The 106,767-nt window shown below is 46.9% G+C and overlaps 3 protein-coding genes across 6 annotated transcripts; 1 reads left to right on the forward strand and 2 right to left on the reverse strand.

Moving 5' to 3' along the window:
- Nucleotides 1–5,043: 5,043 nt before the first annotated feature.
- Nucleotides 5,044–14,947, reverse strand: TMEM128 (transmembrane protein 128). Of its 2 annotated transcripts, none has more exons than XM_046657566.1 (5): nucleotides 14,834–14,947; nucleotides 13,180–13,321; nucleotides 8,916–9,074; nucleotides 6,926–7,033; nucleotides 5,044–5,685 (listed from the first exon to the last, which is right to left on the reverse strand). In XM_046657566.1, exons 1-4 carry the CDS (start codon nucleotides 14,928–14,930, stop codon nucleotides 6,934–6,936), a joined length of 498 nt encoding a protein of 165 aa, XP_046513522.1. In that variant the 5' UTR covers nucleotides 14,931–14,947; the 3' UTR covers nucleotides 5,044–5,685; nucleotides 6,926–6,933. The 2 variants fall into 2 exon arrangements, with proteins under 2 accessions (XP_046513522.1, XP_046513523.1); XM_046657567.1 differs by lacking the exon at nucleotides 5,044–5,685 and adding an exon at nucleotides 5,692–6,656 and having other exon boundaries at nucleotides 14,834–14,944.
- A 13,558-nt stretch (nucleotides 14,948–28,505) lies between these two features.
- On the reverse strand, nucleotides 28,506–48,591 carry LYAR (Ly1 antibody reactive). The gene is made up of 9 exons (XM_046655587.1): nucleotides 48,459–48,591; nucleotides 43,153–43,326; nucleotides 41,499–41,613; nucleotides 36,777–36,884; nucleotides 36,582–36,665; nucleotides 32,938–33,367; nucleotides 32,514–32,600; nucleotides 29,293–29,378; nucleotides 28,506–28,813 (listed from the first exon to the last, which is right to left on the reverse strand). Exons 2-9 carry the CDS (start codon nucleotides 43,272–43,274, stop codon nucleotides 28,679–28,681), a joined length of 1,167 nt encoding a protein of 388 aa, XP_046511543.1. The 5' UTR covers nucleotides 43,275–43,326; nucleotides 48,459–48,591; the 3' UTR covers nucleotides 28,506–28,678.
- Nucleotides 48,592–48,692: 101 nt separating this feature from the next.
- On the forward strand, nucleotides 48,693–74,897 carry ZBTB49 (zinc finger and BTB domain containing 49). Of its 3 annotated transcripts, none has more exons than XM_046656899.1 (8): nucleotides 48,693–48,789; nucleotides 55,843–56,013; nucleotides 57,932–59,034; nucleotides 61,937–61,983; nucleotides 68,165–68,238; nucleotides 69,786–69,868; nucleotides 69,953–70,114; nucleotides 73,749–74,897. In XM_046656899.1, exons 2-8 carry the CDS (start codon nucleotides 55,862–55,864, stop codon nucleotides 74,423–74,425), a joined length of 2,298 nt encoding a protein of 765 aa, XP_046512855.1. In that variant the 5' UTR covers nucleotides 48,693–48,789; nucleotides 55,843–55,861; the 3' UTR covers nucleotides 74,426–74,897. The 3 variants fall into 3 exon arrangements, with proteins under 3 accessions (XP_046512855.1, XP_046512856.1, XP_046512854.1); XM_046656900.1 differs by lacking the exon at nucleotides 48,693–48,789 and adding an exon at nucleotides 52,157–53,427; XM_046656898.1 differs by lacking the exon at nucleotides 48,693–48,789 and adding an exon at nucleotides 53,507–54,925.
- Nucleotides 74,898–106,767: the final 31,870 nt, after the last annotated feature.

Raw genomic sequence — 106,767 nt, forward strand, 5'->3', positions numbered from 1 at the left:
AGAGGTGAGCAGTGTTTTAGTTTCCTAGGGCAGCTGTAACAAAGTATCACCAACTGAGTGGGTTAAAACAACAGAAATTTGTTGTCTCACGGTTCTGGAGCCCAGAGGTTGGACATGAAAGTGTGGGCGGGTCAGGCGCCCTCGGGGACCTATGGGAGGATGCCGCCTTGCCTCTTCTAGCTTCTGGGGGCCACCCACCATCCTTGGTGTTCCTCAGCTTATGGCCACATAACTCCAATTTCTGCCCCCGTCATCATATGGCCATCTTCCCTATGTGTCTGTCTCTTCTCCTCTTCTTAGAAGGATGCTAGTCATACTGGATTAAGGGCCCACCCTACTCCAGGGGGACCTCATCTTAACTTATATCGTAATTACATCTACAGAGACCATATTTCCAAATAAGGTCACGTTCACAGGTACCAGGGGTTAGGACTCCAACATTTCTTTCGAGGGGCATAATTCAACCCACAACAGGCAGCCTATTACAGCATTATTTGCTCTAGAGAACTGGAAAATCTCTAGGCAAGGTAAACAGAGATCTACCTTGAATCATTATGAGAGAGTCAAAAACTCTCACTCAATTCCCAAACCTGAGCCAGTTCACAGGCCTGGAGTCCTTGAAGGAAGAGGGGGCTGGGTCTCCTTGGGAAAAGCCCTGTGACACTGTCAGAAATGCCCTGGGACTCTCCCTCCAAGCCTTCCCCCAGAGGACATCCGGCATCATAGCATGGCGACCATTCGCCGGGGCAAGGTCAATACCAGCTCCTTTTTTCCTTAACTTTTTCTTTTGAAATAATGTTAGACTTACAGAAGGGTTGCATTCCTGTTTACCCTTCCCCCAGCTTTCCCCAGCTTCCCCTAATATCTTAGACATCATGGGTACCTTTGTCAAAACTAAGAAATTAACATTGATATAAAAATATAAACTACAGATCTTATTCAGACTTAGCTACTTTTTCCACTGATGTCATATTTTTCTACACAGATCTCTTGGAAAACACTAGGCACGGGTTCTGAGTCCTGGACGTTGGTGGGTTCCAAGGTCACTTCTTTTATTCGGAAATAAATTTCTTGATCAGAAGTAATGTCGTGTGAAATACCATGGCAATGGTAAGACCCTCCTGAAGTATGCAGATAGGAATGCTAGCAGAAGCCTTACGGGAGGGAAAGGCAAATACATCTTCAGAATACGTGTCTTACCCAGGGAGGACAAACCTCCTCCCTCCATGATGGAAGGTGTCCAATATAATCAAACGTCCACCAGGCAAGTCTCCCCAGGGAGCGGTGCCACATCAGCAGCTCGGCGTTGGTCTCTGCGGTCAGCAGCTGTTCTAGTGTGGCATTACAAACTCCCCAACTTAGTGCTATATAACCACCACCATTTTGTCATGCTCTTGGATCCTGTGGGTCAGGATTTGCAGAGGACAAAGGAGGGATTGTTTTGCTCTGGTCTACAATGTCTAGGGCCTTAGGCAGGAAGGCTTGAAGAGCTGGGTGTGACTCAGTGGCCAGGGCTGGAAGCATCTGAAGGTGTCTTCACTCACATTCTGGTGCCTGGAATGGGATAACCCAAAGGCTAGGCTCAGCTGGGACTGTCGACCAGAGCACCTCCACATGGCCTCTTTATGTGGCTTGAACCTCTCACAGCCTTGCATCTGGGATTCAAGAGGGAGCATCCCAGGAGGGAACATCTGGAGAGCAAGCATTCCAAGAGAACTAAGAGAAGCTGGATGGCCTTTACGACTAGCCTTAGAAGCCACGTAGCATCACTTCTGGAAGACTCTATGGGTAAAAGCGGTCATAAACCCACCCAGATGCAAGGGAAGGGGATAAAGATCCCCCTCAATGGGAGAAGTGTCAAAACCATTACGCCCGGGGCACGCTCCGTGGCCGAGTGGTTAAGTTCGCGCGCTCCACTGCGGCGGCCCAGGGTTCAGATCCTGGGCGCGGACATGGCACCGCGCGTCAGGCCACACTGAGGCAGCGTCCCACATCCCACGACTAGAAGAACCTGCAACTAGGATATACAACTATGTACGGGGGGGGTTGGGGAGATAAAGCAGAAAAAAAAAACCCCACAAAGATTGGCAACAGTTGTTAGCCCAGGTGCCAATCTTTAAAAAAAAAAAAACCTCTTCTTTGAAAACAAAGCAAAACAAAACATTAGGCCCCTCTTTTCAAATCATCACAGTAGGTTCTGCACTCAGCACTAACGTTAACCAGGTCAGCCTCGGAGAGGGGACTTCCATGTTGTTGAGTGCATGCACAGCCTCCATCCCTGCCACCAGGTACCTTGTACATGGACCCATTGTGCAAGCACAGAGTAGCTAGGCAGAGGCTGACAGATACCCACAGAACATGCCTTTTATCCCCTTCCTCTGCAGGGGATGCTGCTGGTGCACATTCACGTGAGATGCAAATCTTCACAGTCTTAATCCATTCTGAGAGGTCCATCCACATACTTCTTCCACAATCCTCCTTGTCACCAATCTTCCAGTTCTTTTCTTTCCAATCACTGACTATCCAGCCAAACTGGCAGTCTGTTAGCAATCACCCATGAGCTCATGTAGATTCGGACTCTGGACATCTCTCAATCCAGACAAAGTGGACAACCATATATACCACATTCTCCCCACTGAGATGATTTTCCTTTACCAGCTTCCCTTCAGGGCCACACGTGGGTGGGGCTGTAATGCGGCAGGTGTCCACATGGTTGGACATCATATTGTGACGGGTGGTGCCGTCATATCATGCGGAACCACCTGTAAACTAAGCCTGAGCTTTTGCTCCTCAATCATGAGAAACTCCTCCTGGGACCACAGGTGTGGATTAAAGGAGAGGAGACAATGCAGCAGGAGTCAGTCTCAAAGGAACCTGAGCCACCTGCACACGCAATTTACTCACGGTTTACAGCCCTGCTGAAGTCGTCTTACATGCCACTTCTACTCAGCAATGTATTACTGCTGTGCACGCCCAACCTTGTGGTTTAGTAGATCAGGTAACATCCAGTTCACGCCAGAGTTAGGTGTTCCGTCTCTACCAGGGCCCAGTAGCAAGTGAGACATTGTTTCTCAAAAAGGAAATAATTATGTGCAGAAGAGGGCATGGATTTGCTCTATAATCCTTGTGGTCTCTACTGTGGCTCTCCAATTGTTCATGCCAGGGTCTCCACACAACATCACTATTTGCCACAAACGCTTCACGTGTCCTCGGCTTTGTTGGGTTCTAAGCCCCAAGTGGTAGAGCAGCTTGCACTACAGCCTGGAAATGCTTCAGAGCCTTCTCGTGCTCTAATACCCACTCAAAACCGGCAGCCTTGTGAGTTCCCTCGTAAACAGGTGAAAGTAACGCACTTAAATGTGCTGTATGTTGCCTCCAACATCTACAAATTCCCATAAATACTGTGCCTCTTTTAATGGGAGCCAGGACAAGGAGTACCTTGGAGGTGCTAGCTCAACATGTTCCAGATCGCTGAACTCCCAGAAACTTCACTGAAGTGACAGGGCCCTGAATTTTTGTAGGATTTATCTTTACCCTCCGTTACACAGAAGGCATTGAGTACTTGCTCCCTCCTGCTCATCAGTCCAACGACTACAGCATTATCAATGGAGTGGGCTGATGAGACGTTGTGCAGAATGTCAAGACAATCAAGATGTGTTATTACGGCAGATAACAAGAGCGGAGTCACTCTGGGGTCAGGCTGCAAAGGTGCCCTGTTAGACCCGACCAGGAGAAGCGAAACTGGCATGGCCTCTGGTATTTACGGTGTCTGATCATTCCAGCTGCTACGAGGGAGACCAGTTCTCTAACAGCATTCCTACCTCAGTTCACACCAACCCAATGATGACCGTCCCCTCCCCTTGAGCCTATTTCTTGTATCCTTATATTTAAAGTCTTTTGGGCCTTTCCCAAGAACATGGTCAGCTGGTGGGTTTTCTGACCTTTTAAAGCAGAGCCCTTTGAGCATGCCCACTTCCCTGGGCCCATTGATCCCTTCCTCCACAATTCATCATGGCAACCCTGACATCTCTACTTTGTTTAATGTTTCCAAGTCTCCAAGAACCACAGCTGCAGTGGATTAGAGCCATCCCCTGAAGCCCCTGCCAGGGTGTTAAATCCTCCAGGACAAGGGAGTGCCTAAATGGACAAACTCTCCCTTATCCAACTTGATATTCTGCTTTTAACCCAGCACCACCAGGATCTATTCCCGGGCACTCTCCTGATTCTTGTCAATGTTCTTCAGTCCTGAAGCACCTTGCCTATGATCCCTCTCTCTACTGAACAGGCCAGCACATCCCCAGTAAGCTACACTAATATTTGATCCAGGATATCAGTTGGGAGGCCAGGGGATACAGGGACAAATCCTGAGGCGGGCAAGCAATCGTTTTTGGGGTTCCCACATCCTCTGAGGCACCGGACCCCCCCACTGTTGAGTGACTTGGCTACCTGATTCTGACCCTGCCTGACTTTGCTCCTTACTATAAATGAAAGTCTCTCTACACACCCTAACATATGTGTGTACACAGACTGGCCTTGATTCTGCTTACTGATCATGCCTGCCTTTTCCCACCCCAGATCCTAGATCTACTTTCTCTTTCTTTCCCTCTCCATTACCATTTACAGAGTGATTACCTACTGTGTGCCAGGCACTGCAATATGTGTTTTTTAAACATGGTTCCTATTATGCACAACCCTACAAGACAGCTATTATTCGCCCTTGCCAGCTGGAGGAAGATGAACACTCCTCAGGGTCAGACAGCAGCAGGTGCAGGGTGTGATCTGAGGCAGACTGAATCTGCTCATCACAGGAAGTCCCTTTCCAGGGAAAAAGAATCCACATCAGGGACTTTCTATGTCACAGTGCTTATGATGTTCGGGTTTAATGTGGACAGATTTGCATTTGAAAGTGCAAATACTGTTTTCACAGGTCTGTGAAGAGCAGAGTAGCCTTCTCTAAAAAGAAGGCTATTTCTTTGGTAAACTCAAAGTGCTAATAGCTGGAAACAGAACTAATCCAAAGTTTGTATTAATAAAACACACAAGAAAGTTATAAAAATATTTAATTTAAATGTTAAAGAAAAATTATACATACTTAAAAATGATTAAAAGTCCATATGTTAAACAAATGCTAAAAACCCAATAATTTATACAATCATAATATGTGAAGTGATGCGAACACATAAAATATTTTCAATTGGTCCTCTCACCTAACAAAACTATTATAAAAGTGAGACACATAGTAACTGCTGCAGTTGGCTTAAAGGCACAGGACAGCATCATTCCGTTACACACACATCCAGTCACCTTGTACAATGAACTGCTACCCCTTAAATGGAAAAGTGAACAATTTATCTGTAATATTGAGTGTACATTATGTACCTATTTTGAAACTTTGTTTAAAGTTTTACACCAATAATTTCTCCAATGATTCAAACAGATTAACATTCCAAATTAGTTATTTCTATTTTGAATACAAAAAATTCAATCACCACGTGAGTTTAAGAAGCAGCAAATGAAATATAATTTATTCTGCTTTCAACCACAGATCTATAAAGTTACCGTTCCTCTCAGGAAACCATTCACTGCGTAGAGGCAAAAACACACTGTAGCTCTTCCATTATGTCTGCGATGCTTTCAGATAGCTGGGTATTTAATCATTCACTTTAAAATGACATGCCCTTAAATCTGAAAGAAAACCAGCTTTTATGTCCCAAGTGAAACATTCTATCTTAAACTGTTGGATTTTATATTAAAAAAGCACAGTTCCATCTACAGGCCTGCAGCACTATCTGGTTCTCCATTACCAATTATACATTTGTATCAACAGTCAGTCATAAGCTCCCAAACGTGTAAAACCTCAAAACTGAACAGCCAAAGATTTAACGAAATCAGGAGGGAGAGGTGGGAGCCAGGGTCAGATGCGGGAATGTTCTTGCGGCGACACCCATCAACCGGGACGAGAGCAGATTGTGAGAATCCGAACAGTCCACAGCACAATGTGCAGAGGGGACTCTACACATCAGCATGGTCACTTACGTGCTGGCAATTACTCTCAGACCAGCAACAATAACATCCCTTTCTTCTCTACGTGGTAACAATGAGTTCCCTTTAAAACTCCAAAGGAAGAACATGCCATCTGCTGGCTGAACTGTCAGTTTTCTTTTGCACCCCAATAATTTACTTACTGTATTAACTTCTACCTCTCTGGGCCTCAGTTTTCCTACCTGTAAACTGACGTATGGAGTATTTCCTCCAAGTCATGATGTAAGTGACATGAAAAGAGGGCCCATCTGTCTTTTTTCCCATGTCCGTAAGCATACAGAGTGAGTACTCTTAAGACATACTTATTAAATAACAGAGTTATCTGATACTCAGCCAACAGATCCCACTGTGTAAGACAGCAGGCCCAGGGATGCAACGGTCTATGGGGAGGCAGAGACTCTATAAATAACACAGAAGGAAAAGGTTGATGTGTCCTCCATCAAACATTTATGAGGTAGCCAGAATAGTTAGAAAATGGCAGACTTTTTTGCCCAATTGGGTAAAATTACCCATTCTCCCAGGTTCCCATTTCTCGAGAAAATCTAGCCAATAGCCACTTGTGTATAAACTGATGGAAGTTGACTTCAGTATAAAATGGTCTGTGTGCACTTCACCTATATTGAAAGGGGAAAAAAAATTGTCTTCATGAGATTCTTGAAAGGCAGTGTGCCTTCTCTAAGTAGTAGTCACTTAGAACTAAATTATACAAATGGGAAGGGGTCTCAGGCCCTTTCATCGCAGAGTTCAATGGATGAACAGCTCGAGTGTGAACACAACTGAAATAATTCACAAGTAGTCTGCTATTGCTGTGTCAGCGGAAAACTGTCATGAAAGACATTTTCAAATGAGTACGTTATTGGAAACACCATTCCAGAAATCTTACCTTTAGAGTCATTCCAGGAGTGAGATCAACATTACAACCCCCATAAACTGCGTAAACAGCAACAGTGGAGTGAAAAATGACCACACGTGCCATAAAGCTATGTTGAAGCTGAAAAGAAAAGGACAAAAAACACCCAGCTGACAACTCCACCTGTAATCTACACAAATGTATCCCACTGTAGAATCCAGACCTAAAGAACTCACTTTCTACTCAGTTTGGAAAAGCTCGTTCACCCAGCAACTTTATACACATCTATCATGTTTCTCAGATACATGATGCAGCCAATACTCGAAATACCACAATCTCTTCAAAACATTCTGGGAACTGGAGTCACTAAAGGTCTTCTAACGAGTCAGCATGGCTTAATAGAAACGTGAGCCTCCTAAAGTTAGTGTCTCTAACGGAACATGAATTAAAACACTATATCAAACGGTCATAATACAAAAGACAGTTAAAGGTTATTTTTCTGTTAGAAACAGAATGAAAAAAGTAATTGTCTATAAACTGCTATTAATTTTCTATTGAGAAAAACACTATTCCCCTCACCAAGGTAAGAATAAAACATTTTTTAAGTGCAAATGAGTTTTATGGACTGAATTTATAAGAGCAGAAGTTAATAAGGGAAAATTATAGTTAATTACATAAGTGTTTCAGATAGTTATTGATTTAAATATATGTTTTGAAAAATAGCTAAAAAATAAAATAGCATCTCCGGGAGTGATGTTAGCTTTATAAGAAAATGTAAGAGCTGGCCAGTGACGTAGTAGTTAAGTTTGTGTGCTCTCCTTCAGCGGCCTGGGGTTCGCCAGTTCAGATCCCGGGCACAGACCTAGGCACTGCTTATCAAGCCAGGCTGTGCCAGGCGTCCCACATATAAAGTAGAGGAAGACTGGCACAGATGTTAGCTCAGGTCCAATCTTCCTCAGCAAAAAGAGGAGGATTAGCAGATGTTAGCTCAGGGCTAATCTTCCTCAAAAAAAAAATAGAAAATGTAAAGTAACACACTTGTCTACCTGCATCACGGAAGGAGTAATAATAATCACATCACAATGTAATATATGTCAAAGACCCTTACACTTGAACTACAGAAAATCATTAAAAAACAGATATTTAAACTGAATATGTACAAAGGTATGTGGTTTCTCCAAAATCAAAATTCACTTACTATAAAGAAAGGAAAAAAACTAAAGGACCATACACAATGTATAAAGAGTAGTTTTTCTCTCTGATTGGCAGGATCATAGGATTTATTTCCTTTGTGTTTTTCTGTAACAGACTTTTCTTCAGTGAGCAAGTATACTTTTATAAACATTAAAAAAATCAGTATTTTTTTCATTGAGTACCTATGAGCTTATGAAGAAGGATACTGACTATGGCATTGTTTATAACAGCATAAGAATAAAAACATCAGTAAACCCCACAAAAGGGAGCTGGTGAAATAAATCATGGTACGTCCATGTAGTGATGACTAACAGAATGAGGCGCATCTACACACACCAACACAGAGGAATTCCAAGCTATAGGGCTCCATTAAGAAGAAAAAAGATGGCGGGCTGGCCCGGTGGCATAGTGGTTAAGTTTGCATGCTGCGCTTCGGCGGCCTGGGGCTCGCCAGTTTGGGTCCTGGGTGCACAGACCTACACACCACTCATCAAGCCACGCTGTGACAGGCACCCCACATAGTAGAGCCAGAAGGACTTACAACTAGGGTACACAAGTATGTACTGGGACTTTGGGAGAAGAAACAAAGAGCATGCATATTGTGTTTTCAATAACTAAATACATACATAATAATAATACATAAATAAGACATAATACATAAATACATAAATAAAGAGAGAAAGATACTACTGAAGAGGGAATCAGAGACTAGGAATGATAGGGAGACTATTTTCCTGTTATTCTTTTTTCTTCCTTTGAATTTTGTACCATGTCCATCATTTGATCAAAAAACTTTTTATTCCTATTAGTCATTTCAAACTCAACTTACCAAATTCCTGCTGCAATAAAAGTAGCAGTTGTAACGGGTATCAAGGTTGGATACTTGACATCATAATCTCCAATTCCACGATACCACTCCAGGTAGAGGATGCAGTAAAATGCAATTGACAAGCTGACGAGCAACAAGGCACCGCCAAAGAGAAACCAGCTGTAGAGACAGAAATAACGTAAGGGTTGATGGCACATGGCAAGTTAGCAGACGTCTCACAGGTTGCACTGACAGCCTACAAATCTATTTCTAAGAAGAATATCAGCTGGGGAAGGAGCACAGAAGGACCCACAGTTCCTCAATCCAGCTTCCAGAAAGTCCCCATCTAATGGGAGATGGGGGAGAAAGGATGAGGCTGAGACACATGGAAGAATGAAAAAAGACTTCAAATACATGCATGCACACACACTTTCATAAACTAGCCAACCCAAAAAGAACCCTGGAACAGTGAGGCATTTTCTTTAAAAACCAGGAAAGAGGCCTGGCCCCGTGGACAAGTTTGGCACACTCCGCTTCAGCAGCCCAGGTTCAGTTCCCGGGACCAACCTACTCCACTCATTGGCAGCCATGCTGTGGTGGCAACACACAAACAAAATAGAGGAAGACTGGCACAGATATTAGCCCAGCAACAATCTTCCTCAAGGAAAAAGAGGAAGACTGGCAACAGATGTTAGTTCAGAGTGACTCTTCCTCAGCAAAAAAAAAAAAAAAAAAAAAAAAAACCCAGGAAAGGTAGTGGCTTTCTGGTTGTTTCTGAAGTTTTAAGTGTTAGAATAATAAAGATTCTCTAAGGGTACCATTAACTCCTCTAAGTAGGGTTTCTTGGAATACTGAAAATCAATTTGGAAGATAGTTAATTCAAACTGCCTCTCATAAATGGTTTCTAAATGAAACCTTCCCATTTTTAGAATGTCTCCAATCTTCCTCCAAGGGCCACGTCTTTTTCCTCCTTCCAATTCCATCCAAGACCTGACTCAGTGTGTGAGGCAACCTCATCAGCCCCTTCTTTCCAGCCCCTGCTGGTCACGTGAGGTGGCCAGACTTGGGGAATGAAGTCCCTTTCCCAGTCTCCCAAATCAACCCAAACCCTCACTATTTTTTGCTTCTCCAAGGGGAAAAGACTGGTGCTCCGGGTAGAGGAGAGATGGAACAGATGGCTGCAAAAGTCCGGTTAACAGGCACTGAGCTGACTTCCAACAATGGCAAGGAAGTGATGACTTCCTTTAAGGCTCTTTATGATGATGCAATTCTTGGATTCAGAATGATGAGAGGTGGATAATTCAGTGGTTAGGAGCACAGCCTTTGCAATCGCTCTGTCTGGGTGTGAATGTCAGCTCCAGCAAGACTAGCTTTGTGACTCTGAGAAAGTTACTTAACTTCAGTGTGCTTGGGAAATATTAACAACACTTAACGCATAGAAGAGCTATGAGAATCAAATAGTGTTTAGGAAAGTGTTTCTCACACAGCTAACCTCAGTAGCGATCATTATTCCACTGATGTTATCCATGAGAAAAATATTTCCATGTTCCTCCTGAGGGGTCTTCAAAGAGCTCTCTTCTGCTAGAGTATGCATTCTCAACAGGGGTGATACCACCCTCAAAGTGAAGAAAATTCTCACTCTTTTTCTATGTACAAAGCACAAATATGCATGCAGCACATAAGGGGGTGATTAGGAAAAAATGGTTAAAAACGGCTCCTTAGGAGGTGACAATAAAGAAAGGTTGTGGAACACCGTGCTAGAGTTACGGTGATCTCCTTGCTTTGTCAGAATCCTTCCTTCTATTCATTTCAGTTTCTAACTTCACACGGAATCCTAGTGCGGCTGCTCTGTCCAGATATGGGAAAGGACAGAAAAACCGAGAAAACTGCCTGAACAAAATAAAGTACTGCCAGTCAGTGGTCCTCAGCCCTGGCTACTGATCTGAGTCACCTTTGTGATTTTCTAAAAGGAAATTATCTTGCCCCAGTTTCTGACCTGGTGGGTCTGGAAGGCCCTGAGCATCTGGGATTGTAATTTTAGCTGTAGTTTAATCAACTCCACAGTTGATTCTGATGCAAACAACCAGGATTTTTTTTTAAATTGTGATTTCCAAAGCATCAGGATGTTTTGCTTTATTTTTAATGTTGACTTGTCTCTCCTATCTTTGAACATACAATCCGTAGCCTTGCATAGATTTAAAGAACCCTAATGTCTCGAGCTTCTGAACTTGGCTAACAGCAGGGTAAAGAAAGGAACTCCCTCAGGTGTGAGAGGAATGAACGTTTTTAAGAAAGCAGAACTCAGCCTCAACTATCTTTGAGTACCACTCTATCCCACGGCTGCTCAAGCTCCCCACTGCTTACTGAGGCCCTCAGCAAGAACACCATGCTACTCAAAATCTTCAGCCTCGGAGGATGCACTTAGGTCTTTTTTCTCTACGATGATGCTTTTTTGAGGCCAGGCCTATGACTCCTACTCTCTTTTCATTCTCACAGCCCTGGTCCCGAGTCCTGGCTCTGCCACACCACAGCGGTATGCTCCCTGGCATTCCACTTACTCCTGCAGGTGCCCCCAAACATCTTCTACGGCTAATTATTCCTTACCTCATCATTTCCTTAAAGTTAAACTCCTAAGAATACTTAATATAAGGACACAGATAGAGAAGTCCTCTATCTCTCCTAAAACCTCCAACAGGTCTACCTCCTAAGACTGCTCTGGATCAGGTGCCCTTCTAGATGTTGCCGTAGCATCCCATACATACACTCACACAGCCTGCACCACGTGACCTATGCATCTCCCTGTCTTGGCCTAGAAGGAGCTGTTGGAGGGCTAAAAATGTGCCTTATGCATCATTGTCACCACAGGTGAACACACTTCAGGTTCTCACGAAATATTTGATGAACACAGGGGCAGCTGCTACTGGTGGTGTGTGAAGTAACCATTCCATCTTTTCCCAGCCCAAGCTCTAAACCAACTGATAGAGACAAAGGAGTGAGGATGATGAACATGAGTTGTCAGCTTTTTAACTGACAGAGCTGTGGGAAGATGGCTTTGGTGACAAAGCCAGTGACAAAGTGCTTCCTGATACTGAAACTCAGAAACAGACAGACTTACCCAAGATTCCAAGTTGAAACGAAAACCTAGAGATCTTCTCATGTTGGCGCTGCCCCCATAAAACGATGGCAAAGAAAAGCGGACCAGAGTCTGTGCTTCCCATGGGCAGCTGGCTCCCAAAAGAAAGAAGGTGCTAAACTACACGTCTAGTTCTTCATCCCAAACTCAATCAGATAGTCACACCACCTCCCAGGGAAGGAGCAAGTGATGGGGAGGGACAGGAAGATGGAAGTGTTTAAGGAAAGTTCCTGCTCACAGAAATAAGAGGGGAACAAGCTTTCTCCCTCTAATAGTTTAAATCAACTCGCTTATGCTTGCTTTTCCCTGACTGTGTGCTCCATCGAGCTCCTGGCTCCCCTCCGGCACTCACTGCTCCTCCTGAAGGATTCTGGAGAACTCTGTGTCCCCCAACGATAACACAGGATCAAACAGTCCTGTCTGCACCTGTCTTCTAGCCCTGACAGTACTTCCAGTCATGCTTGCAACCTCTGCAAACCACCCCTCCCAATGCCAGCTCTGACACTCACCAATATCTCTCCCTCTTTCTTCTGTATTCTGGGGGCCTCCAGAACATTCTTCAATGTTCAGTGAGGACTCTGGGATATGATTCACAATTTTTTCCTCCATGTCAACTCCTGAGATTATACTGGAGATCTCAATCTTCGTGAATGATGGACTATTTGACATCTTGCCTCAAAGCTTGACTCCTCCCACTAATGACCTCAACTCTAATTCACTCACACCCTGTAGTTACCTTGTTAGCTGTAACTATCCTCTGAAAACAAGTCCCAAGACCCAATTCTCACCCACAACAACTCTCATTCCTTCCTCCCAGTACCCCTGCACTTTATCTTCATAAAGACCTGCAGTCAGTCTTTCTCCCTCTATGTTTTACAAATGGATTAGGTGCTTCCTAAAGTCACTCCCTTCCCCATCCTACAACACATTTGTGCTGAAAAGGCACACTGAAATACTTTCCACTCTCACCCACTCTCCTGTATACGCCCAGAGCATACACTCTCTCACTCATCTTTGTATCACCAGTACCTCCAACACGGTGCCCAGCAGAGGGCAGGTGCTTACCAAATGTTTAAAGAATTCAACTGACAAAACAGAACATAAAAAATAAGACAAGGGTGTTCAACGTATGAAGCAATAAAGGTTTCTTACCTACTAGTGTGAAAGTTTTCTTTAACGGTTTTAAAGAAATCAACATAATAGGTCACAACAATGGATGCCAAAATCCAGAATCCAGAGTGGATATTAAGTCTTGGAAGAGGTTTCTCCTTTTTTTCAACTGCTGTAGAGGCTTCTGCAAATAAGGAAGGTTTCAACTTATCACGTTACCATAAGTTTATGAAGAAAAATCACACTTATTTTAAGCCAAATAAAATAAATTCCTAGTGTTTTCTAAGAACCAGGTTTTCTCCCATTATAGTACCAATTTCTTCTGTAAAGCCATCAAAGTAGGTTTTTCTTTGCAGAAATTATAGGAGCCTGCTAAAAAACATGTTCAAAACAATCAACTTTATTCTTCTAAATGAATTTTGAAACCAAATTTGCATACTCATAGTCTTTCAGAAAGAATGATGCCACCTGCTAGTGTAGGAATTTTAACATTATGTTTCATATATCACCTAGAGATGTAATTAGTCCTGTTAATTAAGAAAAATGCAAACAGCAAAACTTAAAGGCCAAAATAGACTTGTGATTTTCAAAAAATACTTTTAATTACATATTTAAATTATTTTAAACACAACTACTTGAAGCAGCTCAAAAATGGAAAGGGCACTTGGGAGGGTTAGTCCTGGCACAGCACCGCCTATTCAGGTGATGGACAAGTCAAATTTCTTCCATCTGGGACCTGATCTGAAAGAACAGGTGGCTGGGATTGGCTCAGGTGAGTTACTGCTAACAAGTTCCCCAGGTGAGTGACACGCCCTTCCTCTAGATCATATGACAACCACTAGTATACATCTGAGGTTCCTGACCTTTAGCTGACCGTCAGGATCCCTGCGGAACTTGTTGAGAGAACAAATTCTGGAAGATACCCTCAAAATTTATACATAAGCATGCCTGGCATGATGTTTCTTCTCTTTATTTTTTAAAAGGTAATAAATGCACAGGACTTACAACGTACAAGAGCTAAAATGCAATCTCTCTCTCTCCTATCCTTAACTGCAGTTCCTCAGCCCAAAAGCAACTACCAATATCAACTTATACCGAATTCTTCCAAATTCTACGCAACTACAGGTGAACACACATCACACGTGATCTGGTTTGTACCCACATGGTGGCATACCAGACTCTGTTCTGCGCCTCCCTCTGAAAATCACCCACATCGGTATATAAAAGTCGGCCTGGTGTGTCATGTATGGATACATCTAAACGTACTGAACCAGCTCTCTGCTGACAGGCCATCAGATGTCTCCGGTCGCTCGCTATTACAAGCAATGCTGAGGTGAAACACTACACACACGTCCTTGTGGACATACTGATACAAGTATGTTCCTTTGGTAGATTCGTAGAAAGAACGGTGGGCATCTTTAACATTAATGGATGTTGCCCAACAGGTGTTAAATCAGCTCTCCTGGGAATCCTGGAGCGCAGCTGAGAGGAAGATACGCAGGGCTCCGTGTTCTCTAAGGATCTTTTATAACACCAAATACCCGACTTCCCAAACTATTCGGTAAGCCTCGAAAAATGAAACCCGGTCCCTCCTGACTGGGGAGGGCTGCGGGAGGCCCGCGGGCCGGCCGTTTCCCGGGGCCTCGACTCCGGGAACCTGGGCGCAGCTCGGAGCGCGCCCGGGGGAGCGCCTCACCCGGCCCGGCAGAGCTCTCGCCGTCCACCGGGGCCTCGGCGTCCGGCGGGAACAGATACCGCCGCCGGAGATACTCCCGCGCCCGCGAAGCCTCCATCTTGGCACCGCCCAGAACCCCGGCGGAAGTGACGTCAAGCCCGCCGGAACTTCCGCCATCGGCTTTCCGGCGGAGGGGTGTCTTTATGTGAGGGGTGGAGATTCTTTGGTCTTCGGAGTTTTGGTTAATGGGAATGTAGGTCCGAGTTGGCTCCCTAATCTTTGCGCTCGAGTCCGCAAACCTGATTTGAATTTCAAGATACTAGTCGTCTCCCGGCGGAAGATATCCCTTTTATTCCGAGCTACGGAAGGCCAGAAGGACCAAGGTTGCTGACGCCGCTCTGCGTGGCATGCAGGGATGCGCCCTTGTGTGGCGCCTCTTGGTTGCCTTTGCCCTGTCCCTCCGCAGCCTTCCCTGGCTCCCCTGTGTCCAAAGCATCACAGCCCCTAGTGTCTTTCCTAATTCTCCTCTTCAAGAGTCGCCCAGCTAGACTTGAAAGTGTCGAAGGCAGCCCCAGGAGGAGGAAAGGACCGCTGGGCTGGCCGGTGCGCCTGCTGTCGAGCCCCGGGCCTGGCACTGACCATTTAGGTGGACTTGCGCAAGAAATAAACCTCGCCGGCCTGGTTCTTTTTCTACATAACGGAGAGGATACCTGCCTCATGGGTTTGTTGTGAAGTTTAAATGCGAAGCACCTGTATGCGGTTCATGTTAGCCCCCTGCTTCCGACTTATGAGAAGTTGCCCCTGCTGGGAACTTGGGAGCTAAATGTGTACTTTCCCAGAAAACTGCCATTTCCCATCGCTCACGCTCATAAACCGAAAAAGACTGTGTCACTAATTCACAAGTTTTGCTCCATCAATAATCCTGTTTATGACTCTACTACCCCCTTCCTATCGGGTCATATGTTGAGAAGTTTTGTGCTTAACCATTGAACGCTTACTGAGCACCTACTATTTGCTACGAACTGTTAGGCACCATGCTAGGCAATGGGAATAAAGATGAATAAGACATGACTTTGCCCTTGAGGAGCTCCTGGACCAGAGATGACCACAGAGACATAATACGGGATAGTGTAATGTTTATAAAAGTATGGAAGCGTTTCATTAATTAACAAATGTGTTCTGAGCAGCTGCGTCTGCTAAAATGCTGAAGACAGAGGTAAGTTAGAATCTAGTGGAGAAGACAATTTCAATACAAAGCCATAACAGAAACACTGCGTATGTGGTTATGGGAGTACCGAATGGAGAGCAGTTCATTCTCCTGGGGAGTGTGGGGAGGAGGGAGAGTGGCTTGAGGTGGGTTGAATACGGGGATGCATAGCCCAGAAAGCCACCCAGCAAGTAGAATGCGGATTAGTTAGTAGCCATTCTTGAAGATCTCCTGTATGTCGTGGGTATCTGCAGAAAAACTGTAAAGAGAAATATTCCAGAAAAGAATTTCAAGTTTCTGCTGGCTTATTTCTGCCGTTTCTTCAGCCTTTCTAGCAAACCCTTTGGAGCAAAGAATTTAACAGCCACGTGGATCATATGGCCTTCTACACAATACCTCTTTTCTCCCACTTTGTTTTTTGTTTTTCTTTTCAGACTCCTAAAGAATCAGCGTTCATCTCTTCAAAGCCAACTGGGGTCTTTGCCCTCCCTTCTTCTCTCTCTTGTACAGGGTTAGAAGTCTGGTTAACAGGAAGTGAATTCCTATCAAATACAGTCTTCTGTTGATTGTCTCCTGGCAGAAGGGTCAGTGCTGGGTCTCCCTCGTAACTGAATATTCCCAAGAGCCTGGCACCGATTCCAGGGTTTCCATATGTAGTGTGCTCGGTCAGATCCTGTTTCCCCTTTGGTTGTTTCAGGGTCTTTGTATTTGGATCTGAAATCCTTCCAGCTTTTTTTCCTTGATATTTTAAATGGCACTACTTGCACACCATATTGATGATACTTAAAAGCAGCTTGGAAAAAATCCAATATTTAATGACCACATCTTCTTTGCTGGGGCTCATTAAATAACTTCTTAAATGTGTGTACTGCGGACCTTAATGATAGATATATATCAGATTGCTACCAACCAAGAAATTTCATTTTCAATGTGGATTACTTGCAGGGAAAAATTAATTTGATTATGACTTTTGCTGGCTTCCCCTTAGCAACTTGGTTAAGTCCAATGTGTTTATAGATTACTGAATCCTGACAGCATCACTATGGGTCCTTGGCAAGTTATTTCATTGTTATCAGTATCAGTCTCCTCATGTGTGGCACAATGGGTACCAGAGTTAAGATAAATATATACCCATTGCTTAGCCTAGTGCCTGGCATGTGGTATAAGTTCAAGCAGTGGTAGTTACTATTCACCACCACTTAGTCGGGCTTGCCCAGCCTTCCAGATCTGGCTCCTACTCACGTCTTCATCAGTTATAACCGTATCCTCAGGCTCCAGTTACTCTTTGTTGTAATTTTCCTTTTGCCTGTGCTCTCCGCAGTTGATCGGGGGGAACAACCATGTCTTAGTAGCTCCCTAGTGCCTTGCAAACAACTGGCACGTAGCAGGAATTCCATTACACACTTTCTGCTTTGGCCCTTGATCGCAATGAACTGGTCTTCACTGTGGGCATGCATGTGTCCACCCAGCAACCTTCCTCTGAGAAACCACTTTTCCTCCTTTCTGTAGTGGTCCTGCAGAGTGCTCAGGAGGCTGACCTTGTCCTAGGGGAGGGCATATGACGCAAACCAGACGTGTCAGTCCCCAGGACTTAGGCAGGGTCTGTTGGGAACAACTTCTTTGTTGGTGTGGTGAGTTGTGAGGGCAACGTGGGCTTGGGGCTGCCACCATGGGGACACATGGAGGTAGCCCACCTAGGAAGGAAGCTCTGAGATGCAAGCCAAGCCAAGAGGTCTTGGTTGCATTGTTTCAACTCCTGAATCCAGCCATGTTAAGAACCTAGTTAAGAACATGAGCTCTGGAGCCAGCTGCCTGGCTGGCTGTCATTACTGGTTCTCTGGTTACTGCTGTTTCAACTGTGGTCAGGCCCCTTATTTTCTCTTTTGCCTTAGTTCCCTCAGCTGAAAAATGGGGTTAAGAATAGTACCCACCTTACAGGATTGGGTAAAGATTAAAAATACATACAAAGAGCTTAGAACAGTGGGTAGCCCACAGAAAGCTCTCAGTAAGTCTTGCCTGTTGTTATTATCCATTGCTGAGACTTCTGAGTAAAAAAAAAACACCTTTTTTTTTCCAAACTAATGCTAATTTGAGTGGTTTTCTATTACTTATACCCTGAGGCCGGCCCAGTACAGCCCTGTTCTCTCATGGTGCCATGTGTCTGCCCCAGTAGTCCCCAGTGAGACTGAGTGCCTCCAGGAATGAGTTCATATATATAAAGCTCTTAGGAAAGCACCTGACATATGGAAAGTGCTCAGTATATGTTAATGTATATCACTTGGGGTACTGCCCTTCATTCCAAGAAGAAAGCCAGTTTATTTTATTTTTTTTTGAGGAAGATTAGCCCTGAGCTAACATCTGCTGCCAATCCTCCTCTCTTTTTTTGCTGAGGAAGACTGGCCCTGAGCTAACATCCATGCCCATCTTCCTCTACTTTATATGTGAGACGCCTACCACAGCATGGCCTGCCAAGCAGTGTCATGTCCGCACCTGGGATCTGAACTGGCAAACCCCGGGCCACCGAAGCAGAATGTGTGCACTTAACTGCTGTGCCACAGGGCTGGCCCCAGAAAGCCAGTTTTTTAAAAATCCCGCTTTGATTATATAAATAATGCAATGAAATATGTGTCTCTTTTTCTACACAACTTATTTCCCTGATAAAAGCTGTAGAATTGGAATTGCTACGTCAAAAGATATGAACATTTTAAAGGCTTTTGATTGATATTTTCAAGCCGGCTACAGAAAGGGTACACTGTACTACTTTACATTGCCACCAGCAGTGGGCAGGAGAAACATTCTTCAACATTTGTACCAACAACTGGCTTTTTCATTTTGGTAAATTTTTCCCAATTGATAATTGGGGCGGGGGTGGGGGGGCATCTGACATTTTATTTTTCTTTTCTTTACTAACAGATTTTTTTCACATATTAATTAGCTAGTTGCACATCATTTTCCTTTTGGGATTTTCATTGTTTGCTTATTTTTATGGATCAAGGATATCTTTGAATGTCAGATTTGTGGCAAGTTTATTTTTTCCAGTTTACTGTTTTCCTTTTAAGTTTGATCATGTTCCTACCTATGTTTTGTGTTGTTTTGTTTTCTTTACTTCTTATAGCCTGTGATGAAGTGAGAGCTTGAATGAGCTTGCCCAGTGAGGTCTAAGTGGGAAATTCTGGCAGGTCGAAAGTGCTCAATCAGTGCTAGTATATATACTAGTACATAGTACACAGTAAATGTCACTTGACCCCTCTTCAAATCAACCTAGTTATTCTTTGCCTGTTACTCAACTAGGTATACTGGGAGAGGTTCTTTTTTTTTTTTCCCTGCTTTATCTTCCCAAATCCCCCCTGGTACATAGTTGTATTTCTTAGTTGCAGGTCCTTCTAGTTGTGGCATGTGGGACGCTGCCTCAATGTGGCCTAATGAGCGGTGCCATGTCCATGCCCAGGATCTGAACCAGTGAAACCCTGGACCGCCGCAGCACAGCAGGCAAACTTAACCACTCGGCCACAGGGCCAGCCCCGAGAGTTTCCTTTAGTTAACCACAACTGAAACCAACTCTTACCAGCCTACAAAAAATAATAATAACAATAACAACCACCATAGTAATAACCATTATAATCATAAAATACATATGGTTCTTTTTTAAAGAAGCTTATTGGAATTCCTCTGAAGTATTTCACAAGATTGAAAGAAAAATAAGATTTCAATCAAGTGTGAATGAAGGTGACACCCAGGAGAGCTCCGGGCACACAAACATGCCTCAGCTTTGAGGACACTGTGTCTGCAGCACATGGTGCTGGGCCCGCCATCATCCCTCGGGCCCTTCCCATTTCAGTGCCTGCCAGCCTGCTTCCGACTCTCACACCTGTGGCGCTTTGCCTGGGGTTTTCTTCTTAAGCAGTGGGAGATGGAGGGAATTCTCACAGAAGGGAAATCAGTGTGAGCCCAACAGATGTCTACTGTGCTAGCAGAAAACGCCCCTCGTGAGCCTCTCAGGACAGGCACTGTGTTGTTTTCTGGGATAAGATGTTGGGGAGAAGAGTGGAGAAGCTTCCTTCTGGCTGCCACTCTCTCTCATCAGAAGAGAGATGCTGGTCTCAACCAAAGCATGAGGACAGGGGAAAAAGGACCATTCCCAAAACTAGAAAGACAAGCTGGAGGCGAGTGGGAGGGAACCAGCCTAGAACGGAGAGGCCAGTAGGCAGGAATCCTTGACCATTAAGCGTCCACAGTAACTCCTGAAATTTCTGGCTTGTGGCCAATTTGGGAGCAATGTTTGGGTCTTTGGGGTTCTGTGGGAGGACCATCTCTTATAGTGACTTGCTCACATTTAAGTTGAGAGCTGCTACCAGGTTTGCAAACCCAAAGGAGAATGGAGGTGTGTCCTGGCTGACCCTGGCTGTCTGCCCTCCCCAGGTGCCCAGAATCCTCAGGCTGTTAATGCCAGTCTTGTCGTTGACATGACCTAAATTGTTCAGTGCCTAGAACTTGGCCTGTCACTGTGTACATGCGATCAAATAAAACAAGCTCATTTTTTTCCTTTCAAAAAGCCCACATATTTTAAATAACATATTCTACCTCCCATTATCATCCATTTCCAGTAAGTAAAAAAGAAACTTAGAAGGCAGATTTTAGCTATTTTTTGAAAGCTTAACTGGAAGAAGGGATAACAGCTGAATATATTCTGAGATCCGGTAACCACAAAGGACATGAATTGGATAAAACCATGAAAAAGACTTTCTGATCCCGAGTCACTGTGGAAACCACTTGGAAATCCTTGGCTTGGACATTTCTTTAAAAAAATCTCTACCTGGAAAATCTTTATAATAATTATCTAATTCATCAGTGCTAAGAAAAGGCAGGTAGAAACAAGGAGGGGGTCCTAACCAAAGGAAAAATTTGGCCAGGAGGAAAAAAATCTAAGTTATCAAGGAGACATCTAGATTCAAATCCTGATTCTGTTACGGACTCTGTGACCTGGGTCAAGTCACTTAGGCTCTCTGCACCTCCTCATCCATGAAATGGGTGCAATAATATCACCCTCCTAGAGTGGCTGAAAGATTTAATTATATATATAGGCATGTAAGTGTGTATATATATAAAGGGCTTAGTACCATGCCTGATATATAGGAAGTACTCCATAAAAGGGAAGTATTATTGTTGTTGTTGTTGTTATTGGGGAAGTGGAATCTCGGCAGTGGGGAAGGGCAGCCCAGGAGTGGTATGTGGTCAATCCCAGAGGAGCAGCAGCAGGTCACAGCAGTACAGCCTTGAAGGGCTGGAAGGGGTCAGGCTGGTGGCCACGCCAGTAGGAAGAGTTCAGCTGCAGAGAGGGAGGGGGAGGAGGACCGGCGATGATGAAACAGTGGCCGTCTTTGACCAAGCACCTTACATGGAGTAACTGGTTACTCCTCGTAGCAACCATACGAGGTAGTTACCAGTATGATTCTCATTTTATACATGAGGACACTGAGGCACAGGTTTTTCTTATGGGATCCAAGGAAGCTTCCATTCCCTTGATATAAGTGATTAAACTCCCTGTTTGGTAGTTTAATTGTAATTGCTGAGTAAACACCTCGTGTTTGTCAGAGTTTAAAGGTCCGTCATTGCCCAGGTCTTTGCCCAGAGCCACACAGCTGGTGAGTGGAGCTAGGATTTGAACCCAGGCACATTTCACTTCAGGGCCTAAGCTCTGGGCTGCCCTGCTGACTGCCTCTGGTGACTCAGAGTATCTCAGGACAGAAGCTACAGAGAAGTCAGAGTGCCTGGGGCTCCTTCTTGCTGGATGCTGGCTCCAGGCTGCTGGACCACGTTGTTCCGTTAGAAGCCTGGAAGGGAATATGTGGTGACCTTGTTGCCCCTTTCCCACCCAGACCCATGGCAGGCATTCTGATCGATCACAGCATTTCTTCCCCTTCCTAAGAGCCAGGGTAGGGCCCGCACATCCTGAAGAACACCAGCAAATCACCACCAATTGACTAGAGTTGATAGGTCAGATAAAACCGATTTGCTGTCCCTAGTCTAAGGGCTTAGTGTATGCCAGACAACAGTACAGAAATGCAAACTGGGGAGTGCTTTTAAGCCAATAAGAAATTTCGTGTCATTCCTTAGGAGACTTGCACATTGCTCAGCTAGGTGTACTGAAAATCACAAAAGTAAATATGCAAACACATATTTTAACAGAGCCCATAGGGAAATCCCCTGCCAATCGTAGAAAAACCAAGGTATTTCAAGTTGTACTGGAGGGCAAAGTCCCGCTCACAGAGGGTCAGCTGGACTCTGTAACCTCCCCTTGGACGTCACCTCCAATACCATAGCCACAACTCCTGTGGTGACCTGCGGGCCCTCAAGTACAAAACAAGGGGGAGAAGACACCAGCCTTTCAAGATGGGCAGTGGAGAGCAGAGCACCTGCCCGTGAGGAGAGTGATGGCCACGTCATGGATCACAGCGTCAAGGGCAGGATGACGCTGGCAGGAGACCTGACGTCAGGGACCTGCGCAGCGCTGCACAGGGAGCCTTCAGCATACAGTGCCTGCTGCCACGACAAGGTTTGGAGCCACTGGCTTTCCTCACAGACCCAGGATTCTCAAACTCACTGAATTAGTGGAATATCGGGCGCTTTTGTGGAACATCGTGAAATATGGATAAAATAGGTGAAAAATAATCAAGTGCTGTAAAAGTTTATGCCAGTTCTCATAGCATCTAAACCAGAATTGTGTGGTAACACGTACCAAGAAGCTTAAGAAATTTTATGCAAGGACACCTTACAATTGGGAAAATTCTATTACCTTAGCTTTTTTCTGAAACCTAGAAGAGAGATTGCAGCTTTGGTTTTAGCTATAAAATACCTGCCTGTTAAGGATAAAATTGGTCGGAGCAGGGCTGTCCTGCAACGTCACCATTAGTATCCTGATGCAAACTTGATGCCAAATCCCGAGAACAGCGCTCTTAGGAATTGCCAGGAGAACCGAGCCTGTACCCACCTTTGATCTACGGTGGAGAAATCTAATATATGGACTACCCGGGGCCTCCCCCGGAGTCGGCCTGAGGTCACCAGGAAGGCAGAGCAGCTCACAATAGTTGCTCTGTGGCCACACAAAGGCCTGGCCTTCCCAGCGCTGTCTGACCCTTCAACTCTGACCAACATATGTGTTTACTCAGCAATTACAATTTAAACTACCAGAGAGGCAGTTCGGTCACTTATATCAAAGGGAATGAATGAAAGCTTCCCTGGTCCCATAACAGAGAAAGCCGGACTAGCCTCTGCACTCAGAACAAAGACACTCCTCTTTTCACAGTGCAGACAATTGTTTCTCAGAAACCCTCACTGTTTTGTAACCAAGACAGACAGTTAGAAGGAAGGTCCAACCCCAAATTACAGAAGTTGAAAAATCTAATAAGCGAGCTGGGCAAGATGTTGAGTTTCTTTAAATGTTAAAAGCACAGATGGAGAGCACCTAAGATGTCATTTGTTAAGCTGGGGGAAACTGCAATTCTGTTTTATTTTCAACATCACTGAAGACTGAAATCTGCTATGAAAACTTGGAGATCCAGTCTTCCACAGGTTTATAATCTAGTGGTAACCCCCAATGATTTTACTTGACAGCACTGAATAACAGCTATTTTGAGGAGACAGGCATAGAGATGGAAATTGGAGAAATAGATTTCAGTGCATCTTTGGGCAAATGACCTCATCTGCCCTCAGACACTGAGGGTGGCAGTGTAAACTGGTAACAGCACTCTGAAAACCGTTTGGCCCTATCTGTTACAGCTGAAACATACCTGATGACAGCAAGTCCACTCCTAGAACACTCAGTAGAAATGAGAAAGCACGTGCCCCAGGAGACGTGTGAAAGATGTTGGTTTCATTAGAAAGCCAGCCACCCTGGAAACAGTTGCACACTCTATCAACAGTAGAATAGATAAATGCTGTACAGCAATGAAGACAGCATAAACACCTGCTACAAAGCAATGTGGATGCACCTCATGGAATCTTGGGTGAAAGACGCCGGAAACAAAAGGCCACATGCCCTAGGAGTCCATTTACATAAAGTTCAAAACCAGGCTGGACCAGTCCCTGCTGACAGCAGGCAGGCTTTGGTTCCCCTTGGGTGAAATAGTCTATTTCTTTGACCTGGGTAGTAGTGGCACAGGTGTGTGCACTTTGTGACATTCACTGAGCTGTCCATTTAGGTTTTTATGTTTCTATGTGTATACTTCAATAGAAAGTTTACATTAAAAAATGAACCCATCTGAGTTTGTTGGGCAGTTTTATGACTGTATCTGTGACCTGAAAAATGGTTACATGTTCACTGTCAACTAGAGTGTTGCTTCAGAATTGAAGTGGTTTCTTCATCTAAACATGCTGCCACGCCACCTCCTTTGGCCACTGTGGCTGCTCTTGCACCAGTCCTTGCTCTGCAGTCCAGTCCTTGGGGAGCTGTGTGCCGGGCCAGTGCCGCATTCACTGGCAGACACTGCCGCTGCACATACTTCATGCACTCCAAGAGGAGGTGTTTCCAGATACCTACTGTGAGCCAGATGCTTTGTGTATGATATTTTAATTTCGCTCTCTCAACCTGGGAAGTCAGTACAATAGACAAAACCACTGAGTTCAGGGAGGCAACATAACCTGCCCGTGCGGGGCTCTTGGCTAGTAAAATACAAAGCGGATTGGACATCAAGTCTCCTTCTGGCACAGAGTCCTGTGTAGAGCATTGCACCCCACTGCCTGCCGTGAGCTGGTGACAGGAGGTCAGGTGGCAGGAATAAGAGAAAGCTGACTCAGTACATCAGGGGGCTAAGAAACACCTTTCACGAATCAATCCAGGGGGCTTCACTAACCTGACTCCCTCCATCCCCACCCCAGGCGGAATGACTCCCGCCCTCTCTGAGCCCAGATTGCCACCAGTACACCCCCAGCACATTTTACTGTGCCGGCCTCAAGGTTGGTTGTCTCCCTCTCCTTAAAGACAGCACAGAGCCAGCCCAGGGTGGGCACTCTGGAATTCTCTCATTAGTCCTCCTGCCTGAGAGCAGTTTCAACAAGAGGGCTGAGTGCAGAATTTCAGCCACTGAGGGTACCAGGGGATTCAGGTCCAAACATGTTTGTGAGGGAAAGCAAAACTCAGTGCACGCGAGCTGGCTTCCCAACAGAATCTCTTTAACTGTGCAATCCCACAACATGCTTATGATCAGTGATTCCTCCTCTGAAATGGAAATGGGTGAGCTTTCTCACGTGCATCAACTCCTCTGCCAAAACCCAGCCTCCTGGAACAAGAACAAGGATTAACTATACAAACCACCTCTTGCTCACATGTAATTTAGGAGTCAATATAAAGTAACACTTTCTGTACCCAGTAAATGAGAAACATAATATGCTCTCCTTGGCTCACTAAGTAAAAAAGGAGATTTAGAAGGCCTATTTTAACCATTTTTTGAAAGCTTAACTGGAGAAGGGATAAAAGCTGAATGTATGCTGAGATCTAGTGACCAGGAAGTATTGGTAAATATATGTAATATGCCTTTTCTCTTAGCTTATGTGAGTATAATTAATTGACCTTCAGTTTCCTTCCACAAGGGAAGAAGTTACAATAAGAAGAGTGCTATGGTGCATGGTTCTATATTCAGGTGAAAGTCAGCAATATAGAATTATCTCCTATTTATGCTGGAGTCCAAGTTCACCAGAGACAAAACAACACGAAAACCAAAAAACAGCTAGGAGGATCAGTCTTCCATGGTGGAATAAAGAACTGATATCTTATCAATAGCTTTCACTAATGGAGATGAATTGGATAAAACCACTGATCTCTTAAAACTTTCCTTGTTCAGCTGCAAAAGTGCTATCTAAAAAACAATCTATACCAAAGACCACTGCTGCCCCGCCCCATTCCTAGAAATCTATTTTAGAAAAGAGAGGTAATTACAGGCTAGTGAGATCAGCAAAGTAAATTGTTTTAACTGGAACTTGTCAGCCCAATTATAACTTTGAAAGTAAAATGACATGTTTAGAAGGATAATATGAGAACTTTTCAAAGGTTCTCTTAAAAATCTGCAGACTTGTAAAAATGCTCTTAATCTTGACTTTTTATTAGCTTATTCTCCTACCCACCGTGAGGGGGTTTAAGCAGAGACTAGGAGCGGGGTCCTTGAAATCCTCTCTCCGCAGAGGGGTCATCTTATTTCACCATGGCAGCAAGCCTCTTGGACCTGTCTGAAGCAAGATTAACCTGGGGAAACTGGGTTTTGCAACTGTTAAACTTTCTCCCTGTACATGCCCCTCTGCCATCAGTTGCTTGATTCTCAGACTTCTGCATCAGCCCGCGTCTGGCTGTCACAGCTGGTTAGAGGGAAGGGCAGCCCTGGATTCTCTCCTGCCTGGCCTCGGTTTCCTCCTGGGACTGCAGACGCCTCGTGTGTCTGACAAGAGGAGGGCCCCAGCCTAAGACAGTTGCGCATCTGAATCCTTTGGAAGGCAAGATACAGCCCATCTTCTCCCAAATCCTGCTTATAAGCAGGATCACAGAAAATGGCCAGTGCACATGGTGGACAAATGCCAGAAAGGAAGGTCCCAGATAAGGAAACCAGTGACAAAATGAAGCTGTAAAGCCTGACACAAATACCATGAGATTGGTTTCTAAAGTCCCTGGAGCTCCAGTAGCGTGTGTGTCTGAGTCCAAGTCAGGCAAGCGACTGCCAAAACCAAGGGTGGTCTGTGAAAGAACCTCGGGAGGGACCTGTGGATTGTGCTTTGCAGCCAGACCCGCAGGGGCAGGTGCAGGCATGGGGCCCCTTCCCGCCACCACTGCAGTTTCCAATGAAGAGACCCTTCCATGACACTGATCGTTCAGAATGGCCATGGCTAGCCTTACTGCTTCATCCTCGTGGGGCTCGAGGGAACTGAGAGGCCACCTCCTGCAGCCCCACTGCATGGACGCTCTGCTGGCATGCCTGAGCAGCCACCCCATGTCTGCCCTGTGCTGCTGGCAAGTTCTAACTCAAGAACCTTGGGTAGTGGCTACAAGGATGGCAGAAATGAGGACCCTACCACAGTTTATGTTTTAGTTTTGTCACATTTGCCTTAATTTTGCCTTAAATGCACCACAGTAAAACTAAAAGAAAGATAGAAATCAGCATAAATCTTGAAATACTGTAGTGCTGGTACCTCGACATGTGACCCTCAGGAGCAGCTCTGCACCCTCACTGTGCACTGGGAGGACAGTGGAGCACACTCTGCTCCCTGGAGCAGGAAGACGTCCTGGGCTGGCCTCAGGAGTCACAGCTGGGCTCTGCTTTCGTCCCTAATTGAACATGTGGTCTGGGTCCAACTTCACTTCTTCTTTGCATTCCAAAACATCTAAAGCTTCTCATGGCTCAAAACTGTTACTGGAAACACTAACAGTAGCGACAGCAACCACTGAAGGACTGTCTACCGAGTTTTAGGTATGGTGCTGTGAGCTTTACACGGGTTAGTTCATTCACTCACAACCCAGGAGCGACCTGCACTGTCCCATTATCCAGACGAAAAAAGTGAGGTTCAGAGGGTTACCTATTAAGAGGCCAAGCTGGGACCTGATTCTAAAACCTAGGTCCTCCTTCATCCTGACACAGTGCCACTGAATCCCCTCATCACACAGCGGCTCATCCCCAAATCAGAACGAGACAATGCCACTCAGCTCACCTGCAAGTCCAGGGAGAGGCCGGCTCCTCGGCTCATCCGGGAACTCAGAGGCTCAGAGAGCATCTCTGTGGGCCCTTTGCCCTCTCCTCCTGTTGATCCTCCCGCCTGGTCCTTTTAACACTTGTTCCGTGTCCCACCCTTACTTTCCCCTGTACCGGGAGGTACTGTTAACGATGACAGTCAACACTGGTTAAAGGGCTGACGCTCACGACACGCACCAGCTTTGAAGGGACTTCTGGCAAAATCTACTCAAATATCAAAAAGTGGCACACAGCTCTCCTCCAGCACAATCAACTAGGACTTACAATACCGTTTCTGACAGCATTTCAAGCCACTGGATCACCGGAACAGCAATACAGCTAAATACTGGATTCGGTCTCAAACGAGCTATTTCTCTGAACCTGGTCACAGGCCACACTCCAAAATCCAGTCACTGCAAATCTGTCTTTGGCTGAAGATAGACTGAGCCACAGCGTAGACAGGCCAAACTGTTACAGAGAAACAGCCTCTAAAGAGCGGAACTGCTGGCGAGGTAAGGGTTATCACTCACACAAGATCGTTGTTATGGCCGTCCCTGGATGAAATGCTGCAACTCACATATGCATTCTAACAACACAAAAACAAACCCACGAAAACCTCTAATTGAAAATGCATAGCAATGATGTAGTTAAAACAACTACTTTTTAGTCTGACCAAAGAAGGAATTATTTTTTGACTTGTCACATTTAAAAATATTTTCCACATTAAAGTATAATAATTTTAAAGTATAATAATTTTCACCACAAGTTTAGAATTTTGGACAAGAATATATTTTACTTTCTCATAAAAGTTCTACCAAAAATATATATTTTTCTTAACTTAAAAACACAACTTTGGAAAGGAAAATGAGTTGTTATAATTCATTACATGTTTTACAAACAGCAGTGAAAGGAAGAAATCAAGAGAATGGATTCAATGTTTAAATATAAAAATGTTCATTTCAAAAGCTTGACTTTGTCCTTTAATAACTTAAAGGTGGGGTTCTTGCTGATTTTCTTGTTAAAGATGACCAGAAGCTCCTCTTCAGATTTGTGATGTTCATTTGTCACAGCATAATACTGAGCTAAAACCTTCACAAAGAGAAACAACTGTCAAATGGGTGTATTTGTCCTGAAAATTGACCTAAAAAGTCCTTTAATCCAGAAGTAGGCCAATAGTAAAAAATAATAGCAAGCCAGGTGCTGGTTACACAGGTGTGTTCTGCTTGTGAAAACTTGTGCAACTGTACACACATGAGCACTTTACCTGTGTCAGACACTGATAAAGAATTAAACAAAAAGAAGAAACCATTGCTCTGGAATAATCAAAAGATAGAAAAATATCTAGAACAATAATTTTCACATTTAATATAGGCACTGCGGTGGCTGAGGAAGTGTCATGGGACTTGGCCCCATTCCCTCCCCACAAACCCTGAGGGGCTCCTGGAGCAGCATGAAAGTCACCAAGATACACAACATTTATACTATTTCAGATTAAAACAACAAACTGTACATTTTAAAATAAAGAACTGATTGTCCCGAGATTATATACCTGGGTTCGTACACCATACCTTTTTCCGTAGCTTTTTGATTGCTATTTCGTTATCTGGGGCCTGTTTCAGGACTGCTTTAATAGTTCCCTTCCAGTTGAATTTACCTATAATATAAAGAATAATCTGTAAAACATTTTGTTTAGTTATATCACCAGGAAGATAAAGAAATGATTTCTGCAACATCTCTTTGCTACCTGGAAAATGAACTAACCCTGAATGAACAGGACACCATGGTACCGTGTAGCAGGCACTTGACCCATCCAATCACAGTGGCCTAGCAGTACTGACTACCCTCACAGTACTCGTTCTTACAGTGAGCAGGTTAACTAAGTATCCTAAGTACCATCACTACTACAAGTTCCTGTAAAAAGACAGAGTGGTATCTAATGAACTAAAGATTTACTAAGCATCCACTAAGATCACGGGGCTGTCCAAGAGCAGTAAGCAAGACAAAGATGAGCAAAAGGAGCTTAAGAGAGGGGACAGCTACAAATAATTATTATACAGTGGGCTAAAAGACTCATCTGTGGGACTTCTGCTCCTGGGAAGAAGAAGATTTGTATGCTGAAAATCCATAATGCTGATCAAAGAAATCAAAGATTTAAATAAATAGAAAGATATACCATGTTCATGGATTGGAAGACTCAATAGGGTAAATATACCAATTCTCCCCAAATTGATATACAGGTATAATCCAATTCCTACATCATCACAGCAAGATTTTTTTGTAGATATAGACAAGATTATTCTAAAACAATTTTGAAAAGAATAAAGTGGGAGAAATAAGCCTACACAATTTCAAGACTTCAAGTTTACTGTAGATAGCTGCAGTAATCAAGAATGTGTGGTATTGGTAGAAGGACAGATGCACAATCAATGAAATAGAATAAAGAACCCAGAATAGACCTATACAAATACCCCAAGTGATTTTTGACAAAAGTGCAAAACCAATTCAATGAGGGAAAAAATAGCCTCTTCAACAAATAGTGCTGGAGCAACTAGACATTGATGGGCAAAAAAATGACCCTTGAACTAAGTCTCATATTTTATATAAAAACTAACTCCATATGGGGGCTTGCCTGGTGGCATAGTGGTTAAGTTCATGTGCTCTGCATCAACGGCCCAGGGATCACTGGTTCAGAACCTGGGCACGGACCTACACACCACTTATCAAGCCATGCTATGGCAGGCATCCCACATATAAAATAGAGGAAGATGGGCACAGACGTTAGCTCAGGGCTAGTCTTCCTCAGCAAAAAGAGGAGGATTGGCAGCAGATGTTAGCTCAGGGCTAATATTCCTAAAAAAAAACCTCAAAATGGATCATGGACTTAAGTGTAAAATGTAAAACTATAAAACATTTAGAAAAAAAAATAAGAAAAAAATCATTGAGATCTAGGGTTAGGCAAAGAGTTCTGAAATTTGACACCCAAAGTATGATCTATTAGAGGAAAAATAGATAAATTAGATTTCTTCATAATTAAAAACTTTTACTCTACAAAAGATTCTGTTAAGAGGATGAAAAGACAAGCTACAGACTGGGAAAAAAAAAAAAAAAACCTGCAAACCACACATCCCACAAAGGACTAATATTTAGAATATATAAAGAACTCTCAAATCTCAACAGGTAAAACAAACAAACAAACAATCCAATTAGAAAATGGGCAAAAGACAAGAACAGACATTTCAAGGAAGAGATACACAGATGGCAAATAAGTACATGAAAAGATATTCAACATCATTAGGGATATACAAACTTAAACCACTATAAGCTTTACTACATACCTATCGGAATGCTAAAAAAACAGTACCACCACCAAATGTTGGCCAGGATGTGGGGAAACTGGATCACACACACATTGCTGGTGGGAATATAAAATGGTACAACCACTCTTGAAAAAGTTGGCAGTTTCTTAAAAAACTAAACATGCAACTGCCATACTACACAGCTACTGTACTCCTGAACATACATTCCAGAAAAAATGATGTATGTTCACACAAAAACTTGTACATGAATGTTTACAGCAGCTTTATTCATAATAACCAGAACCTGGAAATAGTCCAGGTATCCTTCAGTAGACGAATAGTTAAACAAACTGTGGTACATCCATGCCATGGACTACTACTAAGCAACGAAAAGGAATAGATTATTGATATGTGCAGCAACCTGGATGAATCTCCAGAGAATGCTGAGTGAAAAGAGCAAATCTCAGGTTACATACTAAATGCAACAGTCTGAAATTACAAAATTATAGAAATGGAGAACAGATTAGTGATTGCTGGGGCAAAGAAGGGGGTGGGAGTGAGGGGGAAGTGGGCGTGGCTATAAAAGGGCAACAGGAGGATCCTTGCGCAATGGAAACCTTTGTCTCCTAACTCTGTCAGTGCCAGCACCCTGGGGAGAGACAGTACTATAGCTGTGTAAGGTGTTACCCTTGGAGACATGGGTACATGGGGAAAGGATACATGGATACATAAGGATACACAAGTCTGCATCACTTCACATAACTGCATGTCAATCTACAATTATCTCAAAACGAAAAATTTATTTTCAGAAAAGCCTCATTTATACAAAGTTGGGGAAGGGTTCCAAGCTAAGAGATCTAACCCAAGGTGGGCAGTCACTGACCCTCCGTTAATAAAGCCTCGATTCCCACTTGAGTCCTCGGGTCTGTTCTTGACTGGTAGGAGCCTAGGGAAGGCTTCGGGCCTGAGGAGTAGCAGCAGCTTTGTGGAGGAGGCAGCAGTTAAGAGGAAGCTGGAAGGCCAGGGAATGGATTCTGACAAATACACCTTCTGGCTTAGGGAGGTGGCCATGGAGTTTTAAGCAAGGAGACACCAGGAACAGGCCCAGACGTGGGGAGAGGGAACAGCCGAGTCTGGCTGGACCTCAGGGCACGTCTAGGAGAGTAATGAGAGGCAGCGACAGGGGAAGCAAGGAGAGGGGAAAGGGAGCAGGGGCTCAGAGAGTCATGCTGGGTTTATTTTAAATTCCAAACACAGTATCTATTTCCAATCCAGACAGCTTTACTTTTTATCTTTAAAGCTAGACAGAGACACTGTAAGAGTGGCTCACACAGTTCTCATTCATTTCTTTGGAGTCACATCCTACAGAACTTACTTTGCTTTCAGATTTTTCCACATGCCTCTGGAGGGTACGACCTGCCAGAAAGCCCTGCTTCCCCTCCTCCTTCCCCACCCTAAGGAGGGCAAAGCTTTCCAAATGACGGCAGCAATACCTTTTGCAGAAGCCTCATGGTTTTCTGGTTCTTCACCCTCAGAATGTCCTGGGAACTTTATCTTTTTCTTCTTGGACTCTGCTTCAACTAAGTAATTAGAAAGATTGAAAGAAAAAGATTTTGCATTTATGACAGAAGCTACCATTTAACGAGAGCCATACATGGTCAGGCCCCTTACATCCATCACCTCTCCCACTCCCCAAGCAACCAGCACCGTGGGGTTTCTCCTCCTCCACGTGAGATGAGGAGATGGGGAGCTGAGAGGGAGGTCACTTGCCTGGACTGAGCCCAGGTCGGCCCGATCCCAAAGCTTATGCTCTTTGCCTTACTTGGTTCAAAATGCAAGGTCTAATGGATTTTATGTATCCCAAATTCACAGCTTCAAAATGTTTTTAACAAGCCTGGAAACAAGCTAGCCACGTACTCTCCGAATGCTTCCGCTTTCTCTTTCCTGGACCGGTTTTTGCCTCCTCCTCGTCCACGCCTCCACCCACTGCCCCGTCCTCGGCGCACAAGCCCTTGCTCCTCTTCCTCTGGCTAGGCTTCCCTGCGGAGCCGCTGGCCTTGGGGCTGTCCTCCCCTCCAGCTTCCTGCTCGGCCTCCCGCCCCATTTTGCGCTTTTTGGGCTTCTGACTCTTTGAATTCTCTTGGTGGTTTTCTAATCTTAGTTCTTTCTTTTCTTTTTTTCTTTTCTTCTGCCGTTCTTCCTTCCTTTCTCTTTTATTCTTCTTCACCTTTGCTTGTTCTTCCGTGGTATCATTTGCTTTGGAACATGGAACGTTGGCGGAGATTTCTGCATGTGGATCCGCCACTGGGTTGAGTGGCTGTTGATCTCGCTCCTTACTGACAGGTTCCTTATTATTAAGCAAAACCAAGAAACACATAAATACTCATTCCAGACACAGTTGTTCACACCATTGCATGTATCTACTGAAGAAAATGTTCTAAGAAAAATGTCTTTATTACTTACCATTTTATAACTGTGCTAAATGCTAAACAATAGCTAAAATATAGCAATAAATATACGAACTGGGAATAACTGCCTCGGCCCACACCCCTCTCTGCATTTAACAGACATTTTCATTCCAAGGGAAAACCGAAGCATCCTTCCGTCCCGCAAGCCAGACCTTTAACTGTGGCTCACTATTCACTTTTCTTTGCAAGAAGACGAGCACTTAGATGTGGCAGGACCACTGGATTTATGCATCTGCAGACCTGGGTTCAAGTTCCAGCTCTGTTCACGACCAGCCAGGTGACTCAGGGCAAGTTATTTAGCTGCTCTAAACCAATTTCCTCATCTATAAAACAAAGGTAGTAACACCTACCTTATGCAGTTGATGCATATCAACAAATCAAATAAGATATGTCATGTGTTTAGCACGGGACATGCCCAGTAAACGGGCCCGGTGAGCGGGAAGGGTTTTGTAACTATCGAGGACTAGACAGAGGTATTGTTATTATCATCCTCATTCAGATTAGATGGCTACCTTAGAGGAGGGGTCAGGGACACCTGGACGGAGGGTCAGGAACCATGGGGAACTAAATAACCACAAGCACTGGAACAAGGTCAGCTGTCCGTTTACTGCAATACCCTATCCAAATCAGCACAGATCAGCATGGCTAGTCCCAGTGCCTGCTGTGCTCCCTGACTCTAAATACGCTGGAGTCTCTACGCCAGCCCCTTCTCAGGAGACGACATGAGCAATCTGCTGAACTGCTCTGGGAGCCCTAATGCGTCTGGAGGGGAAGGAGGGGGTCAATGGCAGGAGCTCTCAGGTCGCTTCAGTTGTGGTAGAAACCACTGGACTTAAGCATCTACAGACCTGGGCCCAAGTTCCATCTCTGTTAGTCACCAGCCAGGTGACTCAGACAGTCACCTCCAGTCTTCCACCTTCAGGAGACTCAGTCACAAGGGAGAACTACTGCCCCCGAAGGTGGACCAAATAAAGAAGGGCCGGCTTTTGCTCACGCACAAGACTCTACAGAGGCCACGCCTCACTCAGACCCGGACGCTCGCCCCTGCCCAAAAGAGCAGCATTTAGGAGACGGACATTCAACTAAATGGTTGGCATTTTCTCGGCAGCAGTTGAGAGAAATCCACTAGTCCAGACGCATGCGGGGTCGAAGGCAGAGCAGAGTTCAGAACCGGACTCGGGCGGAGGAAGGGGACAAAGACACTCCCCACCCATCCCGCACTTCTGTTCCTGTCTGACAGTCGGGTATTACTACAACCACCCAGTGCCGAAGACCTCGGCTTCCTTCCGCACACGTCAGCCCCAGTCTCTAGCTGGCGTGCCCCCTCCACGTCCAGACCAACTCCTCGCCACTGGAGAGGGAGGAGAGGGAGGGTGGGAGACCACAGGCACTCAAGAAATGACTAGACAAATTCATGCCCCGTCTTCTTTCTACTTCATGCCAGGCTCTCCTCAAATGAGGTCTCAGCGACGCCTCCACTGACTCTCACCTAACAGAGCGCCTGCTTCACTCTGCCCCTCTCCCCACCTTCTGTTTCTTCCTGGCACCTATCATGACCTGACATTAGAGCACAAACCCACATCCGCATGTGTCTGTCTCCCCGACTAGAGCACAGTCTGTGAAGGCAGGACCTCGGCCTGATTATGCTGCACCCACAACACCAGGTACGATGTATGCGGGGCTAGAGATGGTCCCACGGTAGAGGAGGAGGTGAAGCACCCAACCTCAGGCCGGTGCAGAGCAACGGGAGGACGAACACTGCAGGTGAACGGACGGCACATCCACACACTTGGGCGTGCTGTGAGGCTCAGGGGGCAAAGGCAAGGCAAGCACACATATTTCTCAGACTCAGAGTTACCACGAGCTGTTAGTGATTATCGTTTTTAATTCTTAACATGCTCGCAGCTTCAGAAGGGAAATGGGAAAGACTTTTTTTAAACTATATAGTCGAACTAGGTAATTTCAAATATTTGATTCTTAGTTAAAATAAAGGAAATAACCTTTAAAAAACAGCTGCCACATAAATGCCAATTAAATGACTGTTTATAAGGTTTCAAAGGTCCAATTCATATATTCTGAAAGAGACAAAGGCTAGACTGCCAAGATAAAGTTTCATTTTTATCCCAATTTAATACAAAAACTATTTCCTTGCTATAAAGCAAAACAACTCTTGACAATGTGATTAGAATAAAACACTCACTACCTTTTTTCAAACTACTACTAATATAAGTCTCCAAATGGGATATAAGCTCCAAATAGGAGCAAATACAAGTGAATTAATGGGAAAATTTTAAATTAACAATGTAACCAACAGTGTGCTACCGGATATCAAATGAGACTCTGCACCTGTATATTACACCCGGGGTCTCTGATGAAACCACTTTGACAGGCGGGTGACTGAGCTACTCTAAGGGAATTCTCCCTCCACCAGAAGGAAGGAGATGAACGCTCATCAGGTGCCCACCAAACGCAGGGCAGGAGGGGACGCTTTTATAGCCTCGTCTGCTGTACTAGCACAGCTGTAAGGGCGCTCTGGGACCCCCACCCCCACCCGAGAGGACTCGTAGTCACTCTCGACATCCTCACCCTGTTTATTTTCCTCATGGCACTATCACCACCCAAGATATTTTATATTTTTTGTTCAGAGCCTGGCACAGATCAGGCACTCAGTAAGTACCGAATAAATGAATGAAGATGATCATCCACATTTTTCTAAGAAAAGGAGGCTGAGACTCAGAGAGGTTAAATAATGTGCACAAGATCAAATGTGCGGCAAACAGCACAGCAGGGATTCCAACCAGGTGTGTCAGACACCCAGAGCGCCTGTTCTTTCCAGCGCATCCGCTGCCTGATGTTTAAGCCAGTACTTCCAGTTAGCTGCTCTTGTTATCAAACACGGGGATTAAATGCCTTTCTCTGCACAATAAGGACATCTTCTCTGCAGTGCACTCAGTTTATTCCTCCCATAAATGAAGGCACACAGAGGCGCTCTGAAAAAGAAGGCTGTTTTGACCTCCAAAGACAAGACATTCCCATTTCATTCTGACTAATCATTTTTGCCACACTACAAATTTAAAATTAGATCTGACTTACAGTGCTGGAAGCTTCCGAGAAGATATTCCACACCTGCTCCAGAACAGACTCATTATGAACTTTTAAACTGTTCTTCATCCAATTCTGTAAGGAACAGAAAGAAGAAACCCCCCCTTAGCCCATTCTGACAGGCACATGCTCAGTCACCAAGGAGCTACGCATCCCCTCCAGTCGGGAGTCGGATCAAACACATACCTGAAATTTCGCCTTTTTCCTGGGAACATTGTCAAAAGCACTAATTTGCTCTAAAAGTTCCCTCACTTTGGGGCTGACATTGGGTCTTTTTATTAATTCATTAATTTTCTGCAAAAAAGGAAGAGAAAACAAAAACAATAAATACCTGACGTGAGTTTCACGAAAGCCAAACTAAAGTGTCCTACTAATGGATACAGGGTTCACCTTTCAAGTCCAGATTCTGTATCAGTGTCTCTGCTCACGAATTCGCTCCAGTACTGGAAGTCCTAGCCAGAGCAGGTAAGCAAGAACAGGAAAGAAAAGGGATCCAAATTGGAAAGGAAGGAGTAAAATTATCTCTGTTCCCAGACAACATGGTCTTATAGTAGAACACCCTAAAGACCTCCAGGAGAAAACCTGTTAGAACCAATGAAATTCAGCAGAGTGGCAGGACACGCAATCCATGCTCAAAAAGGAAGTTCTACTTCTATACACCAACAATGAATGGTCCAAAAAGGAAATTAAGAAAACAATTCCTTTACAATAGCATCAAAAAGAACAAAATATTTACGGGCCGACCCAGTGGTGTAGTGGTTAAGTTTACAGGCTCTGCTTCGGCAGCCTGGGGTTCAGATCCCAGGGGCAGACCTACACACCACTCATCAAGCCATGCTGTGGCAGCATCTCACATACAAAAAATACAGGAAGATTACCACAGATGTTAGCTCAGGGACAGTCTTCCTCAAGCAAAAGAAGACGAAGACTGGCAACAGATGTTAGCTTGGGGCCAATCTTCCTCACCAAAAAAAGTAAAATATTTAGAAATAAACTTGACCAAGGAGGTGAAGGACGTGTACACTGAAAACTGTAAATTAATGCTGAAAGAGATTAAAGACACAAATAAATGGAAAGACATTCTGTGTTGGTGGATTGGAAGACTTAGTATCATTAAGATGTCAATACTAACCAAAGTGATCTACAGATTCAAATGTAATCTCAATCAAAATCCAACTGACAATTTTTCTTTTTCCAGAAATAGAAAACTCCATCCTAAAATGCACATGGAATCTCAAAACATCTTGAAAACGAACAAAGTTGGAGGTCTCATGCTTTCTGATTTCAAAGCTTACTACAAAGCTAGAGTAATCGAATCAGTGGGCTACTGTCATAAGGACAGACAGACAGACCAGTGGAATAGAGAGCCCAGAAGTAAACCCATGCATATATGGCCAAAAGATTTTCAGCAACGGTGACAAGACCAGTCATGTGGAAAGAACAGTCTTTTCAACAAATGGTGCTGGATAAGTGAATATCCACGGCAAAGGAGTAAAATTGAACTCTTCCAATGCCATTTACAAAAATAAACTCAAAATGGTGGGGCCAGCCCAGTGGCATAGTGGTTAAGTTCATGCGCTCTGCTTTTGCGGCCCGGGGTTCACCGGTTCGGATCCTGGGCGCAGATGCACACACTACTTATAAAGCCATGCTGTGGCAGGCGTCCCACATATAAAGTAGAGGAAGATGGGCACAGATGTTAGCTCAGGGCCAATCGTTCTCAAAAAAAAAAAAAAACACCTCAAAGACCTAAATGTAAGAGCTAAAACCATAAAATGCTTAGAAGAAAACACCAGGGAAAAGTGACACGACACTGGATTTGGCAATGATTTCTTGATCCAATATGACACCAAAGGCACAAAAAAGAAAAAAGTAAATTGGACTGACTATATCAAAATTTTAAAACTTCTGTACATCAAAGACACTATCAACAGAGTGAAGAGGCAATTCATGGAATGGAAGAAAATATTTGCAAATCATTTATCCGATAAGGTGTTAATTACCCAAATATGTAAAGAACTACAACTCAACAACAAAAAACCAACCACCCAATTAAAAACTGGGCAAAGGACTTGAACAGACATTTCTCCAAGGAAGATATACAAATGGCCAATAAACACATGAAAAGATGCTCAACATTATCAATCAATAGGGAAACAAATATCAAAACCATAATGAGGTACCACTGCATACCTCTTAGGATGCCTATTATCAAAAAAATAGAAAATAAATGCTGGGGAGGCTGTGAAGGAATTGGAAGCCTTGTGACTGCTAGTAGGAATGTAAAGTGGTGCAGCCATCATGGAAAAGAGCATGGAGGTTCCTCAAAAAACTTTAAAAATCTAGCAATTCCACTTATGGGTATGTGCCCAAAAGAACTGAAAGCAGGGACTCGAACAGATATTTGCACACCCATGTTCACAGCAGTATTATTCACAAGAGCCAAAAGATGAAGCAACACAAGTGTCCACCAACATATGAATGGATAAACAAAATGTGGTCCATCCATCCAATGGAATCCCACTCAACCTTAACAAGGGAGGACATTCTGACACGTGCAACAACATGGATGAACTATGAGGACATCACATGCTAAGTGAAAGAAGCCAGTCACAAAAGGACAAATACTGTATGATTTCACTTATAGGAGGTAGCCTGAGCAGTAAATTCAGAGACAGAAAGTAGAATGGTGGGGGCCAGGGGCTGGGGAAAGAGAGAACGGGGAATTGTTGTTTACTGGGGACAGAGTTTCAGTTTGCGATGATGAAGAAGTTCTGGAGATGGATAGTGGTGATGGTTGCACAACGTGAGTGTACTTAATTGTATACTTACAAATGGTTAAAATGGTAAATTTTATGTCATGTATAATTTACCACAAATTAAAAACACTGGAAAAAATGTATAAACAAACCAAAAGTGATCCAAAGAATCAGACAAAAATGGATATTATAGGTACTAGGAAATTAATTGAGGACCAAGACAAGAGTATTAAGATCTGATAAATAAATCTGAAATAGCAAGAACAGAACAGAGATTAAAATTAAATAAGTGACCTAAGAAAATGCTTATGGCAATCACAGTGAAGGCAGAGGAAAGGTACTGATTAAAGTTAGGGAGACAAGAGCACACATGGAAGATGGTCACCGATGAGCCAAATACGGACAAATGATGCGGCTAAACAAACACAATGCAGGAAAATGTCCCTGTGTTAGGAAAGAACGGAAGCTATATATAAACAGACTAGAAAAAAATGGATACAGGATACTCAGGCGAGGATAAGGCAAACTTCTCCAGGGAGGAAAACAAATCAAGAAAAAGACGAACACGGCAGAAGTCAGGCTGGCTCAGCAGCGGCTGGAGCAGCGAGCTCAGAGTCAGGAGAGGACAGGGCACGGGCAACAGTGTGGAGGAAACGCTGTGACCCAAGACAGTGGGATATCTCTCCCTAACCCATTGATCCACTCTGTGTGTAAGCCCAGAGACATCTGGAAGGATGCTTGGCGAACATTAACACTGACAGGATTTCAAAATTCAGTCTTTAAAAATAAAGGTTTTAAGGATTTAAGGAAAAGAACAAAACCCCCAAATCCATCTCTGTCAGATGGGTCACAGGAGGCCCCGTTTATCCCCCCAGCACGCCACATTTAGTCTTATCCGTCTGTTAACAACGTCAACCAGGGAGTTAGGGAGGAATCAGAATCAGAGGGTGAGTGGACCATGACAGACCCCGAAGTCAAGTTCCTGATTGCTGAGACTGTGACATAGCTGCTGAAGCCTGACAGTTTAGGGCAGGGTCAGCAAGCCTCTTCTGCAGAGGGCCAGAGAGTGAAGATTTTAAACTTTGCGGACCATCCGTTCAGGGCCTGACCACTCGGCACCACCCTTGCAGCACTAAGGCAGCCACGGACGGTATGTAGACTAATGGGCACGGCTGGGGGCTGATAAAACTGCTTACAAAGGGGGGTGGCCGGATTTGACCCACTGGCTAACCCCTGCTGTAGAGGATTTCATTCAAGATGTGATGACAACAGAGAAGGAACTCACACACCCAGGTACTTCAGCTCAGGGGCCTAGGAGTATCACCTGGTCCTCAGGGAGATTACAGATATAGTGCCCAAAAGTGTGGCTGACGGTCGCCAGCTTAAATATCTTAGTTCAGATACGGGGTTTCACTAGCTCCCCAATCTGCACTGGGCAGCCTTGGTTAGTCCTTCGTGAACAGAAGACTTCCCCACCCAGGAGTCAGCTAACTCAGTAAACTGGTCCATATTAGCAAATTCAGGTTTAAGCTCTATCGTCAAAGGGAGTAACTATTTATTTGGTTTCTAGGAAAATTCAGAATTTCCACAGATGACGTTTGTCTTCTGTCTCCCACCTTCCTTTCTGAATCCTTCCTCCTGCTATCTATTCTGTAAAAGGTGAATAACGTTCTGGAAGTCATACCTCTCGGTGAATTAGGGATTTTGTTGATTTTGCCATTTTTCTTGCACATGTTTTTGTTTTATTTTAGTTAAGTAGAAAATTCCTCGTATCTATGAAAATGTCTTTATTTTGCCCAGTCTCATGACTGACAGACATGAGAGATTAACATGGTTTGAGTTATAAAAGTTGCATTATCACTAGAAGCAGATACACTAGCTTAGCCAACGGAAAGCTAGTGAGAATTCTGAAATAGTTCTGCAAGAAACGTGTAAAACATATGGATTAAAGGCAAAATACATTGCAACTGTATTAACAGAGAAATAAAGAATTCTTTTTCAAGAAAGTTTACTTGCTCAACCTAGGTCTTTCCTAACACGTTTCTGGGTCTGGTCTGCATGGATGAGGCATTTATTCTTAGTTTCTCAGGCTTCCAAAGAAAGTGGAAGATGTCAGATGAAGCTACACGATGAAGCAGAAAGACCTTACCTGAATCCATGCCTGCTGTTTAATATCGCCTTTGTGGGTTTTACCTTCATAACCTTTGCCACCATACTTCTGATCCTCACTTATGCATTTCACATGATTTTTATAGTCGTCACCCCTTAAAGTGATAAAAGGTTCCACCGTTAGACTGATGCTCAAATTGGAGTCTCTGTCTCACTCGAGCATGCTGCTCCTACCTTCTGCAGGCCACACTTGTATTTCACACCTGTCCACTGCACAAATACCCCACCTATTTCACTAACTATGCTTATAACCCCCTGATCATAGCCACATTCGTTCCTACAAACTAATCAATATAAAACCCACCACGAAACTTTCCATCCATTTTTATATACTAACATCTTAAACCAAATTGATACATAATGTTTTTTTGTCATAAGTGAATATATACAGAATAAAAAAGAAAATAATTTTTTGCAATAGGGTGGCTTTATCTTAAATTACAAAATCTGTATGATTTCCTGGTAATATAGTAGACAATCAATAATCCATTGTAGAATAAGTTAAAAGCTGGTATAGGGGCCAGCCCTGTGGTGGAGTGGTTAAGTTCATGTGCTCTGCTCCAGCAGCCTGGGGTTTCGCCGCTTCGGATCCTGAGCGCAGACATGGTACCACTCATCAAGCCATGCTGAGGCGGCATGCCACAGAGCACAGCCAGAGGCACTCACAACTAGAATATACAACTATGTACCAGGGGCGCTTGGGGAGAAGAAGATTAAAAAAAAAAACGCTGGTATAAAATGGTGGTATCAGGTTACTAACAAGTTCTGGATCTCAGAATCTTGGAAAAAAGGAAACTCAAGTCTGTCTCATATAATCTTTTTGAAGCCTTCTGGGGTCCTCAGGGAGATGTTTGGGACAAGGTCTGGGCAAAGTCCTCTATGGAGAAATAGCCCAACTTTCTCCGGTTTTATATATCAAGCTTCTTCCTAGGACTGAGTATAAACAAAGACTTTGGCAGCTCCCCCCCAAATTTGTTTTAAATATCACTTCTGTAGAATGAAATTAAAATAGTTAGCAAATATCATCCAAATGCCACAGAGGACACTGGGGCAGATGCCCCAAAAGCTGCCTTTCCACCTGAAGCCTCTGAAGCTGAAGGGAATCAGCATTAGCCATCTGCAAATGGCCCTGCTGCAGACACAGCGCATCTGGTCCCCTCCTGCTGGGTCCTCACCTGACCAGGGGCCCCCTCAGTGGAAGGACCAGGAAGAGCTGACTCTCCCTGTCACCTCCAAATTTCTGGGGAGGACCTAGGCTCTTCTCCCAGATATCCCCCCCACTGTGAATTAATTCATTTTCTGGTCTATAAATCCATCCCTTCAGTGTGATCAACACACGGCACCCCTGAAACCTGACTTGGCGTGCTCACCTCCCTGGGTCTGGTAATGGTGAAAGGAGAGGACAGCGAGCACCACAGACTGATCAGATCTAACCCCTCTACTCCCTTTCCCTTAGTCGTCTCTTTAAACCGTCCTTAAAAAGCAAATGGTCTTGTAAAGCACTTTTAATTTTTTTCTTAATTTCTTTCCTCAAATTTGCTTCATTTTTTTTTTTTTAAAGCTTTGTGGGGTCGGGGCTTCCAAAACTGATCTGGACCTTTACTATGGATCTACAGGAATTATGTGGAACTTACCAGAAATCTTTACCGCAGTCAATGCAAGAAAGGCATTCGCAGTTTCTGCAAATAGCCACGTGCTTCTCAACTTGTACTTTCTTCACTGATTCACCACATGCATTGCATGTAAAAAATACCATTTTTAGCTAAATGGTTAAATATTCTCTATCCCAGATAGGTTTAAGTCTTGTCCTTAAAAAAATTTAAAAGGAAATAAAATTACCATTGTAATCTGAAACTTCCATTACAAAAAAATGATTCATACAGGTAACTTCTCAACCACAATTTCACATGAAAATAACTACACAACAGAATCAAAGTTGATTAGCAATCTACATAAAACTACCACCATGCAAGTAAAGTGATAACAGTGATCACAAGGGCTAATGTCTGTGGGGCGTGTGCTCACCGCGTGCCAGCACTATTCTACGGCTTTACGTCTGTTCACTCATTTAATCCTCACAGCAACCCTATGCGGGAAGAACTATTATTATTCACAATTAACATGAGGCATTGAGCCACAGAGAGACTAAGTAACTTGCTCAAGGTCACACGGCAGCAGAACCAGGATTGAAACCTGGCAGGCTGGCTCCAGAGATGACAAGTTTTGGGGGCACTGAGTGAAATATCATACCTTTTCTAATAAAGTAAAGTGCACACACGTGTTCTCTTTCTCTCTCTAACGCCTTTAGGTGTGCACTGCAAATTATTTCAGGTCCCCACATACGCTAAGAACATAGCACAAGAGGAACTGAAGGAGGCTTAGTAAGGGGAGAAGAGGCCTAAAAATAATTTTTATAAGCAGAAAAAGCATTCGTACAGGCGTAACAATGTCTCCACAGGTGTTAAAATAGGAAGATGTGCCCTCCGGTCTTAGTGGACAGGGAGTAGGCGTGGCTTCTTGTCAGATCACTCAGAAAGAAATGGACCCATAACCGGGTGTCCCAAACGCCGGGTGCTCAATTGTGGGGGGCGTTCACAGACCAGGCGTCTGAGCACCACCCCAAGATTAAGCACATCTGCACATATACATAACCACCACTTAGAAATTTCAGGGATATGCTATTGTGTTCAGCAAAACACAAATTCACCCAAAGTGTTACAGAAGTCACAGTAACTTTCCATGGTTATATGATTTTTTAATCACTAGATTCTAAAAGTATTGTCATTTCACATCATAAAGAAGTTTCACAGCAAAAACACTGAGAACTGTCTAACCCAGGGCGTTCTTCCTCATCATGAAAATGAAGATAAGGATCAAGTAAACTGAGGCAGTTAGCTTCAGGGTAAGACCTCACGCAAGAATCCTTTAGCACAAATGAGAATCCTCAGGCGTGAAATCACCACTTCCCCTCCACTGGCATGCTCCAGGTCCCTGCTGGAAAGGTCACCACTCAGCAAGGTCAGGGCTGTCCCCACCCATTCTGCCTTGAATGGAAAGGTGCATCCTGGCTGCAACCCCAGGGTTCACACAGGCCCAGCCAGTCTCTCATGGAGGCCTCCTGCCCCGAGGAAGACTGTCGGACATCAGTTTGCCTGATACGCCACATACAAAAACCAGGCCCCTGCCCGGGGGGCCCTCCCCAGCTCACCATCAGGGGAGGGTGGCAAGGGAGGACACGTGGTCAGGCACAGCCTAACATGGAACCCAGAGGAGAGCTAACATGAGTGTTCTGGGACGTGCGGCCACCTCGCACATCTCCTCATCATATCGTAAAGATGGGTGAAACAGTCACATGCCCATGGAGCCGGCGTCACAGGGACTAAGACCCAGCTCTCTGGAAGCTTAGCATTCTGCGCCCGGCAGACGGAAGCTCGGTGAACGACAGACAGGGAGAGCACCACCCTGCCTCTCATGGAGAACAAAGACCGGAGCAAGAGCGAAAGCCACAGCATCAGAGTCTCTGGGGCACTTCTGTGTAGGAACAGGAGTAAACCATTAATTAGTCACCAAGAAACAGACTGTCACCAGACACCCAAGGCAGAAACAGCTGCACTGAGCCAAATTATCTGCTGAAAACTTTAAAAGTACTTTCTTAGTAAGATTCAACAATGAAAAGACACCCCCTCCAACTTAAGCTAGGGCCTAGGGCTTTCCGACCTTCCTTGTTGAGGCCTATTCTGTGTCTTCATCGAGGAGGGGCAGGGAGAGGGAGGAAGATCCAGCTGGGGGCTCAGTCTGTCAGGGAAGGTCAGGAATTAAAGGCCTGAGACGGACAGCTGAAAACCAAATTTATCAGCTGAAAGGAGCCAGTGACGTTGACAAAAAAGACGCTCGGAGTATCCGTGCAAAGCATGCCATCCCTCTGGGGATAGGCCGCACCTCGGAAACACGGATTCCCGAGAGGGTCAGCACGTGCTCACACACCCACGGGAAGATACCTCTCCAACCATTCCATATGGCCTTTGCGGCCAATGTTCCCATTTAGAGATGTGCTCGTTTTTAAAGCCAGGGTAGGGAGCTTGCACAGTTAAGTCAGAACTGTCTCTCAGGCCTTCCTCTGGAGCTTCAGAGGCATCGCTGCATTTCTACACTGATCTGAAGTGGGGACAGCATGACTGCCTGCTTGCTAATGAGCTAAGGCCTGGAAGGCGCTTACCCCTCCCTTATTCAGAGCCCAGAGGACACCCCATCACCAGCCAAGTGTCACCCTGATTATACCTTACACCTGACCCAGCCTCTGAGGGAAACTTCTGTTTTTTGTGAGGAAGATTGGCCCTGAGCTAACATTTGCTGCCTCTTTTTGCTTGAGGAAGATTGGCCCTGAGCTAACATTCGTTGCCTCTTTTTGCTTGAGGAAGATTGTGCCTGAGCTACCATCTGTGCCAATCTTCCTCTATTTTGTATGCAGGTGGCCACCACAGCACAGCTTGACGAGTGGTTTAGGTCTGTACCCGGGATCCGAACCTGTGAACCCGGGCTGATGGAGCAGTGTGTGTGAACTGAATCACTACGCCACAGGGTCGGCCCTGCAAACACCTTTCATTTATGCAGTACACATATGTGTCTGTATGGCGAGCGGGCTGTGAACAGCAAGCTCAGAACCATCCTAACTGCATGGCACACAGGGCAGCTGAGCAACGTCATAAGTGTGAATACTTTGAACTTACAAAAAGACCCCATATAAAAATGCAGTCCCTCTAACTGAAGACAGCAAGCATTGCCTAAAGCAAAAGATTAAACTTAGATTTCACGAGACTAAATAAATATGAAAAAAATTTAAATACTTAAACTTTCAAATGATGTCTTTAGCAAATTCGTAACATTCATACTTCGGAAGTTGGGAAAGCTGAAAATGTGCTGCATTAGGACTTTCAGGACACCCCACCTACGAGGCTCAGATGTCGTACAGCTTGTGACCTTCCATTTTAAATACTAGGACCCTAAGTCTGCATTCTAAGCCCAGCCTGCACTGGGCACAGAGAGCGCCATGTCACAGCAGAGAATGGCAGGTGCTGCACAGTGATGCTGAGTTGAGGGCAGCAGACAGCTTCACTCAGGGACCGGGGACTTGCGAAGGAATCCAGGCACCTCAGGCTCCTGTCATCAAGACTGACCAGGTTCTGCTGACCTGGACCTGGACTCAGGGCCAGAGGATCTGAGCTGGAGCCCACATCTGCCAATTAAAAATTAAATGACCTCGAGGTAACTTAACTTTCCAGAATCTCTTTATCTGTAAAATGGGTCTAATATCTATCTTGGAGCATTGAGTGGAAAATTAAATAAGATACCAATGTGAAAGATTCATCCTTACCCAATAGTAGAAAGAATTTCCTGTGACTTATTAATTGTACATCAATACTATTGCAACCAGTCTCCTCCCAAACCCAAGCTTCTTTAAATATGACCCTCAATCCACCGATGCAGCATCATAAATTCACTCCAGTCTCCTCTGGATCCCCACCCCATGGGTGCCTGCCTACTCCACCATCCTGTGCCCTGATCACATGACTCAAGTTTGATTCTGGGATTATATCTGGAGTTATTTTTTTACCTTCCTCCCTCTACATTTTGGTATTGTTTATTTTTTACAAAAACTACATTAACTATTCTTAAAACATTCTCTCACACACATATACACACACAGACCTAAAACCCCATCACCACCACCACCACCACAGCTCACCTGAGGGTCCAAGCTGGCAACAGCCCCAATGAGCAGTTACCTTGAGCAAGTCACGGTCCCCTCTGAACTGTAAGTTTTCCTACCTGTGAAACAATGGGGCAGGCCAACTAGACCAGCCCTGAGCCCCTTCCGGGGGGTACAATTCCAAGAAACCAAGGGTACGGGAAAAGGGAAGGACAGACAAGTACACAGTGTCCACCATACCGCCTAACCACCTGAATGTGGGGGTGATGACGGTGGCGACGTACATTCACGCGGGACCTCCCCCTCGCTCCCTGCAAAAGCCCTCAGAGGTAGATATACCTCTCTTCACTTAACAGATGAGCAAACTGAAGCTGGGAGAAGTTAAACCACGCCTCCCCCACTCCACCTCACCCCTCACACATCACCAGCATTGTTTTACACGGCATCCCTTTGCTGCTGTAATAACTGTGCAAGTCTACCACCTGTGAGCACCATGCTGCGCGCTGGGGGAACCAGGGTGCAGGGTGAACAGGTCCCAGCGGGCCCTCTCTGCGGCGAAGTCAGCCTTGCAAATACACCCCACCTTGCTCCCCTACCTGTCTCCTCAGAGGTAGCAGGTGCTGCAGAAAATCCTGACATTTACTGAGCACCTACCATGTGCCAAGCCCTGTCGTAGGTGGTTAACACGTTTGTGCTCACTCAATCCAACAGTCCTCTGAGTTAGCTTCTATATTATTCCCTTTGACAGACCAGGAAACTGAGGCACAAAGAGGTTAAGTAACTTGCAGCAGGTCACACATCCAGGTGGTGGCAAACCCGGATTCACACGCAGTTATTCTGGTCCTAAGTCCGTGCTCTCAGCCACTATGCTCTACGGCCTCCTCCCTGGGGACCGAGCTCCCCAAGACTCGGGGAAGGCTAGAGCCTCATGCCCAACATGTAGCAAGCCTGACGCCCAGACCAGCCGTGACAACCACCCTGGCTTGCCGAGGAGAGGGGGCTCCCGACACGAGGACCTCTCCGTTCTACAATCGGGTAGAACCGGCCATCCTGAGTCCAGGACTGCTTTCACTTCCCCGGGGCCCGAATGAGATCCGAATGGATTTCCTCCTGCCCCGCGTGCGAGCCAGAGGGGGGCCAAGTGGGGACGTGCAGGAGGCGGCCACTCCGCCGCCGCCCCTCCTCGCTCCGAGCCCCAGCCTCCCGGGTCGGCCCCTGGGCCACCGCCCTCACCTCTCAGCCACCGCCCGCCAACGGTTTCAACCGGCCGCTAGAGCACGTGGAACCGCCGCCTCCCGCCCAGCGCAGCCGCCGCCTCCCTCCAGCGCTTCCCGGCGCCGAAATCGGGTTGCAGCCGCCCTGCGCCTGCGCGCGGCGGTCGCACAGCTTAACCCCAGGCGGAAGTGACGCCACCGGAAGCCGGGGGGCGGGACGGGCCTGGCGAGGGGGCGTGGTCGGGCAGGTTCCGTGGTCGTGCAGGTTCCGCGGCCGGCGGAGCCCGGCGCTGAGGGCTGGGGCGGTGGCGGGGAAGAGGCGACTGCGGGGCGCGGCGCGGCCTCCGAGGGTAAGGCGGCCGCCGGGCCGACCTGTGGGGGTCTGAGGGTCGGCGGAGAGCGGCGGAGTCTGCGCGGCTCGGCCCCGGGAGACCGGTCCTCGGCCTGGAGCCCGCCCGCGCCGCCCCCGGGGCGCCCGCCGGGCCTGCCGCCTCGGTGCACGCCCTCCGCCGCTGCAGGCGAGCCGGGGTCGAGCCTCAGGCTGGCGCCTGTGCCTCGGTCGGCCGCCGTGACAGCGTGCGGTCTTCCGTGCTCGCGGGAGCGGAGCCCTCGGCGCGGGCCCGTCCGTGAGTGCACGTCGCCGTGGTCCGTCCTCTCCGCCCCAGGCAGGGTCTGCGTAGACGCGCCCCGTTGGTGCGCGTGGCCGGAGCGCGGGGCTGAAAGTTGAGCGGGGGGTGAGCAGGGGATCGTGGCAGACGTGAGCCCGGGGCGGGGGCGACAAGGACCTGTCACTCGAGGCGAGCGCGGCGGGCCTGGCACAGAAGGCGTGCTGGTGCCCAGGCCGCAGTAACCGCACGCCGCAGCCAGGGGGCTCAGACGGCGCGCGCGTGCCCACAGCCCCGGGGGCCGCGGTCCACGGTCGCCGTGTCAGCGCGGTGGTCTCTTCTTGGCTGGCAGACGCCCCCTTCTTGCCGCGTCCTCCTAGCGCTGCGCTCGAGCATCCCTGGTGTCTCCGTGCGTCCTGATCGCCTCTTCCTGTAAGGACACCAGTCAGATCTGGGCCCACCCCGACGACCTCAAGTTACCTCTTTAAAGGCTCAGCCTCCAAATGCAGTCACGTCTGAGATGCTGGCGCTTAGGACTTCAACATGTGGATGTGGGGGGACACAGTTCAGCCCGTAACAGAAGGAATTCACCACAGTGGACAAGAAGGGAAATATTTTCCGACAGAGGTGACAGAATGGCCCAGAGGTTTGAAAGCAGGGCGCTGTGCCAGGCACCTATGTGTGCCTCGTTCCTGGTTGCCCTCCCCTGGTTTTGTTTTCATTTGATCCCCCTGAAAACTCAGGGCGGACTCTCTTCCCTCTCTCAGGCCGACTTCACTTGGAGGTTTCAGCAGAGATGTCTCTTCCTCCAGGCAGTTTTCCCCTCACCGTCCTCCCCAAGTTAATTTGTACTTCCCTCCTTTAACGTCCCTAGTACAGTGCCGTACCTGTTTCTCCCGCTAGGCTGGCGCTTCCGGAAGGCATAGATGATCAGATCTGAGTTGTTCACCATCATGGGCTGGGTGTCTGACATACCCTTGGTGTCTATAAAGTTAAGTGAATGATGGGACAACCGAGACAGCCTGTGGAGGGCAGGACACATGTATTGTTCAGTTTATCAACATTCCACCCTCACAAAAACGTCTTGTGCAAATTAGGCACACAGTATCAGTTTAACTGAAGTGGCCCGCCTGGCATCATAGGTCAGTAGAGAGCTGAGACAAGAATCCAGGCTTGTTTGCTTGAAGCCAGTGCTTTTGTCGTTGAGGTTGGGTTGAGGGGTAGAGGACAAGCCATTTGAAAAACATGGTGGCCAGAGGGGAAGGTAGGACCACTCTAAGGCAAGCTTGGTGCTGAGGGGCATGAACTGTGGGCCCTTGTAAACTAATCTATTCTTGGCCCTGCTGAGCAGACTTCCCCAGATTCTCTCCTTTGGTGTTTGACCAGTTGGTGAATTGCTTCACCGAACAGAAGGGCTTTGCTCTAGGAGCCCTCTCTGTAGGTTAAAATTCCATTCTGACTTGTTCCCTCTGGAAGCACCTGTTCTTTCACATCCGTCTAAGCCTTTGTTTGTTCTCTTTTCCTGTATTTCACTTCCTTTTGATGCCATTCGTTCATCTTCCTACCATCACATTCCTGGTATAGATTTGTAGCATTTAGAACAGGAAGATCCCTTGGAGGTTATCTAACCCAGTGGGGGACCTCTCCAGTTTTACAGGTGAGAAAACAGACCCAGAGTCTCCATTCATCCAAAAACTATGTATTGCGCACCTACTGTGTGCAGGGCACTCTTCTGGATACCAGAGATAGGCTGATCAATAAGATAGATGTAGAACACGTCTTGACACCGGAGGTTTTTGCTCCTCGTCACAAAGTCAGTTAGCTGCAAAGATGGAGGAGAGCCCTGTACTCCTTGTGTCACACCACACCACCTTGTGTGCCGCGCGGTCATCCTCAGTGTGCTGTGCCGTAAGGTGCTTATCTGTGGGGTTACCTGGACAATCAGGCATTGGCAGTAGACTAAAGAAGCAACTGATTCCATCCACGGAAAGCCTTTGATCTGCACATGTAACTTGGAATAGTGGGTGAGGGGTGGGCTTTGGAGTCAGGTTCCCTGGGTTGAAATCCCAACTCTGCCCCTCCTTGATTACCTCTTACTCATTAGCTGTCTGACTGTCCTCTCTGTACCTGATCAGGTTATCTCTTGCTGTGCCGTAAACTACCCCAAAACAGTAACTTAAAAATTATTTTATTTTATCTCACATTTTTGTGGGTCTGGAATTCAGGGAGGGCTCCATTGGACAGTTCTGCAGCTCCACATGGTGTCGACTGGACGTGGTGTTCAGCTTGAGGGGGCTGCTCTGGCGAGTTCGCTGTGGCTTTGCTCCCATATCTGGTCCTGGGAAGGGGTGGCTGGAAGGCTGAGCTCCGCGGAGTCTTCTCCCGCCCCCTGAGTCTCTCCACTTGGGCGTCTTACAGTCTGACTGCCAACACAGGCCTTCCAGGGCCAATGTCCCAAAAGATGGAAGGTGGAAGCTGTTAGCTCTTGGGTCCTGGGCGCAGAGATGAGCACAGCTTCACGCCCTTATTTTTGCCTCTTCTGCTGATTAAGGCAGAAGCTGCTCAGATTCGAGGGGAAGAGACCTAGATCCCACGTGTTCCGTAGGAGGAGAGTCGAAGAAGTTGTGGTCGTCTTTAATCTGCCAGGTGGCTCACTGTCCTCATCTGTACAAGGAAGACAGTGGCAGTACCTGTCTTACACTTATTTTGAGAATTAAATGAGTTACTGTGTATAAAAGGCTTAGAATGGTGCTGAGCATATAGGAAACATTTTATAAATATGGGTTACTAGGTACAGGATACATTATTATTTATGCTTGCTATTCATAGGACACAAGAAATATAAGACTGATTCTTTTTCCGGAGCTTTTTATAATATTGGTGAGGAACAGGGTTGACATCATGAAGCAATTAGAGAATTACACTAAATAATATAGAATGGTTAAAATTTTTATGGTCAAAGTAAATTGTGGAATAGTTCATAAATTTGCATATCATCATAACTCTAAGGGTCATGCCAAAGCATTTTTTTCCTTTATCACTTGTGTATAGCTAGAAAATGTCTAAGGTAGATTCAGAATATTTGCTGCATTTTAACATTTAAGTCTGTGGAGGAAGGGTTTATGTTGTGTTTGAATGTCTTTTCTCTTGGGAGACAGCACAGACTCCGGGGTTTAGGAACCAGGACTTAAATCCTGCTTTTGGAACATAGCAGTTTTATGATCGTGAGCAAGTTACTTAAAATCCCCATTTCTTAATTTCCTCACTTGTAAAATGCTGATAATAGGGTTCTTGAAGCTTTGAGTTAATGGATATAATATGCTTAACACTGTGCCCGGGCTTTAGTAAGCAGTCAGTAAATGATAGCTAATAAAAATAAACCAGGAGGCCTTTAGTTTTCAGACATCTGATGGAGCAGGGGTGGGTAACTGATTACTCAGTCATTTGGCTGTTCAGTGCCTTTGAGGACTCAAAGCTGGGGACAGTGCTCCATCACCTGACATAATGCTTCCCTTTCTATATTCTTGTTTTGGGTAGTATAACCCACTCCCAGTGTTTCAGTGTTGCTCTTTATAGGTGACATCATCTCTGGTCCCCATTTTCTCTGAATCCCACTCTGATCTCAAACCTGGAGAGCATGCTAATACCCCAAACTCTACCTAGCAAAAACTAAGCTTTCAGTAAAGAAATAGGGAGACCAGAATAAGTATAGAGCTGGGGGTGACGTGATGGGGGAGGAGTGCTGGAGATGCTGAGTTGAGGGGTCTTACCGTTGGAGATGTTAGCAGCAAGTTGGATATTTGGAACTGGTGGTCGAAGCTAGAGTTTCCAGTTTAGGAGTTGTCTGCTTAGAACGGATGAAGGCCAAGAAGAGATGTGATTGTTAAGGGAGAGAGAAGAGGGCACAGGTGCTGAATCCTAAGGGACGTTCACATTTGGGGGGCTTGCAGAGTAAGAAGTCCAGCGTAGAGCTAGAACACATCAGGGATACAGTAAGAAAACTGGAAGCATCGTAGGGAAAGAGGAGTTTCGAGTTGGAGGTGGGCAGACTACAGTGCCACATGTTGCAGAAAGCTGGGAGGGTGGGACTGAGGACAGGCCGTTATGGGCAGGTCTGTTCAGCACAGTGAGAGCAGCAAAGTTGCGAAATGAAAAAGGAGTCGTGAGAAAGTACAGTGGATGTGTAGATTGCTGTTTTGAAAAATGTAGTAGGAGAGCCTTGGGATGAATAGATATGCCTAGAGGGTGGGTTTTGGTCTCATGTTTTGTTTTCCTCTTCTTCAACATGGAGTAATCTTGGTGTGTTTGTAGGAACTGATGAGCCCGTGGAGGAGAGTGAAGCAATGAAAGGGGTGATGATGGAGCAAATTCTGGCGGAGGCAGGTGGGAATGGGGTCGAGGGGAGAAGGGAAGTTTGCTTTGGGTAGAAGACACACTTCATCCTGTGAGGCTGAAGGGATTGAGGGAGAGGTGAGTGGGAAATTGGGAGTTGAGAAAAGAAATTAAAGGCATCCAGGTTGTATCCAGTTATCCATGGGCTCAACCTTCTTAAGGTAGGGTCACAGTCATTTTTATGGATGAGGGAGACAGACGTGTGGGAGTGGAGAGAATGGAAAAGATTTAGAAGAGCTATTGTGGGGACTGTAGAGGGAGTCAAAAAGACATAAATAGAAAACATTACTAACCATCGTTAATTAGCAACAGAGGTTAGTTAGCATGAATTTTAGTGGTTGAGTATCTGCTACGTGCCAGGCAAAGATGAATAAGGTGGTGCCCTCAGAGCTCACAGCAGAGTTGAAGACACAGATGTTGGAACATAATGACGAGTTGTGTTACAGAAGTATGTATGGGGTAAGATCACAAAACAGTGACCCCAGAGACAGACTTGAGGAGGGACCAACGGGGAAGAGGAAACACGTTAAGAATGTCAGGAGAGGCTTCTAGGAGTGGGAGACGGCTCAGCTGAGCCCTGATAGGGAGAGGGCATTGTCCAGAAGGTGGGAGAGTCAGATGTAAAGCAAGTATTCCCAGGATGGGAACTGTCAGAACCAGAGGCTTTTGGTTGAGAGTGAGGCAGAGGTCTGCAATCCACATACTTCAAAGTCACCCCAGTGCTTACAATGCAGATACCTAGGCCCCACCCTGGACCAAACAGAACTCTGGGCCTGTGTCCTGGAATCTGCACTTTTAACAGGCTCTCCAGGTTTTTCCTGACAGATAACATTTTTTTGAATACTTAATGTGCTAGGCGCTATTCTGAATGTCCATGGGTTCCCACAGTCATCTCAATAACCTGTGAGATAGGATGCAGAAGGTAGGACACGGAAAAGTCTTTTGCCCAAGGTCACATAGCTAAGGAGTAGTGGGCTAGGGCTCAAAACTGGCCAAGAATGTAGCTTGTTTGGGGAGCTGCAGGTAGGTTATTTTGGCCGGCACATAGCAGGACTAATAGGAGATAAGGCAATAATAATACAAATAATAGAAGTAGGGGTTGTATTAGAAAGCTTAGATTTTAGCTTTGTGGTTTAGTGACTTTCCAGTAATGCTGATTACTGAATATTACTTATATAATGCACTGAGACTGAAAGCAAATAAAGCAGATAAAACTACCATTTTAACCACCACAGTCTTGTTCCAGTCTGACTTCATTTCTCCCTGCTATTCATTGTCCATAAATCATCTCTTACTGGACTGAGTTCCTGGACGTCAGAGCCCGTGTCTTACTCATCTGTGTGTCTGACTTGAACTGTTTTATTGAGTTGTGTGTCATGCACTTTTTTGTGTATGTTTCCTTCCCTAGAGTTTAAGCTTCGTGGCGGGGGGACCTGGCGTGTTTTCCTCGTTCTTGTAACCCTACACCCTGGCGCACGGTGGTCAGTCAGTAAGTAGGTGTTGGATGATGGAACTGTCTGTACCCACGTAATGGCTTCCCATCTCATTTGGAATCAAAGTCAGGGATCTTAAAGGGCACTGCAGGGCTCTACGTGGTCTGACCCTCCCCAGCTCACCCCACCCGACCCCCAGCATCTCCTACCACTCTCTTGGCTTCAGCCACAGTCTTGAGCTCAGCAAGCACCTGTCTCAGACCAGTCATGCTTGCTAGTATTTCTGCCCCAGGTACCTGCACAGTTCAGTCTCTTACTTCCTTCAGGTCTCTGCTACAGGAGCTCCTTCTCAGAGGCGTGAATGAATGAATGGACACGCTGCTTTGAGATGCCTCTTTTCTCATTGTCTAGTGGTGGTGATTTATTTTGACTTGTACCTTTTCTCCTCAAATAGGCTCCTAATTTCCTCAACTTCTAATTCAGTGCCTTGTATACAGCTGCCCAATAAATATTGATTTGATCTTATTCACTTGACTTTTTTCTAACTTCGTAAGTGTTTTTATATATATTTTTTTTCATTGAAGTATTCCTAAGTAGAAATGAGAGAAGTGCATATCGTATTCTCATGGTCATGTTCTAGATTTGCACTGTCAAATGCAGTGGCTACTTAAGTATACATTAAGTTAAAAGTTCAGCTCCTTGACCATACCTGCCACATTTCAAGCACTCGGTGGCCACACGTGGCCGACAGCTACCATGTTGAACAGTGCAGATATGGAACATTTTGATCATCACAGATAGTTCTGTTGAACAGCACTTGTCTAGATGCTTAAGAGACAACGTTTTTATGTTTGTTTTAACTGTGACAAGGATTCATGACAGTGAACCACAGATCCATCAGTGGGCTTTGGTGCCATTTAGTTTCCAGTCATGGCATGGAGAATTGCTGTTTGATCCGCTTTCTCTGTTGTAGGTCTCCTGAATGGTTGAGCATGGACCCAGTTGCTACTCACAGCTGCCATCTCCTCCAGCAACTGCACGAGCAGCGTATTCAAGGCCTGCTGTGTGACTGTATGTTGGTGGTGAAAGGAGTCTGCTTTAAAGCACATAAGAATGTTCTAGCAGCGTTCAGTCAGTATTTTAGGTACGTATTTTAGACTTTGTTCTTCTCATTGTGTGGAGAAAAAGCTAGCATGGAAGTATTTTACTACATTTTATTTTCTTCTTGAATTTCACAGCCCTTTTGTAAGGCCTTGTGGGTTTTTTGCTTTTGTATTTAAAGTAGCCTGAGAGGAAGAGAGCCTTTAAATTAAAATATATTTGGGGTTATGGAAAGTGTTTTGGCACTAATTTAATAATTCTAATTAATGTCAGTCTTCTGTATATGTTTCTTATCCTTTCGGGATGAAAAGGTTGAAGAATAGAATTTCTGGTAAGAACTTTTCTGTGATAAGAAATTGGAGAGGGGAAAACATCCTACATACTGTTTTTTGGGTTTTTAAAAAATTAAAACATTTTAGTTTTGGTTTCTCATTTGAGTGTTCTAAGAAAACAGGTTTGAAGTCAGTTTACTTATTCCTATAATCATTATTGCTTATATGAAAGATTTACTTATAAATAATACAAAGCAGTAGTATTTCATTTATTTTAACGTTATGAGAGTTAAGTTTCTACATATATCTTCTGGTAACTGAGATTTATCTCCCTTTAGGCACTAGGCTTCTTTTTTTAGTACCTTTTTTTCCCTAAAATCTATGCCGTTTCACTGCACTAGTAAACAATATATGGAACATGATTTAATCTTTCCTTGATAATCCTGATTCATCAAATTAAACCTCAGCTGCTCTCAGCGCTATAAGGGCACAGTATAATGGGTCAGCTCAGTGAGGTAGCGGTGCCTTCTGTCCCTGTCCAGAATGGCCCCAGACTCTGGCTTGGCTGTTGTCTGTTTCTTCCATCTCCCCAGGATAGTTGGGTTTAGGTGTTGTGGTACATTGGCTGTTGTGAGTTCTCCCCACCCCACTTCTGTTTTGCACTTTCCTTAGGTAAGAGCAGAACTGAAAGCCGTTTTGGCAAAGCAGATGATTACATTTGATAAAATGTCTTCAACAAACTTGCAAGATACTTTACCTTACTGAGCCTGGTGTTTTATACACAGTACAAATTTGTTGTCCTGTGAACTTGACTTGTGCCCAGAATGAAGTGTCTGGGCTTTAAGGTGCCTTTTTTCCTCACTGACTCGTAGGGCTTTTCTCACTGCTGGTTTATGGACCGTTGGGTTGCTGAAAAACCTCTAACAGCCAAATCAATTACTGATTACAGAAGGAGTGTTTATCAGCTATCTAGAGGGGTCAAACTCAGAGACAGAAAGGAGAACGGTGGTTGCTGGGGCTGGGGGTGAGAGGATAGGGAGTTGTTACTGAGTGTAGAGTTTTTGTTGGTTGATGACAAGGTGCTGGAAATGGATGGTGGTGATGGTTGCACAACAATGCAAATGTACTCAATGCCACCGAATTTACCATTTGAGCCACATTTAAGTGTTTAATTTAACATGTGTATATTTTGCCATGATTAAAATATTAAAATTTTTTAAGTGAGCATGTATCCAGGTTTGGGTTTTTTAGCTATTTTTATTTTTAAATGTTTTTAAGGCATTTAGATACGGAATACTTTTGTATGTGTTTTATGACCTGAAATAGATAATTTGTCAGACTAAACATAAATTATTGAAAAATGTGTGTCCTTTAGTTTGCTATACCCTATCTGTGTGCAATTAATAACATATATGGATAATTAGATTTTGAAAAAGAACAATGAGTATATTTCAGAATTTTTCTTTGAGATCTATTTGGAAGGTTGGATATTCAACACACTAATTCATGGATATTGCTTTATTGGATGGCTTGCCACAATTTTTTAAAGGATGAAAACGTAATTTTAAAATCTTGGCATTTGTAGAAGGGTAGTAATTTTGAATATTAATATGAATATTATTTATAAGAAAAAGTTACCAGAATGTATGAATTCTTAACACTGTAAGCAGATGTCCTTTCTTTTATCAGGAGCCTCTTTCAGAATTCCTCAGGCCAGAAGAATGATGTTTTTCACTTGGATATTAAAAATGTAAGCGGCATCGGGCAGATCCTGGACTTCATGTACACTTCTCATCTAGATCTTAACCAAGACAATATACAAGTCATGCTGGACATAGCACAGTGTTTGCAAGTTCAGAATGTTCTGAATCTATGTCACACGTTTTTGAAATCAGCTGCCGTAGCCCAGCCGTCTGGCATGCCTTGTCCCAGTGCCTTCTCCCTGCAGGGCGCCTTGACGGCTGACGCTGGCTGTGTTATGAGTGAGAGCCACCCTGCTCGTTTGCTGCAGGAGTGCTCCGCAGACCTTCAGCACGGCAAAGCGTTGGATGAACCGCATTCTCGCGCTCCACCGTCAGGTCATCCACCTCACTCGACAAGTGAAGCGTCTAAAGAAGCCCCTGGTACTTTTGATGGCAGCTGCACAGAACTGCCTTTCAAACAGCCAAATTGCTACTACAAACTCAGGAATTTTTACAGTAAGCAGTACTATAAACAAGCTACTGGTCCCAGTCACGAGAGAACAATTGAGCAGCCTTTCACCCTCAGCACAGCCACAGACCTCGGTGCCATAGAAAACCAGCCGTGTGCTGTTGGTCATTCCGAATGTGTCCTGGAGTCTGCTGAGCACTTGCCTTCCAACTTCCTGGCCCAGCCTTTGAGTGAATCTTCCGCAGACCCTGTGTCAGACAGTACAGGCCAGCAGCCCACCAAGCAGATGAGGCTCAAAAAGGCCATTCACCTGAAGAAGCTCAATTTCCTAAAGTCACAGGAATCTGCAGAACGCACGTCTGACCCCAAGTCAGATGACAGCTTAACAAAGAGGATTGAATGTGCTCATGAAAATACTGTAGAGAAAGATAGCGGCCAAAGTCCTGCAGAAAAAGAAAGTGAAGCACTCGTCAATTCTGAGCGTTTTAATTGCGCTAATGAAGTGGAGAGGCCGGAAGAGCCTGCGGCGCTGGAGGACCAGTCCCAGACGCTCCAGTCCCAGAGACAGTACGCCTGCGAGTTGTGTGGGAAACCTTTCAAACACCCGAGCAATTTGGAGCTTCACAAACGGTCTCACACAGGTACACTGATTCCGCACCAGGCAAAGGCAGAGGAAGTGACGCAGGGGATCCCACCCCGCTGCCTGCTCCTGTTTTTGTAAGGAGTTTTGCTGTTGCTTGATGACGTCGTTGATATCCACCCACAAAGTCAAGGAGCCTTAGCGACTTTTTATTTTGTATTTTTGGTGATGCCTCTTAAAGGATAATCTTGAAGTTATGTGAATGCTTTTGTAGAGCCGGTTTCACTTTTTATTTTAATTACAGTTTTATCTGATAAACCTTCCATCCCTAAAGTATAGTAATTATTTTGATGCACTCAAAATTTCAAACTAATTCTAAAACAGATAAGCTGTGTTTAGTTGTCTCTGTAGAATTAGATTAAATGTAATTTTTAAAAGCATAGTGTAGTTTAATTCAGACTAAATTTAGCTTGGGTAATTCTAAAAGTTCTCTTGGAAGTGATTTGAAGATCTGATTTTAAAACTTGTGATTCAGGAGGCAAGAGGTAAACTTTTTTTTTTTCTCCCCAAATCCCCCCAGTACATAGTTGTATATTTTAGTTGTGGGTCCCACTAGTTGTGGCATGTGGGATGCCACCTCAACATGGCCTAATGAGCAGTGCCATGTCCGCACCCAGGATCTGAACCCTGGGCTGCCAAAGCTGAGCGCACAAACTTAACCACTCGATCACGGGGCCGGCCCCAAGAGGTGAACTTTTTAATAAGGATCAGCTTTAACCATTTGATATTTTCCAATGAAAACTTTTCCGTTTTGAACATTGAGTTTTCAAAGTTTTCTTACCTTAATTCATACCTCCTCCTCTTTCCACAAAAAGTTTACTTTTTCCAAAAGCTTTTTTAAGTGTTATACAATACATAAACATTATGTTATGCGATACGTATATATTACTTTCCTCCCTGTAATTAGACATGAGGACTCTAATATACATTATAAATTAATGACGGTTGCCTCATGGGCATGAAAAGTAGTAACATGCTGCAGGAGGCTTCCAAAATCACTGCTCTTGAGGTGCTCATGTATTGCGTTTACTGGTGCGACCTTCTGGTATCGCTTTGGATTCCCAGTTTGCTTAGATGTTTACTACCTTGTTGTATTGTTGGGAGACAATTAATATTTGTGAAAGCCCTTTATAAATCCTAATGTATCTGAATATAAATCATTATTATTATTACTAGAGGTTCAGAATTACTCCATACAGAAGGCAGTATCATTGACTCAGTTTTGCCCTGAAAAAACTGAATTTAGCTCATTCTGCTTGCTTAAATTTCCTAGAGCCTAATGATCACTATAATTTTTATTGAGAAACTTGATTGTTTAGCTTTAAAGGAAACAAAAATTAAATCGTTTACTCTGAGAGAATGTCTCTGATTGACAGCAGTCAGACAGTTAGGTGGCAGAGGTGCTTCCTAGGGTAAGTTACTCAATTGAGAAGGGCAGCGGTCCCCAAAGTGTGATCTGGGGAACGCTCTCAGAGAGTCAGTGAGGCCAAAACTACTTCTATCGTAGTATGAGGTGTTACCTGCCTTTTCCTTCTCCTTCTCTCCCAAGTGTCCAGTGGAGTCGGCTAAAGGCTACAGGATGTGTGACGAGGCCACGCGCTGGTGGCCAGTGAAATGTCTAGTCATGTGTTTTAAAAATCACTCAGTTTTCATTCCTAACGTGGACTCTACCCACATATATAGCCCACATAAAAGCCCTGGAGGGGCCTCGATTAAGAGTGGGAAGGGGTCCTGAGAGCGAAGTGTTTGAGGACCACTGGCGTAGGCTTGTTAGCCCTGGTCACTTGTGGGTTTTAGTAAACAGGGACCTCTTTTCCAAACTCTTGTGTCTCATAGTGGAATCTTAACATTATCTATTATCCCCATAATTTCAGACATAAATACAGTCCCAGAATACAGAGTTAATGTGATTGTAATTACTCAGGGTCAGAAGCTCCTCCCTCATCCTGCAGGAAGCTGTTCAACAGTTTCAGGAAAAGATCAAAGTAAAAATATCCTGGCAGGAGCCCAGAAAGCCAGCAAGCTAGTACATCCCAGCAGTACAGTAAGAAGAGAAACGTTGCTATTTTTTAAAGAGGATCTTAAGCCACTTGATTTGAGGGGAATGGGGAAAATGTCAAGTTCTTGGTCTTCAAAGTGTGTTCATTAGGGTTATGTAGATTCAAGGTGGTGCCTTGAAGTATACTTTTGAGCAGATCATTTTCTAGAGAGTGTATTCAGAACTGCTGTGCTTTCTTTGTAGCGGAGTTCCATTCACTACAATGTATTCTATGCCAAAATATAGTTATTCAGTCACTAAAATCAGAGGAGAGGAAGCAGTCAGCAAGGGAGCCCAGCTCCCGGAGTGAAATCTTGTTTCCCTGTTAGTGTGGTTCAGCCACGGCTGAAAGGCAGTGCAGAGGGCCTTTTCCCTGTCCGCTTTCAGGAGGTCCCACCTTGTTTGGGGCATTCCCGTATTTGAGCCTCGGGGGGTGGGAATGCGTCACCCTAGTTCTGTTAGGAATCGCTGGCAAAGTGAAGGAGTCAGGCTGAAGGACAGGCGAACAAGGCTCGTGCTGTTCGGCCAGAAAACTCACATTAGATTGTCACCTGAAGGGGAAGACCGTCCAAAGCCTGGGGATGGTGTGAATGCAAATAAATGAGTTTGATTTTAACATAGGTTTCTCTTTGGAGAACAATTTAACTTTGTAGAGAAAAGTAAATATAGATTTCACTTATCATCTCTGCCTGTCATCTAAGGATGAGTAGTGAGGAGGATGCAGAGAGTCCCAGTTTTCCTACTGTTACGGTAAATGCTCTGTTTTGAAAGGTCGGACACAGGAGATCATCTAAACATTTTAAACAGAAATCATTGTGCCAGTATTACTAATGATTTTACAAGTTGTTGTTTTGTTTTGTTTTAGGTGAGAAACCTTTTGAATGTAACATTTGTGGGAAACATTTCTCTCAGGTGGGAATACTCTTATTTACTGTTAATAATTGGAAACCTGAAACCCAGTGTTTATTTCTATTATAAGTAAGATATACTTTTGGACTTGTGAGAGAAGCCTCTGATGATATTTGTAACTTAACAGACTTCGTACTCAGAAGAAAATAATTTTCAAGAAAACCAATTTCCAGTTCGTTGGGAAAAAATAGCATTTTTGATAAGCATGTGAACTCTCACAATACCTTTTATTCCCCCCATTAATCCAATTGTAGTATACTTCTTCTCTTTCCCGGTAATCCACATTGAGCGTCCACCTGGAGGCTGCAGATTATGCTGGGCTGGATCCAAGACAGATGTCTTCATATTCTTACTGGGACTGTGCATGCGAGAACGTTGGGGAAAAGGCCAAACAGTTTCATTCCCTCCTCTTACTGCCTTTGAGCTGACCTCTGTTAAGATCGTTAGGACATGTATCAATTCTCTCATTCAGCCAGCATCTGTTGGGCCCTTCTAGGGGCTGTGTACTGATCTGGCACTGGACGTAAAGAAACCTAGAGATTTTAGTACTTTACAGAAAATTTTGAAAGTAATAGAATGGCTTGTGGGAACCTACTTTTCCTTCTGAAATGGAAGGTAACCTCATCCGCCATGTGCCGGGAACTGGCATTCCAGAGGTAAATAAGATAGAAGCTGCTCTTGAGCACGTGCGCAGTGCTGCAGAGGAAACAGTCACCGCACAGCTGTTTCTGCACACGGCGTGAAGAGTCCTGTAGCAGCAGCACAGGCCAGTGCGGCTTCACTGGGGCAGGGACCTTCGAGCTGGGCCTTGACAGAGGAGTAGAGAGCTCTGGTAAGGGTTGGGTCGGTAGGCCCTGTGGAGCACAGAAACAGCCAGAGCAGTGCCATCTTTTGACACATTCCCTGTGGGGCCAGCGCTTCCACTTTCCCCTTCATCATTTTCCCATGTCCTAATGTCTTGCTTTGTGTATTAGTCCAGGCCAGGGCCGTGTCTTATTGATCATCCAGGAGAATGCCTAGCACCCACTAAGTGTGCGGGAAGTTTCTGGTGACTGAACAGGCGGTCAGCCCTCCAGCTGCTGCTCTCGTTGAGGCTGTGCTGCTTCATACGAGCCTGGCCTGGGAGTTCCGAACTTGCTTCTAAAGCCAGACAGTCTGGATTTGAATCCTGCCTCTGGCTTATTGCTGTGACCTTGGGCAAGCTACCTGACTTTTTTGGCACTTCAGTTTCCTTATCTGTAAAACAAGGATAAATAATATTAGTGACCCCAATAGAGTGTGTGGAGTAAATGAGTTAATAAATACTTAGAATCCTGCCTGGTGCTTAGTTAGCATGTACTCAGGAAACATCATTATTCCCTATCCTGTTGCCATCACCTCCTTTCTCATGTCTTCAGTCCTCTGCTCTTGCAGATCAGTCTTCCTAAGGCACACCCGCCCCCACCACCACCGTTTTGATCTTACCAGCTTGGCTGTAGTGGGAAAGCATAGGGCCTGGATTAAAGACCATTAATAATTAGCAATTACAACTTCTCTGGGCCTCATTTTTCTAATTCTTAGAATACAGATAATAATCCCTCATGGGGATATTAGGAAGATTAAATGAAAAAATGGACATGAAAGCCCTTTATACATATAAACTGTGATAATAAAAATTTCTGTCCTTTTCTTGCTTGGAACCTTTCCATGACTCTTCCTTGCTAACCAAATAAAGTGAAACCCGACATTCAAGCATCTCGAGTCTGCCCTCAGCCTCCTCACCGGCCTTGATGCTGGGACCCACCCTCAGAGGTTCTGACTCTGTTGGTTTGGGGTGGAGCTCGAGTGGCGGTGTTTTTTTAACACAGCCGTTTTGATGTCCAGCCCTGTCCACTACTTCAGACCTTGTCCTTCATTTCCCTCCCCAGTCCCACCGAGGGCAGTCCTGAATGATGGACACTGCAAAAATCCTCTTTTCCTCTGTGTTGATGTCTGTATTTCTGTCAGGTTTTTCGAATGTAGAGTTATGTATAATTATGGTTTTCAGCTGTATATTGCTGTTTTATTTCATAGTGAAATGATGAAATTTTTGTGAACAAGGACTCTAAAAAAACTTCATTCAACAAGTATTTGTTGCAAGCCTACAGTGTCCAAGAAGTTCTGCCTTGTGCTGGGGACAAAGCCTTCGAGAAGCTCATTGTTTATAGGAAGAAACAGATGTATAAATGAAACATTGGAAGTGCTGTGACAGAAATATGTACAGGGAACAGCATGGGAGAGAAAAGAAAGTTGTCATTTCCACCTGGAAGGAGTGGTGTTTGGGGTGGGATGAGGCTGTGAAATGTATTAAGAGATTGCTTAGGTGAGCCCTGAAGACAAGGAGGCGTTTGATAAGCCTGGAAGCCTCTGGCCTCCCAGGTCCAGGGGGCAGTCAGTAGTCTTTACATAGGCGTGCTTAGTAAATAAGGCCCACTAGCCCGTCCTTCGCCTTGAGCCGACCTTCATTTCTCATATGAACTGGAATAAAGGTTTCTGGTTCCAGTGGGTTGGAATGGTCCCATGTAGTTGCCAGTGTTTTCTTTGGTAGAAGAGAGTTTGTAAATATTTTCCCTTCTGGAAGATTCAAAAGTTAGAAAACAGATTTACCAAGAAGAATTAATCTTTTATGCTGTTTACTCAATTTAGTATTTAGTGGGGTTAGTCTTTTTAAAAAGTTCACCACCACCTTAGTGATGAGTCAGCAAGCAGGATAAGCCTGGGTCGTGACAACAGAATGCACGTGAATTACTACCGTTCTGGGCACTTTCCATGCCCCGACCTCAGGAAGTCGGAGTCACGCCGTCCTTCAGAGTACGAGTGAGGCTCCGTTTGGAGTGACGTCTCCTGTGCAAAGTAGATCCTGGACCGTTCAGTGCATCCAGAGGAGAAAACCAAGATAGGACAGGTCTGGAGTGCCTGTCCCATGAGAAACAGGAAGAGAGAACCTTGATGCTTTTTGCTGTCTTTTGGGAGAGGAGTAGGGTTGTTTGTCTCTCTAAGGAGTCGGAAATAGAAGCATTGAGCAGCTGGTGCACAAAGACGCATTTGAGAGGGCCGGTGTCCTGCCAGGAGCGCTGCTAGGACACTGCTAGGAGTGGGGCGGCTCCTGTGTCCTGGAGTGAGTGAAGGGTGCTGCCTTCTGGAGGAGGCTGCTTAGCGATATGGTTTGCAGGGCCCTGATGCCAGAGGTGGCAGAGTTTCGTCCCATCTGTGGTGAAAATGCAAAAGTAAGAATATTTTAGTGAACTTGTCCTAAGTTACGAAATTTTCAACTCCCAGCTGATATTTCCCACACTTTCGGTGTTAAATGTCATTTTATTAAAAATAATGATCATTGTTATCTAGGTGACATCTCTAAGTTAATCTTCAGATTTTTTTCGCTTTTAAAGTCTTAGAACTCCTGAACTCAATGACTTTTAAGATCTGAGTTCCCTTTTATCACCAAAGTTTTATGGTTCCCTGACTATTTTTTATATAAACCACCATCTGCTATTGGAAGAGTTCTTGTAGAGAATATATGCTTGGTTTGATCATATTTAAATACTGCTGTTCAACTACATATTAGGAGTTTATTTTTAAATTTACGCTGCCAATCAAATGTTAGTTCTTTTCTACAACAGAGTTTTTCAGTTGAGAGTTCTGGTAACTCCATCCTAATTTAAAATGGTATTTGCTTAGAAAGAGTAGAACTTCCTTTGCTGCAAATGTCCTCTGGCACCTCAGCAGCATGAGCTGAGTTAGCGTCGGTCCCAGCTGGAGGGCTGAGGCCGGCTCTCTCCTTCCTTGAGCCTCCGTTCCGTCTCTGTAACTGTGAGCAATGCTTCACCAAGGACATGGTGATGACAATGTGAAGTCCTGTTTGCAGCTGCTTACCGAAGCGCTTCATTCCTCAGTAAGCTCTTAGTAAATGACAGTTTTCAGGGATCAAACTGCAGATCATCTCTGAGATGTGGTCTGTGTACTGAAGATATAATTAGTGCAAAAATATATCAAAGTTTGGCAAAAATAGACACACTTGACTTAAGGTCAAATAATCTGGGCCCCAGTTTGCTATGTAATTTGGTATAAATTATCTGAATGCATTATTGGACTTTTGTGTCTGAACCTTTCCATTATTTAATCTACTTTTACACTATTTCTCAGACTAATATGTGCTCCTTTATCTGGGGGAAAGATAATTATTTTCATTATACGTTTCCAGTATTAAATAGCTAAAGAAATTATACAGTGCTTTACTACTGCTTATTATAGTATTAGGTGGAAGACCTTCCAATTATATTTGCTTTGAAAACAAGCGATCGTTATGCTTTATTTAGAAAGGAAAAATGCAGTGTTGGTACGAATTGGCTCAGAATGCGTTTCAGTCGTAATACGTAGTTTGCAAAATAACTTGGAACAAGAGGGATTTAATCTAACAGTTGAGCAGATGGTGTTATTTAAATTGTTACGTAACTGATGAGCTTTTCTGAAATTTGGAAGTGGCTGATTTAAAAGAGTCGGTGTGCATTATCTGAACTCCAGTGAGCTGTCTCCTGAGCGGCAGAGTGACTGCGTCTTAAGGAGCAGTCAGCACAGGCCAAGTTACTCCCAGAAACGTGCACATCCAGGTTTTCCCCTCACAGAAGACGAGAGTTTAGACTCACACAAGCTAATATTAATTTCTGTCCCAGCCATGTAACTAGAACAGCTAGTTTATTTATCTGAATCTCAGTTTTTCATTTAGAAAACAGAAAAAGTGATTACTAAGGGAAACTGGTGACGTGTGTAAAGGTCTCAGTGAGCCAGAAGTATTTTGCTGTGGACTCTTGCTGCTTTCTTATCATTAATGGTTATTCTGTTGAAAGCTGGGTATTTCCCAGTGTTCAGCCAAATTCCTTCTCTTTGGCTGTCTAAAATGAGCCAGAGTGTTTCCTGAGCCACATTTATCATATTCTGAGGTGTAGCATCTAACCCAGTGTTTCCCAGAGTCTCATAGACAGAAAGAATCTTCTGTGTTTTGTAACATAAAATCCAGACAACTTTCGATATATCTGTAAGTTTCCACTCACAGGTGGACTTCGGACCCATCTTCAAGCCTATAACCACGAGCTGTCTTTGCATTTTATTTAAAATGTAGTTTACACATTTACAAAGCCAAGTTTATTAGTTGAGTATTACTGTTACTTCTCCCCTTTGGGCTTAGTTTGTCCATCCTACCTGCACATTATTACCCTGGGGTGTATTCATTATTTTCATTGTTTTTGTAACAAAACACTATAAAAAATTGTGTGGGAAATGACAGATTGAGACTATTAACTTAAATTTAGCAATGGAAGATTTTGTTTCCAAATTGTAATTTGAAACATTAGCCAGAAGCTTTTTTAATATCTGAGGGCTTTGCAATTTTAATTTCATTGTACTTTAGGCAATTTAATATTGATTTCCTATTGATGAGTACATGGGAATCTCTTTTGTGATATCCGTTTAAATAAGTTATTCTTTGTAAAATGCTGCTAGTTGCAGAAATGAGGAGCATAAAAGGCCCACAACTGAGTGACGCCTGTGACTCTCCTGATTTACATCTTTGCACAGAAGTTAGAACGACAGACCTGTCAGGCAGGACGCCTGTGCTACCAGGGGAATAGTTGTTGGAAATGTCTTACCTTCTTTATGAACAAAGCATGTTTTTAGGAAGGAACAATGAATACTGAAATAACCAAGAAGAAGCACTACTTTGTTTTTCAAATGATGCTTGCATGTAGATGGTTCAAATTAAAAAATATACAAAGTGAAAGACATCAAGATCTGCTTAAAATACAAGCTTAGTGACCACCAGCACAGCCTCCACAGCATGTTGGGCCGCTTTAAGAGAGAAGCAGCGCAGTGCTGCCTGAGCTGGGCCGAGCCAGGCTCACACAGGGCTCGCACAGAGCACGTTCACTCAGGAGCACAGAATGGAGGCGCATCTGTGTTCTGCAGATTGCTGGGCAGGGACCCCTCCCCAGGGTTAGAATCGGCCGGTGCCCGATCGCCTTGCACGTGGCTGCTTCTGAGTTGTGCTTCTGTAGTCTTCGTTTGGAATTTGCAATGGAACCTGACTAAGTCTGTCAGTTTTCCTTTTGAATTTTTATAACCTTTTAAAAAAAATTTTCATTATTGGTATGCTTTTTCTTTTCCATTTTTGCAGGCAGGTAACTTGCAGACTCACTTACGTCGGCATTCTGGTGAAAAACCGTACATCTGCGAAATCTGTGGAAAGAGGTCAGTGCTGGGCTCGTTCTTCCACGTGTAAGGAACAGCTCTAGTCTGGGTAGCTCTGAAAGTCAGTGTTCTCTGAGCTGCCCGTGGGCTTACCCTCACTGAGGGACACAGGTAAAGTCAAACACTCTGGCTTTTCTTGTGACACAGATGAGAATGACAAAAAGAAAAAGAAGTCTTAATTGAAAGAAAGAAAATCTGGGACACAAGTCTCAGGAAAAGGGATTTTACAGGAAATAATTATTTTATACTAAAATTACTATTCATTCCAAAAATGTGTATTCAACTAGATGAAAGTGCCCACGGAGGAGAGTGGCTAGTAGGGAACGTGAGACTTGCAGCCTGAATGCTAGACATCAGCAGAGAGGGCACGAGGAAGGGCGCCAGCCGGACCGTAAGCGGGGCTGTGAGCTCAGCAGGAAGGAGCGAGCTGACCCTGAGGGCTGGCTGGGGCTTTGACTTGGGAAGGAAGAATTGACATGGCAACAGAGTCGCATTCTGGAGATGGAATGCACATGTGGAGATGGTCCCCCCTAGGTGCACACAGGCCTCCGCTGTGGACCCGTCCCCTCACTGGGGTCATTTGGCAGGAGTCCACATGCTCTCATCTGATAGTTGTGCCAGGACAACAGGCATCAGTCAGGACGGTACCAGTCACATAGCATGTTATTCATTCATCTGTTTAACCAGTCACTCATTCAACATTTATTAGGCACCTGCTGTATGCTAAGTGCTGCGAGGAAAACGTAAAAATAAAGAGTACAAATTCTCTGCCTTTGATAAGTTCGTACTCTAGAGTATGGGGGAAAGAGATAGCATGGGCACCATTAAAGTCAGAGTCCTCTGAGGCACATACCTGGGACACCAGGGAAGAAGCAACTCTTGATCCAGTTGCAGGAAAACACTTGTCTCTGCAGATGGTAGAAGGCAAAGAGGGGAAGCTCCCCAGCCAGCATGTCTCTCTGACTGCCGTGGCTGCCTGCATGCGGGCCCAGTGCGCTGCCCAGGGAGCGCTGCTCGCTTCACGGCCAAGCCGCGTAACCCCTGCTGCTCCAGCTGCTGCCACTTCACTGTTGGTCCCTGAGTGTCTGGATTTGTGTGGTGTTTTAAATGTGAGCCTCTGAACTCCACTTAAAAGTAAGGCATGCATTTAAAATCATATCTACATGCAACATTTTCCCCCAAAATATAACATATCATTGTGTGATCAAGTGTGGCAGACAGGAAAGAGCATAGGTTTTCATATTCAAAGGCCTGGATTGGACTTACTCCCTGAGTTGAGTTAGTGACCATCTCTGAAGAAGAAAGACTAATGAAACTAGGTAGAAAATAATGTTTTAAAAACGAAACATTTGCATCGTTTTCTACTTTCCTTTAAAAAAGAGCAAAAAGTAAAGATTTTTAAAAATGCATGTTTCAAGTGAAATCAGGCCACTTCTGATTACTGAAGGAGTGTAGGAAGCAGTTCACCTCCGCTCTCAATGACTTGCAATTATAAATTTGCAGTAAGGTAGAAAGGCTCTTAATTGAATTTCCAAATTATATTACAGGTTTGCAGCCTCTGGTGATGTCCAACGTCACATCATTATTCACTCAGGAGAAAAGCCACACTTGTGTGACATCTGTGGTCGAGGTATAGCTGAGTGTTTTTTTCTTGAAGATTACTGATTCCAACGTTCTCAGTCCTTCAGCTGAACACCTGTCGTGGTCTCTCTAGGATTTAGTAACTTCAGTAATTTGAAGGAGCACAAAAAGACGCACACGGCTGATAAAGTGTTCACCTGCGATGAATGCGGAAAGTCTTTCAATATGCAGAGGAAGCTGGTGAAGCACAGAATTCGGCACACGGGTGAGCGGCCGTACAGCTGTTCTGCCTGTGGTAAGTTTCTGACCATTCCACACCAGGCGGTCAGCTGGGCATCCCTGGTGTGGGAAGGGCGCTGGTCTTCATGCCTGCTCTGTCATTGGCTGTTTTGGAGTCTCGAATAAGTCTTCCCTTTTCTCATAGGTAAATGGGAGTGACGCCGTTTCTTTACCACTCCATGTGGTCTTCTCTCATTCCGCCTTCACATATCAGATGTTTGTTCAGTGTCTCTGAGGTATCAGGAGCTGTCTGCAATGCTCCAGGTACTCAGATGACTGATAAGGAGTCCCAGGTGCTGCGAGCTCCTGGTCCGTGTCTGTGGGGCGTAGGCAATTGGAAGAGTCGGGAAGAGCGTGCTGTGCAGCAGCAGGTGCCAGAGCACAGCAGCCCAAAGGGCAGGGTGCGGGAGCTGCAGGTTTGTCCGTCCTGCTGGAGCATCGGGAGCACGCGGTGGGGCCAAGAGGGAAGGCTCCGTGAGATCGTGTACAGTCAGGCATTGCTTAACGACCGGGATACGTTCTGAGAAATGTGTCGTTAGACGATGTCGTCATGCAAACATCGTCGAGTGTATTTACACAAACCTGGATGGGATAGCCTACTACAGACCTAGGCTCTCTGGTACTAATCTTATGGAATGCCCGGCGTTTATGTGGTCCATCGTGGACCAAAACGTCGTTATGCAGCGCATGACTGTAGTGTGAAACAAAGGGCATTTCTCCGGGCATTTGACGCATCGGTGAAGTCATCAAGGAGGGCGAGGCAAAGCTGGCGGCCCTCGGTTTCAAGGGACATTACTGCACAGATGAGGACATGGGGACTCTGAGTTAAGCCATCCGCTACCTGAGATCACAGAGAGTTGGAGCCTCTGAAGAACCGGGGGCTGGGGAGGGGAGTGTGCATGCACATATGTGCCCCTGACAAGTACTAGACAATGCAGATTGAATCATGGGTGAATAAGTGAATAAACATTTTTATGATTTCCTGTTTAGAACAAGCGGGGAAAATGCTCAGAGTCCGGCTGTGGCTCCTTCTAATTGTAGTTGGTATCTGAAATAGGGCAGGACTTCTGGGATGTAAGCAGAAGGCAGCTTTGTTTTTATCTCCTGGATACAGATTTAGGCAACTCCCTGACTATTCTGATCACTTTTAAAAAATAAAATTGCATCGCTTTAAATCATGAATGCAGTCTCAAATCACTAATTTAAAGTGTCAGTTCCAAATTATTATTGCAACTGTCAACTTGATTTAAGGTTAAGTTTTCTCTTCCCTCCCCAGCTGGGACCTGCCGCTGGCTAAGACGCCTGTAGGGGAGGAAGCCAAGCGGGACCCTCTCTTCCCCACCTTAGGCTTCCACCGCTTCCCCACCTCACTAACCATGGTTTCTGACCCTGACGAGGCCAGCTTGGGGGGAAGTGGGAAAGGGAGCAGGAATATTCTTACATAACAGCTTTATTGGGATACAATTCCCATACCATAAATCTACCCATTTAACGTGAACAATTCAGTGGTTTTTGGTATAGTCACAGAGTTGTGCAACCCTCACCACAGTCTAATTTTAGAACACTTCATCGCCCGCAGAAAGAAACTCTATACCCATTAGCAGTCACTCCCCATTCCCAGCCCCCCGCCATAGGGAACCGTTAGTCTACTTTCTATCCCTATAGATTTGCCTATTCTGGACATTTCATATAAATGGAGTCATGCAAGATGTGGTCTTTTGTAACTGACTTCTTTCGCTTAGCAAATCTGCTGTGGACATTTACAAGTTCACATGTGGATGTATGCTTTCATTTTCTTGGGTTCAAAAGACAGGTTGTTTTCAGATGGCTTCGCATTCTGGGCCGTGTAAGGTAATGCTTCTCCCTCTCCCTCCTCCCCGCTCCCCTGCCTCCCCACTCCCTCCCTCCTTCTCTCTCCCTCTCTCTCATTCTCTCATTTCCTGCTCCTTCCAAAGACAGCCTTCCCTTCCCTTTTCCTTCCCGCAGCATTTTACTGCACTAACATGCCGACTCGCATTTTCCTCCAGCTGGACCTTCTCCCCCAGCCCTTGGTTTTGTAGCAGATTACTCCGAGGAGCCTTTCTCTGTTGAGGGTCTCGTGGCCCCCTGGGCAGCCCTCTCAGGCCGGATTTAAAGCACCCCAGGCGGCTCTCTTGCAGGCGTGACCCTCACCCGATGTGGGAACCACTCCTGTTCTGTGCGCCAGGGCCGCAGGCCTCGCCACTGCAGAGGGGACCCTCTCTGCTGCCCCGTGGCTTGCTCGATTTTCCCTGCAGGAGGCAGCAGCCACTCCACTCTGCCCTCATGGCGGGGACACGTGTCGAGCCTGCACCCCTGTCTTGACTTGAGGGATAAAGGAGAGACACCTGCCACACTCCTCCCTTGGTGGGAACTCGACTGTGGCTGAACTTCACACGTAATAAGGACCCTCGACATGCTTGTCGTCTTTCCCCAGTAATTCCGCTGTTGAGAATGAATCTGAAGGAAACAATGAAAAGAATGAGGCTAACTGAACATCAAGTAGAGTAGGAAGCAGGTAGAAACAGCCCAAATGTGCAAGAAATAGAGGAGCTTAGGCAGCTTCTAATCCACAAAATGGCGCTTGTCTGAATAAACATATATTATACGTATGTTGTAAAGACAGTGCAGTTAACTGTAAAAATGCTTTTACTATAGTGTTAGGTGAAGGAGACTGAGCCTGACGTTGTGGGCAGAATGTGGAAGTAAAAACAAAGAAAGAGTTAGTGCCGTAGCTTTCAGTATTTTTTATGTGGGAAAAAGCCACATTTTAACACATGTGCATTGATGTCTAGTTAGATTGTTCAAAGGCTGTTTTTTTGTGAATGGCCCACCATTGCTGGACTGGGGCTGGGTGGGTAAGAATTCAAATATGGTGACACGTGGATAAGTGAGAAGTTCTAAATGTGAGTCCACATAATTGTGAAGTTTGTTCGCAGACCTTTGTAGTATATCATGACTTCTGTAAGGTTATTTATTGATTTTTCTCTTCTGATCTTCTTACCTAATCCAGTCATGGAAATAGATCCCCTATCTTTATCATACACACAGAGAAAGGAAATAGAACTAGAAGAGGTGTACATAAAATTATGTTAAACGATGAGTACAGAAGTACCTTTAGCAGAGATGTTTCTAAATTATAGATTGGCTGTGTTGGATTTATGGAAATTTAAACGAAACTGACAGGGCTTCCCAGCACTGCCCAGGCCGGCAGGGACAGGCGCCCGGCTCACCCAGCACTGCGCGGGCCGGCAGGGGCAGGCGCCCGGCTCACCCAGCACGGCCGGCAGGGGCAGGCACCCGCACCCAGCTCACCCAGCATGGCCGGCAGGGGCAGGCACCCAGCTCACCCAGCACTGTCTGGGCCGGCAGGGGTAGGCATCTGGCTTACCTAGCATGGCATGCCTGTTCAGGGAGACAGAGTCTCTAGAAGGCTCGCTCTGAGGTCCCCAGAACCAAAAGGCTGCAGGTTGGAGGGGCCTGTGATGGGAGAAGCACGGAGTAGTCCTCTGGGTGAGCAGGCAACGGCAGGGCTCAACGCGGCTCCTGTTAAAGCAGAATCGTTGTGTTTTAGAAGGGGAGGATTCTTCCACAATGCCCTCTTCTCAAAGGATCTCTTTTTCTTTTTCCAGGAAAGTGTTTCGGGGGTTCAGGTGACCTCCGCAGGCACGTCCGCACTCACACTGGGGAGAAGCCATACACGTGTGAGATCTGCAACAAGTGCTTCACGCGCTCTGCCGTGCTACGGCGGCACAAAAAGATGCACTGCAGAGCCGACGACGAGGGGCAGGACGCCCTGGAGGAGTTCACGCAGGCCATCGAGACCTCTGATCTGGAGAAGTCTCAGAGCTCAGATTCTTTTTCCCAAGACATGGCTGTGACTTTGATGCCCGTGTCTGTCAAGCTCCCTGTCCACCCAGTGGAAGATTCAGTGACAGAATTTGACAGTCACTCTGCCGGCTCCTACTGTAAGTTCCGCTCGATGCTCCAGCCTCACGGAGGCGGTGACCAGGAGAAGCTCAGTTTGGATCCTGTTAAACTTGGGAAGCCCCAGATGCAGCAGGCCCCGCATCAGGCGTACGCTTACTCGGACGTGGACGCCTCAGCCAGCGACGAGCCGCTGCAGGCCGACGGCATGGCCATGGTCCGCTCGTCGCTGGCCGCTTTGGACAATCACTGCAGTGACCCCCTGGGCAGCCGAGTGTCTGCCACGGCTTACAGGAACTCCGAAGGGCAGTTCTTCTCCAGCATGACTCTCTGGGGGCTGGCGATGAAGACGCTGCAGAATGAAAACGAGCTGGAGCAGTGATGCCCACCGTCCGTGGTGCTCAGCATCAGAGGCATTTTCTGAGTTCAGCAGCCTTGTATCAACGCTCCAGGAGAGCCGCTTCCCTGTGACAGCCCCTTCCGGGCAGCCTGAGAATGGTTGGACCATTTCCTTCCTGATGCTGGCTGATAATTGGAAGCATCTTGAGCTCGGGGTTGGGAAGAAAGGCCGCTGGCTCCCCGGGGGAGCAGGCACGGGAGTGGACAGCTTGCGTCCCAGAAGCCAAAGGCTTGAGAGACCGTCTCACTGACTTGCGCATGGGAGGGTGCAGACTTTGGGTCAGCTGCTGTACAATTTGGTCATGTTAAAGGGAAAAATATGTATATATATGTAAAATACGAATGTTATTTTTGCATTTTTACATAATTGAAATTTGTAGCATTTTGTATTTTTATTTACACAAAGATTTTATTTGTATATGAAACTCATGCTATAATTTAATTTGAGTAAAGGAAACTTGCCTTTCTATATAATGTTGTGTGTTTTCTCCAACATCATTATTAATCTAAAGACTGTAGTGGTGTAAAAATGAACGTCGTCAAGGGGCTGGCCCCGTGGCCGAGTGGTTGGGTTCGCGCGCTCCGCTGCAGGCGGCCCAGTGTTTCGTTGGTTCGAATCCTGGGCGCGGACATGGCACTGCTCATCGGACCACGCTGAGGCGGCGTCTCACATGCCACAACTAGAAGGACCCACAACGAAGAATATACAACTATGTACCGGGGGGCTTTGGGGAGAAAAAGGAAAAAATAAAATCTTAAAAAAAAAAAATGAACGTCGTCGAGGGCTCCCCTGCAAGGGTAAGTCCTGGTTTCAGTCGGCCATCCCGGGCCAGTGGGCCTCAGAAGCTGTCGGAACAGAGCCTGAATCCTGCCTGCCGTTTACTGGTTAGATCGTGGCAAGCTGCTCACCCTCAGAATCTTCTCTGGGTTTTGTTTTCTACAGTATGATATGAATACCTTCCAGCATTCATATAAGGCTCACATGGTCCCATCATGCTCTTGAAAAATCCCTCCCCCAGGTTCGGTGGCCTGACTGGCCTTCCCCTCACCTTGGCTGCAGCCTTGCTGGCCTCTGAGAAAATGAGGTGCGTCCTTAGCTCTCGCTAGAATGTAGAAGTGAGATCAAGCACGTGAAAATGCAGTTACCTGTATGGCGCAACGCAAGTTACTTGCCTATAAAACTGCTTCCCCAGAGGACCACAGTGTTTGAAAGCACCCCCAAAAGCTGTCATTATCAGCTCTAACTCAGAAATATTATACCGACGAGAGAAACACGGGCAGGTGAAGATTTTCGTGGAAAAACCGCATGGTTGCAGAGTAGAGTATCCACTTTGAAGTCAGCTTCAGGGTCAACTCCTGGCTCTCCCAACCGCTCACTGCACTGAGTCCTGCAAGGCTGGTGCGGCAAGCATGCATTATCCCTGCTTACAGGTGGAAGGACCGAGGTTCAGTGGGTACAGGGACCTGCGCAAAAAGGTGCAGCCTCTAAGGGCAAGAACCTAGGTCCCTGGGTGTGCTGGGAGGGAACTTGATGTGTGGTCCTCTCACGTGTGTGGTAACCCCTCCTTCCTCCCACTTGTCCTGTTTTCACCCACTGCCCTGCCTCTTTCCAGCTCCTCCCTCTCCCGTACCCCAGCCCCAACAGCTCCTCATCCGCACTAGGACTACAGTCCATTGATCCACTCATCTTCTCACTGCCCTTCGCGCCCCTCATGTCCCTGTCCACCTTCCCAGGCTAAACCCCATGGCCCACCATGCACTGCTCCACCCTCCAGCCTCTATCCAACTTACCCAGTAAACCTCTGACCCTGCCCTCTGTTCCTGCACCTGGGGAGCTGAGCCAGGCTGGTGAGAAACTGCCGTTTTCTGCTTTCTACTACAGCTCACGTCTGGTGAGCCTTGGGGCCATCTCGAATCCTTCCTCCTTGATGCAGACCCCTGCTGTCCTAGACGGTTAGTTCCTGTTTTCTTATCCAACTTCTACACCTCCTTGCTCCGTCCTCCTGCTCACGGTCTTCCTCTTTCTCCAAGAATGTAGAAGCAAACAGGAAGGACCCCTCAAGCTCCCCGACACGTACCAAACTCCCTGGTCTGTGCCTGTAGATTGCACCCCCTCTACCACTGCAAACTTCCCCCACCGCCACCCCTCGGTTCCCCCCCCGCCAGCTCGTTTTTCTTGTTAGGACTTACCACTGTCCATCCTACTATAGATTTTATTTGTTTCCCCACCTGGATGTAAGCTCCAGGATTTTCGTCTCTTGTTCACTGCTGTACCCCCAGTGCCCAGCGCATGCCTGGCCCTGAGTAGGTGCTCAGTAAATAATCGCCAACGGAATGTTCTTGGAATACATTTTCGTCAAAATATTGGACCTCCTGGTTGATCCTCTAATTTTCTTTTCTTTCTGGCACCCTGTTCAATCAGACGACTTTTGTCCCCACTACTCCACTGACACACCTTGTGTCCAGGTCCCCGTTACCAGCCCAGTGGTCAATTCTCAATCCCCATCTTAGTTGAGTCTTGGGCACTACTGACCATTCAGCAGTAAATTGATTGATCCCTTCTTCCTCCGTGAGATAAGAACCAGGACTTCCCGGTAGACCCCTCCCTCTAGATTTCCCCTTATCTCACTGCCTGCTCATCTCAGACTCCTTTTCCCCTCATCAGCCCACACTTAAAAGTTGGGGACCTCAGAGCACAGACCCAGGACCCCGCCTGTCCTTGCTCTCTCCCTAGGCCTTCTGATGTCTAATGACCTTACGTGCTATCTTTTTGCTCATGACACCCAAACTTCTGTCTGGCCTGGGCCTCTCCCCAGAACTCTAGAATCCTGTACCCCACTGCCTCGCCGTCATCTGTATCTGAGTGTCCAACAGACATCAGACTGAAATTTTTCAAAACTTAGCTCCTCGTCCTCTTCCCTGCTCTTGCCCCCCTCATTGGATGGCAAGCCCATTCTTCCAGTTGCTCAGACTAAAAACCATAAGAGTTACCCCGCTTTCATCAGCCCACATTTATGGAGTGCCTCCTGTATGCCATGCACTAAGTTTGCCCAAGGCTCAAAGAATAAGACCTGCCTGGGCTGAGGGAACACTCCTTGAATAAATCTCCTTGATGAGGACAAGAGTTTGTTCTTATAGAATAAAATTTTAGGAAAAAAATTAAATCTAAATCTCCTATAATTCATATATCCTGTCTCTTTCCTTTCTTCTTTATCACTCTGCCCCAAAGCCTTAACCTAAATAAAGAAAAACTTAGAAGTGATGAAGAGGCTTGCAAGTGTGTGAATGTGCACTTGGACAGCAAATTATCTGGCAGTGGGCCAGGCCTTGACCTTGTGGTGCGCACACGGCCTGGGCCATCCACAGCCAGAAGAAGAGCGCGCATGTGTGTGTGCGTGTGTGTGCACACACACCATTGATCCCAGAGTCAGGAGATGTGGATTGTGTTCTCAGCTCCATCACCAGCCAACCGCGTGATCGATGCCCTCCCCTCTCTGGACTTCAGCGTCCTGACTATGGAATGAGGCGTCTTCAATTTTAGTGCTCTGAGAACAGCCTGTGACTGGGTTCCTACAGAATCTGCCAAGGCCACAAAGCGTCTTTCTTATTATAAAACTCAGGTGCAAAAGTTAAGAGGCTGGGCAGGTCTTCAGAAGATTCCCAGCATCTTAGAATGTCTGAGCCAGAAGAGACCTTGGAAATTATCTCCTGTTTTCCTGGGTCTCAGCTGTCCATGAGCTCTGCCCAAAGGCTTGTTAACAATGCAGATCTTTGGAGATTTTGATTCTGTAGGTCAGGGGCAAGGGCTAGGAATCTGCATTTTAGCGGGTTTCCCAGATGCTTCTGAGGCAGGTGGTGTAAGGGCTGTACCTGAAGAAACCCTGACCTCGTCTCAATCCCTCACTGGGTAGATGCCCTGAGATGGGAGGTGATAGCAGCAAAGATGCCTTGCGTTATCGTGTGCCAGGCGCGATGGTAAACGCTGCACGAGTGTCAACTCGTTTGAACTTCCTAACCACCCTGCAAGGTCGAGCCTCGGAGTGTTTCCATTTACAGATGAGGAAAGCGACTCCCTGAGAGATGAAGGAATTTGCCCAGTTCCACCCAGCCGGGAAGTGGCAGTGTTGGGTCCCAAGGTCCCAGGGAGAGTTAGTGGCAGAGCCCAAAGCCAACCTGGGATGTAGGGCTCGCATGCCAGGTGGTGATGGGTTTTGAGAGAAGAACCTGCTGCCATGATATTCGTGAAACTCATCGATCGTGTCTCAGTGGGAGCTTGTCACCCTCTTCCTCTTTATTTTAATTTATTCTTTTTCTGAGTAACATGAACAACAGAGAAAAAGCACCTAAAGCACGTAAGTAAAAATAAAAAATAATTTCATCACCCAGAGATGACGATGATGATGATAAACACATTTCTAGTACTGACGACAACAGCTAAGTTTCAAGACTTACCGCGTGCCCGGCCTCCGCAGGCTGCGTGCATTATCTCATTAAGCCCCTCCAACACCCAGTGAGGTGGTACACTGATTACACCTTGGTTTATTTCCTTCCAGACCGTTTGCTTTGCATTCAGATACAAATAAATTCAGCCACTTAATTTTTTAATCAGCTCATACCATACGTATTTTGCTTTTTCTCATAGCAAAATTATCATCAATATCTTCCCTTGTCAAAAAAATGTATGTTGACCTCAGTGCTCTGAGTCCCTGTGTAGTATCCCCACCACACTTCCCTTCACCTTGAGGATGTTTATGAAGGGTCCAGCACAGATCTGGGCAGACAGCAGGTGCTCCACAAAAAAAGTCCTCTTTTCCGTGAATTTACAGGGAAATTTATGGATCCCTCTGGCTGTTTTGTGTCGGGTTTTCTTCCAACCACCAGATGGCGGTATGCCCTGCACAATAAGCAGAGAGCATGGCCGGGGTGACCTCAAATGCTAAAGCTGGCCCAGAGTCACCTGCCTGGGCGCGGCATTTCTGTGACACCCTGCAGATCACAAAGCGTTTCACCCACGGGAGCCCCCACGAGCCCACCAGGAAGCCTGTTGGCCAGGTGGCGTTCTCTCTTTCCCCGGTTTGGAGGGATGTGTCCTAGGAGAAGTCACTTGCTCATTTATATTTCAACCTTGTCCAGTGCTGCGATGTCCCACACACCAGTGTTCCTGCAGGAGGTGCCCCAGAGTGACACAGCCTAGGCCCCTGCCCCACGGCTCTGAAAGGGGGGCTCCGCTCACCAGCTTCGTGAGCTTGGCACAGCTCCCCGGGGTTGTCCCAGCCTCCTCTGTACAAATGGGCTTGAAAAGTGGCTCTACCTCATGGGGAACCCTTGAAGACGTGATGCTAAGTGACAGAAGCCAGACACAAAAGGTCACATGCTATATGATTCCATGTTTATGAAATGTCCAGGATGAGCAAATCTGTCGAGACAGAAAGCAGATGAGTAGTTGCCAGGGGCAAGGTGGGGAGATGGGAAGTGACTGCTACTGAATTTGGGGTCTCCGCTTGGGACGATGAAAAAGTTCTGAAACAAGATAGTAGCTATTATGGACTGAATTGTGTCTCCCCCGAAAAATTGAGGTCATAATTCTGGGGCCCTGTACCACAGAAGAAAAAGAGACGCCAGAGCTAAGCAGGAAGTGGGGACGTGGCTTGCCCCTGCTCCTAGGGGGTGGCTTCAGTGAGTTAAAGCTCCCGCAGGCTGCCTGGAGGAGGTGGCTTGAGGACCTGTCTGATGGCCTGTGTCTGACCCCTGTCTGCTCCTCTCCCTCTACCCTCAGGACAAAAATATCCCGACGGCCTCGCCATCTCCTGAGAATCCTCTATACCAGCTGGGCCTGGCCCGTGATGTGCGGACAGACGAGAGAAAGGAATTTTGAAAATCCTGTCTCTCTAACAAAACGCTGGCTTTCGAAGCTATCATCCTGCTGGAAGACCCGTTCTGCCTGGCAGAGTCGGAATAGGGTCTTGATCTTTCTCTGCTTCCTCTGGAATCTTCCTGATCTCACCCCCATCCCCACACAGGGCGGATGGATGCTCGTGATCATCATGAAGAAGGTTGTGGTCTCAGAGGCAAAAGAGAAACAAAATTAAGGATTTTCAAAATAGTGCCCCTTATAGTTAAACAAATGTAACGCAGAAGCATAACCTAATTCAGCCTGGGGCTAATAGGAATGCAAAATAATTCTCGTCTGCGGACATGCAAATTCCGGTCTGTCCAGCAGAGCTTGAACTGGCTTCTCTCCCCGCTGTGAGAACCCAGGCCTGCCTCCATTTCATATTCACTTCAGAATCCCCGCTCTCAGAGTGTGTCCGTTCTTTGCATTCTCTGTGGAACCAGTTAGAACGTCTGCCCGGTTCCCTCCCTGATTAATGACTTAAATAAAATCTTTAACACAGATTCATTGTTAACCTGTGTGAGAGGAATGATTTTACCTTTTTTTAAAAAATGATTTTTAACAGATTTATGAAAGTGAAGGTTTGTCCAGATGGAAACAAAATTTTCTCTTGTTTACTATTTAACTGATGCCTGAGTTTGGTAGATTTCCAAACATAGAATGTATTAGTTTGTACTAGCAAAGTACCACAGACCAGGCGCCTTAAAAAAATTTATTTTCTCACGGTTTGGAGGTCAGAAGTCTGAGATCCAGGTGTGGGCAGGTTGCTTCCTCTGAGCCTCTCTCCTTGACTTGCAGGCGGCCATCTTCTCCCTGCGTCCTCACCTGGTCGTCCCTCTGTGCATGTCTGTGTCCTGATCCCCTCTTCCTAGGAGGACGCCAATTGTGTTGGATCAGGGCCCCCCAACTGACCTCATTTTGCCTTAATCCCCTCTTTAAAGGCCAGACCTCCATAGAAGTCACATTTTGAGGTCCTGGGAGTTAGGACGTCAACACATGAACTTGGAGGGGAGAGAATTCAACCTATAACATAGAGCAAGAAACAGGCCGGAGTCCCTGGTGTAGAGGGTGGCCGGGAATCTTGCTGGGTGACCCTGCAGAGGCAGCAGCACTAGGACCCCCAGGGCCTGGGGCCAGCAGTGCCCTGAGTGACCCAGAGAACGAATCTACCTGTGATTCCCAACCTGAGAGGCCACAGCAGCAAGGTCAGCGACAGACAAGTCCGGTTGCTAAAGGAATCGGTCATTGCACTTTTGGTCTCGGATTCTCACATGACCCGGTGATTTTCTGAGGGCCCTTGGCTGGAGGCTGTCTGACCTGCAGGAAAGGAGACAGAGAGAGTGAACAGAGACGCTTCCTCTGACTGGCTGACCTGCTGGTGCTGGCTGGGCCTCGGGGTTTCCAGTCGGTCTCGGCCGTGGGACCTTTAATCCACGACATGTTAGGCGGAAGCCCAATCCAGACAGTGAGAGAAGACGAGCCTCTCTGACTCAAGGAGCTGGGGCCAGAGCCCTGTGTGCAAGGCCCCTCATCACTCGGTCCCCAAGCAGCCCTGGACCCTGAGGGGGCTCCAAGGACAGCAGTGTGAAAAGCACTGGCCTTGGGGACAGAAGAGACTCCCGGGAACGTCGTTGCGTTTCCTGCCATTCGGCCTCCTGTGCATCAGCACGGGGCCGTTCCATCATTTCATTGCTCATCGAGACCTGCCTCGCTCCGAGAACTGTAGAAATGCAAACACAAGGAGAGGGAGACAAAGCGAAACTAGAGGCAGGTGACACCAGAGCTATAGTTGTTACGTAGCAATGTACAACGTACTGTTGTGGGTGCTTATGAACGGCATGTTTGTGTCTCCCCAAATTCATAGGGGGAAGCCTGAGCCCCAGGGGGGCTGCATTTGGAGATGGGGCCTCTAAGAAGGTGATTAAGGTTAAAGGAGGTCATAAGGGAGGGGCCCTTCTGGCAGGATTAGTGTCCTCCTAAGACAGACACCCTATCTCATTTCCTCTCTCTCTCCTTGCACACGCACCCGGGAAAGGCCATGTGATGACGGAGCGAGAAGGCAGACATGGCCCACAAAAGCTCGTATATGGAAGTCCCACCCCCACTACCTCAGAATGTGGACTTGTTTGGAAATAGGTTAGTTCTGATAGAATTAGTGAGGTTAAGATGAGGTCATACTGGAGGGGAGTGGGCCCTACTCCGATGACTTATGGTATCGTTATAAAAGGAGAATTCTGGGCACAGACACACAAAAGGAGGACGCCATGTGAAGATTAGAGTTATGCTGCCACAAGCCAAAAAACTGCCAGGAGCGAGGAGAGAGGTCTGGAACCTTCTCTGGTGCCTTCAGAAGGCTATGGCCCTGCCAACATCTTGATCTTGAACTCTGACCTCCAGAATTGTGAGACAAGAAACTTCTGTTGTCTGAGCCGCTCAGTGGTGGTTCTTTGTAATGGCAGCCCTAGCAAGCTAATGCGCGTACCATCCTGCCGACTAACACACGGGTGCTTCACCTTTAGCCATGAGCCTCCTGGTGGCCAAAGCAAAGAAGGAAGCTGTTATTGGAATCTCAGCCCTTCTTGAAGGCTAAGCTGGTCATCTCGTAGAATTGATAGGTCCAGGTGCTGAACGCAGTGCCTGGCACCTGGGTGGTGCTTAGAAATAAATGTTACTTGGCAGTGTTCTTATTTTTCTAATAGTTAACTTTTTTGCCACTGAATTTTTTTTCCATGAAATCATCACTTTGGGAAACAGTAGACTAGAATCTGTTTCCCTCCGGCCCTGTGGCTTTAAGGTTTTACAATCCTCTTTCAGCAGCTAGTGTCAGTTTTCATTCCAGAGAAATAGCTGATGTGGGCACCCATGGGCTGGGGCTGGGGCCAGACCGCAGGGCGGGGGCCAGCCAGGTGCCAGGGGAGAGGAGTCCCGTTTCCCGGTCCTGTGTGACAGGGAGCTTCCCGGGTGTTTGCATATGTGGCCGGTGAGTTCAGCAGCTAGGCGAGGAGGGAGCCTCAGGAGCGACCTACTGCCCTGGATTTATCCCCCATCGGGCTGAGAGAAGGGTCCTAAGGCAATTTGTGTTCTGCCGCTTCCTGCTGTGTGATCTTCGGAAAAGCACACAGTCTCTCTGGGCCTTGCTTTCTGCCTTTGTGAATCGAGGGGGTTACCATCAGGAGTTTCCAGTATATTCCGTGCTCACCCAGACCTGCACTCCTAGTGACACTGCTGGTCCCTCAGTTGCAGCATTTTCTTCCTGAGCTCGAGTTGACCTCAGGATCCTCCTCAACACGGTGCTGTAGGTGAACGTTGCCAACCAGACCAGCTGCACCAAAGATGAAGGTCTATGATGGCCCCAGACAAAATCATCTCAAAAGCTCCTTTAGGAGAGAATGTTCTAGAATTTCCTTATTTCTATTTCAGGCCTCCAGACCATAGTTCTTCCAGCCTTTCTGCTTTGCTCTCACGGTCCGGCCGGTCTTTGAGTTGGTTCCGAGCGTCCATCTCTCGCTAGGTTGTGCCTCTCTTGAGACGGCCTGTGTGGGAGCGCCTCGCAGCCCCTGACACATCGTTCAAGCAGCACCCACATGACTCGCTGCTGCCCCTGCAGCCTGGGGCCTCTGCAGGGCACTGGCCCAGAGAAGGGCCCCCTCCTGCCCTCCTGCACGGTGACACAGTGCAGCGTCACCTTCTCACCCCTCCGACCAAAAATATGTACTGGTTTTGTCAAATAGAAACAAATCTGACCTCACACCCATTATGATGGCCACTATCGAAAAAACAGAAAATCACGAGTGTTGGTGAGGATGCGAAGGGATTGGAACCCTTGTGACCTGTGGCTGAGGATGTAAAATGCGGCAGCCACTGTGGAAAACAGCGTGGAGCTCCCTCAAAAGTTCTTTCGGTTAAAATTTTATATTTAAAAATTAAAAATTGATTCAGCAGTCCCACTTCTGGGTATATAGCCAAAAGAATTGAAAGCAGGGCCTCGAAGAAATATCCGTACACCATGTTCACAGCAGCACTATTTACAGTAGCCAAGAGGTGGAAACAACCCAAGTGTCCATCACCAGATGAAAGGGTAAACAAAGTACAGTCTAGTCATACAATGGAATAGTATTCAGCGGTGAAGAGAAAGGAAACCTTGTCACACGCTACAACCTGGATGAACCTTGAGGACATTATGCCAAGTGAAATAAACCAATCACGAAAATACAAATACTGTATGATTCCACATATATGAGGTCCCTAGAGCCATCAAACTCACAGAGACAGAAAGTGGAATGGTGGGGGCCAGGGGTGGGGAGGGAGAATGGGGAGTTGTTTAATGGGGACAGGGTTTCAGTTTTGCAAGATGAAAAAGTTCTGGAGATGGGTGGTGGTGATGTTGCTTTTTTTCTTTTTTTGAGGAAGATTAGCCCTGAGCTAACTGCTGCCAATCCTCCTCTTTTTGCTGAGGAAGACTGGCCCTGAGCTAACATCTGTGCCCATCTTCCTCTACCTTACATGTGGGACGCCTACCACACCATGGCTTGCCACACGGTGCCATGTCCACAGCCGGGATCCAAACCGGTGAACCCCGTGCCGCCGAAGCGGAACATGCGCTCTTAACCACCGCGCCACTGGGCCGGCCACAGTGATGTTTGCATAACAATGTGAACGTACTTAATACCGCTGAACGGTACACCTAAAAATGGCTAAGATGGTAAATTTTATGTTATGTACTTTTTACCATGAGTAAAAATAAGACACAACCACATATAAAAAACAGACAAATCTGGACTTAGATAAGGAGAGACTTTATTGGAATGGATTATTGCAAGAGGAGAGAAGGGGACAGCAGCAACAGAGAGAAGAGTGAGACCATGAGGTGGTCAGCACCCCAAGCGAAGGCCTTTCTTCTGCAGGGAGGTGTGAACAAGGCGGGGGCGATCCCTGTCGGGGGTTGAGGGGCCGGGCAGGTGGAGCAATGGGACAGTAGATCAGAGGACATCTCTCCTGCCGTCTGCCAAGCGTCCTTGGGATGGTGCAAGGAGCGGTCATTTCCTGGCCCAGGCTGAGGGTGGCCAAAGCTCAGAAGCCTGGAGGGAAGAGGGAAGTGTCACTAAAGTTTGGTCAAGGGGCTGGCCCGGTGGCCAAGTGGTTACGTTCACTCGCTCTGCTTTGGCGGCCCGGGGTTCGCGGGTTCGGATCCTGCGCACAGACCTACACACCGCTCATCAGGCCATGCTGTGGCAGCGTCCCACATAGCAGAACTTGAATGACTTACAACTAGGATATACAGCTATGTACTAGGGCTTTGGGGAGAAGAAAAAGAGGAAGATTGGCAACAGATGTTAGCTTGGCCAATCTTCCTCAAAAAAAAAAAAGTTTGGTGGCGTCAGATGAACGGACATGTCCAGGCTGGTCACTGAGGACAAACAGTTCAGCTAATCTTTTAGAGCAAAGAATGAGTTTGGAGGGTCTGGGTCTCTCCTCGTCACAGGTAAACAAGGGGGCATCTGTGAGCCATAACTGAGTCACATGGGGAAGGTTACTGCTTTGCAGTAGCTGTTTTTCCAGAATACGAAAGCGCGAGAGGATTTCTACCTGCTTGCTGTTTTCCAGGAGCACAGGGCTCAGGTAAAATCAGTGCCGTCCATTCGAATAGGATGGAATTGACAAGCACCATGGAATATCTAGTTTTGTTTGTTTTGTTTGGAGTAGACCCTCAATAAGCGTTCATTGAACGAATGCACGACTGAGCTGGGAGAAGGCGACAGTCAGGGTGCACTGCCGGCTGAGAAGCCTTTGCAGAGACGGTGGCATCTGAAGTGCTTGTGATGGATGTGCAAGGACGGTCACCTGGACATCACAGCAACAGCACAGTTACAAGGAATGGCAGGAATCAAAGGTGATCAGGAGCATATTCTACGGGAGGCCCTGTGCGGTTCCGCCAGGAAAGCAGAAACCCCTCTAGTTATCTCAAGCAGGAAAGGCTGAACATGAGGACTCGATTGCTTTCAAAGCTGTTGGAAGGTGGGAGGAGGGAATGGCAGGCCCTGCCCCGGTGCCCCCTCTTCCGGGAGCCCTTTCTCTTTTCCTCCTCCCTGTTTTTGCCAGTCTTGGTCACCCAGCAGGCGAGTCTCTGGGAGTCAACCTCCTGGGAGGCGGAGACCGAGCCCCAGCCTCCGCCAGTCCCGCCGGCACACCCAGCTAGGCCTCCTCTGCCGGCTGTTGAGGACCCGTCCGGCAGCGACCTGGCACTCCCTGCAAATACCCCAGAGGATGCAATTACGGAACCTGAGCATTTCAAACGGACCTCCCAGTTGGACAAACAAAATCAAGAGAAGCAGGACTCTGATCTGGCTGCACCGTCAGGGACCAGCTCCGTTCATCAGCCAGCTCCTTTCCAGGCTCGAGGGGAGAGGAGGTGCCCTGGGGCTGGCCGGAGACACTCAGCCCTTCCTGGAGCCAGTGATAGTGGGCCAGGACAACGCCTTGGGCCTCAGATCAGCGCCCCGGCCTCTCACCTAGTCAAGGCGATGGATGGAGGATCAGTGTGCTCAGATGGGTGGGTGCAGGGTGCCCACGGGGGTTCGCACATCATCCCCAAGGTCCGTACCTACCTACATCACAGGACGGTCATTCACAGGCTCACCTGGGCCTGGTTCAGGTACAGCAGCCCACTACCTGCACCCCTTTCTCTGGCAGGGCCCTGTGCCCCCTGGTTTCCGTGCCTGTCTCGCCCACTAGACTGTGAGACGCTGGGGGCAGGGGCTGCACGCCGTCCGTGTTACACCCATCACCCTTGGCTTGGTTCGTCCCTGTTCACATCGACAGATACAAATGTGCTGGAACGAATGGTCTCCGGAACGTGCCAGGCGAAGGCGGAGGGACAGCTCCCCCGAGGGAAACAGTCTCCTCGTCACAGACATCCCGCATTCGTGTCGAACACAGGAGTGTTGGAACAGTATGAAAAGGACGGTTCGGGCCTGGTAAGACCCCCCGTGGAGGCCCACGGCCCAGGCTGAGCTTCTAGTTCAGAACGTCAGAGCCGTTCCTGAAACAGACACACCCGCTGGTGAGGTTCACCTGCTTGAGACCCGTGGTCATTCCTGGCGGCACAGGTAGACTGTCCTAGGATGGGAGACTCGTCAGGGTAACGTTGCGAGAATCAGTCCTCGTGCAGCTGAGGTTAATTAACTCACGTTTTCAAGGGGCGGCTTGCTCGTCCGGAAGCCCAGGGAGAGGCTTCATAGAGGAGGTCCCTTCTCCCGCATGCGTACATGGTGGATGGTGACCAGGTTTCCTACAGCGAGGCTGCCGTGCCCTCCGGAGGGAGAATGAGTTCCCTGAGCAGGAGGCCATGGCAGTCACCCAGTCCTCTGGTCATTCTGTGGGCACTGGGGTGGGTTCTTTGGAGCCTGCCCCAGCCCCCTGCCCAGTCATTGGGGCCTCCATCTGCTGACCACACCCCGTCAGGCCTGGCTTCCAGCGGGCCGCCCTGCGCAGATGCCTTTCTGCGAGGTCCCCCGGGGTCAGCTGAACAGTGCCCCCTGAGATATCCCGGTCCGGCTCCCTGGAACCTGCAAATGCCACCGTGTACAGCAGAAGGGACTTGGCAGCTGTGGTTTCGTTGAGGATCTTGAGAGGGGAGGTTATCCTGGCTTATCTGGTGGGCGCTAAATGTCATCACAGTGTCTTTATAAGAGGGAGGCAGAGGGAGATTTGACACAAAGATGGCAATGGGATGATGGAGGCAGAGTGGACGCAACTTGAAGCCACCAGGTGCTGCAGACCCAGCTGTGTGACCAGGACACTGAGCTCGCGGAGGGTACTTTTTACTGGAGGAGACAAGTAGGCGCACAGTGAGCAAGGTATTTTCGGAGATTGGTTGATGCTCAAAGCTAATACAGCAGGGCAGCACCTGGGGCCCCTGCAGACCAGTCTCATCCACCAGGGAGGGCAGGGGCAGGGATGAGGGACCCTGAATGAGGGGAGAGGTCAGGGTGCCAGTACTGAGCCCGTGTGTGTGTGTGCACATGCGTGCATGCGTTAGGGACGCACATACGATTAGCTGAATTCGAGTATGAAATGCAGGCAGGGGGATAAACTGCAGGCTTTAGCTGCACAGATATTCCTGCCCTGAGGGGCTGGAACACTTGCAAGAATTCTGAGTGGTTTCCTGCCTTTTCCCAGGGTTCTGTTGCCATTTGTTCATTCATTCATTCACTCATTCATTGATTCAGCAATGATCTCTTGGGCACTCATCCCTCACTCTGATGGTGTGCCAGGTGTTTTGCCGTCCATCCCCTCATCTGAGCTCTGTAACCCTCGCCCCAGGCCTCCGTGCCCCCACCTGGCAGGACCGAGTGATGAGCAGAGTGTCTGCCTCCTCTTCCTGGCCCAGCGACCCAGCTTCCCCTGCAGGAGAACGCCCTGCTCAGGTGGGAGACACTCCCATCGCAAGGGAGGCCTCAACGTCCCAGGTGAGAGGAATCACCTGGGGGTTCCCAGGCCCCACCCCAGAGGGTCGGGGTTGCCTGGTCCAGGATGGGGTCTGGGCGTGTGTGGTCAGGGCCGTTTCCTGGTGATTCTTAGAGCGGGGAAAGTCCAGAAACACCATGCCAGTCAAGCTTCTCACACTGTACTGTGCACACAACTAACCCCCTGGGCGGTGGGTTAATGCAGATTCTGGTTCAGCAGCTGAGGGAAGGGCCAGAGTCTGTCTTTCTGACCAGCTCCTGGGTGGGGCCCGTACTGCCGGCTCGGGGGCCAGGCTTTGTGTAGCGAGGCGTTACAGGACCCCAGTCCTAAACCGAAGAGTACTTTGGACGTGCCGAGTGACAACTCTGCCGAGCCCTTCCTGTGAGCCGGGGCCGTGCATGCACTGTTTGCTTTGATCTAGTAATGGCTCCCTTTCACGAATGAGGAAACTGAGGCTTCGGGACGGGGCCTTGGCAAGTCACACAGCTGAGAACGTGAGAGCTAGAGTTTGAACCCAGGCAGTCTGACGTGGGGCCCACGCTGAAACAGCAAAGGAGAAAAAGGAATAACATTTTCTGGGCAACTACTCTGTGTCAGCGGGTGTCACTGGGTCGTCACATCCTCTAATCCTTACAACTGCCCTGCGTGGACTGGTTATCGTCCTCAATTTACAGAAGAGGAAACTGAGGCACAGGGAGGTGACATAACCGGCCCAAAGTCACTGAGCTCTGAGGGCAGGGCTGGGATTGAGCGCCAGCTCCCCGCTATCCCCCTGGGGTCTTTCTGGCCGTTCACATGTGCGCAGCCTCTGAGCAGAGCACAGAGCTGGTGCCTCTCGGTGACCTGGCCCCTGCCCACCTGCTCGTCCTACCCGCTGTCCCTGCTCCTCCGTAAGCCCTGAGCTGCTTTCCTGTGGCCATTGTGACAAATTGCCACCAACTGGCTGGCTTGAAACAACAGAAAGGTATTCTCTCACAGTCCTGGAGGCCCAAAGTCTGAGAGCAGGGTGCTGGCAGGGCCGTGTTCTGTCTGACGGCTCCAGGGGAGGGTCCCTCCTGGTCTCTTCCAGCTTCTGGTGGCTCCTTGGCTTGTGGCCGCATCACTGCAATCCCTGCCTCCATCGTCACGTGGCCGTCTCCCCGCTGTGTCTGTCTCTGCGTCTCTCCTCCTCTTCTTATGAGGACACCGGTCATATCAGATTTAGGGCCTGCCTGCTCCAGCAGGACCTCATCTTAACTAATACATCTGCAAAGATCTTACTTCCAAATAGGGTCACATTCTGAGGTTCCAGGTGGACAGGAATTTGGGGGAGATGCTCTTCAACCAGTATAAGCCCCATCTGCTCTTAGCCCCAGGCTCCAGCACAAAGAGAGAGGACAGGAGAGGCTGGGGGAGCCACTGGCAGTGCCCACGGTGCCCCGAGCTCTGTCACCTGTGGGGCCAGCTGTGCAATCCCATCCTGCAAAACAGGGACTTCTGCTCTTGGCTTGTTCATTGTCCTTTCTAGAATTTCCCCTCCAGGCCTTTTTCCCTGGTCTGTGTTGGGAGCTCCGAGGCTGTTGCTGTGATCATGAGAGGTCAGAGGCACAGGGTATGAACAGGTGAGCCACGGGCGGAAGGGCCGCTAGTTAACCAGCCTGGAAATGTGTCCATCCCGCTGGTGGTCAGACAAGTACCAACTGACACAGGATGCCTTTCCTTGCCCTTCAAAGTAGTGAAAGGTTTTGTTTGTGTTTTAAATGGTAACCATCAATGCTGGTAATGGTGTGTCGAAACAGTCAGTTTCCTACATTGCTTGTGGCCGCTTTGGGGAAGTAATTTGATAGTGTTTCCCAAGAGCCGCCAAAGATTCATACCATTGAATTCAGTGATTCCACTTCTAAAAATCTCTCGTAAGGAAATAACCAGAGATGCGGTCATATTTTCTGTACGAAGATGTTATTACAGCATTTTTTAAAAATCGTGGTAAAAAATAAATTGGAAGTAGCTTGAATGTCTAGCCAGAAGAGATTAAGTAAACAGGGGCATATCAGCTTGATAGAAAAATGTTCACAGAGAGTTTTTCCTAACTTAGAAGAATGCTGTGGTAAGTGAAAAAGGATACACATCATGTATCCAGCAGGACCACAAATGTGTACAGAATTGTCGGAAAGAAAGGCCTTGTGCTTGCGATGGTGAACCTCATCAGGGGGTCCACATCTCCCTGGAGGAGGAAAAAAAACAATTCTGGCGAGAGGACCATCTCTGGGACAGAAGTGGAACCTGGGGGTGGGGGGTGTTGTCCCAGCCTAGAAATTATCCCCCAAGACAAGGAGCACTTGAGTGGACGTGAGGTTTTGGAGCAGTCTGGGCAGGTGGCACAGCCACCCCAGCCCCCGCAGCCCCCACTGGTCTCCTGCTCCCCCTCCGCCTTTCTTCCCTCCTCCGCACTGATCTTTCCAAAAGACAAATCCACTCAGCTCACTTCCACGCCACAACCTCTGCAATAGCTTCCCAGTGAGGACAGGATAACTCCAAGCCCGGACTGGAAGGCCAGGTCTTCCCGTCAGCTTGCCTAACTTCTCAGCCTCATCCTCACCCAGCCACAAGCCAAGCCCTTTCATTCCTCTGCACCTTCGCCAATGCTCTTCCTTCTGACTGGAATCCACTTCCCATTCATCTCTTCCTCAAACTCCTATACATCCTTCAAAACCCAGATGAGTTGCCTCCTCCTCTGTGAACTTTTCTCTGACTGTCCCCAAGTGAGTTAGTTTCCCTCTTCTGCTCCCACAATCTTTTATCCCCTCCCAGCTCTCATCTGCTTCCACTGTGATGATTCGTTTGGCAGCCATCTCCTCCTCTGGGCTGTGAACTCCTGAAGTGCAGGACCTGTCTCTTCTTCACCGTGAATCCCCAGAACCTGGCATGGAGCCAACTGTAATAAAGACCCCCTGAGGATTTGGTGAGTAGCGATTGCATGTCATGGACGATCGGGAACTTCCAGGTTGATCTGCTCATTGGAATGACCGCCAGAGGTAGGGATTAGGGTCCTCATTTAATACGTAGGGAAATTGAGACTTACAGGGCTTGGGGATCTAGCCGAGACTGCAAGGGGCAGAGCTGGCGTTGTCTGAACCCAAATATCTCACATTCTTTCTGCTACCCCTGTACTCATGTTCCTGCCGTAACAAAGTACCACAAATCGGGTGACTTAAGAAAAGCAGGAATTTATTCTCTCACAGTTCTGAGGTCGGAAGTCTGAAATCGAGGCGTTTTGCAGAGCCAAGCTCCCTTCAAAGGCTCCGGGTGAGAGTCCTTCTTCCCCTCCTCCAGCTCCTGGTGGCTCCAGGTGTTCCCTGGCTTGTCGCTGCGTCACTGCAGTCTCTGCGTCCACTTCGCGTGTCTTCTCATCTCTCTGTCTCTCCTCTGAGTGCCTCATGTGGACGCTGTCGTTGGATTTAGGGTCCACTCAGCTAATTACGTCTGCAAAGACCCTTTTTCCAAAAAAGCTCGCATTCCCAGGTTACATGGGTTAGGACGTGGACATTTCTTTTGGGGTGGGGGGCGTCAACTTTCAACTCATTACATACACCTATAGTCAGTGTATTTATGATTTGTTTTAATTCATTTCATTTCTATTCAATATATTTCATTTTAATCCAGTTCGGTTCAGTGAGTGTTGTTTGCACACCTGCCATGGACCAGGTCTGACAAAGTTCCAGAATGAACGATGTGGGCCCTCCCCGTAGAGGGTCCCCACTCTAACTAGGGAGGCTATGGGGGGGCAGCTAACTGTCCCTGTAGGCCTGGGTGAGGCAGGGTAGCCAGAAAAGGTGACATTTGAGCCTAGTTGCGTGAACGAGGGGAGACTGTCCTTCAGGAACAGCCAAGGGACCATCCTGTCAACAGCACAGGATTGTGAGGGACCCTCAGCTCTGGGAGAGCCCAACCAGCCTGCAGTGGATGATGCTGGGAGAGGTGGCAGGGGACAGAGCTGGACACATGGACCAGCTCAGGTCACGGAGGCCCCAGGGCTGCTGGGAGCTGAACTCAGCATCCCCAGGGCCTCAGAGGTCTCCCACCCCTTCCCACCCTCACCCACCAAGGGCTCCCTGGGCCCCAGCATTTTCCTAGGCTCAGCTTTCCTTTCTCTTGACGTAACAGGAGCCCTCAGCTGTGGCTGTTTGATGACGTCCCCGGGGCCTCCCCAGGAGTATGATGGTGGGTGACACTGGGTTCTCTCTTTACAATGAAGAAAAATGGCCGCCCAGCCCAAAGCATCTTATGATCCAGACTAAAGGATTCTGGGGCGCTAAATGCTTCTCCCCAGTGCACTTCCTTAGTGTGCAAGCTATTTTTAGGGTCTTCTCCATTCTTCCCTCACCAGACCTGCCCTCCCTGAGGCTTCGTGATTCAGAAAAGACAGTCTGATGGAGGCGAAGGGCAAGCAGAAATATCCCTGCCTGCCTTTGGGTAAATCCCACCCAGCTCGGAACCCGTTCCCTGAGTGTCAACTGGGTCCTTCCCACGAGAGCCCCCCCTACCCCCCACCCCCTCCACACTGAGCTTCTGGGGTCCTGATCCCATGAGGCCACACTGTGAGCTGCTGGAAGGCAAACCCACATGGGCCCCACACGCGCTGTGTCTTGTGCACCTGTCTCCTCTGCCCCCACCCCCAGCCTCCAGCCCACCGCCTGCTCAGGCCTCCCGCCGCAGGCCTGCTCCTCCTTGAACCTGCAGAGGTCTGTCGAACCCCGTAGGGGTGCTCTGCGGGGCCCCGTGCTCTGACACGCCGTCTTCCCTCCTGCGCCTCCCCTCACTCACTGTACACATAACATCGAATTCGCCATCTTAACCATTCTAAGTGTACAGTTCAGGGGCACTGATTACTCTCACAATGTTGTGGAACCATCACCACTATTTATTGCCAAATCTTTTCATCACCCCAACAGAAACTCTGTCCCATTAGTCCATACTTCCTCATGGTCCCTCCCAGACCCCGGAGCCTCTGACCCACTTTCTGTCTCTATGAATTTGCCTAGTTTGATACTTCACATAAGTGTAATCATCCAGTATTTGACCTTTTGTGTATGACTTCGTCCACTTGACATAATGTTTTCAAGATTCATCCACGTACGTGACAGCACGTGTCAGAACTTTATTCCTTTCTTAATTTTTAAAGTTTCTTGTTTTTTTATTGTAGTAAAATATACATAACATAAAATTTACCATTTTAACCATTAAAATCTTTTTATTTGTGGTGAAATACACATAGCATAAAACTTACCATTTTAACCATTTTTAAGTGTCCAGGTCAGCGGCATTAAGCACATTCACGTTGCTGTGCAGCCATCCCCACCATCCATCTCCAGAACTCTTTCATCTTCCCAAACTGAAACTCTGTCCCCATTCAATGCTAACTCCCCTGCCCCTCCCTGGGCCCCTGGCCCCCACCGTCCTGCTGTCTGTCTCTGTGAATTTGTCTCCTCCAGGTACCTTCCATCAGTGGCATCACAGAGGATTTGTCTTTTGGGACTGGCATGTTTCGTTTGGCGTAATGGCCTCAAGGTTCATCTGTTAGCCTGTGTCAGAGTTTCCTTCTTTTTTAAGGCTGGATGTTATTCCATTGTACAGAGAGACCACGTTTTGTTTATCCTCTGTGAACATTCGGGCTGTCCCTACCTCCCGGCCGTTGGGAACAGTGCTGCTGTGGATATGCATGCCCACATGCCTGTTCGAGTCCTGCTTCCCATTCTTTCAAGTATATACACAGAAGCGGAATTGACTGTGTCTCCAGAACGGGCTTGCCCAGCTCTGATGATAACCCTGCTTAAGTTTTTGGGGAGCCGCCAGACTGTTCCCACGGCGGCTGCACCATCCCACCTTCTCCTCCTAGGGTTTTACGTGAGAATTGAGTTGGCAGGAAGAGCAGCCCTAGCAAGAAAAAGAAGTCAGCAAATGTCGACAGTGATGGTTTCTGTGTCATCTGCTTCTTGTCTTCTGGGGCGCCCCGTCACCCAGTGTGGAGCTGAGCTCCTTCACTGCACCCACGGCTCCCACAGCCTAGCCTCCCCAGCCACCCCAGCCCCACCTTCCCCCTGGCCCCTCCTGAGTCCTGGCTCTGTCCGGTAGGACTGGCTGGCCAGTTGGGGTGCCCTGACTGGGGCTCCTTCAAGGATCCCTGGGTCTAGGTTCATGCCAGTTCTTCTGCCCAACTCACTTGCTTTGCACATCAATATTCAATCATGCATCACCTCCTACAGGGAGACTTCCTGGTTGTCAGACTCAGTTAAGTGCCCCCATGGCCTTCTGGTGAATCCCTGAGGGTCCCAGAGGTGCAGAAATGAGGAAGGGGGCCTCAGACCCTGGTGCTGGAGACCCTGGGTCTCTCACCCATCTCTTGACTCTGCCGAAAGCTCCCATATGTAGGACAGGGCTCGTCTGGTCCTTCTGTCTCAAAGCCCTCCAAGGGGCTGACTCACGGTGTGAGTCCAGTGAATGAATGAATGAATGAATGAATGAACACCTCTGCAGCCATCGGCACTCACTCCTGTCAGAGGTCTCCTCCCCAGGTGTGGGGCCTGGGCGGGGAGGCAGCCTGCTGAGGAAGATGGACTTGGAGTGTGGAGCTGGCTTTGCGACCTTGGGAAAGTGACCCACCCTCTCTGAGGTTCGCACAGCAGCTGCTGAGATCTTGTGGGCATCAGAGGTCATGCGTGTGACCTCCTGTCTGGCAGGGGCCTGGAGGACAGGCTCAGTGACGGGGACTCCTCCCCATCCTGGGCTCGTCTGCAGGGGAGCTGGCACAGGGCCACACAGCCCTGTGCGCCCACCGTCTGCTGGCCTCTGGAGGGCAAGGCCAGGCTCCTTTCAGGGCACACACAGCGACACACAGGTGCACACTGGGGAGCACTCACTTCTCCAGGAACCTCACCTGCGAGGGACGAGCTACGAACGTCAGAGCTTGCAAGAAAGAAAAAAAGATTCTAGGTCCGAGCTCTCAAAACAGACACCACAGTTCCTTGATACGTGGCTCCCCAGCTCCTCACAAAAACTCTTTTGTCCTCTAGGTCTGAGTGTAGTGAACTCGGTCATCGGGTTTCCAGCCTTCAGCAGACGGGGAACAGTGACGACTAACATTTCTTGAGTTTTCATTATCCCCCAGGTGGGATTCTAAGCTCTTACTTGTTTATTCCCCATTTAATCCTCCCCAAAACCTCAGGAAGTATATAATTTTATTATCGTTTCTGTTTGAGAGATGAGGAAATAGAAGCACAGAGAGCTTCATTAACTTGCCCAAGGTCATACAGCTAATAAATAGCAGAGCTGAGATTTGAACCCAGGCAGGCCGGCTCCAGAACCCACAGTTTGACCACGGCTCTGATCAAATAGATGCAAGGAGGCAGGTCTGGGAGCAGCAAGGCATGGTAGCTGAAGTGGGGCACAGAAAAGCTATAACAAGAAGACACGAGAACTCCAAAGGTTGGCAGTGTGGGGCTATTTAGGATGGGCCTATAAACATGTGCAATGAGGCTGGGTTGCAGCCCTCCGTTCTTTCCCCATTCCTCCCTCCTTGCATCGCTCTGTTCCAGAAGGCTCCCTTCATGCTGGCAAGGTGTCTTGAGCCTCCCCTCCCCCAGGTCCCTGTCGGCAGGGAGCGCATTTTCTTTCCTTTCCCACAGCCCCGGGAACAGCCTCTCGCTGTCCTTGCGGCCTGAGATTCGATGCTGCCTGGAGAGCTGGCCCCCTGCAGCTGCAGGTCAGGGCGGTGGGTGGGCGGTGGCACGCCCAGCACCAGCATCGAGCCAGGCTCGCGGGCCTCGGTGGCCTCAGTGGCCTCGGTGGAGACGCCGAGGGGGCTGCAGCCAGTGAAGAGCGGGTTTGGGGGCTCGTTTAATGGGCTCACGCCAGTCGTCTGGACTCCTCGGCAGGAATGTGTCCATCAGGAAGGCGTTCTGGTGCCACTGATGGTGCTCCGGCCACTGCAGCCTCTGCAGTCCCACTGGAGCCTGGAGGCCACGCCTGGTGGCTCAGTGTCACTGGGGTGCAGTGAAGTGGACCGCTGGCCCTTGGGCCACTTCTGCCGTTCCTCGGGTCGTTGTGAGCTCTCAGTCTTCTGAACATTTGCAGAGCGCAGTCCAACACTTAGGGCAATGATCATTTCAAGCCAAAAGGTTTCCTGTCTGTCCCGAGGCCGCCCCGGAGTGGACAGACAGGCTGAGAGACTGACAGGGTGCCTGTGGGTTTGGATGCTCCTGGGGTTTGGGCCGGGAGGCCTGTGGGGCGCTGCTACCCCCATGGTCGTGCAGGAGCCTCCCGGGCCCAGGCCAGGCTCTGAGCTCCGGAGGGTGGGTGTGGAAGCCCTCTGGGACCTGCCCTCGGCCCTCTCTGGTCTCAATGTCCCCGCACCGCCAAATTCCCTGGGGTTCTGGCACCACCCCTCCCCTGGGAGCACTCTGGGGGGGTCATCGTTCCACCTCCCTCAGCTCCTGCCCATGCTTCCTCCTCCCCATAGATGCCCACCAGTCCGCCCACCCAAACATGCCCGAATAACTCCATTCATCTGCGAGACCCACCCCGCGCACATGTCCTGCCTGAGGCCTTCCCTGACTTGGGTGGTCGTGGCATCCTTGATAACACCACCACTGAAATGTGATCCGGTGCCTGTCTGCTCCCCAGACACCGAGGCCCCGGAAAACAGGGCTAATCTCTGTGTCCCCCTCGGTAAGAGCCCAGTGTGGGTGCTGAGGTGGTGGATGAGCAAATAAGTGGCTTTCGAGCCACCCTTGGTCCAAACAAAGTTTTTCCAGATCTCTGTTCACTCCCCTTCCATCCACCCAGTGTAGACAAAAGAGTCAAAGGGACATGGGTTCAAAACCCACTTTCACTGCTTGCTGGTGTGTGACCTTGGCAAAGTGACTTACCTTCTCTAGACAACTCTCTTTTCCCTTAAAGTGGGAATAATAATACAGAGGACCACTGAGAGGATTCAGCAAGGTCAGGAAGGAAGCAGGGTGTGGGTCCTTCTCTGGAAACAGAGATCCTAGGATCTCTCATTCTCTTCATCTGTGCTGTCCCCCTCTGCATCAGATCACGGCTCATTCTGTGCGAGCCGTGCACCCCCATTCGCAAGTGGGGTCCTCACTAGAATTCAGCCACCTCATCTTTGTGTCTCCGCAGCACCCAGCTGTGCCCAGTAGATGCTTGCTGATCAAATATTTGCCGAGAGATCACACACTTGTCAGCGTGGGCTCCTCCTACACGTGGTTCTTAGAATTCTTTGACAAGAAGCAGTGAATGTTTATCTTTAGTCTGGTTTCATGCCAAGGAGTAAGAATAACCTCCCGAGGGGTTCTGAGCTGCCGTGGTGGGAAGAGTGAGGGAGAGGCTGCGGATGATTGGGGTCTGGGTCCAGGGCCACAGTGGAGCCCCCGTGTGGGGACGGGGCAGGTACCACATGAGCACAGTGTGAGCCAGGTGGGGAAGTGGAGCGAGAGCAAGTTCCAATCAAGCACCAGAGTCCTGGCTTTGAGCGTGGATGCAGTGCCCCATGCCCGATGACACACATAGGAGCATGTGGTGGGCTGGATGGTGGCGCCAGAAAAAGTCTCCACATCCTAATGCCTGGAACCTCGGGATGCTACCTTACTTGGCAAAAGAGTGTTTGCAGGTGTGATCAAATTAAGGCTCTCCAGATGAGAGCATCCTGGATTTCAGGTGGGTCCTAAATCCAATAACGAGTGTCCTCGTCGGAGGGCGATTTGAGACAGAAAGAGAGGAGAAGACGGAAGCGGAGACTGGGGTGATGCATCCGTTTACCAAGAAGCCAAGGACTGCTGTCGCCCCAGAAGCTGGCAGAGGCAGGAAGGATCCTCCCCTGAGGACAGCGCCGCTGACGCCCTGATTTCAGACTCCTAACCTCCAGCGCTGTGAGAGAAGACATTTCTGCTGTTTTAAACTGCCCAGGCTGTGGCATTTGTTGCAGCAGCCCCAGGAAATTAATACAGGAGCTTTGTGACTGCATGAATTCCCAAATCATCTAAGTTTCATTTCCTCGCTTATAAGTAGCACCTAACTTGTAAATTATTTTAAGGATTAACTGAAGTATTTAGGTTGAATCGTATTGAATTCTCATTTTTGCAAGTCAGAAATAATTGGATGTCGGCAGTATCATTCGAGTCAACCTACTGATCTGTGCAAAGCATCAAATAGCGTCTGGCAGGCGGCGAGTGCTCAGCAAATGTGGGACACCCTCCTGGGGCAAGAAGACATGACTCGCCAACTGGGGTGGTGGGGCCCATGTCTGGGGGTTGAGTAGTGTTTGTATGGGGCTCTGAGGGATGGGTAGGAGCTCATATGGAAGACAATGGGGCCACTGTGGGCTGGGGAGCACCCCAAAGAGGTGTGGCAGGGAGGGAAAGGCGGCTTTAGTAGCCACTGGTAGGGGACAGAGGGAGCTCACCTGGGGCGAGGGGTGCAGGGGTGACAGATCCACCTACTGAATACAGAGCCCTCTGTGCCTGCTCAGCCACCACAGGGACTCTGTCCTCATCCTGTCACCAGCAGGACTTTCCTAAGACACCTGACTGTGTCACCCGCCTGCTCAGACCCTTCAGTGGGGCACGTGACCCTGGGAGAAAGCTAAAATCTATTTAGGCTGGTGTATGAGTTTCCTGTGGCTGCTGTAACAAGTTACCCCAAACTGGGGGCTTAAAATGGCAGAAATTAATTTTCTCACTGTTCTGGAGGCAGAGGTCGGAGAGCAGTCTCCCCGAGCCCCAGATCAAGGTGTCGGCAGGGCCGTGGTCCCTGCAGAGGCTCCAGGGAGAATCTTTGCCTTTCCCTGGCCTTTCCCAGCTTCCAGAGCTGCCTTCCTTGCGTTGCTTGGCTGGCGGCCCCTCCCTTCATGTTCAAATCTTCAAAGCTAGCCATGGAGCGTCTGCCTTCAATTGTCAGACGGCCTTCTCCTGTGTCAAATCTCCCTCAGCCTCCCCCCTCAAAGGACACCCATGATTACAGTTGGGGTCTGCTACATAACCGGGATCCCCTCCCCATCCACAGAGCCTCCATTCAATCGTATTTGCCAGTCGCTTTGTCATATAGGGTGGCATGCGCAGGGTCAGGGCTTAGGGCCTGGAGGCCCGTGGGGGCCGTTGTTCACAACTGGGTTGAAGGCCCTTCCAGGCTTGGCCTCTGCTGCCCTCAGCAGCGTCAGCTGCTCGCCTTCCCACGTGCGCCGCCGAGCCCTGCTCGGTCGTGCCAATGACCTGCTGCTTCTGGAAGGCTCTCTCTGCCCCTCCGCAGGGTCCTGTCTGCAGACCTCAGGAGTAATCCCCTGTGGCTGCCACCTCCCAGTGTCCCCCGAGCAGCGCATCCACGCCTCTCTCACAGCATCGGAATCCTGGGTCGGTCCTAGACTGACAGTGGGAAGGACACGTCACAAACACACGCGTGTCCTGGTGGGACCTGCACGTGACCTTGAAGGTAAGAGGTTAGAGAGGAAGGGACAGGTCGGGTGAGAGCGGATGGAGGTGCTGAGAGAGCCTGGGGCAGAGGCAGCGTACTTTCTACCACTAATACGATACGTTCGCATGATGAAAACCCAGAGCTAACATCCACTGAGCTCTTACCCTGTCCAAGCCACATGATGATCCGAACTTAACCTCGCAACATCCCTAAGAGGGAGAAACTGTTATCAGGTCCATTTTGTAGATGAGGAAACTGAGGCACAAAGAGTTTCAGTAACTTCCACAAGGTCACACAGCTGGTGACCTAGGGCAGAGCTGGGCTCTGATCAGGCAGTCTGGCTCCGGCGGTGGCACTGCCCAGCACGATGTTACAGAGAAGAGGGCATGCAGGTAAGCCTGGAGGTCCAGGGGACAGAAGCCAGAACTTGGCAGAGGGGAGTGCCCAGGGAAGTGGCCGCTGGAGTGAAAGGTGTGGGTTCTCCACCCGCTAGCTGTGTGACCGCTGTTGATAAGTGGTAATTGTTATTGCCTTTGACAAGCACAGTTGCTAACAGTGTGACATGATGAGTGAGCTGGGCACCTGATGCGACCCATACTGAGGCAGCCTGACACCAGCCAGAGTCACTCCACGGCACCTAGGAGGGAGCATGACCAGAGGTCATTTTAGGGCCCTTCTGACTCAAGGATCCCAATTCTATAGGACATGAGCTGAGGCACCAGCAAGTGCTGAGCCCAGAAGAGGGTAACTCTGTTTCAAGAAGAGAAAGAAGCCCTGGGGGCTGGAGCCTGATTGGCAAGGGGGAGAGAGAGAAACTTCTAGCCGGCTAAGCAAGAATAAAGAGAGAAGACACATGTTATCATATGATGTTACAGGTATTAATTAACAGGAGAAAATCAACAACTCTAGACTCATAAGTTAAATTCGCCAGCATAGATGAAATGGACCAATTCCTTGAGCTCTACAAACTACCAGAACTCGTGCATGAATAAATTAGATCATCTGATTTATCTTATATTTATTAAAGAAATTCAAAGTTAAAAATTTCCAACAAAGAAAATTCCAGGCTCAGATGGTTTTATTGGCTAATTTTACTAAAGATTTAAGGATGAAATAACTATTCTTCAAGAAAACAGAAGGAGTACACTTCCCAACTCATTTTCTGAGATCAGCATTCCTCTAATACCAAAACCAGACAACAACATTACAAGGAAGAAAAACCCTACAGACCAAAATCTCTTCTGGACACAGAGGGAAAAATCAACAAAATATTAGCAAATCAATTCCGGCAACATATGAGAAGAATAATTGTATATGATGACCAAATGGGGTTTATCTGGGGAATTAAAGGCTGGTTCAACATTTGAAAACTGATCACTGTAATTCACCACGTTAAAGACTACGCAAGAAAAGCTACGAGATCACATCAATAGATGGAGAAGAAGCATTTGACAAAAATCAATATCCATTCATGATTTTAAAAAACCCAGAAAACGCTTAGTAAACTAGGATAGAATAGAACTTCCTTAATTGGAAAAAAGGATATCTACAAAACTGTCTACAACCAACTCACATTTAATGGTAGAAAAATGAATGCTTTTCGCCTTAAGAATGGGAAAAAGGCAAGGATGTATGCACTCACCATTCCTATGCTCTTAACATCATAATGGAAGTCCTAGACAAAGCAATAAGGCAAGGGAAAGAAATAAAGAGCATATGGATTGGGAAGATAAATAAATCTACCACTATCAGCAGATGACATGATTAAGTAGAAAATACCAAAGAATGTACAGAAAAGCTTCCAGAAATAAGTAAATTTAGCAAGACCACAGGATACAGGGTCAATATTCAAAACTCAATCATATTTCTATACATTAGAAATAAACTATTGGAAACTGAAATTTTAAAAATAGTGCCGTTTATAATTATTCTCCCCAAAATAAATACTTAGGTATTAATATAACAAAATGTGTTCAGGACCTGTATGCAAAAAACGCAAAACACTGGTGAAAGAAAGCAAAGAATATATAAATAAATGGAGAGGTATACTATGGTCATGGATTGGAAGAGTTGATACCGTCAAGATGTCAGATCCCCCCAAACTGATATATGATGCATCCCAATTACAATCTGAGCAGGATTTTTTGTATTCATTAACAAACTGATTGAAAATTTATATGGAAAGGCAAAGGAACTAAATGGCCAAAATAACTTTGAAATAGGGGAACAAAGCTGGCGGCTGACAAAACCTGATTTCAAGACTTAAGAAAGCTTACACTAATCAAAATACTGTGGTCTTGATGAAAGGATGGACACATAGATCAGTGGAACAGAATAGAGTTCAGAAGTAGGCCCACAAATATACGGCCCACTGATTTTTTACTTTGGTAAAAACCTTATTGATGTATAATTCTGATGCCATACAATTCACTTATCTAAAGCATACAATGCAATGATTTTTAGTATATTCACAAAGTTGTGCAACCAACACCACAATCCATTTTAGAACATTTTTATCACCCCAAAAAGAAACTGTACTGTACCCATCACCCTGTCCTCTACCTCCCACCAAGCCTTAGGCAACCATTAATCTACAAATCTCTATAGATTTGCCTATTCTGGACATTTCGTATAAATGGAATCATACAATAGGTGGTCTTTCGTGTCTGGCTTCCTTCACTTAACATAATGTGTTCAAGGTTCATCCATGTTGTAGCGTGTATTGGTACTTTGTTCCTCCTTATTGGTGAATAATAGTCCATTGTGCAGATATACCATATTTTATGTATCGATTCAGTTAATGGACATTTGGGTTGTTTCCACTTTTTGGCTATTATGAGCAATGCTGCTATGAGCATTCATGTACAAGTGTCTGTGTGGACATATGTTGCTGTTCTCTTGGGTATACGCCGAGGAGAAGAATCGCTGGGTCGTCTGGTAAGTCTGTTCAACATTTTGAGGAACTGCCAGACCATGTCCCAGGGCAGCTGCACCATTCTCCCTTCCCACCAGTGGTGTAGGAGAGTTCCAGTTTCTCCACATTTGGGCCGACACTTGTCATTACCCGTCTTTTTTTATTATAGCCATCCTAGTGGGTGTGAGGTGGTATCTCGCTGTGATTTTAATTTGCATTTCCTTGATTATTAGTGATGTTGAATAGTTTCCTGTGTGCTTACAGGCTATTGGTGTATCTTCTTTGAAGAAGTATCTATTCAGATCTTTCCCCCATTTTCAATTGGGTTATTTGCCTTTTTGCAATTGAGTTCTAAGAGTTCTTTATATATCCTCAGTACAAGTCCCTCAGCAGATATTTAATTGATTTTTGGCAAAAGTGCAAAGGCAATTTAATAGAGAAATAATAATCTTTTCAACAAATGATCGGAACAATTGGACATCCATATACAAAAAAAATGAACCTCAACCTATACCTCACATTTTATACAAAAAAATTAATTCAAAATGCATCATAGGACTAAAGTAAACTGTAAAACCACGAAATGATTAAAGAAAGCATAGGAGAAAATCTTTGCAACCTTAGATTTAGCAATGAATTCTTAGGTATTAGACTCACAATGAATAAAAGAAAAAAGTTGATAAATTGAACTTTATCAAAATTGGAAACTTTTTCCCTTTGAAAGACACTTTCAAGGAAATGAAATGAAAAACTACAGACTAAGAGAAGATATTTGCAAATCACACATCTGACAAAGGACTTGTATCCAGAATATAAAGGAATTCTCAAAAGTTAACAATAAGAGAACAAGCAACCTAATTTTTAAAATGGCCAATAACTTGAATGGACACTTCACCAAGGAAAAGGTATGAAGGGCAAGAAAAAGCAATGATGCTCAACACCATTAGTCCTTAGAGAAACCCAAATTAAAACCACAAAGAGATACTGCTAGGAACCAATTTGAAAAGCTAAAAAAATTTACACAAAACCTGGCAATACCAAGTGCTGACGAAGATGCAGAGCAACTGGAACACGTATACATTGCTGGTGGGAATGCAAAATGGCACAGCCACTTTGGAAAAGTGTCTGTTTCTTATAAAGTTAAACATACATTTACCATATGACCCGCGAACCCCACTCCTGGATTTGAATCCTTATGTCCACACAAAAACTGTACATCAATGTGTATAGCAGCTCTGTTCATAGTTGCCTTAACCTGGAGCCACCTGCATATCTTTCAACGGGTGAGAAACTGTGATGTGTCCACACAAGGAGATGCTGACACCCTCAACAGCATGAGCACCTCTAAAATGTGCTGTGCTAAGAGAGAGAAGCCAGACCCAAAGCCGCGTGCTCTCCGCTGTGGACTGAACTGTCCTCTTCTCACGAATTCCTGTGTTGAAGCCCTACCCGCCAACGTGACTGTATTTGGAGACAGGGTCTCGAGGAGCAATTAAGTTTCAATGAGATCATGTGGGCGGGGCCCTGGTCCAATAAGATTAGTGTCCTTATAAGCAGAGACACCAGAGAGCTCTCTTACTCTCTCTTCTCCATTACGTGAGGACACAGTGAGAAAGCAGCCATCTGCAAGCCAGGAGGGCCCTCAGCAGAAACCAGACGGGCTGTGTCTTAGTCAGTTTGAGCTGCTGCAACAAAATACCACAGACTGGGAGCCTTACAAACAGATGTGTATTCCTCACAGTTCTGGAGGCTGGAATGAACAAGATCAGGGTGCCGGCAGATTTGGTGTCTTGTGAGAGCCCACTTCCTGGTTCATGGACAGCACCTTCTAGCTGTCACCTCACATGGCGGGAGGACAAGCAGCCTTCTCGAGTGACTTTTCTAAGGGCACTCATCCCATTCATGCCCTCATGACCTAACCACCTCCTGAAGGCCCCACCTCCTGCCCCATCACCTTGGGGGTTAGGTTTCAGCATAGGAATTTTGAGGGACAAACATTCAGTCCACAGCAGGCTGGAACCTTGATCTTGGACTCCAGCCTCCGGAACTGTGAGAAATAAATTCATGTTGTTTAAGCTCCTCAGTCTATGGTGTTTTTATGGCATACCCAAGCTGACTATTCATTCCCTATCATTCTATTTACATGACCTTCTGGAGAAGGTAAAGCCACGAGGAGGGAGAACAGACCAGTGCTGGCCAAGGGGCTAGAGATGGGACAAGTAGAGGGAATTCTGATAGTGATGCTGCTTACACAGCTCATTGAACTGTACAACCTAAAAAAGTGAATTTTTCTGTACATAAATTAAAAAAGAAATGAAGAGTATGCTTTATATCCCAGAAAAAAAGAACCATCTGGCTGTTGTGTGGAGCATGGGCTACAGGGGCGAGAGGGGAAGCAGGGAGCATCAGGCAGCTACCGGGCGAAGAGGATGCTGGTTAGGCTGGTGGGTAGCATGGAGGCGGTGAGTGAGGTCAGACTGGGGCTGTGTTTGGAGGTGAAAGTGACAAGATTTGCTGACGGACTGGATGGGGATTGGTGAGCCAATGGACGGAATCAGTGATGATTTCCAGGTGTTGCTCGTGGTGGGGAAGGCTGGGAGAGGAGCAGGGTATGGGCCAGCACTCGGGCTGGGCAGAAACCACTCCTGCTGCTCCTGGCAGAGAGTGAGCTGACGCAGGGAATTCGATGCACGCACAGTCTCGGAACAGCTGAAGGAGCAGGAACAACTTCCGGGGCAGCTCCGCTGAACTGGGCCATCAAGAAATCCACTGTTGAGCCGCACCCAGGAAGATGGAGACTGAAGGGCTTTGTCCCACCTGTGGGCTCCAGGAACACATGCCCCCGGGGGGGAAGGCCTCGTGTGCTGCCACTTCCTCTCCGCTTCATTCCAAGCTCAGGACTCAGGCACGCGCCTCTGGCTGATTGTGTTGGCTCGCTGGGGCTGCCGTAGCGAAGCAGCACGGACTGGGGGCCTGAACCACAGGCGTGCATTTTCTCACAGCCCTGGAGGTTAGCAGTCTGTGGTCAAGGTGTCCGCAGGGCTGGTTCCTTCTGACATCTCTCTCCTTGCTGGCTTTCTTCTCCCTGTGTCTTCAGATGGTCGTCCCTCTCTGCACACCTGTGTCCTAATGTCCTCTTTGTATAAAGACACCAGTCATACTGGGTTAGGGCCCACCCAGACGACCTGAGTCTAACTGAAACTCACCCCTGGAGCCGGGGCTGAGGGAGTCTGGTGCACGCAGATCCTCTTTCTAGAGCTGTCTAGGTTCTGTCTGAAGCTGTCCAAGGAAAGTACGTGAGAAGGAAGCTAGGACAGAAGTCGAGTCAGAGAACCTACGATTTTGGCCACGGGCGGTAGGGGTGGCAGGTGGACGTTGAGAGTCCTGTCTGGACATTTGGCACGCATTGATGTGCGAGTGTTAGGGGCTGGATTGTGTTTCCCCAAAAGACATGTTGAGGTTCTAACCCCGGAGCCCGTGACTGTGGCCTCATTTGGAAATAGGGTCTTTGCAGATGGAATCAGATAAAGATGAGGTCATTAGGGTGGGCTCTGATCTATTATTATATTATATTATATTATATTATATTATATTATATTATATTATA

The sequence above is a fragment of the Equus quagga genome, chromosome 3, assembly GCF_021613505.1.
Source record: "Equus quagga isolate Etosha38 chromosome 3, UCLA_HA_Equagga_1.0, whole genome shotgun sequence".
NCBI classification, from domain to species: domain Eukaryota; kingdom Metazoa; phylum Chordata; class Mammalia; order Perissodactyla; family Equidae; genus Equus; species Equus quagga.

Excerpts from the sequence above, each read along its gene's own strand:
- TMEM128 (XM_046657566.1), bottom strand. The coding sequence starts at position 14,930 with ATGGAGGCTTCGCGGGCGCGGGAGTATCTCCGGCGGCGGTATCTGTTC. Across the intron at positions 13,322-14,833 it reads CGAGAGCTCTGCCGGGCCGG|AAGCCTCTACAGCAGTTGAA; the intron begins GTGAGGCGCTCC and ends CCTTATTTGCAG. Across the intron at positions 9,075-13,179 it reads GAAAACTTTCACACTAGTAG|CTGGTTTCTCTTTGGCGGTG; the intron begins GTAAGAAACCTT and ends CTGTCTCTACAG.
- LYAR (XM_046655587.1), bottom strand. The coding sequence starts at position 43,274 with ATGGTATTTTTTACATGCAATGCATGTGGTGAATCAGTGAAGAAAGTA. Across the intron at positions 41,614-43,152 it reads GACTGCGGTAAAGATTTCTG|GGGTGACGACTATAAAAATC; the intron begins GTAAGTTCCACA and ends TATCACTTTAAG. Across the intron at positions 32,601-32,937 it reads AAAGCGGAAGCATTCGGAGA|TTGAAGCAGAGTCCAAGAAG; the intron begins GTACGTGGCTAG and ends CTAATTACTTAG.
- ZBTB49 (XM_046656899.1), top strand. The coding sequence starts at position 55,862 with ATGGACCCAGTTGCTACTCACAGCTGCCATCTCCTCCAGCAACTGCAC. Across the intron at positions 68,239-69,785 it reads TGCGAAATCTGTGGAAAGAG|GTTTGCAGCCTCTGGTGATG; the intron begins GTCAGTGCTGGG and ends ATTATATTACAG. Across the intron at positions 70,115-73,748 it reads GTACAGCTGTTCTGCCTGTG|GAAAGTGTTTCGGGGGTTCA; the intron begins GTAAGTTTCTGA and ends TTCTTTTTCCAG.